The sequence below is a fragment of the Peromyscus californicus genome, unplaced genomic scaffold, assembly GCF_007827085.1.
Source record: "Peromyscus californicus insignis strain IS unplaced genomic scaffold, ASM782708v3 Scaffold_6__1_contigs__length_162567912, whole genome shotgun sequence".
In the NCBI taxonomy this organism is placed as follows: Eukaryota; Metazoa; Chordata; class Mammalia; order Rodentia; family Cricetidae; genus Peromyscus; species Peromyscus californicus.
Window position 1 is genome coordinate 3,318,635 of NW_026294584.1, and position 144,179 is coordinate 3,462,813.

The 144,179-nt window shown below is 40.1% G+C and overlaps 2 protein-coding genes across 6 annotated transcripts; one reads left to right on the forward strand and one right to left on the reverse strand.

Annotated features, from left to right (window-relative positions):
• Nucleotides 1–20,430: 20,430 nt before the first annotated feature.
• Nucleotides 20,431–91,800, forward strand: Ptpn12 (protein tyrosine phosphatase non-receptor type 12). 5 transcript variants are annotated; one of them, XM_052719330.1, is made up of 18 exons: nucleotides 20,431–20,579; nucleotides 44,097–44,205; nucleotides 51,042–51,118; nucleotides 53,628–53,723; nucleotides 56,429–56,467; nucleotides 58,560–58,631; nucleotides 61,467–61,526; nucleotides 63,468–63,610; nucleotides 67,567–67,633; nucleotides 69,964–70,041; nucleotides 70,137–70,232; nucleotides 70,997–71,082; nucleotides 76,308–77,278; nucleotides 80,404–80,481; nucleotides 80,831–80,898; nucleotides 82,453–82,483; nucleotides 84,859–84,960; nucleotides 90,943–91,800. In XM_052719330.1, the coding sequence occupies exons 1-18, from the start codon at nucleotides 20,481–20,483 to the stop codon at nucleotides 91,002–91,004; spliced, it is 2,334 nt and encodes a 777-aa protein (XP_052575290.1). In that variant the 5' UTR covers nucleotides 20,431–20,480; the 3' UTR covers nucleotides 91,005–91,800. The 5 variants fall into 5 exon arrangements, with proteins under 5 accessions (XP_052575290.1, XP_052575294.1, XP_052575292.1 ...); XM_052719333.1 differs by lacking the exon at nucleotides 20,431–20,579 and adding an exon at nucleotides 28,866–28,888; XM_052719331.1 differs by lacking the exon at nucleotides 20,431–20,579 and adding an exon at nucleotides 28,948–29,039.
• A 17,168-nt stretch (nucleotides 91,801–108,968) lies between these two features.
• On the reverse strand, nucleotides 108,969–110,207 carry LOC128098691 (14-3-3 protein zeta/delta-like). Its single transcript, XM_052720021.1, is given in 2 exon segments — nucleotides 108,969–109,522; nucleotides 109,524–110,207. Coding segments are annotated over 2 exon segments (777 nt in total). The 5' UTR covers nucleotides 110,130–110,207; the 3' UTR covers nucleotides 108,969–109,351.
• Nucleotides 110,208–144,179: the final 33,972 nt, after the last annotated feature.

Here is a 144,179-nt window from a genome sequence, read left to right on the forward strand (position 1 = left end):
CTAAACTTCACGTTATCAACAGGTACTAGTCTGACCTCTTTGAAAAATACATTATTTCCTTATCATTTGTTTGTGGTATCTATTGTACTGTTTGTGAAAATATATACTTATCTCTAGAACTATTTGTTTGATAGCATATGGTAATTTAGCTCATTTTTTATGAATGTGATTTATTTTTTTCCACTAAGTACTAAATTTTTGGAAGAAATTGTGTATTGTGCATCTTTACAATTTACATGGCACCTTACTCAATATTTTTGGTAGGTCATGTTTTTAAAGTTTTGTGGAAGATTTAAATAATTATTTCCTGAATAAAACCAGATTTAGAGGTAGAGTAATCATGAGTTTGAAAGTTATCTGGGCTGAATAGCTAGTTTGAGGCCATTTTGAACTAGACAGAAAGACCCTGTATAGGGTGGGGCAGGTTTAGAAAGCATTTTAAAAACTGTAACACGGGAGATAGATGTGTGACTCAGTGTGTAGCGCAAATTCTAATTGGTCTTAATAATAAAAACCTGAATTCAGATATTGGGGTAAATGCTGAAAGATCAGAGAAGTAAAGGAGCCAGCCACTAGAGAGACTTCTTACCTCTACCGAATCCTCAGACCGAAAGAGGAGCCCCCCAACCCCAGATTAAGTCTCCACCCACTGGCTCCACCTCCCATGTGCTGGCAGGAAGGGCTTGAGCCTCCCATGTACTAGGATTAAAGGGGTGAGCCACTAGTGGTAGCTCCGCCCTCTGATCTCCAGGCAAACTTTGTCAGAACACAAACAAAATATCATACATCAGTGGGTAAAGTATTTACTGTTCAAGCATTAGGACCTGAGTTCAGATCCCCAGCACCCACATAAAAAAGCCGAGTGTGGAGTAATCCAAGTGTTCAGTAGGGCCAGGACAGAAAGATCTCTGGAGCTAGCCAGTCAGTTTAGCTAAAATGATGAGCTCTGCAGGGATTTAGCAAGAGAGGCCCTTCCTCAGAACTAAGTACTAGAGGAAGACATATGAAGTCACCGTCTATGCTGCAAACACGTGAGCCCAGGCACACACAATTTTAGAGCTGGTGAGATGGATCAGCAAGTAAAGGTGCTTGCCACCAAGCCTGATGGCTTGAGTTCAATCCCTGGGATCCATGGTGTGGAAGCTAAGGACTGACTCCAAAAGCTGTGCAAATAAATCCTGCCCCTACAAATAAATAAGTGTAAAAAATTAAATAAATAAACTTTTTCTTGAGTCAGAGTTTCTCTGTTTAGCCCTGACTTGCCTAAACATTGCTATGTAGACCAACCAGGCTGGCCTCAAACTCATAATGATCTGCCTGCCTCTGCCTCCCCATTGCTGGGATTAAGGGAATGCACTACCACATCCAATTATAAAAAGTTTTCATTATACTAATACATGGAATAGAGAGAGACTATGTTATCATATGTTTTTTCTTCTTAAAATAACTCTTCTTAAAATTTTGGAGTGTGCTAGGCCTTTGACAGGTTACTGAGCCGGCTTCACCCAGTAGATTTTTACAGTTTGAAAAGTACTCATTGTTCCTGCTTCCTGTCTTTTAGATATTTCCCACTTACACCTATGTTAGACAGAGTTTGATGACTAAACTAAGACCGAGGAAATACCAATAAATTGATTAGTTGGACTTGAGACATATTTGTTTATATATGCACATTTTTAATATGTACATTCTAATGGTAGTGTTTTGATTCAGAGTAACCTTTTATTAAGGGAATTCAAATGAGACAATGTGGTGATACTGTTTTCCCCAAAATATTGTGCACCCTAATAAACTTATCTGGGTCAGAGAACAGAACAGCCACTAGATATAGAGGCCAGAAAATGGTGGCACACATGCCTTTAATCCTAGCATTCCAGAGGCAGAGATCCATCTGGATCTCTGTGAGTTCAAAGCCACACTGGAAACAGCCAGGCATGGTAACAAGAGCCTTTAATCCCAGGAAGTAATGGCAGGAAGCAGAAAGGTATTTAAGGTGTGAGGAAGAGGAACTAGAGCTGGTTAAGCTTTTAGGCTTTTAGCAGCGGTTCAGCTGAGATCCATTTGGATGAGGACTCAGAGGCTTCCAGTCTGAGGAAACAGAATCAGCTGAGGAACTGGCAAGGTGAGGTGGCTGTGGCTTGTTCTGCTTCCCTGATCTTCCAGCATTTACCCCAATACCTGGCTCCAGGTTTGTTTTTATTAATAAGACCTTTTAAGATTCGTGCTACAAGACAAAGTAAAGTAACTTTTATATTCAATGAACACAGTAAGCACTCCACACACATTGATAATTCTAATGGAGCAGCACAACTTTCCTTCCTTCTACATCTCCATAACTTCAATGAGTTAGCCTCGTGTCTACCATCTTATGAGTAATTAAAACATGAAAAAAATCAATAAATCTTCAAATTTTCTGATGTTTATTACAAAGACTGAAATACAAAATTTCATAGGCATAACACAGAGAAGGGTTTCCTCAAACCACAGGCAAAATACCCAAGGCTGCCAACAAGGAGTGGGAAGTATTTAATGACTCTATGGTTCCAGGACAAAGAACTCAGGTTGTTTCTGGGGCAGAAACAGGAGAATGATGCAAGCCTGCTAAATGAATTAGTGTATGGTATGTTGGGGAAATATTTAGATTTGAAGGGGTACCTACACTAGTTGCAACATTAGTATAATAAATTATTGCTCTAAAACTTAGTGGGTTACAACAACAAATATTATTTATCTTTCTCATGTTCTATAAGGAACAGCTTAGCTAAGCAGTTCTGGCCCTGAAGTTGTAGTCATCTACTAGTGAAGTCATCGGAAGGTTTGCCCAGGGATAGAGAATCAGCTTCAGTGGCACATTCCCATAGCAAGGTGGTGCTGGCTGTTGGGAAGCCCCATTTCTTCATCTTTTGAACCCTGGCACAGACTTGCTTGGGTACCATTATGCATGGCATCTAGCTCCAACTAATGTGACATCAAAGAGTGAAAGTCAGAAGTGACCATGTCATTTTTTTTGATCCATTCTTAAAAGTGACACACTATCATTTCTCTTGAATTCTGTGTCACACAGACCAAACTTAGTATGAAGTAGAGGAAAACCCATTGCAAGGGCATGAATATCAGGAAGTAAACATCTCAAAGAACTGTCTTGGATGTTACATGCTCACATATGATGAGGGCAGTAATTGTATCAGTAGGTTTAAGTACTGTCTACTAACTGAATGAGACAGAATATATGGCAACTTAGCAAAGTGGAAGATACTAGAACCTGGTATAATTGAGACAGACAGAAAAGCTTAAGTAGGTTTAGTGAGCTGCCCTTAAAGAGGGACTACCCTAATTTTTCTAAGTGGCCCCGATTTCAGGAGACCAGGTATTTTTAATCTTGGCAACGTAGTGGCTCAAGTAGGATGAGCCTCTGATGTCACTGATCGAGATCAGGGCCTGGGGATCGCGTTTTCTAAAGACTCCTAGGGTGAGCAGGGAACATAGTTCAATAGTAGAGCACATGCCTAGCATGTGCAAGGCCTTGAGTTCAATCCCTAGCAACACACACATACACACACGTATGCATGTATATACAAATACACACACACACAGGTGATTCTAATCTGTAACTAGGTGTTGGGGAATATTATTTTAAGGTGTGTTACTTTTGTTTATGTTGCATTTGTTTAACTCTGTGAAGCTATGCTACTGTGCCTGTCTAAAACACCTGATAGCCTAATAAAGAGCTGAATGGCCAATAGGGAGGCAGGAGAGAGAAATAGGTGGGGTTGGCAGGCAGACAGGATGAATAGAAGGAGAAATCTGGGAGGAGGAAGAAGTAGCCAGAGAAGGAAAAGGACTCCAGGGGTGAAGACGAATTTCTAAACTGTCTTATTAAATAAGAAACACAGAGCCAAATACAGAGTTAAAGCCTAAGAGATCAGAACAAGAGCGACGACCACCTTTACCTTACCACTCACTGTCATCCTTCCCCTGAGAGAGACCTTCTTCCTGTGTGTTTTGTGTTTTATTGCTTTCCTGTTCTGCCTTCTCATTGGCTCTAAGCCCAGCCACATGACTTCCTCATCACTGTCTGCCTATACAGACCTCCTGGTCTCTAAGGATGGTACTGGGCTTAAAGACTCAAGGGTCATCAGCTTCCCTGTGTCCTTGACCACACAGAGACTCTACCTGCCACGTGATCGTACTAAGGGTGTGGGCTACCACCACCTGACTTCCATTCCTGGCTTGCTGATGACCTCTGATCTCCAGGCAAACTTTATTTATTAATATACAAATAAAATCATATTTCAGCACAATTAAAATATCACCACACAGGGGCTCAACACCCAGCTCCCAAATAAATCACACATGGAGGTTTATTCTTACTTATAAATGTCCGGCCTTAGCCTGGCTAGTTTCTTCCCATCTACTTTTTGCCTCTGGGCTTTTTTCCATTCTCTTACTTCTGTAAATCTTATTCTGTAAATCTGTGGCTTGTTGTGTAGCTGGGTGGCTGGCCCCTGGACATTTATAAGTAAGAATAAACCTGTTGTGTGTGGTTCATTTGGGAGCTGGGTGGCAGGGCCCCCAAAAGAGTAAACAACCAACAACAACTAGGTTTGACATCTAATACTATATTCAAATCCAAGGCTTTCTTGCTATTTCAAATGCCTAAGATTCTATCAGAATTTCATTATATGGTAGGCTGGAAGATTCCTCCTATTAACTGCCCGGAAGAAATTTCTTCAGAAATTCCAGGGTAATTTCTCAGTAATATTCTACAATGTAAAAGTTTGCTAAAAACAAAAAGATCAAGGCATTATATTATGTAACACAGTTAATGAAACTCTGCCCTCTGCCTTATGCCTATCACTTTGAGCAACTTTCGCCCAACAGCAATTCATTCACATCATATTTATATTTTCTCTCTCTCTCTCTCTCTCTCTCTCTCTCTCTCTCTCTCTCTCTCTCCTCTCTCTCTCTCTCATGCTTCCATCTCTGTTTACGATTACTCAAGGTTTTTAAGGCATCCAAACTTTAAAAATGTCTCCTTGATCAGGGGCATGGTGGCACACACCTTTGATCCCAGCACTCGGGAGGCAGAGGCAGGCGGATCTCTGTGAGCTTGAGACCTGGTCTACAGAATGAGTTCTAGGTCAGCCAGGACTGTAGAGTGAGACCTTCACTCAGAAAACAAACATCCTCCTGGACTTGAAAAACATAACTGACCTCTAGATCTTCCCTAAGCTGACAACACTGGCCTTCCTCTGCCTGCCTTTTAAAGGGCATTCCCTAACTTCCTGTTCTTGCCTCTTTTCATCTCCCTCTGCACTGTTTTCCAGGACTGAAACAAACTCACTTCAGCAGTTACATCTATCTTAGTTTTCTTCCAAATCTTTATTTTCCCATCCAGAATAACTTACATTCCAGAACTTCATTTGTGTAGCCTCCTGTTAACCGAGCCACCCCAACACGTTCAAAATCAGTCTTCCCCCAAGCCACTTTCCCGGCAGCCTCTCGTCTTCCATGTCTGTAATACTGAAGTGCCCCACACTTCCTTAGTTCTTAAAATGTTTGCTTATTTATTTATTTTTATGTACACAGGCATTTTGCCTGAATGTGTATCTGTGCACCATGTGTGTACAGTGCCAGAAGATGCCAGAAGAGGACAATAGATCCCCTGGAACTGGAGTTACACACAGTTGTGAACCACTGTGTAGGTGCAGGGAATCAAACCTGGGTCCTCTGGAAGAACAAGCAGCTAGTGTTCTTGAATGTTGTCTATCCAGTCCCCACACTTCCTTACTTTAACCTCATGGTTTTGTTTGCTTTTTATTCAGCTTTATTGAGGTATAATCAATAAAATGTGTATATTTAAGGCATATGGCATGTTTTGGGGACACACACACACACACACACAAATCTACTCTTTGGTTGGTGTCATGCTTCTAATCACTAACGGTAGAAGAGTTAGCCAGAACAGGCTGTCACATTTCCTGATACCCATTGTTACCATTTACTATTACCTATATTACTTTTGTGTAGTCAGATTTTTCTTTGGGCTGCCAGTTTACAAATAATGACATGGAGACTTCTTATTAATTATAAAAGTTTGGCCTTAGCTTAGGCTTGTCCCACTACCTCTTATAACTTAAATTAACCCATTTATATTTTAATCTATATTTTGCCTCATGGCTTTTTACCTTTATTTCATTCTGTATGTCCGACTCCCTCCAGGTCTTGTTGGCATCTCCCTGCACCTCAATTATCTCCTACTTCCTCTGTCTGTGCCTGGAAGTCCCACCTATACCTCCTGCCTAGGTATTGACCAGTCAACTTTTTATTACCCCAATCACAGCAACATATTTTCACATGGTGTACAAATATCCCACAACACTTTTGCCTATTCACTTCCAGCTAGTACTTTAGAATCTTTAGGACATCACTTAAGATTTGGGAGATTTTACATGAAATGCATATTTAGACTAGTCTTAAGAAGTCAAGTGAGGCCACAAAAAGGCCTATCTGCATAGAACTGGTAAGAATGGGTAGTAAGTGTCTCTGTGAGACTCAAATAAGTTTGTGTGGTTCTCACAGTGGCCAAGGCTCCTCTTATGGATGCATGTACATATGTGGACAGAAGCCACAGGACAACCTTAGGTAACATCAGAAGGTATCATCCACTTTGGTTTTGGAGGCAGCACCTCTCATTGGCTGAGAGTTCACCTAGTAGGCCAGTGAGGCTGACTAGCCAGAGCCTGTGATTTGCCCACCTCGGCCTTTTCAGTGCAGGGATTAGAAACATGCATCACATTCCCAGCTTAAAAAAAAAAAAGCCAGTGGTGATGGCATACCCCTTTAATCCCAGCACTTGGGATGCAGAGGCAGATGGATCTTTGCTGTGGGATGTCTTTCTATATGCAGTAAACATGTGTTTCTCTGATTGGTTGATAAATAAAGCCGATTGGCCCATGGCAAGTAAGGTTATAGCTAGATGGGAAATTGAAGAGATAGACAGGAAGAAGAAAGGAGAGGGGAGAGGGACGCCAGCACCACCAGGAGAAGCAAGATGTGAAAATACTGGTAAGTCATGACCACAAGGCAACTTATAGATTAATAGAAATTACCTCCACCATGTTGGGAAGCTGAGGTGAGTGGAGTCAGTTGCCAATGCTGCCATAACACTAGACAGTTTACAATGTTGTAAAAATGTACATAGGTTTAGAAGAAAGAGGAAAAGGAATATAGACAGTTATATAAAAAAAATGGTTTTAAAAAATAAAGTCTTTAAAGAGACAATAAAAGTAATAAAAAAAATAAGCCATGTAAAGATGGAAATCACACACAGAGTCTGGAATATAATGTCTTTTGGAGTTTTAACTGCAGAAAGACATTTGATTACAAAGGCTGCTGAGTTAAACCAATATGTATATTTTAAAGGTAGCTTGACTTCAAAGTTTGTGTCTAAGGATACGTTGCTTTGGAAAAGAGGTTCTGCTTTTGTTTCCACAGAAGAAGAGAATCTGTGGATTGCTTCCAGGCTAATATGGTTTGATTAACTAAAACCCCCTGGAAGGTCTCTGATGACAGCCATGGCTCAGATGATCCAACATCCAGAACAGCTTCAAAGCAACTGGCTGAGATGATCAATTCTCACAGACTACTACAGCCAAGATTTAACTATAATTATTAATTTTCTCAGGATCCCCATAAGATTCCAGCACCCCCAACCAGCAGGAAGTAGTATGAGAAGCTATGCCCAAATTCCCAAAATATTGTTTATGAATGTCTATTTTTATTTAGAGCTGGTTGATTATAAATGTAACCTTTCTAAAGAAGAAAAGGGGATATAGATATGATAGGATGAAAGGGTAGATTATTGAATCTACTTTTAAAGAGCAACAACTTGTTTGAAATGTTTTACATTGCTATGGATTTTAGTTTATTGATACAAATTTAAAGTTAATTTTGTTATACTGTGCATATTTCTACTCTTGTTTAAGGTATGTTTCTGCAGCTCATTTGAAATTGTAATATATAATTAAGAAATACAGATTAATAGTTAATCATCTATGATAATCAAACTTATAATCATCTTAGTTGTTTTTTAGGTATATAAAGGTATATTTCAATTAGGTAGGTAATCTTCAAACACTTCAAAGATCTATAGAATATGGCATTTAAAATGTTTTAAAAACTTAGACTTTCTGGACAATGAGACACATCTGCTCCTGGCAGCACCGATTTACTTCAGAGAGGAGGATGGGCATTGAAGACACTCTATATGGAGTTTATCTTCTTTGCAAAAATAGCCATTTGGTCAAGAAATTACTCTTGCCTGGACTGCTGATAATATGTTGTATAAACTGCACATGCAGGACCCATAGGAAAACAACCACCGAATTTGCCAAAATTGGGTGAAATGGTTCTTCAGATTCCTGCTTTGCAGAGGAGATTGCCAGACATTCTACAGGACACAGGGAGAAGCAACTAAAAAACTCTAGGCCTATTGGCTGAAGATGGATGCCTCAACGTTACAGAGGAACTTTGGGTAACTGTCCAGGAAGGCAGCTGTCTCTATCATTTCCAGAATTTTGGAAGTTGCTTACAATGCATTTCCTGTTTACTTAGGTGATATTATATCCTTCTGAGGTCTTTGATGTAGATGAAGACTAAATAGTTTAGTTATAATTCTCCTTGGTTATGATAAAAGATTAATTAAATATAAAACTTTAGACTCACAAATATAGGATAGATAGTATATTTTCTTTAATTTTGCCAAATATAAATAGACTAGGTATTGTAACTGTAATTCTTGCTTGATAACCGTTTTGTTATATGTAATTTTACTCTGTTAAAGTTAGAGCTTTCCTTTTTGATAAGACAGAAAAGGGGAAGTGCTGTAGGATGTCTTTCTGTACGCTGTGAATATGTGATGCTCTGATTGGTTGACAAATAAAGCTGTTTGGCCTATGGTGAGTCAGAATAAGGTTAGGCGGTACATTCCAACTGGAGAGAGAGGAAGAAGAAAGGCAGAGGGGAGAGACGCCAGCACTGCCGGGAGAAGCAAGATGTGAAAATACTGGTAAGTCATGACCACATGGCAACTTATAGATCAATGGAAATGAGTCAAGTTATAAGAGCTAGCTAGCAAGAAGCCTGCCATAGGCCACGCAGTTGGTAATTAATATTAAGCCTCTGAATGATTATTTTATAAGCACCTGAGGGATCGCAGGCCGGGCAGGACTGGAGGAACCTTCCAACTACAGATCTTTGTGAGTTTGAGGTCAACCTGGTCTACAGAGAGAGAGTTCCAGGACAGCCTGGGATACACAGAGAAACCTTGCCTTGAAAAAACCAACCAACTAAAAAAACAAACAAACAAACAAACAGAAGAACCAAACATGGGTTCTGAAAATTGAACTTACTTCTTCAGCCTCTCTTGAGTTACCTCTGTAGATTTTCTGCTTCATTCTCAATCCCATGGTGTCTATGACCTTTACACTCTCATACCCTCTCGCCCCCTAGACTTTCCATTCGGATTTTGTCACATTTTATTATACTTAGCTGTTTACTTGATGTGCTTCTATTAGGTATGAGTTATGCCTTGTTTGTCCTTATGGTTGTTGATCCATGCTTGATGCATACAGTGCTTAATAAATATTGACTAGAATGAATAAATGATTACCTCACACGATTACTTGCAAGTAGGTTACTTTTTTTTAATACACTGATCCACTTCCTAAAATCCTGTTTATGCCACTGATTTGTTTTTGTTCTGGGAGTATGAAAGGATAAACATATTAAATTTTTGAAATAGCATGGCCTCAAATCAATGTGTATTAACACTGTTTTTCTATTTTTATTCTTAGAATGATGCCATATATTACCTTTAACACCTAGAGGCAAATGATTGATAAGTAAATTTATGAGTCAGCTAATTATACCATAAATAGGACACTCATCAGTATGGCTGATGGGTATGCCTTATAAATAACACCAGCTTTAGCTGCCAATGCTCTTAATGAGGAAAGGAATACAAAAGGACTGTAAGAGCCAGTTATGAGTCAATCAGTTTTTACTGCATGAAGGAGAGTAAATGGCACTATTCCAGGTAATATACTTTGTATTGCTTTCTTGAAAGCCACAGCAATATAAGAGTCAAAAACTAAATTTACACACACACACACACACACACACACACACACACACACACACACACACACACAATTTTAAAAGCCAATGTAGATAGAAGTCGGATGCTTGCAAGTGCAGGAGCTTCACGGAACAGCAGGGAGGCCAGAGCAAGTGAACAAAGGAGGATGGTAACTGAAGAAGTAGTTGGCTAGACTCAGAGGATCTAGAGAGGGAAGATGCTGGGCCAGAATGTGCAAGGCAGCCCTTCTCTAATGAGCAGCCAATACCCCTTCCTATAGCAAGAATTCGAATTCTTACTATTTGGAGATTATAACCACACATGTGCATATACAAATGTACACATCTAAGTTCACAATGATCTATATATGCTGATGTAGAAGCTGACACAGGATTTCAGTTTTGCAGGATGAAAAAAGTCTAGAGATTTGTCTTGGAACAATGTGAGTATATTTAATAACTAAATAATTAAAATTAAGATGGTAAACTTTATGTTACATGTTTCTTTGAACTTTGCCTTCAACTTGTAGCAATCTCCCTGCCTCAGCACCCCCAGTACTATGACTACAGGCATGCATTTTACATTCATAATAATAATAACAATAATGACAACACCCTACTCAACATAAGGCTACAAATGCATACAAAAACAACATTCTACATACAAGAAAATGGTTAACAAGCAAACAGTATACTAAATGAAAGAAGCTACATAGGAGCTCATATAGTACATGATTCCATTATACAAAACACAAGAGTCTAAGAAATTTACAGGGACAGAACACAGATTAGTAGCTGTCAGAGTTTGAGCAAGGAGTGAGTAGAGAGCAAACACTTTGTGGGGATGCGGTTTCCTTTTGGGAATATCATGAAAATACTGTGAAATATACTAAACACCACTGAACTGTTCACTTAAAAATGGTTAAGTAAGCTGGGTGATGATGGTGCACACCTTTGATCCCAGCAACTGGGAGGCAGAGGCAAGTGGATCTCTATGAGTTTGAGGCCAGTCTGCTCTACAGAGTGAGATCCAGGACAGCCAGGGTTACACAGGGAAACCCTGTCTCAAAAAACAAGTAAACAAACTAAGGGCTAGGGATATGCTTCAGTGGGTAAGATCTCTTGCTAGGGAGGCATGAGAACCTGAGTTCAATCCTTGGCACATATGTAAAAAAGTGGGCACGGCTGCAGCACTGGGGGTTAGGCAGGGGTAGAGACAGGCGGATCTTGAGATAATCTAGAGAAATAAAGTAGAGAGGAATAGAGAAAGGACATCTACATCCTGCTCTGGTCACCACATGGGTACACACATCTGTATACTCACATGCTTGCACCATACATAGCACAAAACATGTATACATAAAACAGATAATTATTATGTATCAACTTAATGTTTTTAACTGAAGGAAGTTTTTGGAAGGAAGGTATTGTGTAACTTTTCCTGGGAGCTGTGAACAAATGTCTATTCACTTATTCTATACAGAAAGGACACAAACAACAGATCAGTGAAACAATTCTCTAGTTTGCAGAAGAATATGGTTTTTAGGGTAACTGATAGGTGAATGAGTGAGGGACTGATTGCAAGAGTAGGAGCGACTCAAAGGCAGAAACCTCACGGAAAAATCATCATGTTATAGAACCACTAGTCAGATGTTCAGGTAGTACATTTACTTTGAAGTTATTTGTACAATTTTCATCTTTCTTTGAATGTTAAATGGCACAGGAAACATCAAATAGAAAAAATTAGAGAGGGTAGATTTACCACCACATTCTCCTGCGGTAGTTGTTTCCGCATGTATGCAGCCATTGTTAACAGTTTCCTTGAGTGGAGTGTCACATGGGCTATCGTTTCAGTCACTGAATTTCCCTGCTAGCATTTTAATGTGTATGGGTATTTTGCCTGCATATATGTACATGAACCACATTTGTGCCTGGTACCCTCAGAGGATGACAGATCTCCTGGAACTGGAATTATAGACTGTAGTTAGCTGCCATGTTTGTGCTGGGAATCGAACTCAGGTCCTCTGGAAGAGCAGTCAGTGCTCTTAACTAACGAGCCATCTCTTTAGCTCCCCCCTCTATTTTATTTTAGAGATTATAATATAATTACATTTCTCTCTTCTTTTTCTTCCCTTCCCACTAGCCTTCAAATTCATGGCCTCTTCTTTCACTGATGTTTTTCTGTGCGTGTATGTATGTTTCTACATATATAGTCCTAAATATAACCTGCTCAGTCCATAGGTTACTTGTATGTATGACCATAAACAGTGAGGTGACCACTTGGCAGTGTACAACCACTTGATGTGCTCTTCGCTGGGGAAAACCAAGGACACCATTCTCAGGTTTCCTTACTTATCCACAGGCCTGTGGCTTGAGGCTTTTGTCCCATCCGATTTGGTGTCCTCACTGGCGTCACCCTTGTCCCACTCACGCGTGGGTAGTCATGTTGGTTACTTTATGTGTGTAGCTTCTGACATTAGTAGGAGAACACAATCTCACAGAAAACTCCCTGATCCTCTGGCTCTCACCCTCTCGTGGCTCCATTTCCTGCAGTGTTCCCCAAGCCTCAGGTGCAGGAGTATTTTTTAAACACATGCGTTGGGACTTGGCTCTATAGCTGTGTGTTTTGATTAGTGTGGTTTTCTGTAGCAGTCTCTATCTGTTGTGAATAGAAGTTTCACTTGATGAGGCGTATAGACTATACTTATCTCTGTGAATGAGGACAAATGTTTATAGATTGTTATTAGGGATTATGCTGGTTCAGTAAGGTGACTGTAGATTCTGTTCCAATAACCCATGACTTCACTAGTACTGAGTAGTAAGTTAGGTTTCCAGTGCCCGGCATGGATTCCCTCTTGTTAAGTCCATTGGAGAGCTGTTGGTTCCTGCCAAGCTCTGCACGCCACTACTGGGCTCTTAGGGTCATCATACCATGCTGGTCATAGATGTGGTTCATAAGCATTCATAGCTGGGCAGGTTGCCTCCTGCCTTTGGGAGTTTGCGTGGTGCCTTTTGGTACCATGATAGCTAGTCCTCAGGGAGGGGACATTCAGGCCAGTTCCAGCTCAGGGCTCTCTGGGCCTGTCTGTGAAGTGCACGTTGTCTTCAGCAATAGGCACTCACCTTCCACCCCCCTTCTAGTATTCTAATGCACATTTACAGATGAAGATAACAGTACCCGATCTAAGCAGAGGTTAATGTGTTTAAAAGCTGTAAATATTAAATACAGGTTATCAAATTTTATCCTTTCCAAACTTGTTTTTATTTGCCTTTCTTTGGAAAATATTGTTACCCCAAGATATTAAAAAGTGTGTTTCCTCAGCCCAGTTTTCTTTTTATTGGATTTAACAATTCCAACAAAAAATTCACAGATTAAGAAAACGGCCAACAACTGTTTTTGCTGCGATGAGACTGAGGAATGCAAGAGTCAGAGGACACCAAGAATAAACCGAGAAGAATCTCCTCCTGGACCTTCACTCCCCCGCAGCGTCCTGGCCAGCAGGCCGTTGGGATACAGCTTAAGAACAGACTGAGGGACACAGAGTGAGATGGGAGGTCAGCATTAGAATCTCAGGAATGGTTTGAATCTTCACCTTAGTGACATAAATGATCAGGCGTAAGTGTTGTGACTCAGTGGTTTGTGTAACAAGTGGAAACTCAGGACCTGTGGGTTTATTCATTAGTCTCGTGTTTGTTACTTCAAGTGAGCCAATCATGTTCACTCCCTGTGTTTTATTTAGCTTTTCTTCTACTGATGAGGCTAGTGATACCAAATTGATTCCCAAGACTGTTTAAAAAGAAGAAGAAAGTAGAACTCACAAACATCCTAAACACTCTAGAAGCTGCAATAGCCAAAGCTGTTAGGAGAAAGACAGAGTCACAAGTTAAATCTGCAAGTGAACCATGAAAGGATAGCATGAGTATGAACAAATAGACACCCCTGAAACCTCTTTCAGGTTATTAACTTTTCAAAACCTCTTCTTGCTGAAATCACAAAAGTACCATCACTTTTTAAAATGCTATTTGGCCCCCTTCTAATTTCTCACGTATTTCCCTACGTTGTAGGTGGCTAATAAGTAAAGGAAAAGAGTAAAAGAAACAAGACAGGAGGGGAGAAATGTAAAATGCAGAAGCCACCATGTTTAACTAGTTTTTTATTTTGCGTTCTATGTGCAAGTATGATGTATAGTACAGTAACGCTGAGATGCAGCTCAGGACCACCAGGTGGCTTTCCTAGGAGAAGACATACAGAGGTTAGGTGACTGGCCCCATGTCAGTGGTAGAGCACTCTCTCTTACTTGAAAGTCTGTATTCTATTTATTCTGTGTCAAGAAAAGCTAGATTTATTTAAGTATAAAATCAACCCAACCCATCCCTGAAAGTATCAGAAGTCAGGTTGCCTGACACCCCCACACACTGCCACACGCCTGATTCATGTCTTTACTGATCAGATTCTTTTTTTTTTTTTTAAAGATTTATTTATTATGTATACAGCATGAATGACTGCAGGCCAGAAGAGGGCACTAGATCTCATTACAGATGGTTGTGAGCCACCATGTGGTTGCTGGGAATTGAACTCAGGACCTCTGGAAGAGCAGTCAGTGCTCTTAACCTCTGAGCCATCTCTCCAGCCCCTGATCAGATTCTTCACCATCGTCATCCTCACCCCCACCTTGGCTTCTGATTGCCAAAATCTAATCCTACCTCATAGCAGCATGCATTCCTGCCCTCATTATTCTAATGACTTCTGTCTTGCTTTCCAAGTTCAGAATTCAATGAAAAGCAACTGGCTCAGCTCATCCTCCCACACCAAGTCACAGGTCACTGGCCAGTTTCTACAGATTGAAACTTGAGTAATAAAATAAGTGCCCAAACACTCAGGTATAGCTGAGGATGAACAAGACATTAAATTTTCCCTGAAAACTATGATACTGCCCATAGCTTCCTATCTGTCATAAACAAAAACAAAAACAAACAAAAACCCACAACAGAGCATGGGAGTGCATGCTGCGACCCCAGCGCTTGGGAGGTGGAGGCAGGAGGATCAGGAATTCACGATTGTCTTTTCTGCATAGCAAATTTAAGGCCTGTCGGGGCTACATGAGACCTTGTCTCAAAAAAAAAACCAATTTCCCCAAAACAAGCCCTGCTTCCTTTATTCTTTATTTACTTGTTCCATAAAAGATCCTGACCTTCTTCCTACCACTTGGAATAACACGTAATTTTGTTGAAAAACCCATATATTTAAATAGCAAAATATTCAGAATACAAAAGGATATACAGTTTTGGGCATAGTGTTGCACACTTACAATCTCAGTATTTGGGAGGCAGAGGTAGGAGGACTATAAATTTGAGGCCAGTCTGTTTACATAGCAAGTTTAAGGCCAGCTTTGGCTACATGGTGAGACCTTGTCTCAGAAACCAAATACTAAAAATAAATAAAGGTGCAGGGCTAGAGAGATGACTCATCAGGTAGGAACACCTGTGGCTCTTCCAGGGGACTGAGTTCAACTTTCAGCACCCACAGCAAGCAACTGACAATCACCTCTAACTCCTGCTCCAGGGAATCTGACACCCTCTAAGGGCACCTGTACACATATCATGTACACACACATACACACACACACACACACACACACACACACACACACACACACACACACACACAAAAAAAACCCTTTTAAAAATAAAAAGAAAATAATCTCATATTCTCAAGGCCCTTCTAGAGGCAGCCACAGCCAATAGATTTTAAAGTATTCTTCAGAAAAAAATGATATGGATGTATAAACATTTTATACACATTAAATTTTAAACAAATGCATAAATAGTACATCCAAAATTGGCCTTGCTTTTCTGAAAACAAATAGATATTTGGGAGCATCCCATGTCAAAATACAAAAATTGTTTTTATTTTAAAAAGTAACTTCATAGAAATTCACTGTAATTTCTTTCTTACTTTATTGTGTGTAATGCTAAGGTAGAACCCAGGGTCCCCAGCCCTAACCACTCTCACTTTCTGTCCAGTCTTCCTCTTCATGCCTACGTCAGTTGCCCAGCTCCGGGTTCTGCAGCCTCTCCTCTCCATCTGTCTTTGTACTTCACCTTCTGTTGCTTCACGGGCTGCCTCCTGGTAACTCTCATTTCATTTCCCTCTAATAATTCATAACTTATTTTTAAAGTGCCAGGTTAATATTATTATTTATTTCATTTTACTTCTAGCATCATAAACTTTGGTGGCTCCCAGTGTCCACAGTGTCGAGTGTGACTCCTGCACTAAGGTTTATCTCTCTAGAGACCAGTCTGCTTTGGAGCTTCACACCCATACAGAGTCTGTTTTAAACTTCCACTCTGCTGCTTTCAACCTTTCCCTTCACTGCTTCTCTGGCTTGGGTGTTCTCTTTCCTGTTCAAACTCCCTTGCCTTTCACGATCCGCTTTGAGACTACTCATTCTCTCAGAGCTTGCTCTCAATGCTCTTCCCACAACTGTCAATCACCCGTTTTTAACCTCTCATTTGGCATTTTCTAACTTAATGTTTTTCTGTCTTCTGAAGCTATATACTTCTTAGGAAAGGGAGCCCTCCTGAAACCTGTTTTCATCACACACACATGTAGTGGGTAGCCATTCCAGCTTTGATCTGGAAGTTCCAACCCCCACTGAGGCTTCGGCAACTGTCACGCCTACAAGGCAGGGCCAAGGGAGGACCCTGGAGACCTGAGATCCAGATGGGCCAGCTCGCGCTCTGTTCTGGGACCCTGGATGGTGGAGGTTGACCGAGCAGAGCTCCAGAGAACACCGCTGGACTGCGATACACCTTCCCCAGACCCTGTGACCTACCTATCCCTTCATTTGTAAGTTACCCACTAAATAAATCTCCCTTTTAACTACATGGAGTGGCCTTAATAATTTCACCAATATCTGTCGCCCAACGTGAGGCTCGAACCCACAACCCTGAGATTAAGAGTCTCATGTTCTACCAACTGAGCTAGCCGGGCTGGTTCCCTGACCAGGATTAGATTCAGGTTCTTTAGGATAGGACACCTTTTGGAATGATCTTTGTAACATGCCATTTACCTATGCTCTATACTTCTCTGGATTTTAGTATGTGTTTCTTGCTTGATATTGTTTGCATTGGTTTTAGTTCCATCTTATCTAGGTCATTATCCCTCATTATTCCTGGACAATATTTGATAACCATTCCTTTGTATATAGTCTTGTATTAAGTTAGAACCTTCTTATTTAGACAAAAAGGGGGAGATGTAGTGGGTAGCCATTCCAGCTTTGATCTGGAAGTTCCAACCCCCACTAAGACTTCGACAACTGTCATGCCTACAAGGCGGGGCCAAGGGAGGCGCCTGGGGACCCGAGATCTGGATGGGCCAGCTCGCGCTCTGTTCTGGGACCTTGGACGGTGGAGGTTGACTAAGCAGAGCTTCAGAGAACACTGCTGAACTGCGATACACCTTCCCCAGACCCTGCAACCTACCTATCCCTTCATTTGTAAGTTACCTACTAAATAAATCTTCCTTTTAACTACGTGGAGTGGCCCTAATAATTTCACCAATATACACACACAGAGAGAGAGAGAGAGAGAGAGAGAGAGAGAGAGAGAGAGAGAGAGAGAGAGAGAAACACGTTGAAACAAGATCCAAATATATTTAGAATTCTGCATTTTTTATACATTTATTTATTTGTGTGTAGCAGGGGTAAGTGTGTGGAGGTCGCCTTGAGGAAGCGAAGCTTCTCTTCTTCCTGGGAACAACAGGCCATCAGGCTTGCTAGAAAGCATCTTGATACACAGAGCCATTTGATGGTCTCCCAAATACATTTAGAAGAGGGAACCCTGGGAGGAGGAAGGGCACACAGAGCGAGGACAAGAAAGGGCCCCGGGAGGTCGAGCATGAGCAAAGAATATGGCATGCATGTGTGAGGCTATCATAATGAAACTCATTATTTTGTACAATTTCTAATCATAAGGAAAGTTAAAAAGAAGTAGCCAGCTAATCATCAAGGAAAGCTAGGCTTTTCCAAAGAGTGGGACCCTTCAGAGACACTTGGATGTTTATTAGCCTGAGGACAAGGCCAAAAGCAGCGGCTGTAGACTCAAGAAATCCTCCGGCACTGTACGACAGGCTTTCTCATGGAAAAGAGAAACCCTGCTCCAGCCCAAATCACTCAGCCTGTTACCATCAGACTGCCAGCAGCTCTTACAAAGCATGTCCATATCGTTCTTATATTCTTTGGACATATCACAGATGTGGGTGGTCACAGTGACCCAAGCCTGTGTTCCCAGCACCTGTTATGGGTTCATGGCCAGCCTGGGTTGCAGAGTGAGACCCTGCCTCAGGGAAACCAAAATATAAAAATAAACAAATAAAAGCGAAGGTGTCTGCCCATCTACCTATTTTACCGCTTTCAAGCCTGAATTCTTTTGCTTACATTCAGTGAAATTTAGCCTTGCAGTGGGTTAAATTACACCTTTTTCAAAAGTTTAGTTTAGAAATGAAAATATTCCTTGAAGTGATTCTGTTTTATGAAACAGGATCTCATCGGGGGCCCTGGCTGGCCTCAGACTCAGTATCTTCCTACTTTACCCTCCTGACTGGGGGTATTGCAAGCCTGCCTTACCACACCTGGCTCCTGAATGTTTAACTATAGAGCAGAACTGTATCTCTTGACAGGCAGTGCGGCAATCACCTGTAATCCTAGCACTTGAAAGGCTGGTGAGGGCTAGGCCAGCTTGGGTAACGTACTAGACTGTTTTAAGTCAAACCAAAACAAAACTCTCTTTACGGCTACACACATATATAAAAAGTATAGGCAGGTGGTGGTGATGCACGCCTTTAATCCCAGCACTCGGGAAGCAGAGAACTCTGTGAGTTCGAGGACAGTCTGTTTCAGAGCAGGCTCAAAACTACAGAGAAACTTTGTCTCGAAAAACCAAATATATCTATATCTATATATCAATATCTATCTATATCTATATAGATATAGATAGAGAGAGAGAGAAAGAGGAAGAGAGAGAGAGAGAGAGAGAGAGAGAGAGAGAGAGAGAGAGAGAGAATATTGCTACTTAACCAAATTTCCTGGCACCTGCTCTGTGAAAACATGTTTGTGTGTGTACGTGACCAGTCAGTCCATGGATCAAATCCCTCAGTTGTGCGACAGTACCACCACAAACTCTTGTCCCTTCGAGAGGCAGTGTTTGTTGCTAGAGTCAAAGCAAAGACTACATGAATATGCTGGGGGTGGCGGTGGACTTTGGGCAAATCACTTTATTTATGAGAGGATAGATTACATCAGCATATTCTCTGGTAAGAGTTACAGATTCTACTCTACGAAGGAAGGTCTCCCACTCCATGCTGAAACCGTGCGAATTTAAAGGTAGGAAGATCTATTGTCTTCCACTTGGCCAACAGCGTCCTACCGTACGTGTGCTGTGAAGGACGCACTCTGAATTCCAAGCTTTCACTCACTGGGGTGAAAATGGATTTGCAAAGAGTAAGCCCTTTCACTCAAGGAAACGACTGGCTTCTCCTAGCCGAAGTGCCAAAGCCCGGGGTGCCCTTCACCAAGCCACGCGTAAGGAGAGCACCCACGGGCAGTGAAGGTGGATGCGGCTCTACTACAGTTCCCAGCATCCCTCTGTCCCACCCGGCTCCGGGCCTCCCAGCCCGCGGCCGGCGGTGGCGCCCAGGCCCTCTGGGAACCCGCTTTCCCTCCCCGCCAGGCGGGGGACCGCAAGTCCCGTCTGGAGTGGACTCTCTGACCCACTAGGCTCGCCCCGCTTCCACGCGCAGGCCGGGACCGAGGCCAACCTCACCGCGCAGAGCGGCGAGCGCCCAGGCGGGGACACGCCCCGGAAGCGGCGTCCAGCCACTCAGAGCGGGCGGGGGCGGGCCCTGGCCGGCGAGCGGGGGCGGCCGGCCCGGCGCTCTCGGGGCGGGGCCGCCGCACGGGCCCGCGCGTCTGGGTGGCGGCGGGGGCGCGCCCGTGGGGAGAGGCGGCTGCGGCTGCTGGCGGGGGGTGGGGGGAGGAAGGACCGGGAAGGGGGCAGGGCGGCGGCGAGCCTGCTCCGGAGGCGGCGGCGTCTGGGGCTGGGGAGGGCGGGGAAGGAGGATGGGGCAGGCTGGGGGCTGGGGCCGGCGCTAGCCCGCGGCTCGCCTGGCAGGGAGGGAAGCCGCGCCGCTCTTAAGTTGCGCGGGGAGCCGGCCGGTGCCGCCGCAGCCGCAGCCGCCTCGCGCGGCGGGGAGGGAGGGCGGGCGGGCGGGCCGGAGCGAGCTGGGGAAGACGGAGCGGGCGCTGCGGCGCGCGGGCGGACGGCGGGGGGGACGCGGGAGGATGGAGCAAGTGGAGATCCTGAGGAGGTTCATCCAGAGGGTACAGGCCATGAAGAGTCCGGACCACAATGGGGAGGACAACTTCGCCCGGGACTTCATGGTGAGTGTCCGCCCTCGCCGTCGCCTCGTGTCGCCGGCGCCCGAGCTGCCCTCGCCTCCCCGGGCCGGCCGGGGCTGCCAGCGCTTTGTGTGCGGTGCGAGGACGGGCGCGGGGCGCGCGCCCAGCCGCCAGCGCCGCCGGCGGGCTTGCGGGAGGCGAGGTCGCCCCCGCCCCTCAGCCTCCTTTTTCCGCGGGGCTGCGCGGCCCGGGCTGCGCTCGCCCGCCCGCCCGGCCCGCGAGCGAGGGGAGCGGCCTCGGCCCGCTCCGGCCCCGCCGCCCGGCCGGCCCCGCCGCCCGCGACTACCTATTGTCTCCCCGGGCGGCCGGGCGGCCGGGCGGCGGCGACTGGGGTGCGGGCTCGCCTTCCCACGCCCGCCTGCCCCGCCTGCCCCTCCGGGGAGGGTCGAGGCAAGCTGTCGGGCTGCGGCTGGCGGAATAGCGACGGGGGTGTTAGCATTAACTCGCGGAGCCCCTTCCTGATGCCGGCCTCGGTCCGAGTTCACGGTTACGATCACCGCTTGCCGAAGGGTTGTCCGTAAGGAATCTCATGCTTTACCTGATCTCCACTTGTCCCGTCCGGTTTCTTTTCTGAGACCCAGGTTTAAGGTGGTCGTGTGGCCAGTGTGACTTTAGGGTGGGGGAGGGTGTTCTGCGTGGATGGGGGTTGTCCTGGAGGAAGCTCACTCCGGACTCCAGGGGATATTGCCGAAGCCGGAGGGGATGTGACTATCACTTCCTATCCGGGGTGGGGGTGGGGAACTTGGGAACAATGGTCCTGGTGGGGTGGAGGCGACTCTGCGGGCTGAAGCCCTGAACTGGGAGATAACCTTCCCGTCCCCCCTTTTCCGCCAGCTCCCCCCTTTCCGCACTCTGCTTGTGTAGGCAGGCTTGAGTGGAGGTGAGGGTTAAAAGTCTAGTAGGTGAGATCGCTCTAGGTACGTAATTGGCGGGGGGTGTCAGTTCCGCAGGCGTGAGACCAGAAGCCGACTTCCTACATTGCCCCCTCCCCGCTCCTTTTATTTTTCTACTGGACAATGTTCCCTCTAGGGTTGTTTCCCGGCTTAGGAGGCGGTGGTTGCGGCTGCTGCTCCTGCGGATGTTGCGCAAGACTGGGGCGTTGGAAACCCTGGAGGTCTGGGGAATGGAAAAGGAAATGGGACTTGGGAAGTCCTTCGCTCCTTAGCGGGGGTTGGGAAACGAGCTAGGGAAAATTTTGCTCCTGGACAAGGTGCACTTCTAAGAATAATCTGTTAAATCTGAAATTTGGTTACGAAAAGCCATACAGTTGTGGTCTATAAAAATGAGTGGGCGCAATACATTGGCAAGTTTTTATTTCAAAGTGCAGATGAAGTGACTTAGTACAGAAGTAGGTTTTCATATTTTAAAGAGATTTCTGTCTAGTAAGACTTTAGAAGTGTTAAAGTTGGCACAGTATTGATAGTATTGTGGAGCTTTGTGATTTCCACCTCTCAGATTTATAACAATAGAAAGTAGCAAGATTTTGTTTAATATATGGTAAAGACTGAAAAATGTAGATCGAATAATCCAATTATCCTTTATTTTAAACATTTTCTGGTGTTTAGATAGTGTTTTGGAAAGAGGGCTTTTGATCTCTGAAGGTTAAAGTGTAATTTCTCCTTCCTACCACCAAGAATTTTGATTGTGTTAGTATCTTTTGAATGATGTCATTTACAGAATTGGATAGAGTCCTCTTTTTATTACTCTGTAGGAAATGTAGAAGAAAACAGTTTATTTAGGATGTTTAAAACTACTGGCTTTCAGCCTTTCTTGGTTATGGAAGGGGCCATGTGGTCCCTGGCTGTCAGTGGTTTGCATGCTTGTCATCCTGCTGCCTGGACATATTCTGTCAATGAGCTTTGTTTGGTAATGCAGGCCGTTGAGACAGGTGCCCAGTCCCTGAACTTTTGGAAGGGATAGAGCCTTGAGGTTCTTGCTTTGGAGATGTGTCGAGGATTCCTATTGGAGATGTCATTTCACAAGGACCAAATCTGTTTCCATTCTTCCATAATACCAAAGTATAGCTAGGTAATTCTACATTAGAGATTTGATGACTAAAGCTATTCTTTTATAGTGCTTGCTTTTTTTATTTCCTGACTTGATAAGCAACAGCTATAATTAAGACTGTTGGCAGTTGACTTTGTTTTTTTGGTTTTTTTTTTTCCCCTTGACTAGAAGGCTGGAAAGGAACTATCCTCTGTCATGGAAAGAGAATTAAAGATGATCTGATAAATTCTAACTTGTTTTTCTTAAATTCTGATGTGGATTAAAAACTCTATTTTAAAATCTTAACATTGTAGAACTGAGTCTTAAAAGGTACTATCACTATTACAACTGTTTCATTATAAAGTAATACTGTTTCAAAATTGGAAATTATAGATTACTAATTATTAACAGTAGTAACCAGTAATGGTAATGCTTATATTTGGGAAAGTGGATTGGTCATTCATACTGTGGTCCTATCCCAAGCATTGAGCTATTTCCATTATTCTCTCTATGTTTATGTTTGTAATGAGTCTGTGTCACAGTAAATACACATTCCTTTGTAAATAGTTGGGGGGGGGGGTTGTTTTCTGAAGGGCAGGGGAGCTGAACTCACTCTGTGACCCAGGCTGTCCTTGAACTGGAGGTAGCTCTGCCTCAGCCTCCCCAATACTGAGATTAAAGCTATGAGCCTGCCATTCCTGTGTCATAGTCTTGTCTTTTGGAGTTTTTTAAACTTAGGTTTTGGTGTCTTTTGTTTTTGTTTTTTTTTTTTTTTTTGGTTTTTCGAGACAGGGTTTCTCTGTGTAGCTTTGCGCCTCTCCTGGAACTCACTTGGTAGCCCAGGCTGGCCTCGAACTCACAGAGATCCGCCTGGCTCTGCCTCCCGAGTGCTGGGATTAAAGGCGTGCGCCACCACCGCCCGGCCGATGTCTTTTATTAATTACAGCTACTTTCTAGGAATAACTTAAGAGGCTGTGTCCCAATGTAACTATTACAGTTTAATCATTTGCTTATAGTTGAATATTTAGTCTATTGTATTTTTATTAAATACTTGGATGAACATGAATAAAGCCTCCACATTGTTTATTGCTTAATAATCTCTTTACAGGAGTACTAGATCAGAGGGTACAATATATATGTTTATTTATGTTTACAACTTTAAAAAGTTACTTTATACAACTGTCAGTAATGTACATCTATTGTAATTATCTTGATTTTATTTAATGGTTTAAAAATTGTATCTTGTTTGGTCTGAAATTTTTTAATTTCTTTTTGTTGTTTTTGAGTCTATATCTCATATAGCCTAGACTAGCCTTGACCTTGAACATATATAAGGCTGACCTTGAAATCTGGATTCTCTATCCTCTACTGCTCAAGTGCCAGAAGTATTTGCCACCATGTCTGGCATGAATTTCTTGATTACTATTGATAGAAAAATGTCTACCTCAACAGGCATATAGTGGTCCCAGCAGTCAGGGGCTTAGGTAGGGAGGTGGTGAGTTTCAGACAAGCCTAGTTTATATGAGGATGAGACCTTGTTAAAGATGGACAGGAGAGAAGGAATTAACTGTAGTTTTGTTTTTCTTGGCCTTGGCCTGAGGTGCCCATTCTTTCAAAAGGAGAAACAGGCACCAAGATTGTATAACCTATATCAGGCCATTATTCCTGACATGCTAATTTTGTTAACAGAATAAATAACTAATTTGTGACAGGTCTGGAACTTGATCTTTACTCTTAACTTTTAGACTAAGATGGTGGTACTCATTGGTATTGGACAGGCTTTTTAAATTTTCATTTATTTATATGTATGGGTATTTTGCCTGTGTATATATCAGTGTACCACGTGCGTACCTGATGCCCAAAAGAGCCCCAAAGAGGATGTCGATCCTCTGGGATTATAGTTACAGACAATTGTGAGTTGTCTTATGGGTGCAGTAGAACAGCCAGTGCCCTTAATGTTGTCTGAGACATCTCTCCAGCCCCTAGAGTTAGGTTTTACTCCATACCTGTTCCTTGAAGTTGACTGACAAAGAGGCATCCTTGAACCATGTATTGAGGACCAGAGAGCCAGTATATAATGCAGACAGAAGGTGACACCTAAGACAGGTAGGGTTTGGACTGTGAGGAGCGGTTGGTGATTCCTCCTTTTCTTCTGCCACTTAGTGAAGGAATCTTACTATATTTAATACTTATATTTTCTGTAGGGTCATAATGGTAACTGTACACTTGCAGGCATGTTCAACCTTTTGATATTGCAACACTAAGTTGTCATCTACAAATTTACATAGGAAAACCATGCAATTGAGTTAACAAAACAAAACATGCTCCAGAAGAATCTTACTGTGTTAAATGAGTTTACAATTTGGTGTTGGGCCACATTCCTTCTTAATCCTGGGGTGTATGTGGAAAGCTGCAGGTTGGAAATACCTTTTAGGGTCACAGGGAAAGTGAGATTATTGAGAACAACAAATGTGCTAGTTTAACATTCCTGTGGTCTTCCCTTCCCTTTCCCCACACCCACCTTCCCTGCCTGCTTTATAAGATTACTGTAAGCCTTATCTTATTCAGATATGTTCTGTTAGAGAACCTGAAAGTCTCTGGAGGGCCATAGAATGTTTTAAGAAAGGTAGTTACTTGGCAGAAAGGACTTGATCTGAATTAAATCAAGGAAAATAGAGCATATATAACAGATTTGATGAGGATTAACAAGCCTTAAGCCCAGTGTGGTGATATGCACTTGTGGTCTCAGCACTCAGAAGGCGGAGGATCCTGAGTTCAAAGCAAGCTTGGGGTTAAATACTAGGCTGGGAGTGGAGGAAGAAGAGAGATGTCTCAGTGATTTACTAGGTATGAACATAGTATTATGTACAATCAAGTTAGAAGGTACAGTGGATAAAGGAATATGAGAAGAAATGAGTAGAGCTGATCCAACAAGATCGCAGGAGAGTTTCAGAGGAGAAGATGAATTTAGTGTGGGACATGTTGAATGCCTGTGAAGTGTCCAGTACAAATATGGAGCTCACTGTTATTCACAGGATGGATTTAAGGAGGTAGGAGTCATAGGAGTTTGAAGAGGTAGTTGAAAGCTTATTGAGTGAATAACCTGATTCAGACAGACATAGTGACAGTTTTAGCTTGAACAGCATAGGTCTTGAAAAGCAGCTAGAGGGAAATGTTTGTGATTGTTGCTGGGAAGGTGTGGTCAGAGTGGAGGGACAGGAACCAGGATGTCAGAAATGCCTGGGAGGGACTTGAGAAAGGAGTTGTTACTAGAGTCAAATAATAGTGCTAGAAGGACTGGTAGGGTGAGATTGGGAAAGCACCCATTCCATTCGGCAAGTGGGAATTTTGCTCTCTAGAAAAAGCAGTTTGGGATTAGATTATGGGAGAGCCACATTACAATGGTTTAAAGAGAAAATAGATGAAATATAGGTGTAGTTCCCTTCCACTTACTTTAACATTTTGAAACTAGACAGTAGAATCTGCAAAAAGATACAAGTTTTGAGAGAGAATGTTTTTCTATTATTTATTATCTATGCATTTATTTTCTTTTAAGTATAATTAAGTAAAACCCTGAAATTTTCAGATTTGGTGCTTGTATTTGAAATGTTAGAAAACAGGGAGGAATGACTAAAGGTCTACAAAGATCTTATGCTTCAGACAGTAGGTAAGTTTGAAATACTTGTTCAATGTTGTGGCCTATAGGATTTAGTATAGCCACAGAGTTGGACAGTCATCACCACAGTCAATTGCAGAACATTGTCATCACCCCATGTTTGTTTGTGATCACCTTTCTGTCTCTGGAGATTTGCCTGACCTGGACAGTCTATTTAAATGGGATTGGAATATTTGTTTTATGACTGTCTTCCCATAATGTTTTGTTTCATTCTTTTTGTTGTTGTTGTTGTGTTGTTCCTGGTTTTGTTTATTTGGTTTCTATGAGTTAGGGTATTGCTGTATTCTTGTTGGCCAAGTGCATGGCTTGCCTCAGTCTTCCCAGTGCTGGGATTAGAGGCCAGTGCCACCACACTGGGCTGACGAGTTTTTAAAATTCATTCATGTTGCATAAGAGTACATTTTTTTTTAATGACTGAATTATAATCTATTATGTGGAGAGCATGTTTTATTTATTCGTCTATTGACTGGTATTTGAATTGTTTCCCCCCTTTTGGCCACTATGGGTAATAATGCTGCTGTGAACGTTTGTGTGTAACTTTGTGTGGGTTTATGTTTTCAATTCTCTTAGATACACATCTAAAAATGGATGAGTTTCTTCTAAAACTGTACATTTAATATCCCACATAATGGAATATATGTGGTTCCCAGTTTTGCTATATCCCCATGTCTGTCTTTCTGATTATTGTTATCTTTGCAGGTGTGAAATAGTATCTTGGGTTAGCTTTCTAGCTTTCAGGATTTTGTATATGTAACTAGTTTTTGAAAGCCAGTGATAGGAAATATTTTAACATCCTTAAAATTGAGCTAATCTTAATGCTTAGTGTCAGTAATTTAGTGATTGTTTTCTTGCCTGTACTCTGTGTTCAGCAGACATACTTAAATTTTAAATTTCAACAGTAACAGCAGACCTTTTAATTTTCCAAATAGATCTTTGAACAGTGCCTAAAAATTTACTTAATGTGTTAGTTAATTTCCTATTGTGATTTCTGTATTTATTTTTAGAATATTGTTGGGTTTTTTTTTCAATATTTGAGTTTAGAAGAGGTTTTGAAAGGATGAAATAGATATTAACATTCAGATAAATTTAATTTTTCATACATTAAACATGTTTATGTTTCTATACCACTCATTTCATTAAACTCGTTTACATTTCTGACCAACCTCATCTGGAAGTCTTTTAGACTAGAGGCCGGCCGGCACTTAATTCTTGAGCTGTCCCTGTGCCTTGACTGTGGTGTAAGCACTGCTGTCCATTGCACGAGTAGAAATTGTAGTCAGGTTCACTGCTGTGAAGACAGAGTAGTCCACAGCAGTCCTGGACTGCTGTAAGAGCTGTTTCTTCCCTCTCCTGTACATGGCTGTGTCCCGCAGATGTAGTAGTACTTTTAGCAGTCACTGGGAAAGAAAACGGGTGATAAATGATTAGAATGGTCAGTGAGATGGCCCTGTGGGTAAAGGCCTTTACTGCTAGCCTCGGTCTGTGTTCAGTCCCTTGAACCCACATGATGGAAGGAGAGAACTGACTGCCCAGGTTACCCTCTGATCTCCACTTGAGCACTGTGGCATGCACACACATATGTATGTGGAGAGATGACTCGTGCTGCTCTTACAGATGACCCAAGTTCAGTTCCCAGCACCCACATCTGGTGGCTCACAACTGCCTATGATAACTTCAGTTCCAAAGGGTCCTCTTCTGGACTCCATAGGCACCACATGTGTACATGCTGACTGACATACACATAAATAGATAAGTCAATTTTTTCTAGTTTAAAAAAAGCTAGACTGGGCCGGGCGGTGGTGGCGCACGCCTTTAATCCCAGCACTCGGGAGGCAGAGCCAGGCGGATCTCTGTGAGTTCGAGGCCAGTCTGGGCTACCAAGTGAGTTCCAGGAGAGGCGCAAAGCTACACAGAGAAACCCTGTCTCAAAAAACCAAAAAAAAAAAAAAAAAAAAAAAAAAAGCTAGACTGAAGTAAAACCTTTAAAAATTTTAAAAGTATGGTTTTGTTATTTGCTGCTGCTTCTGCAAAAATCAGAAAATACTGTCCTCTGTTTCTGTGAGTGCTGCTTAGTGCGCTTAGATATTCAGGGTTCATCTAGGTGGGGTATAAATCATGTACTTCTAAGGGTATTGTGTTAGAATGTTAACTTTAATAAAATACCCCATATTAAACTTCTTGTTTTAAATTTAATTAATGAAATCTAGGTAACCATATCACTGGGATCTTGTGTGAACTGGTAGATGTTTGGGGAGTAATTACAAAGTAGTACTTGCTGTCTCCTTGCCTCCGGTTTCTTGTGTCATTCAGTCCATTCCATGGATCATATTCACTTTCCTAAAATACTTTGAAGTGTTGGTATCTTTAGACTAAAGGGAACCATACTAGTAAAATCAGAAGACATACATTTAACCTCTTCTTTCTCAGTTGTATAGTTTCTTTTAATCTATATAAGACACACTGGAAGCATGATTCATTTTTATTTCCTCTCTGCACCCTCAGTTTCTCATTTCTCCCCGCTCCCCTTCTTTCCTCTCCTCCTCCCCCTTCCCCTCTTCCTCTTTCTTTCCTCTCTTTGCTTTCCCCTCTCTCCTCTTCCTCTCCAGGGACGGAAGCAAAGGCCTTCAGGGTAAATACTCTACTGTACTACGAGCATTGTCTCCACAACACTGTTTCCTAGTTTAGAGGCCTGTATGAAAACCCTGTGTTGCTTGACCCGACATTACAAAGCCTTCCTCAGTCTCCCACTACCCTTGCAGTGTAAACTCCTATACTTGGTGGTATGTGTTTTTTCTTCCTTCTGAAATAAGGTATTTCTCAGCTTTGAATGTATTTATCAAATAAATGAAATCTTGCATATCTGTGGGGTACTGATGGACATACTTCTTATCTTCTTAGAAATCATAAGTTTGCCTTTTACAGACTCAACTTTGAAGATAAAAAATTAAAAATTTTTAGGCTGGGTGTGGTGTCACACACCATTAATCCCAGCACTTGGGAGGCAGAGGCAGAAGGATCTCTTGAGTTCCAGAACAGCCTGATCTACATAGGGAGCCCCAGGACAGCCAGAACTACGTAGAGAGACCTTGTCTCATATAAATAATAAATAAATACATCATTTTGTTTGCTTGTAGCCTAAACTGGCCTCAAACTTGCAGTAGCCCTACCTCAGCCTCTTCTATGCTAGAATTAGAAACTTTCACTACCACACCCTATTAACAGTTTAGATTGATTTCACTATTTACCTAAAGTGTATAAGCAAACGTGTACTTAATTCCCCACTTTGACGTAATTAATATATTAGTGCAGTTGATCTGAAGGCACTTGTTTTCCACCGTAAAATTGGATTTTTAAAACTATATAGAAAAAATCCCTTTCGCCAGGCGGTGGTGGCTCTTGCCTTTAATCCCAGCACTTGGGAGGTAGGTGGATCTCTGAGTTTGAGGCCAGCCTGGTCTACAGAGCTAGTTCCAGGACAGCCAGGACTACACAAAGAAACCCTGTCTCGAAAAACCAAAAAGAAGAAAGAAAACAGGTTTTGATTAGGTTTGAATTTAGAGGTGCTAAGGATATGAAATTGTTCTGAACCACCACTCTTCCACAAAGAGGCTGAACTCGGTCAGCGTTTTCCTGTTCTTACAGTGGTTACGCTTTGTTTTAGATTCATGTAATTACTGACAGTGGTAGACACGAGATAAGCAGCAGTGGCTTTGGAGTGTGAGGCGGGGATCCTGTTAATCTTGGGCGTTGGGGCTGTATATTAGTCTACATTTCCTGTAACAGCTTCTTTTTAGACTTGTTTTAAAATTTTTTGACATGTAAGTAACTACCCTGGTAGGCACTAAAGATAGTTAGAGATTTGTTCTTTTCATCTGTGGTCTCTGTCATACACTTAGTTATACAAGAAAAATAATTGACATTTATGAGAGCTCACCATGTTCGAGGTACTGTGTATAGAGTATAGTGTATAGAGTACTGTGTATAGAGTGGCAGTTAGGAAGTCCTTAGAAGACTCTGCAGGGGCAGGAGTGTTTTCCTAGGAGCAGCGTTCGTTCTTCAGGGAAATCTGTGAACTCTTGAATCATAGCCAAGCTTTTGCTGTAGCCCATTTTAGTTGAAGGAAAGCTTACAGCCCTTAGATACTCAAGGATTTGAGTCCCCAAAATCTTAGAACATAGAAAGATAACCCGTTCTGTCTTATCTGTTAAAACAAAACACCCCATTTTAAAATTACATTTGAGGGACCAGAGAAATGGATCAGTGGTTAAAAACACTATTCTTGCAGAGGGCCTGAATTCAGTTCTCAGCACCTACAGAGTGGCTCACAGTTGCTGTAGCTCCAGCTCCAGAGGATTCAGTGCTCTCTCTGGCCTCTGTAGGCATACACACACATGGTATACATTCACAGAGACACATACCTACACACTAATAAAAACAAGTGTCTGTTTAAAAATTGCATTTGAAGGCTGGGGAGATTGATTTAGTCAATAAGGTGCTTGCTATGTACGTAGAGAAACCTGAGTTTAGATCTCCAAACAACTGTGAAAAATCCAGGCACAGTGGTGTACCCCTGTAATCCCAGTAATACAGAGGTGGAGGCAAGATCCCAGGGGCTCACCACCAGCCATCCTAGCCAAATTAGTGAGCTGTAGATTCCATGAGAGGCCCCCCTCTCAAAAAATAAGTAGAGGACAACTGAGGAATACACAGAACATTGAACTGGGGCATCCATGCTCACCCATATACACATGCACATTCACATGCTAAAAATAAATCACATTTAAAGATGTCTTTAGGTTTTAAGGTTGCATTTGTGCTCTGAACAAAAGCAAGACAGGAAAGGAATTATAGATCCTGTGCTACAAATGTGAAGAACTTTTTTAGATCTTTCTCCCCTACCTTTGTATAGGATGGTTTTACTTCTGGAGTCATAGACTCTAATGTTAAAAATACTGAAACTGGAAATTAAGGTTGATGGATCTTGAAAGGCAACAGGCTGAGTTTAACCCAAGACACGGAATGAAAACAGATGCTTTCCTATGACATTGTGCTGCATAGGCTAGCATTTGCTTTTATTAGTTATAAAACATTAATAAAGCCTCCCCAAGTGGAGCATAAATGTCTTGAAAATTTTCCAAAAACCTTTGTTTGATGTTAATAGCCTACATCCAAACGAGGTTAAGATTATAAAGGAGAAAAATCTGTTGCCTAGGTGACTGTTTGCATGTCAGCCCTTCTGTGATTCTCCCATGTCTATCTGACATTTTGGGGCTGTTTTTTACTTGGCTTTGCTTCTCTGCACGCTTCTGTTTTGCCCATTTCTGCCTAATAAAGGCATCCCTTACATCTTACAGTAACTAGTCTGTTTTGAGTTTAAGGGAAAAGCTCAGAATGACTAGAATTGTTATATCTCACTTTCAAGTTACTGAGGCAACTTGCCATTGAGGTGAGTGTTCTGTTGTGTTAAGTGAAGTTGGCCAAGGTGAGGGAGGGCTTATTCATACGTATATGGGAGAAACTTCTGAAACGAAAGGGAGAAATGTTTTACCAGGGAGGAAGGCAGCCCAAGAAGTGTATAGTATAAGACAAGATGTTTTTCAAAACCAAACCCGAAAAAAACTATTTTAAGGTTCCATCTGTCTTTTAATCACCTTTCTGTTACTGGAACAAAACTTGAGATTGTCACTTTAAAAGACAAAAATGATATTTTGTTTTTGCATTACTGTTTTTTGCAGTATATGTTAAGTCAGTGTTCTGTTACTGAGCTAATGTCGTCCCAGCCCTTTAAAACTTTATTTTATATATATGAATGTTTGCTTACATTTATGTATGTGCACCAGGTTTATGCCTAGAGAGCCCTTAGAGGCCAGAACTGGAGTTACAGAGAGTTTGATCTGCCGTGTGGGTGCTGGGAAATGAACCGTGTTGTCTGTCTGCAAGAGCAGCAAGTTGTAACTGCTAGGTCATCTCTCCTGCACTCTGTTTTTGATATGGAGTCCTACTAAACTGTTTGTGCTGCCCTTGAACTTGGGTGTGATCTGGGATTATAAACCTGTGTTATCAGGCTTGGCAAACAGTTGTATTTGGCCCACACTTTCAGAGGTTCCAGTTCATGATGGTTGGTCACATTGCTTTTTGGGTATATGACAAAGCAGTACATCATGGCAGAATGGCTCAGAATAGACAGCTGTCTCATAGCCAGGACATGGGAGGAATGGAGTTACCCACAGTCCCATTTGAGGGCATTCCCTCAATAACTCAATGACCTCCTACTAGTCTTCACCTCTTAAAATCCCTACCATTTCCCAGGAGTTTGATGTAGTGCATAGTATTTAATCTTCCTAGTGTGTTAAAGAGAGGTGGGCGTGGTGGTGCAAGCCCTTAATCCCAGCACTTGGGAGGCAGAGGCAGGCAGATCTCTGAGTTTGAGACTAGCCTGGTCTACATAGCAAGTTCCAGGCCAGCCAAGGCTATACGATGGGACCCTGTCTCAAAAGAAAGAAAAAGAAAGCAGATGTTACTTTCTGTTCATTCCAGTGTGCTTATTCCAATATATGACTTATCTGCTGCCCACTACAGAGGGCTATCTTGGGGATCACCTTTACTCTTAGTTTATTTTCAGAATGGATTCGTTTTGATCTGTGTCTAATTTTGACATGTTACACGTTTGTTATTGGGAAAATACTAGTTCATTGAGTTCACTGCCAACTTCCAAATGTTGATACATTTTATTTATAATATCAAGTAATCATATGTGCTAATATTACCACCTCACCGGAAAGTATTTAAACATTGAAAGCTGTTAATAAGCTTGTGGTGAATTCAGGAGTGTGAGTGTGTACGTGTAACATTCTGAATTATTGCTTGAAGCCTCTATTTATGTCTTTTCTTTTCCTTTGAAGTGATAGACTTTTAATTGTTCATTTTGAAGAAAATATCTGGGGTATGGGTTTAGCTCTTTGTTGGAATGATTGCCTACATATGTGAAGCCCTGGACTTGGTCTCTAGCACTAGAAAAGAAAAAGGGAAGGAGGATGTCTAATAGTTAACCAAGCTAGGATATTAAAATGATGTTCTATGGAAAGGTGGCTAGTTCAGCTTATAACTGAAAATCAGCCTAGGCCTCCTGTGTGCTAGGATTACAGGCATATGCTACAACACCTGGCCAGTTTGAAATGTTTCTCTTGAGGTTTCTTATTTAACCCATCTATTATTTATTTGCTTAGTGTAGTGGCAATGATTGAATCCAAGACCTTGTGCCTCCTAGGCAAGAACTGGTACTGAGTGGTAGCACTGGGCCACGTCTCTAGCCCACATGTATTATTTAGAAATGTGTTGTTTAATCTCCAAGTAGTGCTGCTACTGATTTCTAGTTAGATCCCATTTCTCTTCAATAATAAACACTATATAATTTTTTTCTAAATTTGTTAAGTTTTATATTATTGTGGCCCATATTTATACCCCATTACCTGGTCTGTCTTGGTCAGGGTTCCTTTGCACTTGAGGGGAGCATGTATACTGTAGTTGCTCGTGAAATAATTTATAGATGCCCATTCTGTCTGGTGGATTGATGGTGCTGTTTATGTCCTTACTGATTTCCTGCCTCCAGCATCTGCCTGTTTCTGATACATAGGTGAAGCCTCCAGCTAGAAGTGGACCCCAGTGCTCCCCCTTCCACTTTCTGTCGGTTCTGCCATGTGCTGAGATGAATTCATGTTAGATGTGTACATAGACTGCTGTGTCTTCTTGGAGAATGGACTCCTTTCTTGTTTCGTGATAACCCCTTTAGTCTCCATCATTCAACTTGCTGTAAAGTCCACTCTATCCAAAATAAGTATGGCCATTTTCTTGATTCATCTTAGAATGATAGATCTTTTGTATCTTAGCCCCTTTTTGATTCAGGTTCTCTCTGTATAGCCCAGACTAGCCTGGAACTCTTTCTTCCTGCCTATGTGTGTCACTACACATAATCTGATCATCCATTCACTTTTAATCTGTATATGCCTTATTAAAATTAATTTCTTTAGTCAATATATAATTGTCTTGTTTCTTATCTATTCTCATAATCTGTTGTAATTGATGCACTTATATTTATATATTGACATTCAAATGGTTGATAATTTATAGCAATGCCTGCTACATTTGTTGTTTTATGTTTTCATTGTTCTCTTTTTAATCTTCTACTCTTTCTGCCTTTTTGGCTTTTCACTGAGCACATTATATTATTAATATTCTCTTTTCTGTCATTAGTATTCTTTTCACCTTTTAAAGTGATTGACCTATAAGTTATAATGTACATTTTCAGGTAATCTAACTCAGTTTTCACATTTTTAAATAAGGTAAGACTTGTATTAGTTTATTTTGGATGTTGTTGTTTTGTATTGTTTTGCTTTGTGTGTGCTCCACTACCACTCCATGCCTGTGATAGAATACCACGAATGAGCAGTTGAAGGGAAAACTTACTTTGGATCAAGTTCCAAAAGGTTAGATGTCTGTAATGGCGGGAGGGCATGGCAACAGGATCGGGAAGCTAGAGTTTCCACCCCTTGAATACATGGGAGTTCTTTTGAGAAGAACTCAAAGCCTGTCCTCCATGACACACCGTCTCCACCAAGGCTCCACACCCTGAAGTCCCATCACCCCCAAACAGCACTACTAACACCATCTGAGACTCAAGTGTTAACAGATGAGCCTGGAAAGGGGCACTTTTCATGACTAAGAACTTACTCCTCTCTCTTATTCCTCCTTCACTGCTAATACTATTTCATTTGGACATAATCATACACAATATACACATAGCATATGTAATTTTTTGTGCGTGCATGTGAATTTTTTTTACCTGTTAGATTAAGAATAAGTGAAACAGCAGTTTTAGTCTAGCCTATACTCCTAGCTGTTTTTCGGAGATTGGGGGAGGAGAATACCAAGTTCAAGGCTTATCTGGGCTATGGATATGACTTCAGGACTAACTTTTGCAGCTTAGTAAGAAATATCTTTTTTTTTCTTTTTCCAAGATGTTATTTTATTCTGGTTTCTGGAATCACAAATAATTCTTATATTTGGCCTTCTGTAGGTAAAATCTCAACATGACCCTTCCACAGGCATCATATCGGATATCTGCATACCAGATATTTACATTATGATTTATTTTATAGCAGCAAAATTACAGTTACGAAGTATCAATGAATAATTTTGTGGTTGTGGGTCACCACAACATGAAGAACTGTATTGAAGGGTCACAGCATTAGGAAAGTAGAAATATAGGTATATGGCATGATAATTAAGAAAAGAAGGTAAATAATTCCTGAATATATGAGAGCAAACTATCAGCCTTTCCAGTAATCAGAGAAATGTAAATTAATTTTCTTTGGAGGGCCTAACTGATGTGGCAAAATCCAAAAATTTATAACTGAAAAAATTAGAAATAACAGTATAGAAAAAGTGGTATTTCTGGGTCTATTCATGGGAAAGTAAAATGGTGATGCCTATTTGGTAGAGCAGTTGGCCACTTGTAATAGAATGCTGTCTGACACATAATCAAATTCTTGAGTCTTTCTGTAGTTCATGGATATGTATATAAAATGGTATGTCCTAGTAGGTCACTTAAATTTTTGTGAAACCTTAAGTATCTTTTAGTAAGGTAATTTACCCTGCTGACACGTATATAAGATGAGGCAGACTTTCAGAGAGAGAGAGATTTTGCATTTTCCCTTTATACTTGGTGGAGAAAAGAGTTACTTAGTGGGTCTGAGGTTGCTCTTCTTAGGAAGATCTGCTTTGTACAGTGAGCCCTAGCTGATGTCCGGGAACTTGGGCTTTTAGAAGGGTTCCCTTGTTAAGAGTGGTTCATTGTGTCTCGATTGTTCAAGCAATGTTGTTTATGTTGAACACCTGCCTTCCATGCAGGAGTTTAGATGGTTGGGATATGCTGCTCCAAGAGTACCTTGGGCAACACCTCTCTAGTGAGTTTGTCTGGTAAACAACTCTTTACACAGCTTGTCATAACTGATTGCTTCACAACACAGGTTGTCACAACTGATTCGGGAATTCATGGGTCCTTTTGACATCACTGAGAGAGAGAGAGCTGTAGGAAACTTGTACTTCCTGGCTTTCTTCGCCTGGGCTTTGTTTCACACACCTTTCTTTCTGCTGCTTTCATTTCGTATCTTCTTCCCATAGCTCTGAGTGTGATTGATTATATTTTGGATATCCCTGGATTCTTTGGCAAGTTTTTTTTTATGTGTAAGTACTGTCTGACCTCTTTTGTTTGGCACATGACTACAGAGCTACAACCTTGGAAAGAGCAGATTTTGACGGACATCTAGAGTCCTTGACAAACTGGGGAAGAACATTCTTCAGGAGGGAAAAGATGAGCATGTTTGAGAAGCAGAAGGCTAGTAGGGGCGGCACATGAGGTGGAAAGATTAGGAGATGAATCGGAAGTAGGCTGATTAGCAGGCCAGAGGAAACAGGATGAGGTTTCATTTGTACGCTGCTGGGAATTGAACCTTGGGCCTCATGCGTGTGTTAGATAAGTGCTCTCCCACTGAGCTGTATCCCCAGCTGGAAAGTATGAGTTTTATGCCAGGTTTGGTGGTATATGTTGTCCCACCCCTCATTCTGCCCCCAGGCAAAAATAAGAATTTTTTTTTTTAAGAAGCCGAAGTTGAAATAGAAGCTTTGCCTGATGAGATTGTGGGTAATAAGTGAATTAAAAAACTTTGTTCAGAGCCCGGCATGGTGGCACACACTTTTAATCCCAGTGCTCAGGAGGCAGAGGCAGGTGGATCTTTGTGAGTTCGAGGCCAGCCTGGTCTATAGAGCAAGTTCCAGGACAGCCAGGGCTGTTATACAGAAAAACACTGTCTTGAAAAACAAAAAAACCTTTGTTCAGGTATGTTATTTAAGACAAGATGACTATGGCCATAACTCCCTGAGCATGCTTCATTTCCTCAGGTCTCTGAGTACTTGGATGGAAAAACAAGTTAAGGCAAACTACTCCACTTTATTTTTTTTAATCAGTTTCAAATCAATATGATTAAACAACAATTTTTTAATCTGTTTCAAATTAATATGATTAAACAACAATTTTAAATTTTACTCTCTCCAGTTGTACAGGCTATATTATGTAGCTCACTTGAGTGTGTTATAGATGTGATTAGAAGGATGCCAGTTCATTAACTGTGGTGTTCTGAATGTAATTATCAATGCCTATTAATGTCTGAAAGATATGCTCTGCTTTGCTGAATGTATAGAAGACACCATAGCACTGTGGGATATAAAAGATTACATCTATCAGACAGTGATTATAGTCATTGTCAGGAGTGATGGGATTGAAAGCCAGGGATGGTAAATAAGAAGTCCTAAAACAGGAAAAATGATGTGAAATAAGTCATCATGATGGTGATATTGCATCTGAATCTTTAACTTTTTTTTTTCCAAATTTTTGACCTCAGTATTGAGCTTTGGTGCCTCTTGAGATTACTGACGACCTCCTAAAAGTAATTTCAGTAGAGATTTCACAGAAAAAAATGTTTTCAGAAGGTTAGTAGTTTACCAGGAAATGTAGGGTTTTTTCTTTAAAACTTTTGGTCTGTTGACCACAGCTTTGTGGCACTCTAGTCTTGCAAAAATAATTATTTTCCATGTAGTGGTGAATATATTTAGGCTCTTTAAATTGCAGATGTGATAATTGGCCTGTGTGATGTTTATTTTGGCAGTGAGAATATCTGCTATAAATTTAGGGCTTATCTTTATCTTTGGTTTTGTTTTTTTGGTTTTTTTTGTTTCTTTTAGTTAGAGGTAAAGAGAATTGATGTTATTGTCAGTTAATGTATAACAGTGGGTATTGGTGTTCTTAATTTTATTAATGATGGGTTGCTTTAGTCCCCTATGAAAATTGGTGCCTGTTTTCTTGAAGATAATATTCATCATCATTTGAAGTGAGATATTACTAGGAGCCATATTTGTGTGTGTTGTTGGAGACAGGGTCTCAGCCTGGGGTGACTTCAGACTCATTATGTAGCCAAAGCTTGCCTTGAATTCTTTATTTCTTTATTTTATTATTATTAGTATTATTTTGAGACAGGGTTCCAGCATGTAGTCCTGGCCGTCCTGGAACTCTCAGAGATCTGCCTGTTTCTGCCTCCTCTAAGAGCTGGGGTTAAAGACATGTGCTACAACTTTCAGCATTGCCTGGAATCTTGGATCCTCTGTGTCCCAAGCACTGGGATAATTCTAGTTGTGCACCACTACACCCAGATTAGGAGCCATAGTTTTAATGCCTGGAGTTTGGGGTTTCTGGGACGTTTTACTGTGGGGACAGGGAGAAAAAAAATCCTTGGAGTTGGAATTAACTTAATTAGTAGACATTGGCTGCATGAGTTTAATGGGTGGAGAGGCATTAGATAAAGAAAAGGAAGGTGCTGGTAATAGAAGTGAGCCTGCTCTGTGAATTGGAGCGCCCCCACACACAGACACCCTTGTCCAATTTACTATGTAAAATAAATTTTTCTTTCTTAATTAAATTTGTTCAATAAAACTAATGCATATGGCAATTTTTTTTTTCTAAGAGAGTTTCTCTGTGTAGCCCTGGCTGTCTTAGAACTCCCTTTGTAGTCCAGGCTGACCTCAAACTCAAAGAGGTCTGCTTGCCTCTGCCTCCCGAGTGCTGAGATTAAAGGCATATGCCATCACACCTGGCAGCATATGGCAGAATTTTATTACATTTGTTTATTATTGGGGGGGGTGTGTGTATGTGTGTGTGTGTACCATAGTGTTCATGTGGAGCTCAGTGGACTACTTTCAGGAGTTTAGTTCTTCCACTATGTGAGTCCTGGGGTTCAAACTCAGTTCATCAGACTTGGTGGCAAGCACCTTTATTCTGTTGAGCCATCTCACTGGTCCAATATGGCATAATTTTATTGGCCTATGATTTAAATGCTATATTCTACTTTTATTTCTATAAAATATCTTCATGGTAAGTAAAGAATAAACAGATTAAAGTTTGTGTTTCTAGCTAGGAGTGGTAGTATATACCTGAGGTCCCAGCACTTCAGAGGTGAATGTCTGTCATGGATTTTGGTGATAGGAGCTGTTTGTTGTTAATAAAATGTGAAGCTCTGGCCTGTATCTTCAGGGAGTTCTAGTTCTATCATGGATGATGTGTTTGTATATTGGGATGTGTCATTGACTAGAGGGACAAATAAAGAGCTGAGATGGAGATGAGGAAGCAGATGGTAGAGTGTGTTACAGTGCTAGTCTCAGGAGAATGTTTTAAGATGACTTCTGTGCTGGTATACTGAGAAGCAAAGACAAATGGAATAAATGAAACAGAAGTCAGCTGGAGTAAGGCACACAATGGGTTTTGGTTTTTTGTTTTGTTTTAACTAAGAGACCCTGAAATTCTCCTTTATTTACCTCATATATCCTTTGTTAATCAGTCCTGACTATCAGCTTCAAATGAAAAAACATGGTAGTTTTTGCCAGTTTCACTTGCTGATGTAAAGTTTTGCCATGTTTGTACAGGGTTAAATAAGTCTGGTGTTTTACAACAGAGACTTAAACTTTTTTTCACTTGGAACCCCAGGTATATAGATACAACAGATATACTGATCAAACATTACTGATAATAAATCATAATTCTTAAAACAATTCTTTGGCATGCACATGATTGTACTATTTATTCAAGATGAATAGGGCTAAGGATGTAGCTTAGAGGTAGAGTGCCTGGCGTTGAAATCCACACTAATTAAGGGTTTAAGATTAGAGAGATGGAAATGCTAATAAGGTAGATATGCTTTTAAAAAACTGCTGAGTCCAGCTTTATAAATTGGGTTCTGGATGTAACTGAGGTCCCATGCTAATGCAGCAATACTTTACCAACTAAATCATACTAGTTTGATTTTAATCAAACATCCTAAGCCAGTACAGTCCAGAGATAGGCTAATTTGATAGTTACATGTTAATTAATAACAATATTTTTAAAGTCTGTTTTCTATAATTAAGCCATTATGTTTTTATAGGAGCTGAAAACTGTGTGTGTACAATAAAAACAAACAAACAGTACTACAGTTCATTTCATATGGTCCTCTCAAATCTGAGTTGAGGTGTTTCAGGCAGTAACTATTGCATAGCACCAGGGCATGCACTGGGGTGCACATTGCATGTTAAGGAAAAAGGCTGTAGTAAAGTCAACCAATGCATCACAAGTGAGCAGTGCCAGAACCTCGGGTTTGTGTGTTTGATTTTGGATTAATTCTTGGTTGTTTTGCATTCAGAAACTCTGTACTGCTGCCAGTTTGTTACCATCTACCACATTCAGTCAGCTGTAAGAAGTCGTTTTCCTGTGTCATTTTCAGAACATTTTAATCCTTGTATTAAATCCTTGTAAGCCCTTTTGTTATAGCCCGTGTTTCTTCCTTTCATTTGTTATTCAGCTATGGTATTCTTTCTTCCACCCTCCCCAGACTTTTTAACTACATTTTTTTCCTTCCTTACTAATTCCTTCCCCGATTTCCTATGAAAAGTCTCTAAGCATCTCTCTTGGAATTATTTGATACTGCAAACCTATATGTAAAATACAAAGAAACCTAATAATTGAAAAACTTCTGTTTTACCCAGCTAATTAGTCAATACTCCTTCAAAGTCTTGGTCAGACATAACAGCAGCAGCACCTGCCAACTGACTAAAAATGAAAGTGTTCTGGTTAATTTACTCCAGACCTATTGAGCGTCTGGGGCCCTCGGCAGTCTGACCTTCCAAACTGCTTTACACTGTACAACAGTTCCAAGGAGACAGATTGGCCCACAATATATTTTTCTTTGAGACTCTGTCTAGGTAAAGGTTTCAAAGAAACAAATCTGAAGTACAAGTAATTTTAAAAGAATTTTTAATTGGCTAATAGTAATTAATGATTATTGAGCTATTTTATGTGCTAGACTCTTTGCTGAGTCTGGAGGTCTTATCTGTTTTATAAAGGTTGTAACAGTGGATTAAATGTGATTATCCAAAATTATACCAAAATTTTAATTAATGCAGCTAATTGTATGGCTGACTACATTTTTGATAGAAATAAAGTCTCTACTTAAATGTCTTTTTAATGCAGCTTGATAGACTTCTGGATGTTGACCTTTTTCAAAGTGAAAAGCAAAGTTTTATTCTGTTTCATGTTGCATATCTCTAAAGTGTATGATGATTTTTAAGATACTATATTTTATATGTGACTTTTAATTTACACATAATAATTGTACATATATATCTGGTACAGTGTGACATTTTAATGCATATATATGTATATTTATCTGTGTGTGTCCATACACACATATAAAATACGCAGTGACCAGGTCAGGCTGAATATACCATTTATGTAGACTCTAGGTAGGTTTTTTTTGTCTTATTTTCATAAAACATTCTTTATTTTAAAGTTGAATATATAATATATTCCATGATATGTCAGGCTTTAAGAACATTGGGTAAATAAAAATTCAAACTTAAGTACTTATTTATGATACAAAAACATTCTCTAATAATTATCAGCTTTCACATAAAAACTTTGTAAATATACTTTTCAGTTATTGTCCCACAAGGAAAGTGCTTGGTGTGAGCAGTAGGTATTCTAGAAGTATGATAGCATCTTATACTTCAGTTTGGCCCTGTTTCTTTCTTTGTAGTTAACTCTTGTTTCTGTAATAGTGATATAAAGTACACTTCTTTTCTGCCAGTGCTTCTTTGGCTGTTTAAATTGACATTCTTTAATGTCACATGATACTTTATTTTAAGGTACTGTAAATACCTTAAAATATATCTCTTCAGATATCATATCTTTGAGCAGAGAAAATAGATATGCAAGATGTGATTATTAACAAGGACTAATGAAATTTATAAGCAATCTTTTTGCCTTTTCCATTGCTTTATTTTACATTTAATTTTTTGGGTAGGCAATATATTCATATAACATGAAAGTGTGGAAAAGACATAGTACTCTCCTTCCTGTCCATTTCTCAGAGTTCTCATTTCCCTTCCCACAAGTACAACCTTTGGTACTTGATTTCTTAGAGAGATGTTTTATGCATATGTATAAGCAGACATGTTTTAAATTCCTTTAATGTTAATAGTAGAACACTCTTGTGTTTTCTTTTTACATTTAGTGAGAATTTTTGATATGGTGCCATATTACTATATTCAAGACAGAGCTTCCTTCCTTGCCTTTTAGTCATATTTAATTGTATGAAACAAATGTATCCAGTCCTATTAATAGGCTGTTTTTTATTGTTTGTGGACTTCCGCTATTATGAACATACTGCAATAAAGAGCTTTGTGCATACATTAGTTCATGTGTGTGCCAGTTTTATCTTGAGGCACATGTATAGAAATTTAAGATATGTGGATTTGTAACTCCCTGCTCTTCGTCCTTGTTTGGTAATGTTCTTTTTGGACCCTGTCATATTGACATCTGGCTCCAGTGTAGCCCAGGGTCCTGGTACCATGAGTGCTGGGGTTGCAGGCATAAGGAAGCCTGGATGGTTTATACATGTATATTTTGAGATTTTTATCACTGCAGGAAAAGTCACAATAAGCATGTGAAATTTTACTTAGGCACTGTGCCAGTATATGGCATGATTTTTCTTAAAAGAAAAAAATGTATATTCCTGTGTTTGGTTTCTAAAACTTAGTCTTTTTTTTCCCCTGAATAGAACAAAAATAACCATTTCCCATGTAAGTGCCTGTGTGTAAAATTATTTAAAGTAATATCATGACAATATGACAAGATTCTTGTGTTAAAATTCTCTGATTTTTAAAAAAAATACAGTCACGAAAATAATTAATTGCTTGAGTATCAGCATCATGGGCTACAAAAATAAACTAGTAAAAAAATTAAATTGCTACCAGAATTTTTCATTTCGTTTGTATTTAATAATTTGAGTATTAAAATCAAAGTGCTTTCCATATTTCTTTAATCCATCAAGAAAGTAATCTTTGAAATTGATTTTTAGAAGTGTAGTTGAGTAGAATCTAAACAATTCACAATGCCAACTTTCAGTTCTTCTGAAAGCAGGAAGTGTATTACTAACAAGCAGAAATATTTCAGCCCAAAGAACTCCCTACTGCCATATGTGGTAAGAATTTGTCACTAGCCCACAAACCACTTCTGTAATGCAGTGAATAAGCAGAATTAGTCTTTGTTGAACATTTCCAATCCAGTGTGGAAGAACTTTGTTTTGCAGTGTTTTTCAAGCAGTTATTAGCGTATGCCTTGGAAAGAGCCTGACACATCAAGGGTGCTCTAGGGTTATTGAGAGAAGAAACCTGTACATAATTCCTTGAGTTATGATTTTAAAATTTGCATAACAAACCGGATGTGGTGGCGCACGCCTTTAATCCCAGCAGAGGCAGGCGGATCTCTGTAAGTTCAAGGCCAGCCTGGTCTACAGAGTGAGTTCCAGGAACGGCTCCAAAAGCTATGCAGAGAAACCCTGTCTCGAAAAACTAGAAAGACAAAAAGAACAAAACAAAACAAAAAAAACCTTGCATAACAAGACCCTCTATTAAACAGAATTCTCAGCTTTATTGATATCTTTAAATAAAATTCTTCTACTTATTCCCTTTGCTGTTCATTTGAAATAAATATTAATCTTACATTTGCACTTATTCTAAAAAGAAATTATTATTAGGGTTAATTTTTAAGGGATAGAGAAATTAACAGCTTAGAGGACCAGGAGAATTAGTTGTGAGGAATTGGGTCAACAGAATTCATTGAAGAGCTCTTTGTAAATCACTAACATTTTGAAAATATCAATGTTTCTCTAAACTTGAATTTTATTTTCTTGTATTTTAAGCGATTAAGAAGATTGTCTACCAAATATAGAACAGAAAAGATTTACCCCACAGCCACTGGAGAAAAAGAAGAGAATGTTAAAAAGAACAGATATAAGGACATACTGCCATGTAAGTTTGAAATGCCCTTGATAGAATAAATAGAAATGCTGTGTAGCTCTTGCGACCCACTAGCTTTGTTCCTGAATTGAATAGCTAAGGAGGTAGTGTCAGTCCTTCCCAGGTCCACTACAGAGTAATTTGTAACTGCTTCTTAGAAGCCCTTCCTTCTTGTAGCAGTTTTTTTTTTCTTTAAAGTAATGTAGACAATTGGGATAGTTTATTAAATGCTAAAACACTGATTTATCTGTTAGCTAATCACAGATGAACCTTAATTGATTAACTATGGATGAAAAAGTGGGCCATAAGATGTCTCAGAAACCTGTGTCTGCTGTCCTCAGCAGTCTATGTATCTAAGCATGTTTAAAGTTGAAAACATTATATGTTTATTATAGTTATATGCTAAGATAATTTTGTTTTCTAGATAATTTACTTTAAACACATGCTTAACTGAGAGTCCACATTTTATAAAGGAAAATTTTGCCTTAGACATGCTTTTTCTTAAAGCTGCCATAGTGTTTCCCTTCAAGTGTCTTGAACTGTCTACACTCCATAGCACCATTTCCTTAAGTGTCATTATAAAGCTTCTCTCTGAAATATCCTGATGTTCTTTAGTGACCTAGTAAGTAACCTCACTAGATCCAGTGGTCTTTTTTCAGTGTTTTTTCTTTCCTATTAAGTGTTTGTATGCCATTGGCATTTTCTGAAATTTTCTTCTTCCATGATCACCTTCTTTCGGATCATTTCCTCCTTCCTCGCTGATTCCTTGTGTGTATGCTTATCTGTATTCTGTATGGCCTGAAGTCAGCCTCCTGTTGAGTGGTTCAGGAGCCACTTCTGGTTTTGTTTTCCTTTCTTTGAGATTTTGATCTCACTGTGGCCAGGGCTCTCCAATTAGGCTAGATTACCTGGCCAGCAGGCCTCAGGGATCTACCCGTGTCCACCTTTCTAGTGCTGGTATTCCAAGTACCACTCATGTCTGGCTTGTTACGTGTGTGGTGGGGACTGAACTCAGGTCTGATGCTTGCACAGCGAGCACTTTACTGACTGAGTCCTCTCTCCAACCCTCCTCACTGGTTTCTTTGCCTAAATTTTATCTTTCTACTTCTGTTAACGGTTCTGCATTATTCTCATGTATGGATTGTGTGACTAGACAGTATTACTAAAATTAACAAGGAATAGCACAGAATAACAGTGATGAGTTAACCACTCTGGAAGTTCAAATCTAGACATCATCAATTTGTAGCTATAAGACCCAGGATTTATAGTGTTTGCTGTGTCTAGCTTTTTTTGTCTGTAAATTGGAGTTACAGTGATGATACTTCTAAGGACTGTTTTGAATGTTAGATAGATCAGACATCTGCTAATCTAGCACAGTAACCACTCAAGGCTTTTGCTTTAATCTGTTCAAGCTGTCATTAGAAAAATGCCATAAACTTGGTGGCTTATAAACAAAAGTGCGTTGAGAGAAGTCCAAGATCAGGGCACCAGAAGCGTTGGTGTGTGATGAGGGCTCGCATTCCTTGGTTCATAGTTGGTACCTTCTCGCTGAGTCCTCATGTAGAACAAGGAGCAAACACGTTTCCTTGGGCCTCCTTCACAGTGACAGTCACTGCATTCATCAGAACTTGCCTTCTTGCTTCCTAAAGGCTCTTCTCGTTGATATCATTGCATTGGGAATTAGGTTTCAGCATATGAATTTGAGGGGAGTACAATCAGTCAGACCATTGCATTAATCCACCTTGGAATGGGCATTGACATGGATTTCTGGATACTTTATTAAACATATCATAAAGGTCTTCACGTGACTTTTCAGTACTGTCCACTGATTTCTCTGTAGTCTAGAGAAATAAATATTCACTGGGTCCAGGTTTCTGTTTTCACATTCATTTTACAAAAAGTTGTGAGCATAACCTATGTGCTGCTGATGCAGAGAACAAACCTGCAAAAATCCCTCATGCTCTAGCCTAGGTGTTGATGAATACAAGTTCACGTAAGCGCTGTCTTGTGGTGGCTAGTGCTAATAGGGACCGTGTAGAAAGGGTGAGGGCCGTTGAGAAAGCTGGGACTACAGTGGGAAGAGATGAAGGCTAGTGGCGGTCGGTATGTTAGTAAATCGGTTGCTGGTTTCTGTAATAAGTAGGTTTTTTTCCCTCATAATCACATTTGCAGATGGGAAACCTGAGTCTGGAGGAGTTTAGTAACTTAACACAGTGCTCACATAATGAAAGATAGTTCGTATCCAAAGCCTTGAAGTTCAGAAAGAGGATGGTTGTGGCACTCAAGGATATTGGGCAGAAGGCGTTCTGGCGGTTATGCCGCTGCCAGCCTCTAGTGAGCAGACTCTAGGGGTGGTGCTGCACGGCCTGCAGTGCACAGGCGCAGCTCGCCCCGCAGCAGCAGCGGAGACCTGTCTAAGTCGAAGGGGAGAAGCCTTCCTTAGAGGGCCGGCTCTCGGCTTCAGTGGTGGAGTCAGGCAGGAGGACCTGTTCTTCCTTAAATTGTTGAAGGTTCCACAAGAAGAGCTCTAGTCAATTTCTACCTGTTTAGATTTGGCATGTTATATTGGAAGCAATTGTACTTACATATTTGTTAGAAAATAATTTGTCAATTTCCTTTGAATGTTGAACATGTCCATTGTTTGTAGAAACACAAAGTATATAATTAATTTTTAAAGTAATTTATGTCATACAGTAACCAGCTCAATCCAGTTTTAGGACATTTCATTACTTCCAAAAGTTCTGTATTCTTTAGTCCCAGGCAATTGTCAGTATCCTTTCTGATTCTAGATTTGGTTTTTTAGAAATTTGACGTAAACATCATATAATATGTGAACTGCTGTGCCTGACTTTATTAACTTAGCACATTTTTAGTTATATTTGTGTTGTTATAATATTAATTTCTTTTCAATATTGAAGAATATTTAATTCTCTGACTGTATTACATTTTGCTTATCCACTCTGCATTTGATGTATATTGTAAGTAATGTCACTTAAAATATTTCTGAACAAGGCTTTTTGTATAAATAGAATTTTATTGTTCTTAGGTGCCTATGTAGGAATATAATTGTAGACCTACAGAAGTTTATATTTAACCTTTTTTGTTTTATGAGGCAGCAAGTTGCTGTATAGCCCAGGCTGGCCTCTAAATTCTTCATCCCACTGCCTCAGCCTTGTAATGCTGGTGTTACAGGCATGTGCCACACAGCACTTAGCTTATGTTTAACGTTTTAAGAAAATGAGATAAACTGTATTCCAAAGTCACTATACTCCCAGCCGTGGTATATAAGGACCAGTTTCCCACATTCCTACTAACACTTGGATTTTGCTTGTTTGAGATTGTGTCGATTTGCTACTGCCTTCAAGTAAGTACTCTTCTGCCTCATCCTCCTGAGCAGCTAGAGCTACAGGTGTGAACCATTGCACTTACTTACTTACAAATCCAGACTAGTCTCCCTGTCTGGATTGCTCAGGAGCCCTGTCTCTCCCTTTTGAGGCTGGAATTATAGGTGGGCCACCACACTCAACTGCTATAACCAGTAAGACATTTCCTTGGGCCCAGGCTTTTTGATTATAGTTTTTCTAGTGGTTCTTGATATATTTCTAATTTTTTCTTGATATATTTCTAGCTTTTCATGTGCTGTTAGCCTATTCTTTGTATATTTTATTTGGTGAAAAGTCTTCAAGTTGTTTAAACAAAACTTTATTTTAATCTTACTTTGTTAAAAGAATTCTTTCTGTTGTTGCTTGTTTTTAAGGTAGAGAGCTTGTATTATGTGGTCTAGGTTGGCCCAAACTTTTGATCCCCTTGCCTTAGCCTCCCAAGTCCTGGGATTACAGGTGTTGTGCCACAGTGTCCAGCAAGAGTTGTGTATATGTCCTGGATACTAGAAACTATTCCTAGAATTGAAATTTTTCTGTGTTCTAATAGAATAAGAGGTTATTTACCTATGTTTTCTGGCTTATAAGGGCTAAAATAGAGCATTTGGAGTTGGTGAATTGGGGATATTCCACCTATTCTGATATTAAATAGGAAGATTGTGTTATTCCACTTTGTATATACTTAAACTTTTTCATCTTAGACAGTTTTAAGAGTGAAAAAGTAAGCCCCGCCTGCACGTAGACAGCCTACATGTAGGCTAATGATTCTATCATTTTGCAACCAATTGTTGTACTCTGTCTTTGAGGCACTTTGACTGGAGAGTGGTATTTCATATGGATAACAGTTATTAACTGGGACCCCTTATTACTTATGAATATTAAGAGGAAGCTTTATATGGTTATTCTAGCCTCATGTATCAAAAGCAGCATTTTTGATATATCTATTTTCTTTCCAAAATCACATTAAAAAAGAGGAGGCCGCCAGGCGGTGGTGGCATACGCTTTTAATCCCAGCACTCAGGAGGCAGAGGCAGGCGGATGTCTGTGAGTTCGAGGCCAGCATGGTCTACAGAGCGAGTTCCAGGACAGGCACCAAAACTACACAGAGAAACCCTGTCTCAAAAAAAAAAAAAAAGAGGAGGTCAAGTAATGTGAATGACATAAATGACGGTCCCTGGAAACTGTGTTAGAGATAAATACTTTTCAGTAACTAGTATATCTTTCTTAGACCTCTAACTACAGACTTCCAGAATAAAGATCCCATCCTACACAATGAAGTAAAAAGAACATTAGTACTTTATATAAAATAGGAACCAATGAAAAATAAGTTATTCACTACAGTTGTCCTTGTAATATTTCAGTCAGAAGTTTACTCATAGCTGTTGCCATTTCTAACTTATCTTTATGTATGTTAATTGGTTTTCATATTTATTGTCTATGGATTAGAAAGCTACAATGTGATAGTCATAGTTAGAGTTTATTGTGTTATCCTTTCTAATCAAAAGGTACTAAGTATTAGGCAGTTCTAATACCTTATCAATCAAGTGACTGAGGTTTTTTTAAATTACAGGTAGCAAGATGTATATACGTCATGAACCATCCTGCCCTCAACCATGATGTTTATGCATTAAGAATGAACATAATTCTATGATTTTTTTTATGTATTTGTGTGAACATGTACACACATTTGTGCTGTGTGAGTTTACATGCACCACATGCATGCAGGTTCTAGAGGAAGGCCAGAGTTCATCAGGTCCCCTGAAGCTGGAGTTAGAGGTGGTTGTAAGCCATCTGATAGGGGCCTTGGGAACCACACTGAGACCTTCTAAAGAGTAACTGCTTTTAACTACTGAGCCATCTCCCCAGTGCTCAGTCCTGTGGTATTCTCCAAAATATATAACCCCTCCCAGTCATCGGTAAAAATCGGAGAAACTGAGGTTTGGGGTTTTTGTTATTTTGAAAGAGAGTATGTATCCTTGGCTTGCCTGGATCTTGTTATGTAGACCAGGCTGACCTCAATCAAACTCAGATTCTCCTGCTTCTGCCTCCCCAAATGTTGGGATTAAAGGCATAAGCCATTATGCCCAGTCTTAAATTCTTTTAAATCAACATAAAGGCTGAGAAGATGGCTCTGTGAGTTACAGTACTTGCTACCAAGTTGATGACCTGAGTTCAGTTTCCAGAATCCACATGGAGGAAGGCGAGAACCAACTGCTACAGCTTGTTCTCTGATAAACTAACTCCATGGGACACATATGTCCCTCAGTATCTTCTGTCCCCTCCTAGCAAAATAAATAATGCTGGCTGGGCGTGGTGGCACACACCTTTAGTTCCGGCAGGGCAGAGGCAGGTGGATCTCTGTGAGTTCAAGGCCAGCCTGGTCTACAAAGCAAGTTCCAGGATAGACAGACAAGACTGTTACACAGAGAAACCCTTTCTTGAAAAACCACACACACACACACACACACACACACACACACACACACACACACACACACACACACACACATATATAAAATTAATTATATATATTACATACATACATGAATAAGGATTTACATAACTCAATGCAAATAAAAATAAAATGAGTCCTGATATTGTAAGGTAAAAGAAAGATTGCATTCTTTTCCTTACATCTCTAATTTTTTTGTCCAGTCCTGTCATACTTTAGTATTTTAATTTGTTAATCATAGTTACCTTATTTTCATAATTTTTTTGTGAAATATGAAAAGGTAGATTTCTTAATAAGAACTATTCTTGAGTAATAGTAATTAAAATGTTCTGAGGTTTGAGCTGGGAATATGGCTCAGCAGTTAAAAGCACTGGTTGCTCTTCCAGAAGACTGGGTCCAGTTCCCCAGCACCCACATGGCAACTCACACCACAGCCTTCTGCAACTGTAGTTCCTAACTTGTGTGAGCACTGCACATATGTACACAGACATACATGCAGGCAAAACACCCACACTCATGGAGTTTTATTATGTTTTGTATTATTTTCTTTTAAGACAGAGTCTCTTTGTAACCCTCTATGTGATGGAACTTTGTAGACCAGGTTACCTGGAACTCAGATATCCACCTGCCTTTATTTGTGAAGTGCTGGGATTAAAGACAAAATTTAAATTAAAAAACAAAAATGCCGAGACTTAACCCTAGTTAATTTGGGTCAATGCCTAATTTTTTTTTTTTTATTTTTAAAGTTCCAGAGATAATTTTTACATTTTGTGTTGCTTTTCTCAAAGGTTTACTTTTTGTTAAATAATGTTAAAACTTACCTTCTTAGCACCTAAACTTCACTTTCTAGTTTTTAAAGTAAGTGTGGTGATACATTTGTAATCCCACTACTTGGTGGCTGAAAGCAGTTCAGTGCCTTTGTGAGCTACATTGTGAAGCTCTGCCACAAAAAGCCAGAAAAGGGAAATGTTTCCATGCCACCTGGACCTAAGTTATGATAATCTTTTGTCTTGTAGTTGACCACAGCCGAGTTAAGTTGACTTTGAAGACACCATCTCAAGATTCGGACTATATCAATGCAAATTTTATTAAGGTACGTATTAAAATGAAGGGACTTTTCCTTGCTATACTTAATGCCTTCCTATATACAGATTTTATTGAAGGTGTTAACTGCCCAGCATGTACTAATAAGAAAATAAATAATAAAACCCTTGCCTTGTACATCTTACGTGCTTTGCTTCTAGCCGCCTGAGCCATATACAGATGAAACTGTGTGGGGGTGGGGGGGGTAGCAGAGACAGTTTTCTGTGTGCTGTTTTTACATTGAAAGCTTGTAAATACTACTGTAAATTGTCCCTTGAGCTTAGGTGAACCTATATGTTGTTGAACCATATGGTAGTTTCCAATTTTTCTTGATAATGAAATTACAATAAATACTGTTTTTTTGAACAGTTTCTTAGGATAAATTAATAATGCCAAAATTACTAGGTACTACTTGTGGTGGTATTTTACTTGTACTGAAATGTGATTTTAATTGTATGTTAATAAATAAAGTTGCCTGGGGGTCAGAGCTATTAGAGCCATAGCAAGTATTTTACTTGTACTGAAATGTGATTTTAATTGTATGTTAATAAGTAAAGTTGCCTGGGGGTCAGAGCTATTAGAGCCATAGCAAGTGCGTGGCAGCGGTGGCGCACGCCTTTAAGGACCTGGAGGGCGGGTACATACAGGCAGTGACGAGGCAGTCACGTGTTTGGGTTTACAACCAATGAGAAGGCAGAACAGCTAGACTATATAAAGACATACACACAGGAAGTAGGCCCCTTTTCGGAGAGCTCTCTTGACTGAAGAGGATCGCTGAAGCAGGAAGGGTGAGGCTGTTAGCTCTGACCTCTTGGCTTTCTTCTCTGAATCGGCTCTGTGTTTCTTATTTAATAAGACGGTTGGTTACATCTATAACTACTGATTTAAATTTATAAGATACACAGAAATTTTAAAAATCTTTGGTAATTGTTACTGTTTGTGATGATAACTCAGCCACATGTGGTGACATATACCTGTAATTCCAACATTCAGGAGGCTGAGGCCAGAGGATTGCACTGAATTCAAAGCCTGCCTGAGCTAAAGAATGTGACTGTCTCAAGATAAATAAATACATAGATAAATAAGTAGATAAAAATCAAATAATAGGGGCTAGAGAGATGGCTCAGTGGTTAAGAGCACTGGCTATTCTTCCAGAGGTCCTGAGTTCAATTCCCAGCAACCACATGGTGACTCACAACCATCTGTAATAAGATCTGGTACCCTCTTCTGGCCTGCAGGGTTAATGCAAGCAGAACATTGTATATATAATAAATAAATATTTTTAAAATGGAATAATAAAGTGATAGTCATTTTGTTAGGTAACTGTAGTCAGTCTCGAATCAAAAGTATTGAAGGTGATAAGCTAGTTGCTTGCTTTGAGACACAGTTTCTTTATGTGGCCCAGGCTGGCTTGGAACTTGAGATTTCTTGTCTTGCCTTAGAGTCCCCTTCAGTTTAATATGTATCTTGTTCTACTATTCCCTGCCTGTCGTGTGTTTATACTGTTACCAAGAAAGAGATGCAACGTCCTGTGTGACTGAGTTTAAGTAAAGGCTTAAATTTCTCATAGGTTTATTTTGTGCTTTTAGATCTAGTTATACAACTATTAAAGCTTTTCAATGATTTTTGTATTGGCAGTCATAAATATTTTAATAGGTATTTTGTTGATAATGTTAGATAGTAAGAGTGGTAAAATTAATAATTGTCTTTGTAGTGCTGAACAAATACCGTTTCAGAAAAAGAATCCTTTAACAAAATAAACTTAGTTATTACAATAAAACACAAAATTTATGGATTAAACAAAAATAGGTATATTTCAGATACTGTCAATATGTAGATTCTTTTATATATATGTGTGTGTTAAGAGTTCTAGTTTTTAACTATGCTTAGGATAGTGATTCAGGTATATGCCAGTTCATGTGCTTAGTTGGCTATCTGGTTTGATCTGTTCTTAGCTTATTTCAAAGCCCTGTAGTAGGCTGTGAATGGACTCTTAAGGCAGCCATGGAAGGAACTGCTAACTAGTTTTAGTATTGTTTTTAGAGTTAAATTGTGCTTTCGTATTTCTGCTATAATTAATTTTTTTGACTATGTATTTTTTGTTGTTATTTTCTGAGACAGAGTCCATCTGCATATTGAGTTCCAGGACAGCCAGGGAACTCACTATACAGACCACACTAGCCTCAAATTCACAGATCACAGAGATCTGCATGCTTCTGAGTGCTGGGATTAAAGGCGTGCACCACCGTGCCCAAGATTTTGTTTTTAGTTCTTGGTACAAAGTGATTTAATTACTGATTGTGTACAATACATCCAGTAAATACAAGGTACTATATTGATTAGCAAAAGCTGAAGTGAATTGGGCACATTTTGCCATGTTTTATGCACTGTGAAAGCATAGATGAAAGCATTACTTTAGATGAAAACATTACTAATAAAATTTGAAACCTTAATGAATTGAGTTATGAAATATACTTGATAATCATAGTAAATGTGAAGTTTACCTTTCACCCTCTCAGGGCGTCTATGGGCCAAAAGCATATGTGGCGACCCAAGGGCCTTTAGCGAATACAGTCATAGACTTCTGGAGGATGATATGGGAATACAATGTTGTGGTAAGTGACTTACTGTCACTTTTGAGATCGCTAATATGTAATAACATTAAGTATCCTACTGAGTAAGAAGTACAACAACTTTTTAGGTATAATTAATGGTTTAAGTGTAATGACATTTCTGGAAAAGACAAAAACTAATTTTGAAGAAGGTTCATTAAATTCTCATAAACAGGTTCAAATATTTTAAGAAAAGTGTGCAGAGCTGAAGAGATGGTTCAGCGGTTAAGAGCACTAGCTGATCTTCCAGGGGACCCAGGTTTGATTCCCAGCATCCACATTGCAGCTGACAACTCTCTGTAACTCTAGGTCCAAGGGATCTGTCATCCTCACACAGATACATATATATGCAGACAAAACCCCAATGTACATTTTTTAAAAAAAGAAAAGAAAAGAAAAGTGTGGCTACAATTTAAATCTTGTCTGGTCCTAAGTCAATAACCAATGATATAGCTACTGAATAACTTTAAAGTCATTAAAAAAAGATTAATGTTTCCATAGACCAACAAAATGATTAATGATATAGACATGTTTTAAAAAAATAATTGTTTAATTTTATCTGAGAAATTCATATATGCATTCAATGTATTTTCGCCATATTTACTGTCTAAGCCCCATCTCCAGTTCTTGTTGGGTATCCCCCTTTGTATCAGCCTTCCAATGTCTTACTCACTTCGTGCTACTCATTAACACATCAATATGGAGTCATCCACTGACACCTGGTGAGCCTAGCCATGACCAAAGAAAACTGACTTGCAGCTGGAGAGATGACTCAGCAGTTAAGGACACTGGCTGTTCTTCTGGAGGACCTAGTTTTGATTCCCAGGACCCACATGGTGGCTCACAACCACCTATAAAACTCCAGTTCCGGGGGGGTCTAATGCCTTCTTGTGACTTCTGTGGGCACTAGACATGCACATAGTGCACAGACCTACATGCAGGCAAAAGACCTGTCCATAGACATGAAATTTTTTAAAAAATTAATTAAAAAAAATAAGAAGAAGAAACTGTTTCCCCCTGCCTAACAGCCATCAGTTGTCAGCATCTCCTCAGCGAGGAGTGGGAACTCAGTGTGCCTCTCCTCCATCCATGACTGCCATGTCTTTAACCTTTCTAGAAGTAGACTCTTGGGTCCCTCTTCCTAGGAAAATAGATGTAAATATATTAACTATAAATCCTTAACTGAAGTATAAAAGAATTTAAGGAACCTGTCTCCCCACCCAGGCTCACTCAATTAGAAACATAGCTAAACTATTGGCATTTTAGTTCTTTGGCTTTTTTAGATAAAGGGAATATAGTATGCCCTTAGTTTGAAAGTGAGGAAATACGTGATTGTTGGATACTACAAAGAGCCCGTCTGTTGGACTGTGTATCATCATTGGAATCAACATTTGTTGTATGGATGTGGAACCCCAGTCACAATGAGTTCTCATTCCTCTCATAAATCTATTACAATGATTCTAACACATTGGCATCCTCCATTATCCCTTTGAGAGATCAATAAAAGGAGGGTGGGATAACAACAGTACTTAGTGTTTGCTGTCAATTTCACTTTCAAATGGTTTCTCTGTGTAGTTTTGGTGCCTGTCCTGGATCTTGCTCTGTAGACCAGCCTGGCCTTCAACTCACAGAGATCCCTCTGACTCTGCCTCCCAAGTGCTGGGATTAAAGGGTGCGCCACCACTGCCTGGTTCAAATGAAATATAAAGCAGGAATAAATTTTGTAGGTAATGGGAACATATATCTGGATAGGAGTTTGGATTTCACAGATGTACACATTTGTCAGAATTTGGAGAATGGTCACTTAAGATTTGTGTATTTCATTGTTGCATATTTTCAAGGGAAATACTGTATTAAACATATTATTGAGATCTAGATAATGTGCATGCTGAGGTATCTAGGGAGAGTATACTGGTGCCTGCTGCATACTGAGGCATTGAAATGCATTTACAAATAAGATGATAGAGGAATAAAAAAGTACAGTGATAGTTAAAATAAAAGTTTAATGGCTATAATGTATAATTTTACTATGAAATCTTTCAACTTTTATATTTTAATACTATTATAAAATGAAGAAGCAGATAGTATAACTTACATTTAGAGTATAACTTATATTTAGAGGCTGTTAATTTTAATATGTTCAACCTTTAGAGAGGTTACATTTAAATGTACTGTAATATTTAGTGAAGAGTAATACTAAGTTAGGTGAATAATACCCCAGCAGTCCTTTTGTTTAATTCAAAAGTAAGATTCACAGCTTAATCCAAACAAAATAAGTCATTTTAAATGACATCACTTACTTACTGCTGTGTAGGTAGTTCTTATTTAGAAGATAGTCTCATTATCCTATACTTATTCTTGAGATTTTATTTACGTTTAAGTGTGTTTGCCTGCATGTATGTTTGTGTTATGTGTGTGCAGTTGCCTGCAGAGTCAGAAGAGGGCATCAGACTATCTGGACAGATAGTTGCAAACCACCATGTGGGCTCTGGGAACTGAAACCAGGTCCTCTGGATGAGCAGCCTCTTAGCAACTGGATGGTTTCTCAACTTCTATACTACGCTGTTAACATTAAAGCTACTTTTGAATATAGACCAAGTATACTTTTGCTCAGGGTAAAGATAATTATTGACATTTGTTTTTGTTTTTAAAAGTAAAACTGTTTTTAACTGATACATTCTTTATTTCCCACCCCAACTCCTTTTTAGATCATCGTAATGGCCTGTCGAGAATTTGAGATGGGAAGGGTATGTATATGGCTTAACACACTGTATTTTGGGGGCTAGAAGTTCCTAATCATTTATTACTTCACAGTAATCTGATCCCAAGTAGTTAAAGGAGGGTATAAACTTCTGTTATATGCTCTGCTATTTTATACAATACATGGAGCAAAATGGCCTCTAAAGCACAGACATCTTTCTGTATTTCAGAAGTACATTTACTAAAAATAATTATATATTGTTATTTGCAATTTTCAAATGTTTCATGGTACTTAAGTCAAACAGTTCATTGTCTAGAAAGTAATTTTTGAAATATTAACAAAATTGAACAAATAAGCATATCAAAGCAATTCTGATAATGACAGCTTAAGCTGCATATGATGTCATACACCTGTAATGCCAACACTTGAGAGGCAGAGGCGGGAAGCTTGCCACAAATTTGAGGCCAGGTTGGTTTACATAATGAGTTCGTTCAAGGCCAGTCAAATCTATATAAGACCTTGTCTCAAAAAAAAAAAAAAAAAAATAGCATGAATGTTCTAATTAGTCTCTGCAAAAACCAGTCTCTCCCTATATGTGTGTATGTGTCCATGAGTCTTTACATACATACATGTACATGTGTGCAGGTACAGTCAGATGTGTATGTGAGTGTGAAAAACTAGAGGTCCGCATCCAGTCTGTATTTGTCTTTCCCTTGCTCCCTCCCTCTCCTTGTTTGAGATCAGGTCTCTCACTAACTCTGGAGCTCATTTCACCTAGACTGGCTGGCCATTAAGCATCCAGAATTCTGTCTCCTCCCCACAGTGCTGGGGTAACAGATGGATATCATTATACCTTACTTCACACAGGTTCTCATGTTTGCATAGGAAGTACCATACTCATTGAACCTTCCCCCCAGCCCCACCACCACTTGTTTATACTATTCTCTCTCTCTCTCTGTTTTGTTTGTTTGTTTTAGTTTTTCAAGACAGGGTTTTTCTGTGTAGCACTGACTGTACTGAAACTTGCTTTGTAGACTGGGCTGACCTCAAACTTGGAGATCTCCTGCCTCTGCTTCCCAAGTGCGGGACTAAAGGTGTGCGCCATCACTCCCAGCTTTTGTTTATACTATTTTCAAAGTTCAGAAAAGAAAATGTTTGCTTGGTTTATTTTTTGGTAATGCTCAGATTGGACCCAGACCTTACACACACTAGCAGACACTTGTCACTGAGCTTCCCATTGCTTTCATTTGTAGCTGATGTTGTGTAGAGTGATGCTTTATTTCATACCATGGGATGTCCTACAGCATCAGTCCTGAAAGTGTTGCTGTGAAAGATGGTAATCTGGTTACAAAGAATAGTACTTAATTAGATGTGTTTGACACCCAAATCAGACTTCAGGAATACATTGTGTAGTGTCTTTATTTGAAGTTCTTTATATTAAAGTTCTAAAAAATGGCTATTAAAATTTTCATTAAGAGATGTGCTACAGAAGCAAGGTAAATCTTTATTGTATACACATCATAAATAATGGAGAAGCCATATTTTAACTAATTTCTTTTATTCCTTGGAAATAATTTTGTTTACTAGTATTAAGTAATGTTGGGACAGAAAATAAACATAATAAAATCTAAAAATTGAAGACTAGTTAAATTTTCTATATAAATGTTAATATTCTTTACTATTATTTGATTATAGTTGGAAATTTAAATTTTGTTCATCTAGTGTTTTGTTTTTGTTTTTCAAGACATGGTTTCTCTGTGTAACCCTGGCTGTCCTGAAAATCACTCTGTAGACCAGGATGACCTAGAACTCGTAGAGATCCACCTACCTCTGCCTCCCAAGTGCTAGGATTAAAGGCGTGCCCCACCACCACCCAGCTTATCTAGTGTTTTTCTTAAATAGAGCTAAAGTTTAGAATTTCTCTTTTTTAATTTCATTAATGACCTCATTGTATAGGTGGTGAAAATCACTCTTAATTAGCACAAAGCCAATAGAATAGTATAATTAGCAGTGGCAAAATGCTTCTTATACTAAGCAATGCTCTTTCTTCTTAACCCTAGACACAAAGCATTTATAAAAGCTTAAGAAATATCATACAGTTACTGACTTATTTTCTGTTTATCTTTTTTGGACAACAGAAAAAGTGTGAGCGCTATTGGCCTTTGTATGGAGAAGATCCTATAACATTTGCACCATTTAGAATTTCTTGTGTAAGTACCTATTTTTATTTGTTTTAAAAATTTATACTTTGAGCCAGGTGGTGGTGGCGCATGCCTTTAATCCCAGCACTCAGGAGGCAGAGCCAGGCGGATCTCTGTGAGTACGAGGCCATCCTGGGCTCCAGAGTGAGTTCCAGTAAAGGCGCAAAAGCTACACAGAAACCCTGTCTCGAAAAACCAAAAAATAATATATATATATATTATACTTTGAGATTTTCATGTGTGAATACAATATATTTTGGTCAGCTCCATCCCCACCTCATTTTCCAACTCCTCAAACCCACCGACTATCTCTCCCCCACTAATTTCATGACCTTCCTTTAATCCACTGAGTCTAATTGATGCAAGTGGTGTATGGCCATCTGCTAGAGCATCCACACCCCTAAAGAAAATTAACTGTCCCTTGCTCAGCAACCAACAGCTGCCAGTAACCCCTCTCCTTGGAGTGGGGCTGTGTATGCCCCTCTTCCATCCATACTGGAATTCTGATTGGCTTTATCTTGTGCAGGGAACTATAGCTACTATGAATTTCCATGTGCAGCAGCCCTGTTAAATCCAGAAAACAGTTTCTTAGCAGTCCTCTCCAACCTTTGACTCTTAGAATCTTCTTGTTTTTCCTTGTCTACAGTGGTTCTTGAGCCTTGCGGGGAGGGGCTGTGATATAGATGTCCCGTTTGTGGATGAGTACTCTATAGTCATTTAATCTCCTCTCTTTAATCAGTCAAGAGTTTCTGTATTAGCTGGGATGGTGGCGCACACCTCTAATCCTGGTACTCAGGAGGCAGAAGCAAGTGGATCTCTGAGTAGCTGGCCAGCCTGGTCTGTAAAGTGAGTTCCAGGACAGCCAGGGCTATGTAGAGAAGCCCTGTCTCAAAAATAGCAAAAAGCAGCAATAGAAGAGTTTCTATATTAATCTCCATCTACTGCAAAAAGAAGCTTCTTGAGGGTTGAGAATGGCACTGATCAGTTATATAAAGATCAGTATTTGGAAAGCAGTTTATCCATTTAGCAAAATCATAGAAGTGGTTTCTCCCTTAGGGACTAGGACCTATCCTGCCATAGTTCTAGTTCCCAGTGTCAGGCATGAGTTCTATCCTGTGGAGCAAGCTTTAGTTAGGTTCAGTGAAAGGGGTCCTATAACATTCATGTCATAACGACATCACCAGGCATATATTGCCAGGTCAGTTGTTACGTAGCTCACAGTTTATAGCTGAGTGAGACTTGCCAATCTGAATGAATATCACCTTCCTGCATTATAAAAGCTAGACAGTAGGGAAGAAGCCTCCACAGTACCTATTTCTATATACATGATTTAATCAGAAAATTTGCATTGTAGACTGATGGACAATTAAGTTGATATATGGTATGAACTCAGGCTGTTGCAAGCCTAGGATTCAATTCTGTGTAAACCTTTACTTACTGTAGTAAGCAGTACTAATGTTTATTCTGCTTTTAAATTTAGGAACTTTGGAAATGACTTTTACAACTGTTAGATTTTCCTTGTTTTTCTTGATTCTGTTAGTCTTTTTATATCTCTTGATAATAATTATGTAACCTTGATCAAATTATCTCTGAAAACTGGTATACTCACTTCTAATGAAATAAATGGGAAACAACATTGTTAACTGGGGTATAGTATGTCATATTAACCTTTCCTATTATCCTTCCCCACATTTTAAAATTGTGTATGAAGTTAAACTTGAGAATTGCTATCCTAAAAGTGAAGATTATTCCTTATAGCAGGTAATTTGACATGAAACCTAAAATGTAGGTGTCCGCTCTCACCCACCAGGCTTTTTACAAATCCTTTTGTTGCATATGTAGCCAAGTCTGCCTCAGACTCGAAGCAGTCTTCCCACGAGATCTCTGCTGTCTAGGGGCAGTCTCCCCTAGTCTTCAAGTGCTGGGGTGACAGGCATGAGCTGCAATGCTGGCTTCTTGACTCCTTCTGAAAAGTAAAATACACTTTCCTCTTAACAATATTTGAAAAAAAGGCTGGGCATGGTAGCACATGCCTTTGTGGGGGGTGGGGTGAGGGGGTGGGAGGTGTCACAGTCATGACAGCAGACTGATGCTGAGGCCAGCATGGTCTGCTGAGCAACTTCCAGGATAAATTAAAACAGTAAATAAAAAATAAGTTCCCATTCTAGAATAGTATTAGATGTCTATATCGTTAATTAGCATATAGTATTCTTGTTAATGACTGACCTAAGCTGTCTGTGGTTACAATTAACAAGGCAAAAAGAACTCAGCAACAGACAAAAACAAGAGTTCCTTCTAATGCTCTAGCTGAAAGATGGCATCAGACTTATAGTTGTTCATGGTTCCTATAACCATAATAAGAACAATGACTTCGAGTTTTCTTCCCTCTTTCCCTCTTGGCTGTGTATTTAAATTGACAGTTGAGAAGGCATGGCTGAAAATCGGGTGCAGTGGCAGACATTAAGGCGTGACATTCTTTTTGGATTGTTTTGAAAGCATTGTTCTGGAGAGGATTCTACTTTGCTATATTCTGTTAGAGTCATGATTAAATAATCAGTTAATAGACCCTTTTTAAAGCCTCTAGGAGTTAGACAGAACATTAGGAAGCAGAGGCTATAGCCCAGTGTATGTTTATCCTAGCATGCACAAGGCCTTGAGCTCAGATCCTAGCACCACTGAAAAACTTAAGATTTTTAAAACTTTTAGATTTTTAAAATAATTATTAGATATGTCCAAAATTCTAAATGTTAATTTTAGATTGTGTACTTTTAATTATTTTGTTTTGATATGTATGCTTTTTTTATTTTAGTGTTTTTACTGATGGACAAATTTTTCTCCTTTTAGGAAAATGAGCAAGCAAGAACAGACTACTTCATTCGAACACTTTTACTTGAGTTTCAAAATGTAAGCAATTCCCATTGTAGAAAAAGAGTGCCTGTTTCCACTCATACTCATTCCTCCCCATCCCTCCCTCTCCCTTCCCTCCCATTCTTGCTTTGAGTCTCAGTCTTGCTATTATGCACTTTACTTAGTATCTGAGCCTTATGCTTATCAAATTGCATAATAAAATAATGTAAATTTTAATTTACTTAGGACAAATTAAATTTTCTCTGTGTAAGATAATTGTGCTTTCTTTGTTGGAAATAGTTTTCTTCTATTAACAATAGACAGATTATAGCATTACTCACTTATTACTCAGTTGTATTCACAATTTTTTAGAGACAAAACTTAATTTTCATTTAGAGGCTGGGATATAGTTCATTGCTAGAGACCTTAGTCTAACAGGCACAAGGGTTCAATCCCCAGCAATGTAAGAAATTAAAAAAAGTAAATTGTCATTTAGATTTAAATTATATTTACCTCAGGGTATTGATTTAAATGTTTCAGAGCCAAACAAAGTGATAATTTCTCAGGGAATAAACCAGACATGTCTAAAAGGACATTGGAAAAATGCTTCTCAACTTTTTTCTCATCTGTTTTTGTTAGTCTAACTTGGTCATGAGATACCTCATTCTTCCCAATTCCTTTGTGAGCCTACCTGCTTTCTTTTGACAAGCTACCACCTATACTTGTTCTTCTCCCTGACATTACTAGTCATATCCTTTTAGTTGAGTCACTTAATATATTTAAGTTGCACATTTTATCTTTAGTTAGTACCTTCTACACATGTATCAGATAAATCAGTTGTCCTAACTATAAAAGTGTGTATTGCATATAGACATAGGTAAAGGAGATTTGAGAAGTGAAATAACTTGCCTACTTAGTAAATGACAGATAAGAACTTGAATATTGGAACTGAATTCCAAGCTCTGTTCTCTCTGCTGACATCTAGACTAAGCAATCTTAAAAGTTACTGTGGGGCTGGAGGACTGCTCAGAGGCTGAGAGCCCTTGAATATTGGAACTGAATCCCAAGCTCTGTTCTCTCTGCTGACATCTAGACTAAGCAATCTTAAAAGTTACTGTGGGGCTGGAGGACTGCTCAGAGGCTGAGAGCCCTTGCTGCTCTTGCAGAGGACCAGGTTACTCCTCCAGCCCAATGTGCTGTCTCACAGCTCTATAACTCCACTTTCAGAAGATCCAAAGCCCTCGTTTGACCTCCAGTGGGCACAAGGTACACACACATAAATGAAAGAGTTACTGAGGCTTCTTTGGATCATTGATTTATGTTGGTATTGCTTTCATTACTTACTGTAAAATTAAAATTTGGAAAACATTAAAGACTTGGAATACATACATTATCTGGTTGAAAAAAAAGGAAAGTAAAATCTTAGCATTATTCTGAAAACAAACCTCCCCTGTTTCTATCCCAGTTGCCCCCAAAGGGTTGAGAGGAGACAGATAGTTTGCTAGACCACAAATAGAGAAACAACAATCTATAATGAGAAAGTGAATTTGGAGTTGGACATTCTTCTTCTTTTTCAGGATATTCTTTTGATCCTCTAACTCTAATGAATTCTAAAAATTATATATCATCGATTTCATAGTGTGGATTAAAGAGTATGTTATAAAATATAATAGATAAAGAGCATGTTACATATGTTAATACCACCTAGGTTGGAGCCTGCATTTGTTATATCCTATAAAACATTAGGCAGGTTACTGTGTCTGAATTTCCTTACCTATAAAATAGAGATGGCATGAGCACCACCTTCCTTGTGGAAGCTAAGTAAGTTGTTACATAGGAAACATCCTCAGTACTGGGTATATGGTAAGTAGTCAGTAAATGGAGGCTATTGTTTATTTGATTTTTTAAAGGTATCTTAGAAATGATAGTTAAATGAAATACATAGCTTAGAAGTTTGTAAATATGTTTTTCTAATTACTGAATTCATCTTTTATGAAGGAGTCTCGTCGGCTCTATCAGTTTCATTATGTGAACTGGCCAGACCATGATGTTCCTTCATCGTTTGACTCTATCCTGGACATGATAAGCTTGATGAGGAAATACCAAGAACATGAAGATGTGCCTATTTGTATTCATTGCAGGTACAAAAGGATTTTCTAAATGTAGAGAAGTACAGTGCTTAAGTTGGTTGTGAAATAAAGTTTTATTTCTACATTAATTTGATGCATTATATCTTGAGCTTTCCTAGCCCTGTTATAGTTTGAGGCCCTGTGAATTGATACAATCTAATCTAGTTAATAGACTGTCTAAATGTTACAGTAAAACATCGTCATATTCCCCGATATGATCAATGTCAGGCATATTTTCATGAGTGATAAAGCCTCAGTCTTTAAAAAATGTATATAGATATGCAGAGAAATGGTCTTACTGGCTTAAGATACCATTGATGTCCAAACAAGTGCTGGGTGTGGTGAACATGGCTATAGTCTCAAAACCAAGGAAGCTGAAACAGGAGAATCTCAAGAGCCCAAAGCCAGTCAGGGCTACCTAGTAAGACTATCTTTAAAAACAAGGAAAAGTTAATTATCTTACACTTATTAAACATGAGAATTTAAAAGACAAATCATTGCAGTTACACAGTAAAGATGTCATTTGTAAGATATACCCCCATTTCAGAGCTCTTACAATTTAGGTTATAAGGTGTTTTCCAAGTGACAAAACTTTCAGTGTTGTTTTACTTCCTGAGGAGCAAGCCTCCATGTCTGTCCCACTGCCTGTCATACCATGAAATTATAGTTTTAAACTGCCTGAAATCGTTAGCAGAACATGAAACTAGCATTCTTCCCCCTTCCCCCTTTTAAGAAATTGTGGTGAGTGGCCTTCACTTATTGTTAAATATGCCAGTCTCCCAAGGTTTTTTTGAGGATCAAAGGCCTTAAAAACCTTGTCTTATGTAGGCCAGACTGGCATCAGACTTGTTCAACAGCCAAGACTTCTCTTCCTTCCCTCCCCTCCCCTGCTTGGATTACAGGTATATGCTGTGATACCTGGCCGAGCATTTTGTATTAAGTTAAATATAAACTGTTGGTACATGTTTACTGGACAACTTTATTAAATTGTGCTGTATAGCATTACCTAAAACTAAATAATGACTTGCCCCCTTAGTAGTCTTACGTTTAGGGGTGGGTGTGTGTGTGTGGGTGTGTATATATATGTGTGTGTGTGTGTGTGTGTGTGTGTGTATATGTGTGTGTGTATATGTGTGTGTGTGTGTGTGTGTGTATATGTGTGTGTGTGTGTGTATATATGTGTGTGTGTGTATATGTGTGTGTGTGTATATATGTGTGTGTGGGTGTGGGTGTATATATATGTGTGTGTGTGTGTATATATGTGTGTGTGTGTATATGTGTGTGTGTGTATGTGTGTGTGTATATATGTGTGTGTGTGTGTGTGTGTATATATGTGTGTGTGGGTGTGTGTATATATGTGTGTGTGTGTGTGTGTGTATATGTGGGTGTGTGTGTATATGTGTGTGTGTGTGGGTGTGTATATATATACACACAACTGCTTTATAGAAATGTTTTCACTCTTTTCAGGTAATGTTTAAATTCCAATTACTTTTTGCAAAATTAATCATTTTGACATGTAAACCCCAGCCTTCGAGTTCTAGGGCAATGGATATGACATTGTTTATCTTTGAAGGAGTAACTAATTTTGTGTTCCAAGTGTGGGTTAGAGGTTAATTGTGTTAAGTAAGATAACCATCTGTTTTTAATTGAACACATCGAGCTATTTTATTTTCTGGTTATTTTTCTACTCATAAGCCTTGAAATTTTTAAAATGAAAAGTGAAGGAACATTCCAGTTGGGCAGAAGATAGCCTTAATTTTCCATGTCTGGGAAATTAAGACTGTGTGCCTAAGCAGTTCTGTGATTTTTACGTCCTTAAATACTGTGACTCCTTTGTCCCTGTCTCACCTGACAACCTTTCTACTCCAGTGCACCCCGGGTTACATTTATGATAGAACTCTTTGCTGCAACCCTTTTTGGAAAGGTTTTTAAATGTGTGGCTCATTTGGATGACCATCAGTATTTTTTTAAGACAGGGTCTCAGGAGCCCAGGTGAGCCTTGAACTTTCACCTCTTCCTCCCCAGTGCTGGGATGGCAAGCAAGGATGAGCCACCATACCTGACTTGGTTTTAATTTAAAAGTATTCAAGAACTTGATAGCATGGCTCATGCCTAGACTCTCACTGCTTGAGAGACTGTATGAGGTAGAGGCCAGGGGCTGTAGAGTGAGACTGTGTCTCAGAATGAGAGCGGAGGAGGGAGGAAGAGGAAGAACAACAACAGAAAACCCCAACAAACAAACAAAAGCCAGGGACAGCCAAGCAGGACACTAAGCCGTGTAAGCAGCACGTTAAACAAGGACAATCACACCACTGTGTTGTTATTTTCTGCTGCTGCTGTCAGAAAACACTGTGCCCCAGAACAGTTTAAGGAAGACATAGTTTACTTTAGCCTAAGTTTCAGAGGGATAAAGTACATGTTAGAAAGACATGGCAGCAGTATCAGGAAGTAAGGCAAGACTATAACTCAAAGCCCACCTCCAATAATATACTTCCTCCAGCAAGGCTCTGTTTCTTAAAGGTCCATAATATACCCCCACGTACAAAGTGCTACCAACTGGGGACCAAGTGTTCAAATATGAATTGTCTCATCCAAACCACCACACCTTAGCTTCATTTTTAAGGCCTATGTGTATAATGTCTATAAAAATGTTAGGGAGAATACAATTTTAAAAAGAATAAATGTTGGAGTGATCGTGAAGAATGTTTGCAGTAGCTTTGCACTATAGTCATGATTTTATTGTTAGTAACATGTAGGATATTTCAAAACCTAATGTAGAATTTCATTAGATAAATCTATGTATTTCCAAATAGTATAAAAGCTACTTGACTCCTGATTTTCAGACATAAGAGATTTATTGGTTGATTTCTTTTTAAAAAGATTTTATTTATTTTAATTTTGAAGTTTTTTTACCTAACTGGTGTCTTAGGATTAGTGAAGAGGACCACGTTCTGCCTCTTACTTCAGAAGTGGCTTGCTGGTAGAAATTTGGGAATCATCTAACACATTTGTGAATTAAAGCAATTTTTCCATAATTAGTTCAGTGGTGTGTTGTAGTCAACTGGTTAAAATAGAAAAGTGTTTTGTTCTGGAATTGAAAGATAAAGAAATTGTTTTGACTTGGTTTTTTTTTATACGTTATTTAAAATTATTTCCTGTTCTGTCCTGTTATCTGGTCAGTAACCATAGTTCTTGAGTCTACTTCCGTTGGATTTTTCTAGTTTTAAAAATTGATTATTTAATGCTTTTAAACAACAGAAGTGTTAACTGCAGTAACTTAAGCACATCAACAAACAGAGCGAAAATGCATGTGTTTGAAATGTAGTGTGTGTGTTTGTAGACAGAATCTTAAAACCTCTCAAACTGGCTGGGGACTCGAACACTCCCCTGCCTCAGCTGCTTACGTGCTCCATCAGCACAGGCAGGTTTCAGCACACGCAACTCTAGAGTATATTTACAAGAATGCTTCCCTCTTAATTAGCACATCATTTTGAAAACTGCAGCTCTTACTCCTTCAGGAGCTGGGGTAGTCAGTTGTCTTTGTTTATAGGAGGGGCTGCAGACATCACTGCTGGCTCTAAAGCTGACTCCCAGGTCTTGTAGCATTCTCCTTCCCATACCTGTTAAAATTATTGGTTCCTCTAGGCCAAAACAGAAAGCCATCTTGAGCATTTTATTATGCTCACAACTTTTGAGAATAACTTTATCTCTGTGGGCTGTTACTGGTACAGAGTTAAAGGCTTACAGCTTTCCTGTGAGTCACTTACTGTTAGAAATTCCTTGAATTAAAATTTTAAATATTCAAATTTTAATGTTAAGGATAATGCTGTTCCTGTACTTTCATTTGTATTTTGTTCACTAAGTAGAATTTCGTCAATGATATCTTAAATGATTTTTGCTTCTGAATGTAAATATGCCTTTTATTTTTAAAAATCAAGTTGTTTTTTTCTCAAACTTTGTATCTTTAGTGCAGGCTGTGGAAGAACAGGTGCTATTTGTGCCATAGATTACACGTGGAACTTACTAAAAGCTGGGGTAAGAATGATTTTTATATAGCATTATATTCAATTATGTTGTATTTTGAGCTTCACATTATATTAACTGTTAAAATTACAGCATGTTTTCTTAGATTATGTCTCCAGGATTAGGTTTACCGTGTAAATAAAGATAGTGAGTATCAACATTACACGCTGCCTGAGGTTCTGGACTGGATGCCAGGGCAGGGTTTGTTTTCCACTGAATGAATACCGCTTGCATCAGGGAGATGGCTCTATGTGAGCTTCAGAGAGATGCTGACCAAGTCAGTGCCGTGCTTGGCTTCTTCTTTCTCCTGCCAGACAGTTCTTGTAGTCCATGGGGGGGGGGGGGTGCAAATTATAATTAACCTGATGTAAATGTACTGTACTCATTAAATATTTTCACCTGTAGTGCTGACTATGGGGCCAAAGTGCCTAGAATAAAATTCTGGTCTGTAATTCACTGTCTGTGGGATTTTAGTTGTTATGGTGTCGTTTCTACTACTTCTTATTTCCATAAATTGTGTTTGATGTTGTGGAAGACATAACAGTCTGTCAGAGCTCTTTCTCTGTGTGTGTATGTATTTCTTTTGCTGTCTGTACTGTGTTCATTTTCTCTGTGTTAGAGGCAAACTTAATCTTCCATAGCTTGAAATTTTCTAGGAGTCTGTCAGTCAGCATTTTGTAAAACATAGTCAATTGCAATGTTCAGTTTTCTTTTTACCTCCTGTCTCTTTTCTTTTTTTCCCTGCGTTTGTACCTGTGTCCCACCTGGGGAGGGGGGCAATATATGAACAAGTTTTAAATAATTCTTGAGGAATCTCTGTAGGATTAAATTTCATTTTTTATTCCTCAAAACTAACCTTTCCCTAATAGGAAAATTTTTAATAAGAAACTTCACTAGGATTCTCTCAGATTTTTGTTTGTTTTGAAGCACAGGGTCTCACTGTGTGGCTCTGACTGTCTAGAATTCACTATGTAGTTCAAACTCGCAGAGGTCCACCTGCCTCTGGCTCCCAAGTTCTGGGATTAAAGCCATGTGCCACTGTGCCTGGATCTCACTTTTACCATAAAAATAAAAAACTATGGGACTAGATTCATGGCCTAGCAGTAAAGAGCATTTGCTGCTCCTAACACAGGACCAGGGTTCAGTTCCAGGACCCACATGGTGGCACATAACTTCAGGTCCAGGGTATCCAGTGCCTTCTGACCTCTGCAGGCATCAGGCAAGCACTTGGTGCACATACATACATGTAATCAAAAACACACATAAAATATAAATAAATATTTTTAAAGTCAAAAATTAAATTAGAAAAAGAAGAGATACTTAAATTAATACCAGCAAACAAAATTTGGGGAAAAATTTAAAATATTTGTTTGAAACATCGTTAAAGTTGTATTTTTCAATTGTAGTCCCCACTTGATCATTCAGATTGTTGTCATCTTTCATGGAGAAGTAGTTGGCAGAGTATGTATCTCAGGACTGTAATCTCAGTTTGAAATGTACAGGTGTTCTCCAGGTGGTTCTACAGACATCACCCGGAGAGGAAACTTAACAGAAGGTCTAAGGACACAGTGGCCTAGAGAGTGAAGTCAAATTCTTCTTATATTTACAGTCTGATTTCAAGTAACCTTACCTTATATGTAGACATATCACCATGCCCAATGTATTTCATATCCGAATTCAGTTTCTTAGTTCTCCAAATAATCAGTCTCCCATGGTTGTATATATCTCCTTCATTTAACAGAATAACCTTTTACTCAATTTGTGTGTGTTCACATGCATGTATATATGGTATATGTATGTGTTCATGTGTGCACAGGTGTGTGCACTTGCATGTGGTGGTCAGAGGTTGATATCAACTGTCTTCCTGGCTCATTTACCATGATATTTTTTGAGATAATGTTTCTTAGTAAACTTGAAACTCACTGACTTAGCTAGGACGGCTGTTCCCCCAGCACTAGGGTTTCAAACTCTACCAGTACCCCTGGCATTGGTGTGGGAACTGAGGAGCTGCACTCAGGTCCTCACACTTACATGAGCACTTTACAGACTTCAGCCTTCTTCTCAGCCCCTTCGTAACTATTTAATTTCTACTCATCCATCATAGTTTGTCATGGCCTCTTATTCCCTGTATACTGTAGTCACGCTCTGCAACATGACTACTGAGGGTCGGATGAACTTTGTCCATAGTGCCATCCGTGTCTGATAGGTAGTTCACAGTAAATGTCTGCAGTTGTCCAGCATGTTCATAAGATCTGTGTGCAAACTTGGGTTTTGTTTTGTTTTGTTTTTTTTACTATTTTCTGACATTGTCTATAGTTACATAGTTAAATTCTTTGTTTTAGAAAATTCCAGAGGAATTTAATGTATTTAATTTAATACAAGAAATGAGAACGCAAAGGCACTCTGCAGTACAAACAAAGGTATAGTTGATTTTTTTTCTTTATAAATTATGTTTTCAAAAATGTTTTCTCTGGTGTTTTCATTGTCTCCTGTTTATCATTTCTCTTTCTAATAGGAGCAATATGAGCTTGTTCATAGAGCTATTGCCCAACTGTTTGAAAAACAGCTACAACTGTATGAAATTCATGGAGCACAAAAAATCACTGATGGTGTAAGTATTCTTTGCTTACTAGCCTTGGCAAACTTGCTTTTTACCAAGATTTAGTATTTGTGATCCTGTATTAGAGCTGTGTGAGAATGTTCGTGACAAAAGTTACTTTTATCTGACCTGGGTTTTATTAACTTACTTTACTTTTACTCTGTTCTGATAGAGATTTAGTGACTCAAACTCAATAAATAAAATATAGAAAAGATCTTAAAGTCAATATTCATTATTTTTCAAGTACAATCTATGTTTTAAAATTTTAACTGCATTATTTTCCCTTCACTTTCACCCACAACTCAGTAATTATAAGTTGGTGTACTTGAATTTTATTTTGGCATGGTAGTATAACATTTTGTACTTATTTGTGTATACTCCATACTTTTTTGTGTTGTGGGACAATCTTGCTATGTAGCTCAGGCTGTCTGAGTTTCTGTTGCCTCAGCCTCCTTGAGTGTTGGGGTTGTAGACATATATCACCATGCCCAATGTATTTCATGTTCTTTTAAAAAGCAGAATTATAAGGCCACTAGTAAGTCCCTTTTTTGTTTTTAATTCATTGCCATTTTAGCTTAAATGATCTTACTGAATCTTCAATTTTTAAAAATTATTATTAAGGGGTATATGTGTGTTTGCATGTGGGGTTAGGGATACATACCTCAGCTTGTATATGGAGGTCATAGGACAGCTTTGTGGGTTCACTTCTTTCATGTGTCAATCAAGGAAAATTATTTTTCCTGTAACTTTAGTGAAACCTTTTTTCCCATTGGCAGAATGAAATTACCACTGGAAATATGGTCAGCTCCATCGATAGTGAAAAACAAGATTCTCCTCCTCCAAAGCCACCAAGGACTCGGAGGTCTGTGTGTCTTAGCACATTGTCTCTAAGAGACCTAACTAAAAGGACAGATTCTGAACATGTTGTAGTTTTGTATATAACTGGTTATTTCATTAGGATGTAGCACATTTGCAATTGTTTGTTACTGGTATGCTAAAGTTTTTGTTCGATTTTATGATATAAAATGTCAGTAGTACATTGTCCCAGGATACATATTTTGGTGTTAGAATAGGAAATATTTCCTTAGCTTCCTTTAAAGTAGTTTTAGGATAGGAGAACTAGTAAGAAATTCATAAGTAAGAACAAGGTGCCCAAATACCTGTCTTGGCCAAGGTTTACTCAAGGTTCATTATAGGGTGAGAATAGCAGGTTTGAGCAGAAAATCTCTAAGATCCTGGGATAACAAAAAGGAAAAGGATGACTGGGAAACAGTGGAGTAGAGCCATAAAGGAGAAAGGAACCCAGGGCTTCCTGTGTGGGAAGCAAGCATTCTACCACTAAGCTACACACCCAGCCCCTGAGAAAATATTGTATATTCAAAAAATAGCATGAATGTCTGCTCCCAACAGAATGCTGCCTGGGAAAATGCACTAGACATTCATACCTGTGTATAAAACTAAGAACATTTGTGGGATTCAAATAAGGAGTTGTGGTTGGTTCATGTCGAAGTATTTAGGACTATCTTCATTTGGGAAGCCCACAAACAGCATAGAATGTGTTAGGACATGAGAAAATAGCAAGTCTACAATCGAATGATGCTGGATGTAAGGCCAGCATTGAAGAAACTGAGGCAGAGTTGAGGATTGCTGCAAACAATAGCCTAGGACAAAAACACAGTAAGTGGGCTTATTTATTTAAGATTTATTCATTTGCTGGGCGGTGGTAGCACATGCCTTTAATCCCAGGCAGATCTCTGTGAGTTCAAGACCAGCCTGGTCTACAGAGCGAGCTCCAGGACAGGCTCCAAAGCTACACAGGGAAACCCTGTCTCGGGGGAAAAAAATTATTCATTTGATTTTGTGTGTATTTTACCTGCATGTATGTATATGTGTATACAGGCAAATCTCTATGTAGGTATGTAAGAAGGGTACACCAGAATCCCTATAACTGGGGTAAGGGGTGGTTGTAAACTACCACGTGGGTTCTGGGAATCAAACCCTGGTCCTCTGGGAAAGCAACAGTATTCTTAATCGCCAGGTCATCTCACCAGCCTCAAGTTTTTAACTTTTTAAAAGACAGCTGCATTAAATTCAAGTAAGTTGTCTTAAAGAGGTTTATTTATAGAACAGCAAACAGTCACAGAAACTAGAATTTTAAGTAGAGGTTTATTGTTTTGACTAAGTTAAAGCTTATTGGTTGGAAAAATTATGACATTAAGCTTTTTCTTTTTGGGAGGGTTTCTTTTGTTTTGTTTTTTCAAAACAAGGTTTCTCTGTGTAGCTCTGGATGTCCTGGAACTTGCTTTGTAGACCAGGCTGGCTTTGAACTCATATACACCTGCCTCTCCCTGAGAATGCTAGGATTAAAGGCGTGCACCACCACTATCTGGCTTCACTTAGCTTTGAAATAATATTTAAGGTACTTTTTTTTTTTAATTTGCCACAATTTTCAAAACACCAGAATATAGCTTTCTAAAACTTGTCAGTATGTTAAAAGAGCTTCTGAATGTATTAGAAGCCAAAATTATCAAAGAAAAATTGGAGGAAAGTAATAGGGTCAGCCCATTTAACAGTGATAAATAGCATGTTTCAGACCAGGCATGTACCACAGCACTTGGAAGGTAAAGGCGGAAAGCTCAAGTTCAAGGTCAGGGCTGTTAGACAACTCATGGTGTAAGTCTCTCAGTGTCAGGGGACTCGTGACCTGAGTTCAATCCCCAATGGAAGGAGAGAGTCAACTCCTGAAAGCTGTCTTCTGTCACTGTGGTATATGCACATTCACATCCCACATACAAACAGTGAATAAGTTAAGTTGTTCAATGCCATCCTCAACTACAGCCTGGTCTTCACAAGACTGCATTTAACTAGAAAAGTACAGTAATTTGTTTCTCCTAGTTAAAAACAAAATCCCTGGGGCCTAGTGGGTAAAGTGCTTGCCATGCAAGCATGAGAATGAGTTTCACTCCCTAGCACTTAAGTCAAAGTTTGGCATGGTGGCACATGCATTAACCCCACAAATAAAAGGAGGGAAAGAGAGACATGCAGATCCCAGAATATGTATTTTTTAAATGAATGTAGGGGCTGGAGAAATGGTCCAGTGGTGAAAAACACTTGTTCTTGCAGAGGACCTGGGTTCAGCTCCCAGCAGCACCCACATGGCAGTTCACAGTGAACTCTAATTCCAGTTCCAGGGCATCCAGTAATGCTTCTGAATTCTGCAGGCTCCTGGGTACATGTGATACATATACATACACTTCAGGCACACACACGTACATGTGATACATGTACATACACTTCAGGCACACACACACAAAGTATTTTTCCTAAGAATGTATATGCTAAACAGAACTTAACTTATATTGTCATATTTTCCTGTGCTGTAAAACCATTTACCATCTTGAAAATAAAAATATACACTTGGGTGTTTTTTATCAGACCAAATACCTATTAAACTTTGGATGGTTAAATGAACTAAATATAAAAAATTAAGACAATTGAAAATAAAATGGGAGGGTAGGGAGTAGAGGGGAAGAGTACTGAAAGAGACTACTGAAAATGGGGACATCTCAGGGTCAAATAAAAACCTGGTGCAAGGGAATCTCCCCGGAATCTACAAGGATGACCCCAGCTAAGATTCGTAGTAATAGTAGATACATAGTCTGAACTGACCATCTCCTGTGACCAGATTGGTGCATAGCCCAATTGTCATCAGAGAGGCTTCATCCAGCAACTGGTGGAAACATATGCAGACCCACAGGCAAACATTATGCAAAGTTCGGGGAATTCTGCAGAAGAGGAGAAAAGATTGTAGGAGCCAGAGGGGTCAAGGACACCAGAAGAAAACTCACAGAATTAACTAACCTTGGCTCATAGGGGCTCATAAATACTGAACTGACCACCAGAGAGCCTGCACAGGACTGACCTAGGCCCTCTGCATATTGTTACAGTTGTGTAGCTTAGTCCCCTTGTGGGACTCCTAACAGTAGAACAGAGGTTGTGTCTGACTCTTGCCCTACTCCTCATCCTGGGTCGCCTTTCCCAGCTTTAATCCATGGGGAAGTGCTTAGTCTTACTGCAGCTTGATATGTCATGTTTTGTTGATATGCATGGGAGACCTGCCCTTTCCTAAACAGAGACAGAGGAGGAGTGGATGGGGGTGAGGGGGGCAGTAGGGGAGAAGGGGGAGTAGGGGAGAGGGACTGAGAAGAGAGGAGGGAAGGGAAACTGGCCAGGATGTAAAATAAATAAATTTATTTAAAAGGAAGGAAGGAAGAAAGAAAGAAAACAAAATACAATATAATTGTCAAACTTATAACAGTAGATATAACAGAAGGGATAAAGGAAATCACAGATGAGATTAATTCATTTCATCACTTACAATTTCAGAGTGTTGATTATTGATTCCAGATTGGCATGCTTAGGGTCCTGTGCTTGTTCCTACAGTGGTTCTCCAACTCTGCTTTCTGTGTTGTTTCCGTTCACTGTTAAAGACATCTGTGGGTCTCAGATACTTCTAAAGTTATTGATAGAGATCAGAAAAGGTACAACATGGGTAAAAGCATCCTCATTTCTGAGATATAAGAAGTCTAGAAGACACCATGTTTTTAGTATAAAAAATAAGTAACTATGGGACTGGATAGATGGCTCAGCAGTTAAGGACCCAAGTTCAATTCCCAGCACCCATGACACATTGCTCATAACTACCTGTAACTCTAGCTCCAGTAGAACCAGTGTCTACTTCTGGCCTCCATGGACATAATGCATACACACACACTCACTCACTCACTCACTCACTCAAATACACAAGCACAATCGTTTAATTATTTTTTAAATGTGTTTGGGTGTTTAAACTTCATTTACACTTGTTTACCCCATGTGTGCCTGGTGCCCATAGGGGCCAGAAAAGAGCATCAGACCCCCTTGGACTGGGACAGTTATGGGCTGCCATGTGGGTGTTGGAAGTTGACCTGTGCCAGGATTCCACTGTTTTATCATTTTCTTCCATTAATATATTACCTCTCTAGCAATGGGTGTGTGTGTTGGGGGTGGGGTGTTGTGTATTGTTTGCTGGTAAGAATTGAACCCAGATTTGCTTGCTTACTGGACACTCACTACAACTAAGCTATACTTAATCAGAACCATAAGGCTGTAGAGAACAGTTATTTTCAACTTAGAATTTTATAACTTTGTAAGAAATCAGTACTTTTGAAGATACAAGTATACAAGTCCTCTAGAAGGTTACATCTGTTGAGTGAGGTGGCACCTATAATTCCAGAATTTGGAGGGCAGAGGCAGGAAACTGTACATTTAGAACCAGACTAGGCTATGCACTGAGGCTCTGGTTGAAAAGGCAGCATGATTTTAAAAACAAAACCAATTTTAAAACAAAAAGTATATAGTTGAGAGAGTATAGCACACCAAAATAAGCTGGAAAGCATGTGAGTCTGAAATGCAGCTTCTGTGGTAGCCTGAGGATGGGGGCCCATGCTATCTGAAGAGGGATGACTGTGGTGTTGATGCTTCCCTGGTGTGCTGGACCTGTCAGGACACATGGGAATCTGCTGGAAAGTTAGAGAACTTGCTAAGAACTAAGCCATTACAACTAAAAAGACTAAGAGATAAACAAGAAGCTCCAGAATGAAAGAAAGCATGGTGTCATAAGTGTGAATAGCACTGATGGCCATAGATTGAGCTAAACAAAACTACAGGAGTATTGGAGAGGTAGAACAGGAGGTAATTCCAAAGTAGGAAGTATAGCCTTTAAAACAAAAAGGTCAAAAAACAACAGCAATGTCAACATTTTAAAATATTGAGGTATATCTTAGAAATAACTAAGATTTTTTTCTTTTTTCCAATATGTAGCCCTGGGCTATCATAGAATGGAAGGGGGAGCTACTGTTTTTCATTAATATCATACAACTTTAAAAGAATACATCTGTGTTACCTTGATAAATACTGACTTTCCTTAGTCTTACAAAACAGAACTTTATAGCCATGTTGTAATATAATAGTTTTAGCTACAAAATTATCATTAATCAACTTACTTTAAAATGTTAAACATTCTCAAAGTTCAGTCTTGTTTTCCAGTTGCCTTGTAGAAGGAGATGCCAAGGAAGAAATACTGCAGCCACCAGAAGCTCACCCGGTGCCACCCATCTTGACACCTTCTCCCCCGTCAGCCTTTCCCACCGTGACTACTGTGTGGCAGGACAACGACAGATACCACCCAAAGCCAGTGTTGCACATGGTGTCATCAGAGCAACATTCAACAGACCTCAACAGAAATTACAATAAATCATCAGACCTCACCGGGAAAAACGAACCAGCTATTGAAAACGTAGATAAAAAAGTCGAGCGAAATTTAAGTTTTGAGATTAAGAAAGTCCCTCTCCAAGAGGGCCCCAAAAGTTTTGATGGGAACACACTTTTGAATAGGGGACATGCAATCAAAATTAAATCTGCTTCATCGTCTGTGGTTGATAAAACCCCCAGGCCACAGGAGTTAAATTCAGGTAATCTCAAAGTTGATGGTGTCTCTCAGAATTCTTGTGTGGACTGCAATGCGGCACATTCAGACAGAGCCCCTGATTCTTCAGAAGAATCCCAAAACTCACACACACCACCACGGCCAGACCGCTTGCCTCTTGATAAGAAAGGACATGTAACATGGTCATTTCATGGACCTGAAAATGCCACGCCTGCATCTGACTCATCTGAAGGTAAATCACCAGATAACCATTCTCAGCCTGTAAAAACTGTGTGTTCAACAGCAAACTCTCCAACAGAAGTGGACACCAGTGAGCTTGTGGATCACCGTGACAGCTCCCCTCTGTTGAGAGCACCGCTCAGCTTTACCAATCCTCTTCACTCTGATGACTCAGACTCAGATGAAAGGGACTGTGATGGTGCTGTGACCAAGAACAAGACTAGCATTTCAACAGCAAGTGCCACAGTTTCCGCTGCCAGTAGTACTGAAAGCGCGTCCACCAGGAAAGTGTTGCCAATGTCCATTGCTGGACAGGATGTGACAGGAAGGCCACATTCAGGTGCTGACAAAGGTAATACGGTCTGACTCTCCATCTCTCTTCTGTGCAGTTTGGCTCTATTTATGCATTATGATTTATTTCACAGCATGCTTGAACCTACAACAAAATTTAGTTGTTTTATAAATAACATTTTAAAATAAGTTTGTATTTACTGTTACCATAATTTAATCATTGTGTCGGTGAGCTGCGTTTTTCATAGTATTCATATCATTACTAGAAGATTGCTTTGGTCTTGTTCTGTATAGCTTAGAGCTTTGTGTAAGTCAGATTTATCTGACTAAATAATTGGAAATAAACTAGAAAAATAAATAATTTGAAGTATCAGTGATACAAATACTGTAGAACACTTGCTTAGCCATTAATTTCACCCATGTTTCTTGTAAATAATAGTCCTTTTTCCTATTTTTGACTACAAAATAACTTTTTAAAGAACTATTTTCACAAATGCTTTTAAGTAAAGTTGCTTTCAGTTGGAAGTTAACCCACAGTAGACTGGAAAGTGCTCGGCTGACTAGAGGCCATTTAATACTTTCCGGCTTGAGAAGTGTGTACACACACTGCTGCCGGGTCTGTACTTCATGACTCTTCTCTAAGCGGCCTGCTATGTCATAAGATGTACTGTTTCAAGACAGGGTCTCCTGATACAGGCCAGGTTGGCCTAGAACTCAGGATCTCCTTCCTCCACCTCCCTTGCACTGGGATCTAGTTTGCATCACTGTGCCTGCTGTATAGTATTGGTTCTTGAAGTCTTCATGGCCTTCCCTCTTGCTTTGTTTTTAAGACAAAGGCCTGAGATTTCATTTTTCTGCCTCAGTCCTCTGCTCTCAGATATCCAGGAATACATTACCATGACTGTCAAAAGTAGAGTTGTTTTTCAGGGTTGGAGAAATGGCTCAGTTGTCAAGAGCACTGGTTGCTCTTCCAGAGGCCCCAAGTTCAATTCCCAGCAACCATATGGCAACTCATCACTATCTGTAACTGGAGTTCCAGGGGATCTGACACCCTCACACAGATATATGTGCAGGCAAAACACCACTGTACATAAAATAGAAATAAAATTTTTAAAAAAGTAGAGATTTATTTGTTTTATTGGTTTTTTGAGACAGGGTTTCTCTGTGTAGCAGTCCTGGCTATCCTGGAACTCTCCGTAGACCAGGCTGGCCTCGAACTCACAGAGATCCGCCTGCCTCTGCCTCCTGCGTGCTGAGATTAAAGGTGTGAGCCACCACCACCAGGCAAGTAGAGTTATTTTTTAATTGTTCCTAATCATTTACCTTGTAGATTATATCATGTATTACTTACTTTATAGTTGATTATTACTTAATTTGTTACTTGCTTCATAAAAACAATTGACACAAAAATTAGGGAATTTTGTGTTAGAATTTGTTAGTGAATTAACACAATAATTTTGTTTTGAAAACCAAAAATAGTATTTTATGTAAGTTACTGCCTGACAAAATTTTTCAATATGAATTCTTTCATTAGTTCCTTTTTTTCTTTCTTTTCTTCCCTTCTTTCCAAGTACCCAGGATCTATACATGCCAAACATGCACTATGAATTTTGACTTCTGTTTTTCCTCAGGCCTGTAATTTTTTTTTTTTTTTTTCAGATTTGACTAGAGTGGGCCCCACACACTGTGATGTACAGAAGCCTTTGTAAAGTAGTGAAGTCTCTGGCTGTATAATTCCTGGGGGTGGGGGAAAGAGGCTACAGGGAATTAGATGTGGGTCTCTTAGATGCTGGGCAAATACTCTAGTCTGGAACTCTAGCCCTAGTCATGATTATGTAATCTGGACAGAAGCTTGTACTGTATGAAAGGCCATTTGGAGATCCAAGGAGAAGCATGCAGTTGGAAAGCAAGGGCCACAGTTAGAAAACAGAATTCTTGACAAGTGATGGTTATCAAGAAAGAACCTGACAAATACTTACTTAGCAATGTACAGAACTTAGTGCCAGTATCATGTGTCCTTCCTGAAGTAGCCATCTCCTTACTCTGGTAGTTAGTGATAAGAGGACAAGGAGAAACGATGCTTGGTGGCCTATCACCTTCCCACTGCCACTCTTGGATAAGGTAAATAGTTCTGGTACTCTAGTAGATATATCAAGTATTGTATTGGGACTCTGGACTGAAGGCTATATTTTGTATGCTTGTTCAAAATTACTTGATTTTCGGGTTTTTTTTTTTTTTTAATGCTTATGGCTGTCAAATAAAACAAGATAATATCCTGCCAGACTGTTCATTTTCAAAGAAAACAAGGATAAAACCTGGGCAGAACAATATAAGATCCTCAGTATAGTTTTCTTTATCTGTCCTGCCGAGTACACATGCACAACTGTATGCTCTTGATTTCTTTCTTTCCCTAGAGCGAGAATTCAAAGACCTAGTACACTGGTTTATCCTGAATTGTAAGGCTAACTTATGTGGCTTGCTTAATGCTTTGTCTTTTATCTTTTATCTTTTATAGGAGCTAATTAGGTTTCTACTGATGTAAAAACCTTTAAAATGACTTCAATTTATATCCTTGATGTAGAGTCAGACGACACTGTTCACAGTACTTGGGGTAGTACATAAAGGGTTACTAAAATACTAATAGCTATAGTATATCTATTAGAAGGATAACTTGCACTTCAAATGTTAGTGTAGTTGCTTGAAATGGTATTCAAGTACATAATCTCCAAATGAGTGAAGATTATGAGGTGAATTGGACAGATTGCTTGGTGTGCTAGAATTTATGAGAGTTAAGTGGCTGAATCATTTAGGAACACTGGCTATAACCAAGTGACCAGCTTTCTTTGCACACACAACATCACCAGGAAAACCAACAAGCCAGTGGTTTCGTTACTGAAGACTTTCACCCTCATGATACAATCAGAGTGATGTCTTCAGAGTTTAACCTGGTTGGTCACAAGAGGCGAGGCATTCACTTTGTACAGTAGCAGTGGGGTTCCTTTGCTCAGTAAGATTCTTAGCTCTACTCCAGCATGAATGGAGTGGTAACGGTGTTTGTAACTAACTCTTTGGTACCTGGCAGAGATTTTTTTCTTTTCTTTTCTTTTAAAAGATATCAAAGTTCTTTGTTGTTTCAGTGGTATTATACTACTTTTTAACTGTCTGGATTTTATGTGTTTAATTTAGATGTTGATGTTAGTGAAGAGTCACCTCCTCCCCTTCCTGAACGAACTCCTGAATCTTTCGTATTAGCAAGTGAGCATAGTGAGTATTTCTTCTACATTGCTGATTTTAATGTAGCAGCCGAGTAATTAAAATGTGAGTTTTAATTGATGCTGACCGCTTTTTATTACTCACTTGAAAAACTCTTTAAGTAGTATTGTTTTTCCTTCCTGAGGTTGCGGAATGATCGCGTTTTTAGTAGTCACTGGAAACTACTGAAATTAAGTTAAATGCAGTATTTGTAGTTGGTGTCTTGTCATTCATTAATGACAACATTGCTACTTCACTTTTTAGTGCATGTAAATTAACAAAATGGGCATGTTTATGAAAACAGTTTCGATTCAAGGATTAAAGACAGAATTTTAATATATTGAAATTTCATTTTTCTCAGATATATCTGTGAGACCTGAATGGAGTGAACTACCCTGTCAGGAGTGGTCTGAACAAAGAGAATCTGAAGTGAGTCATTTGGGAACTGGAATGGCTTTAGCTTAGCCATCCGTCTTAGACCTTATTGTACTAACCTACCTACCAGCTTCTGCCGTGGTTGTAGCTTACAGTCTTAGAGCTTGTTATCCTAACTTACTCAGAAAAGGGAAGGCTTCCCATGGACTCATACTGGGTCGCCTTGCCCAGCCTTAGTACAGGGGGAGGTGCTTAGTCTTACTGGAACTTGATAAGCCATGTTTTGTTGATATCCATAGTTGATCATTTTTTATTACTGTTTCTTAGGGGGTTTTTTTGTTTTGTTTTATTTATAATTTTTTTGAGACAGAGTCTGTGTAGCCAGACTGTCCTCAAACTTACCCTGTGTTCAAGGCTTTGAATCTTTGAACCTTTGAACCACTGACTCTCCTGCCTCTCTACTGCCTTAGTTCAAGAATTACACATATTATACATATACATCACCACATCCTGATGTATACTGAGAGTTCTGGTTAAAAGTTGATGTAAAATGCAAGATACAGCCTTTTTTTTTTTTAAGATATGATATATTTTTTAAAACTCCCTGGCCTTCATTAAGGCCATCTCTTTTCTTTTGAAAAATTTATAAATTAGACCATGTTTCAAATAGTTTTGGAGGTATAAACAGGACTTAGTATTTGGGGAATTCTACTACTATATTAGATTTTGTCCTCTGTAATACACGATTAGGTTTGTTTTATATTCAGGAAACACTTGGTAGTGGTAACTTGTACTCAGGGATACCCCACCTGATAAAACACAGTAGATGGTTGGTAGATTACAGATGCGTATTCCTCCATGCATTAGTTCTTAGTGGGGGGTAGGGGCTGGGGACTGTTTGTTTTGTTTTTTGATACAGTGTACATGAGTATAGTAAGAGCTGCAGAGATGGCTTAGTGGATCAGAGAAGTTGCTGTTCAAGCATGAGGACCTAAGTTCCAATCCTAGAACCCTTGTAAAAATCTAGGTGTGCCCTCAAATTCCTGTAACCCCAGCACCCAGTACTGTAAGGGGGGAAAGAGGATAAACGCTGATGCCCCCAACTGCCAGTCCAGATCCGCATTCAGTGAGAGACTCTGCCACAAAGGAGTAAGGCAGACAGAGAATGGGAGAGCAGGATATCCCACGTCGTCCTCTTAGCTCTATACACACAAACAGTGTGCACTCACACACACATGCGTCAACATGCACACACTAAATAAAGCATAACAGAATTCCAAGCATAATGAAACACCATTGCTTTCTTTTTCTTTGGTGTTGAAAATTAAGATATAAACCAAGCAAGGTAGTGCATGTCTGTTATCCTAGCACTTTGGGAGATGAAGGAAAGAAAGTCGGGATTTAAGGCCACCCTTTCCTATACAGTGAGTTTGAAGCCAGCCTGGGTTATGTGAGATTCTGTTTCAAAAATAAATGAATGCAATAACAGGAAGGGGTTTTTTTTTGATACACCTTAATTTTGGAGGGTATATACCTATAATAGATTAAATACTGCATTTATTGCACAAAAGATGAACTTACTGCAATAGCTTTTAAATATCTTTGCAGGGCTTGATAACCTCTGGAAATGAAAAATATGGTAAGTTACTAGATTTTTTTTCCTTTTTACCATAACCTTTAAAGATTGATTTCCATAAAATAGTATGTTTCATGCTGGTTAGTCCTTTCTATATATGGAGGTCTTTAGGATAACTTCTTGAGGAAATACAGTTCTATGATAGAATTTTAAGCTGGCTGCACCCACAGATGTTATTAATCTGACTTGGAAAGTCATGAGAACATTTATTACCAGAAGTTACAGGTTTGTGGTAAATGGTTGCTTTTTTATTGTTTATTAAATTATCCAAAAAGCTGGGGGTATAGCTCTGATTGAGCACACAGTTAACAGATCTAAAGTCTAGTTTATTTCTAGCACCAAAATTAACAACAGTTACAGTTACTTAGGAATTTGCTTCTGTTGAATAAATGCTCCAAATTGACCTACAAGATGGAAATGTGTTTATAAATACCAATTGTTTTAGAAATCTTCTGTTGAGGGTGTTTGTGTTTATTTGAAAATAAATCAATAGTTATACTATCAAGCTAGGAAATTTTCTCTTTGATTGAGGATATCTCAGTGGGTACCTGGTGTGCATGAAGTCCTAATTCCCAACTCCCCCCCACACACACACACACACAGATGAGGCATGGTGGTGCATACCTGCAGTCCTAGAAGCAGGAGATGCAAAGAGTCAAAGCCAGGCTGTACCATACAAAACTGTCTCAAAAGGGAGGCAGGGGAAGGACATTTGGCGGATTTCTGCCATAGTAAAATAGATCAAGTTGTTACTAAGTTTTTTATGTCTGTGTTAGTTACCTGTCTTAGAAGATAGTTTGAAGGCTTAATTAAATTAACAACATACAACAAACGTTCCTGACACATGGTGGCCTCAAATGGTGATATCACTGTTCCTAAAGTACTGCTAGTTCCCTGGACTTCACTGTCCTAAAACCTGTTCATTCCCTTCTGAAGTATCTACAGTTGGTCCCTTGGTGTCACCTGTTCCTTTCATGTGCTCCAGGTAGCAAGCACTCTCTCCTTTCCCCCGAGTTTTGTAAACCCTGGCTTGTAAAACTGTGTCCTGCTCCTCAGTGACCTTTGCGTGACTAAGAAACTGAGGTCTTAAATCTGTATCACCTTTCTCCTTACATGGCCCTGAGGACCTTATCACCATTAGTTTCATTTATGTCTCTCCTGTTTCCATTGTATCTATGTGTTTACCACATTACTAAGACGATTTATGCAGGTCTCTAGTAGGCCAGCAGCTGGAAGGCCGTAACCCCCACTTCAAGTCCTACTCTTGGCAGAACTTTGTGTGCCCTTGAACTGAACTTTTTTATTTTAGAGCTGGTGAGGTGTCTCAGAGGGTAAGGCACTTGCTGCGGGCCTGACAATGTGTATTTAATCACTGGGACTCACATGGTAGAAGGAGAGACACCTTCTGAAAATTGTCCTCTGACTTCCACACTTACGCTATGGCTTTTGCATTCCCATAAATAATAAATGTAAATGGTTTAAAAGAAAACCAAGTAGGACGTGGTGATGCATGCCTGAAATTGTAGTGTTTAGGAAGCAGGCAGGAGTTAGATGATGACCTGGGCACATGACAAGACTCTTAGCAAATGGAATGAGTTGGAGGGGTGGGCAAAAAAGAGCGTGAGGAACCATAGGTCTCTGACTCTTCTCTAAGCCAGGAGCATGTTAAGGGCAGGAACCATCTTTAGACTTACCCTTGGTTTCCGGGGAAGGGTTAAGGAAGATTGACAGAAGCTGTGAAGAGACTGGGCTGGGCATGATGCTCACCTGCCATCCCTGCACTCTGGAAGCAGAGGGAGGCAGGTGAGTCTCTGAGAATGAGGCCAGTCTGGGCTACAGAGTGAGTTCCAGGCCAGCTGGGGGTGCATGGAAGGGAAGCGGGGGAGGGGGATGGTATGTTGTGGAAGAGTGAATATTAATTACTTAAAAAAAGAAAGAAAGAAAAGAAAACTTTCCATTGCTCTTTAATGAGTAAATTAACTACAATTTAAACAAGAAGACTTCAGATGAACTACTATTAGCATGGGGGAGTGATAAATTGTCCACTAATTAGAAACTTGTTTGACTATAACTACTTTAAGAAAGTATAGCATGTCGTGCTTGGGATTGACAAAATGAGGTAAGTGCACAAGAACCTCTGTTACAGACTGCTGGGTTATCATCCATGTATGTGACTCTAGCACTCAAGTGCCTGGCATGGTCCACCTGCCCAGTCCGTCACCTTGTAATAATTACCATCAGAGCCTCTAGAAATGTCACCCATGAGGTGAAACTTGCTCCTTTATTCTGTACCCTTCTTCCAACAGAGTATTGTGACTATGTGCTACCTTAAAGGATGGTGATTAATACGGACTTGTTTTGTTTTTTTTTTATTTTAGAGGCAGGGGATGTCCACACAGAGGCATGCACAGACTGTCCACCTGCTTTCAGTGACAAGAAAGATCAAATATCAGAAAGTCTAACAGAAGCCACAGATATTGGTAATTTACTTCATAATTCTAATAGACAGCGATAGTGGCATTTAATATTTGTATCTGGCACTAAGAGACAGAGGCAGATGGATCACTGTGAGTTCAAGACCAATCTGGTCTCATAGTGAGTCTCTGATAAGCCAGGACTATATAAGATGCTTTTCAAAAGATCATCATAACAGAAACTGGAGAAGTGGATCAGTCATTGAGAGCACTTCAACCACACCTTTAATCCTAGCACTCGGGAGGCAGTGGCAGACAGAGCTCTGTGAGTTTGAGGCTACCCTGGTCTACATCGTGAGTTCCAGGACAGCCAGAGCTACATAGTGAGAGAGTAAGAAAATATATACTACTACTTTTCCAGGGTTTCCATAAGCAGTTTTATCATGGTAAAACATTTTTATTTACTGGTAACTGTGTATGATAGCGCATGTGTGTGGCCTGGTCTACATGTGGAGATCAGAAGATAGTTCTTGGACGTTGGCTCTTCTCTTCCACCGTGGGTTCAGGGTATTGCTCTACAGCTGTCAGGCTTGGCAGCAAGCACTTTTACAGACTGAGTCATCTTCTAGCCCTTACCAAACTTTACAGTCTATCATACTCAGACTCTGAGATGATGTCAAGAGTAAGAGCATGTATGGTTAAAATTCCTTGAAATTAATTATGAAATAATTAACTTACTCTGTTTCAGGTAGAGATTAAAAATCAATTTTTAAAAAATGGTGATATAAGGAACTGGGAGTGTGACTCAGTTGATAGATTGCTTGCCCTGGGCTTGATCCCAGCACCATATAATCCCAGCACTTGGGAGGGGCAGACAGAAAGATGAGAAGTTCAAGGTTACCTTGGTCTATGATGAGAGAGAAGCCAGGCTGAACTATGGGTAACGGTTACTTGGTCTCAGAAGAAGAGAAGGAAACTAGAGTTGAGTGTGAAGCAGATCTTTTGTGTTAAGGGACTAACTGTCCTGATTGGTTGGACCGTCCGGACGGCTTGGCTTGAGCCACCGCTCTTCCTCTCAGGCTGGGGGCTTTTTAAGGAAGCAATTATTTTTTCAGTTAACCAAAATACATCGAGTTTTATTTGTTCCAGAAAATCAGAGTGTCTATAGATTTTTTTTTTCCCCAGAGCTGAGGACCAAACCCAGGGCCTTATGCTTGCTAGGCAAGCGCTGTACCACTGAGCTAAGTCCCCAACCCCGTATTTTTTTTTTTAATTGAAAATAGATTCTTCTCTCATACAGTACATCCTGGCCACAGTTTCTCCTCCCTCCACTCTTCCCAACTTACCCCCCACCTTTCCTCACCCCCAAATCCAACCCCTCTCCATTTCATCTTCAGAAAAGAGCAGGCCTCCAAGAGATAACAACCAAACAGGACAAAACAAAATACAGTAAGACAAGGCAAAAGCTCTCACACCAAGCCTGGACACAGCAACCCAACAGGAGGAAAAGAGTCTCAAGAGCAGGCAGAAGAGTCAGAGACACACTCGTTCCCACAGTTCAGAGTCAAAAACACCATACTAACAACAATAACACACACACGGGACCTGGTACAGACCCACACAGGCTTGCCGTTTAAGTCTATATGAGCCCCGCTGAGTTGATTCCGTGGGTCATGTTCTCCTGCTGTCCTCCAGCTCCTCTGTCTCCTACAATCTTTCCTCCCCTTCTTCCACGGGGTTCCCATGCTTAGAAGGGAGAAACCTGAAAGACCTCCAATTTAGACTCTTCTCATAATGTCTGGCTGTTGATTTTTGCACCTGCTCCCATCTGCTGCCAGAGGAAGCCCCTATGATGACGACTGGACAAGGCACTGATCTATAATGTCATTAGGAATTGTTTCATTGATTTTTTTTTTTTTTTTATTCCTCATTCACGTTTGGTTCTGCCCTAGGTCTCTGGGCTACCCAGTCTCCAAGTTCCTGACCATCCAGGCAGTGTAGGGCATGGTTCCCCCTTTTGTGGCTTGGACCTCAAGTTAAACCAGATATTGGTTGACCACTCCCACAAGTTCTGAGCCACCACCGCCCCAGCACTTCTTTCAGGCAAGACAGATTATAGGTCAAGGGTTTTGTGGCTGGGTTGGTGTCCAGGTTTCTCTCTCCATATCCTGCAGAGTATCTTCCTGCACCAGAGAGACTAGAATGTAGGCATGAAGGCACCATACAGGCACCAGCTCCATCTCTTCACATTCGATGATGTTGTCTTCATCAGTGGAGCCCCTCTGTCAGTTTTTATTACAACCCTGGTGACCAGCTCCCAGAACTGTCCCAGGGTAGCAAGAAGAAATGCCAGCAGAGTAGCAGGACTTAGAAAAAATTCTTACCTATATGAGGGTCTTTAGGAAAGGAACTTAGGCGTTTTGATGGTGACTTTATTACTGCATCTTGAAAAAGATCTCTCTGAAAATCTGTCTCCATACAGCTTTCTACATAGCTGTACATCTTTACACAGCTACATCTACACACGCACACACCAACAGAAAAGACTCTGGACAAATATATGAGTTACATTTTGAGGGTCAGTGCTGTTCTGATAACATATGAGAAATCACATGGTTTCTCTCAGGCTTGAAATGTCACTCTGACCTGCAGCTGGAAGTGAGTAACCGTGGCAGTGCTTGGCTGTCAGCCAAACTCTATGTAAAGTGAGGGCGGGAGACACCTTAGTGAGGAACAGTGACCTTGAAAGCATCTCAAATCTTAAGATACATTTTTGTATCCTGCATAAACAGTTGGTTGGCTGATCTTTGAATCTTGTATCATAAAACTGATGTTAAGGGTACATGCAGAGAGTCAGTTGCTGAGAGAATCTGTGCAGGGAGTTATGTCTACTAAAGTTGCTGCTTTGTGCCTGACCTTGGTTCAACAAACAGACACTGGGAATTTGTCCTTGTGCATCCATTTGCAGGGGCAACTAGTTTACTTTGATTTTGTTCTGAGGTCTTAAATCATTTAATGGTGTAAAAAGCTGTCTTTGTAACAGAATATTGTTATTTTTCCTACGTCAGTCTGAGCTATGAAAAATATCCTAATATTATTTCTATTCACCAAAATTACACAGCTTATGAAGAAATCATCTTCCTGACCATTCATAGATATATATGTGCTGAGTAGATGGAATATATACATGAGATAAACACACAAGCAGTGGGGAAAACACCCACAACTGTTTTTAGGGAAGAAATGTAGTGGCACATGAGAAACATTAGAAGCAACAAGTTTTCAGAGTCTGTGGTCCCGTAAGCCTTGTTATTCATCTGGTGGGTTGTATTTGTGTCATGGCCCGTGACAAGTTTTCACCTGGGTTGTTTGGGGATCTCCATGGGACCCCCTCAGCCAACAACTCAACTGAATACAACCCAATCCCACCACTGGAAGCCTTGCTACAAAAGATAGCCAGTTCAGACTCCATTGCCTCCATTACTAGGAGTCCTCACTAGGGTCACCCTCATAGATTCCAAGAAGTTTCCACTGCGCTTGGTTTCCACACCATCCCCCAAATGCCCCCCAGTTCCAGCCATCTCTCCCCACACTCCCTCCATCCCTTCCTCCCCTCCCTAACCTGATCCCTCCCACTCCTGTTCCCTCCTACCCCCAGTCCACCCACAAATTCTATTTCCCCTTCCTAGAGAGATCCATGTGTCACCTCTAGACCCCTCCTCTTAACCTCTCTGGGTCTATGGTTGTAGCTTGGTTATCATTTACTTAATTTCTATTATCCACTTCTAAGTGAGTACATACCATGTTTGTCAATAGCAGCTGAGTAATACTCCATTGTAAAAATGTAGCCCTTCTGGCTTTTAGGGTCTCCATTGAGAAGTCGGGTGTGATTCTGATAGATCTGCCTTTATATGTTACTTGGTCTTTTTCCCTTGCAGCTTTTAATATCCTTTCTTTGTTCTGTGTTTTGATTTTTGTTTGTTGTCTTTTGAGAGAGGGTTTCTCTTTATAACTGCCCTGGCTGTCCTGGAACTAACTCTGTAGACCAGGCTGGCCTCAAACTCAGAGAGATCCACCTGCTTCTGCCTTCCAAGTGCTGGGATTAAAGGAGTGTGCCACAACCACCTGGCTCAGTGTTTTGATTAATATTGTGACGAAAGGACTTTCCTTTCTGGCCTGATCTATTTGGTGTTCTGTATGCTGCTGCTGCTTCTGCTGCTGCTGCTGCTGCTGCTGCTTCGGCTCCTCCTCCTCCTCCTCCTCCTTGTTATGATTTATTTATTTTTATTGTATGTACATTAGTGTTTTGCCTACATGTATGTGTGTGAGGAGGTCAGATACCTCAGAATGTCGGATGTCAGATAGTCGTTAGCTGTCATGTAGGTGCTGGGAATTGAACCTGGGTTCTTTGGAAGAGCAACCAGTGCTCTTAACCACTGTTTCTTATACCTTCATAAGCATGTCCTTCCTTAGGTTAGGAAATTTTTCTTCTAGGATTTTGTTGAAAATATTTTCTTGGCTGTTGAGTTGGTATCCTTCTCCTTCCCCTATTCCTATTATTCTTGGGTTTGGTCTTTTCATGGTGTTCCGGATTTCCTGGATGTTTTTTGTGTTAGGAATATTTTAGATGCAGCATTTTCTTTGACCAATGTATTTTTTTTTTTTTTTTTTTTTTTTGGTTTTTCGAGACAGGGTTTCTCTGTGTAGCTTTGCACCTTTCCTGGAACTCACTTGGTAGCCCAGGCTGGCCTCGAACTCACAGAGATCCGCCTGGCTCTGCCTCCCGAGTGCTGGGATTATAGGCGTGTGCCACCACCGCCCGGCTTAAACTGAGGATTTCTTTTGGATTTTGTTGTTGTTTTTGTTTTTTGAAGACAGGATTTCTCTGTAGTTTTGGTGCCTGTCCTGGTTCTCGCTCTATAGACCAGGCTGTCCTCGAACTCACAGAGATCTGCCTGCTTCTGCCAAGTGCTGGGATTAAAGGCGTGTGCCACCACTGCCCCATTTCTTCTATCGTATCTTCGATGCCTGAGATTTTTCTCTCTTGTATTCTATTCCTCTGTAGTTTCTGTTGACATTCCTAAAATTTTAATTTCAAGAATTCCTTCTGTTTGTGTTTTCTTTATTGCTTCTATTTCCATTTTCAGATCTTGAACAGTTTTACTCATTTCCTTCAACTGTTTTTTTCTTGACTTTCTTTAAGGAGTTTATTCATTTCATCCAATTGTTTGTGTTTTCCTGGCTTTCTTTGAGAGATTCATTCATTTCCTCCAGATGTATGTTTGTGTTCTGGATTTCTCTAAGGGATTTATTCATTTCTTCTTTAAGAACCTCTATCATCTCCATATACTTGGTTTTAAGGTCTTTTTCTTGTGCATCAGGTATGTTGGACTGTTCAGGGATGCTGTCATAGGATAGCTGGGCTCTAGTAGGGACATATTGCTCTGGCTGTTATTGATTGTGTTCTTACATTGGCATATGAGCATCTGGGTTTGAGGTGATCATAGATAGGCCTAGGTCCTGATTTCTGGGTTTGTCTTTGTTGGATGGGTGTTTTGCTCCAGTTTTTCAGAGAGTGTGTTGGCTGTGTGTTGCCTGTTTTACATGCCTGCTCAGCTGGTGTGTTCATGGGGAATGCTTGCTGGTGTTGAAGGCTGGGAGGAGGTCTGTAGGATCCACAGGAAGCATGGACAGGGGAGGGGCTGTAGCCGGTGTTGTTTTGCAGCACTAGGGGTGACCCTGAGAATTGGGTCTGAAAGAACAGAAACAGTGGAGAAAGTCCATGGGCAGCCTGTCTGTTCTGGAAGGCATGGCCTGTGTTTGAGCTGGGGGTGTCTGCCTAAGTTGGGGTCTGGGACACAGTGGTGTGGGGTTGGGGGCATCGTCTGGGATCCACAGGGTGGAGGGCAGGCTGCAGCTGCTGTTCTGTTGCAGCGTTAGGGTCGACCCTCAGAATTGGGTTTGGAGAAACAGATATGAATGTATTCTTAATGTTTTTAAAGTATTTTTGAAGGTTAACCTGTGATTGCGGTATATTTTTATTTATAGGTTTTGGCAATCGCTGTGGAAAACCTAAAGGACCAAGAGATCCACCTTCAGAATGGACATGATTCAGGGAGTTAAAAGACACTTTAAATTATACTGGAAAATTCAAGTGCCACTGAAAGCCAGATTTATAGTATTCCATCTTTAAAATGTGGGACTAACAGCAGTGTAGATTGTTACCTTAATATTTTTTGCTGGGACCATCTACCTGCCTTATACTACACTTAGGAAAAAGTATTACATATTGTTTATTTTGTAACTTCAAGTATTATTGCCTTAATGTCTCTTAACCCTGTTACAAGCTGCTTGTAGACCTGTTAATATGGTAATACTTTTATGATAAATTGACTTAAAGGACTACTCTCTTGCTGTTTTATCATGTATGCATTATTTTGTATATGTACAGGGCAAGTAGGTATATAATTTGATAAAGTTGAAGTCATAAAATATTATTAACAAGATGTAAGAATTTCTGCATGGTCTAAGTCTTTGTGTACCTTATTTGTAAATTATTTGCCCTGAAGTTTTAGAAAACAGTTTCTGAATTTTAAAATTGCTGGATTCATGCAGCCAGCACTGCAGGTTATCAGAGATCAAAGATTGTAACAATAATGCATTTTGTAAATTGTAAGCAAGAAGTTATTTTTATATTATTACTGTCTAATTGTTCGTCCTGATGGTTCTTGTTTTCATCTAGTCACGGAGATTCAGTAAGTGCCTTGGAACAATATTGAATTCTCTTAGCTCGTGTGTGTTACTTTAAAATTTGAACTCAACTGGGATTAGAAGACTATCAGAATATGTGTATGTTTCAGGATATTTGACCTGCTATTAAAAAAAAAATACAGTTTTACAGTGCTACATCTTGTATTGCTTTTCTTATTCTAAAGAAAACATTTTATTTTTAATTATGTGTATATATGTACATCTTTGGAGTTGTGTGCATGTGAATGCTAGTGCCTATAGAGGCCAGAGGCATCAGGTGTCAGGTTCCCCTGGAGCTGGAATTACAGGAGATTGTGAGCTGTTCAACATGGCTGCTGGGAACTGCACTTGGGTACTCTGGAAGAACGGTATTCGGTTTTAGCTGCTGAACCATCACTCCAGCCCCTCATTCTTTTCTTTTAAGTCATGAGCTGTGGATGGGGTTTAATCACTTAATTATGGAATAAGAAGGCCTAGAGCTAATGCCGCATGCCTGCACACAGGTACATGGAAGACTAGGGAAGGAGGACCCTGTGGTCACTTGAGCCTACAAGGTTTAAGACTAGTTTGGGCAACATAATGAGATTTGGTCTCAAAAAGAGTAAAAATGAGACTAGAAAGTGTCTTATGAGAAAATGATGGTAGTTTAAGCCCATTCTCGGCACCTGTCCTTGATCAGCCACTGTTTCTCCCAAGATTCTAGAACACCAAACAAGTGAGGTGGGAAGGGTCTTGTTTCTTCCTGTCACGTGATGGGAGCTCAAGTTCTCTCCCTAAACACTAAGACTAAATTTCAGTCTCAGGGATCGGAGTCGGACATTAAGTTTTCCCTGAGTTTAAAAAGGGTAGAGAAACCATGAGACTGAAAAGAGATGGAGTAACTTATTTTGTGTTAGCATTTGTTGTTTCTGCTTTAGCCATTTGTTTGTGATTTTTGTTAAGTTGTTTTTTTTTTTTTTTCATTTTTGAGCCAGTATCTCATGTATCCCAGACTGGGTTCAACTTTGTTATGTAGCCAGGTTGGGCCTTGATTTGCTGCTAATCCTCCTGCCTAAACCTCCCAGTGCTGGTAGTGTAAGTATGAGATGCCACTCCCAGCTTTATGTTAGCATTTTTTTAAAAGAAATTGGTTTTCATGTTGATTCCTTAGAATATGAAAAGTTTTCATGTATTTTAGTCATTAGAAAATGGTAGTCCATGCCAGGTGGTGGTGGTGCACACCTTTAATCCCAGCACTCGGGAAGCAGAGGCAAGCAGTCTCTGTGTTCGAGGACAGCCAGGGCTATTAATAGAGAAACGACCTTTCAAAAACCAAAAAAGAAAATGATAGTCTAGTAGATACTCAACAATTATAAGATACAAATATAAATACTTTTAGGCTGTCTTGTTGCTCCAGCTCATGCTGGCAATATATTTTCCTAATAATGCTTAAACTGATACAGCATATAACTGAAAAAATAATTTTAGGGGCTAGAGAAATAGTTGAGTCAATAAAGTGCTTGTTACCCAAATTCAAGGACCTGAGTTCCAGATCCTCCTCACTCAACATAAAAAGGTATGGGCCAGGCCTGGTAATGCACACATTTAATCTTAGCCCTTAGGATGCAGAGGCAATCAGATCTCTGAGTTTGAGGCTAGCCTAATCTATGTAGCAAGTTTCAAGGTAAGCAGGGATTCATGGGAGTTTCTGGTCTGGCATTCCAGCTGAAGCAGTGAACTGATTTCAGGTTTGATGAGAAACTGTCTCAAAAAGTGCTGTGGGTAGGAGGCAGGAAAGATGGCTCAGCAGTGAAGAGCACTGGCTACTCTTCTGGAGGGTCCAAATTCAGATCCTACACCCACATGGTAGCACAGAACTATCTGTAACTCCTGTTCCAGGGAATCTGATGCGCACTTCTCATCTCATGGGAACCAGGCATGCATATGGTGCACATATATACATACATGTGTTTTATATTTTATGAATATATATTACATCATTGTGCTATAATGATCATTTGATGTTTAGGAATGGTACAGACTATAGTGTTGAACCCTTTTCTATGTGTCTTTTGCAGCATATATTTACATATATGTGTTGTATATAAATTGTAGAGTGGAAATTTCAACATTTAAAATGTGTGTCTTGCCTTGCGGTGGTGGTGCACGCCTTTAATCCCAGCACTTGGGAGGCAGAGCCAGGCGCAGATCTCAGTGAGTTTGAGGCCAGCCTGGTCTACAGAGCGAGATCCAGGACAGGCACCAAAACTACACAGAGAAACCCTGTCTCAAAAAAGAAAAAAAAAGTGTGTCTTAGTTATTAAATTCTCTTGCTGTGAAGAGACACCGTGACCAAGGCAACTCTTAAAAAACATTTAATTGAGGGCTTGCTTACAGTTTCAGAGAGTTAATCCATCATTGTGGCAGGAAGCAGACATGTGTGGCACTGGGGCAGTAGCTGAGAGCTTTACATCCTGGCCCCAGACAGCAGCATGCAGAGAGAGAGATTGGGCCTGGTTTAGAGACCAAGCATTCAAACATGAGCCTATGGAGCATTCTCATTCAGATGACCACAGCTGCACATTTTAGGTTTAAGCTTTTTCACTTGGTGTTGTGTACTGCTTACAGCAGTCTGGCACACAGAAGGCCTTAGATTGGACTGCAGCACTGCCTGCCAGAAAGAAGAGCAGTTCAGGGAAAAAGCCTGTCATAGGAAAACATCTGAGTCAGATGTGACTTGCCATGGCCCAGGAACACAGATTCAGGTTTCTCTGAATAACATCCACTGAGAAATGAACATCTGTAGTCACAGAACAGAAGAAAGTTGTAAGATAACTTATTACCAAATACATTGGTCAGTGCTGGAACCAGGCATTAGCAATCCCTTGGCTTGTCTCTGCCTTGTACCTGAAGTTACAGAAGACTTTAACTCTACTTTCATACGGCCACTGGCTTAGCACTGTGGGGAGCCATTTTTTTCCAAGTAATATTTTTCACATTTTGGCCATTTTCTTCATATAGTGATTAGTACAAAGTAATAAAACACAAATCTGGTGTCATTGCTGAGGTTTATTCTGTCACGGTAAGTGATTTAGTAGGGTAACCTCTTAGGATACATGTTTGAAACCATTGGGGTTGCTTAAAGTAACAGTGTTAAACTCTTTGGTGTAAAAGGTTTACTGTGTGCCAGTTTGTCTTTTTATGTTCTAAAGTTTTTAATTGGGGTAGAAAGTGCAGATCCTCCCTTCTCTTTGGATAATTAGATGCACATGAGAAAGGGTAGTCTTGGTTTCCAGGATTCCAGCTTGAAAAGGAAAATATCAGTTTTGAGTGTGTTTAATTTTAGACAATTGATGCATCTATCATCCAGGTAGTCATGCCCCAACCCTGAGATAGAAATAAAGGTTTGAAAGCCTTATAAAACTACACTGCAGATCAGGCTAAGAACATGAACATAGACATAAACTATGCACACAAAAACACTGAGAATAGATTATTTGGTATTTAAATGAATTTTGTTTTTGGACTTGGGTATTGATAATGTTGCCCAGACTGATTATGATCCTTTTGGCCCAACTCTCCATTGCTGAGATAAATGAATTTTGTCTTTACGTGGAAATTGTTGCATCTCTGTATATTAAAATATAGCTTAGGTTGAGTATCATAGTTTATTCTTGTAATCCCAGTTGGGCATAGATAATAAGTCCCAGCTCACCCTGGGCTTCATTGTCATAGCATGACCATCTCAACTTCACATTTTCCAAGAGTCTTAAATGGTTCTGCACCCAAGGAAATGCTTCTTTAAAACCTTTAAAGCCCAGCCCAGGTTCTGAATTAGAATTTGAGGACTGTGTTTTAGGACCCTGCTCATTGCTACTATAGATAGGATGCTAGAAAAACTGAGGAGATAACTTAGCTGGGATCAATACAATTTTGGTCATAGTTGTTATCAGTCTGGCAATTCATATCCCTAAAAAATGGTTTGATAATGGTGCCAAATATGAGATTGATTGAAAAGAAACAGGCCTTAGAAAAAAGCTACTACTGATGGTATGCAAGCCTTACAAATAGTTACAAAGGAGAATAATACCATCTTGACTGACAAGATAAATATAGAAATATTTACTGATGAGGAGACTAAAAAGATGACTGTGCAAACCTTGAAAAAGCTTATGATTCAAAAGATACATATGGTGATATTTTATTTGTGTTGAAATGTGATTTTATTTGCATGTTAATAAAGGAAGTTGCCTGGAGATCAGAGCTAGAACAAGCCATTTAGCAGAAGTCTGGCAGTGGTAGCACAGGCCCATAATCCGATCACATGGCAGGCAGAGTCTGTGTGTTCAAGGACATAGCCATCTTGGTGACACACGCCTTTAATCCAAGTACCAACCATAGAGACCTGGAGGTCTGTATAGACAGGCAGTGATGAAGAAGTCATGTGGTTGGGTTTAGAACCAATGAGAAGGCAGAACAGAAAGTCAAAAAATACAGACACACAGAAAGTAGGTCTCTTTTCTGAGGGGAAGGACGGCAGCGGCTGGTGAGCTAAAGGCTATTCGCTAGTGCTCTGACCTCTTGGGCTTTTAACTCTTTATTTGGCTCTGTTTCTTATTTAATAAGACTGTTTAGAATTACATCTACAGATACAAGCCCTAGAGAAGGCCACTTCTGAGAAATTACAAGCCTTCGAAAAATTTATTGAAACTGATAAAGCATTCAGACACAGAAGAATTCAGAGGAGAACCACCCTCACCATTACCTTATGGAATTAGAGAGGAGTGACCCAAGGTTATTAAAACACCAACCTTGATTTCTCTAATTACTATTCAAGAAAGACCACCAAACAACAGGTGTATTCCCAAGGCTATACAAAAGTCAAATGGGATCCTATAGAAATGTTAGATGTAAAGAGATGTAAGGAAGCAATAGTTTCCTATGGTATGCATTCAGCTTTATGCAAGGCAGATGTTGAAAACACGATCCACTTGGAACAAAATTCCAAAAGAATGGAAAGATTCAGTTACAACAGTATTGAAATATGGTCCTCAGAATGGAAGAGTTGATTGAGAGAAGAAGCTAAGGCCCTCAAACAGCAAGGTACGTTTAGAGGTTGTAAGATTCCCCAAGATCAAATCCTTGGTGAGGGCCATTATGCTGATGTGGCTAGTTAGGCCTCATTTGATAAAGATACTTTGTCCCTATACCATACAGCAGCCATAAATGCTGGGACAAGATTCAAGAATCAGGAAAGAGTACTGAGCCATTTATTAAAGTTATGCAAGGCCCAAAAGAAACCTTCACTGAATTATTGCAAAGAGTGACTAAAGCTGTAAATAGAATGATATCAGATCCAGAAGTTAGACAAATATTAATTGACTCTTTGGCTTTTGAAAATGCTAATTCACAATGCAGATGGATAATTGGGCCTTTAATGACCAGATCAGCACCTATAGAAGAATGGATCTTGTAAAACAAGGTCATCTAAAAAGGAATTGTAGGCAGGACATTCATAGAAACAGTGTCTCTTCTAGAGATAATGTCAACAGAAGGCCCCAACCTTCTGGACTATACAGAAAATGCAGCAAAGGTCAACATTGGACCAATGAATGCAGATGAACAAGGAAGGGACAGATAGAGTAACCCTTTGCCACTGGGAAACACTTTGGGGCGGGGGAGGCTTTCATAGGCCCCCATGTCAAATTTGGATCAATCATTCCCTGTCACCATGGGGGAAACTCCTCCCCAGAGGAGTTAAAGGACCTAATGCCTATTGTAAAAATACCATACTCCTCTGGATGATAGAACAGCTTTAGAAGATAAAACAAAAATTTCAAGAGAAACCATAAAGTGAATATTTTGGCAAAACTAAAGGTATGAGTAAGTGGCATTGTAATTGAAGGTCTTGTAGATACTGGGGCAGATGTAGCAATTTTATCAGAATCTTGACATCCAAATTGACCTCTTCAGGAGGTAAATACTCAGTTTTGGGGGATTGGAACTTTATCTAAGGTAAAATAAAGCACGAGATGGGTTGAATGTATAGGGCCAGAAGGACAGAGAGGAAAATTAAAGCCATATAACAATGAATTTATGGGAACATGATTTGTTACAGCAATAGAATACCGATTAACATTCTTTCAATCCCAGAAACAAACCATAAATTAATGTATGTTTCTGGGAAAAGTATTAGTATTATAAAGAACAGTCACTGACCATTCAGGTTGTATAAAAACAGGGCACAATAGCTGTTGATCTATTAAAAGTACCAACAACCCTACCTTTAAAATGGTTAACTGACAAACCTGTCTGGGTGGAACAGTGGCCTTTAACATCAGAAAAATTTCAAGCTTTAGAACAACTGGTACAGGAGCAGCTAAATGCTCTACAAATTGAGAAATTGACCGGTCCTTGGAATTTTCCATTGTTATTAAAAAGAAATCTGGAGAATGTTGATAGATTTGAGAGCCATAAATAAAGTAATTCAGCCAATGGACTCTCTACCTTCTCTATTACTTAAAGAACAGTCTATTCTAGTTATCTATTTAAAAGACTTTCTTCACTATACCTTTACAAGAAAAAGATACAGAAAAATTTGCCTTCACAGCACCTACTTATAATTCTCAGCCTCTTAAGAGATATCAATGGCTTTAATACAAGCACTTAGGAAACAGAGGCAGGCAGATCTCTCAGTTCAAGGCCAGCCTGGTCTACAAAGTGAGTTCTAGGACAACGAAGACTAAACAGAAACCCTGTCTTGAAAGATAGATAGATAGATAGATAGATAGATAGATAGATAGATAGATAGATAGACAGACAGACAGACAGACCCTGTCTTGAAATACCAATAAATGAGTGAATGAATGAATGAATGAATGAATGAATGAATAAGAGAGATCAATGAAAGATTCTCCCACAAAGGAGGTTAAACAGCCCCACTTTGTTCCAATATTTTGTATGACAGCCATTGAAAATGATTCACATACATTTTCCTCAATCTATAGTTTACCATTATATGGGCAATCTCTTACTAGCTGATTCAAATGTAGACACTTTAAAGAAAATGTTTGAAGAAGTAAAGAAAATTTTTCCTTGTTGGGGACTACAAATTGCTCCTGAAAAAACTGCAAAGAGGAGATTCTGTTAATTACCTGACATGTAAAATAAGTTTACAAAAAATTCAACCCCAAAAGGTACAAATCAAGAAAGATCAATTGTAGACTCAATAACTTTCAAAAATTGCTGGCAAGAAATAAGCCAAGCTAAGGCCAGGCATCCATAATTAATAAGCCAGTGGAGGAATTGGCTGTACAAGTTTTCACTCCTACCAGCAATGGAGGAGTGTTCCCCTTACTCCACATCCTCTCCAGAATGAGCTGTCACTTGTGTTTTTGATCTTAGCCATTCTGACAGGTTTAAGATGGAATCTCAGAGTCATTTTGATTTGCATTTCCTTGATGGCTAAGGATGTTGAACATCTCCTTAAGTGTTTCTCTGCCATTTGATATTTCTCTCTTGAGGATTCTGTTTAAATATGTACCTCATTTTTAAATTGAATTATTTGGTTTTTTGATGCCTAATTTCTTGAGTTCCTTATATATTTTGGAGATCAGTCCTTTGTCAAATGTGGGGTTGGTGAAGATCTTTTCCCATTCTGTTGGCTGCTGTTTTGTCTTATTTACTGTGTCCTTCACCTTATAGAAGCTTTTCAGTTTTGCAAGGTCTCAATTATTAATTGTTGACCCTAGGGCATGTACTACCAGTGTTCTGTTAAGAAAGTTATCGTAGGATATTATTTTAAGGTGTGTTACTTTTGTTTATGTTGCATTTGTTTAACTCTGTGAAGCTGTGATACTTTGCCTGGCTAAAACACCTGATGGTCTAATAAAGAACTGAACTGCCAACAGCAAGGCAGGAGAAAGGATAGGCAGGGCTGGCAGAGAGAGAGAGAGAATACATAAAAGGAGAAATCTAGGAGAAGAAGATATAGGAGCCAGAGAAGAAGGACATCAGGGGCTAACCACCCAGCTACATAGCAAGCCATGGAGTAAGAGTAAGGTTTGCAGAAGTAAGAGAACTAGAAGATCCCAGAAGTGTAAGGTAGATGGGATAATTTAAGTTGAGGAATGCTGGCAAGAAATAAGCCAAGCTAAGGCCAGGCATCCATAATTAAGAATAAGCCTCTGTGTATGATTTATTTGGGAGCTGGGTGGTGGGCACCCAAAAGAGTAAAAAACCAACAACAGAAAGTTGTCTCCTGTGCCAGGGCATTCAAGCCTATTTACCACTTCCACTTCTATCAGGTTCAGTGTGTCTGATTTTATGTTGAGGTTTTTGATCCACTTGGACTTGAGTTTTGTTCATGGTGATAAATATGGATCTAATTGCATTCTTCTACATGCAGACATCCAGTTTGACCAGCACCATTTATTAAAGATGCTTTCTTTTTCCCAGTGTGTATTTCTGGATTCTTGACCAAAATTGGGTGTCCATAGGTGTGTGAATTTACATCTGGGTCTTTGATTTTATTCCATCAATCCACGTGTCTGTTTTTATCCCAACCATATGGTTTTTATTACTATCACTCTGTAGTAAAGTTTGAAATCAGGAATGGTGATACCTCCAGCAGTTCATTTATTGTTCAGGATTTTCTTTCACTATCCTGGGTTTTTTGTTTTTCCATACGAAGTTGAGAATTGTCTTCTCATGATATGTTAACACAAGACAATTGTGTTGATTGCATTGAATCTATAGATTGCTTTTGGCAGGGTGTCTATTTTTACTATATTAATCCTATAGATCCATGAACATGGGAGATCTTTTCATCTTCTGTTATCTTCTTCAGTTTCTTTGAAGTTTTGAAGGGTTTTTTGTTTTGGTTTGTTTTGGTTTGGTTTTTTCCAAGACAGGGTTTCTCTGTGTAATAGCCCTGGCTGTCCTGGAACTCTCTCTGTAGACCAGACTGGCCTTGTACTCACAGAGATCTGCCTGCCTCTGCCTCCCAAGTGCTGGAATTAAAGGTGTGCACCACCACTGCCCAGCATGACTTGAAGTTTTTATCATACAGGTTTTTCACTTATTTGGTTAGAGTTATCCCCAAACATTTTATATTATTTGAGACTATTATGATGGGTGTTGTTTCCCTGATTTCTTTTTCTCAACCTGTTTGTCATTTGTATATAGGAGGGCTACTGATATTTTTGGGTTAATCTTATATCCAGCCACTTTGCTGAAAGTATTTATCAGTTCCCTGGTGGAAGTTTTTGAGTCACTTATATATACTATCATATCATCAAATAGCAAAACTTCTTCCTTTCCAATTTGTATCTCCTTGACATCCTTTACTTGTTTTATTGCTCTATCTAGAACTTCAGGTAGTATATTGAATAGATATGGAGAGAATGGACAACCTTTGTCTTGTTGCTGAGTTTAGTGGAATTGCTTTGAGTTTCTCTCCATTTAACTTGATGTTGGCTCTATGCTTGCTGTAAATTGCTTTTGTTGGGTTTGTAACCCTAATCTCTTCAGCACTTTTATCATTAAGGGTTGTTGGATTTTTGTCAAAGACTTTTTAGGCATCTAATATGAATGAAAATATGAGATGATCATGTATTTTTTCTTTCAATTTGTTTATATGGTTGATTACATTGACAGATTTTCTTATTTTGAACCATCCCTCCATCTATGGTGTAAAGCCTACTTGATCATGGTGGATCATCTTTTTGATGTGTTCTTGGATTCAGTTTACAAGTATTTTATTGAGTATTTTTGCATCAATGTTCACAAGGGAAATTGGTCTGTAATTCTCTTTCTTTGTTGAGTCTTTTTGTTGTTTGGGTATCAGTGTGTCTGTGCCTCATAAAAAGAACTTGACAATGTTCCTTCTGTTTCTATTTTATGGAATAATTATAGGAGTATTGGTGCTGTGAATATGTTGTTCCCATTGGTTAACAAATAAAGCTGTATTGGCCTATGGCAAGGAAGCTTAGAGGCAGGTGGGAAAATCCAATGAGACAGGAAGGAGAAAGGCAGGGCTGGAGAGAGACACCAGCCTGCCACCCAAGGAAAAACATGCCAGCAGACTGGTAAAGCAACGGGACATGTGGCAAAGCATAGATTATTAGAAATGGGTTAATATAAGATATAAGAGCTAGCTAGCAGGAAGCCTGAGCCATAGGCCATCAAGTTCATACTTAATATAAGCCTCTGTGTGTTTACTTGGGTCTGAGTGCTTGTGGGACACAGGAAAACTTGTGGCTACATATTGGTACTAGGTTTTCTTTGAAAGTTTGGTAGAATACTGCACTAAAACCATCTGGCACTGGGCTTTTTTTGGTTGGGAGACTTTTAATGACTGTTTCTGTTTTCTTAGGGGTTTACTTAATTTGTTTATCTGATCTTGATTTAACTTTGGTAAGTATCAAGAAAATTGTCCATTTCTTTTAGATTTTCCAATTTTATGGAGTATTTTGAAATACGACCTAATGATTCCCTGGATTTCCTTGGTGTCTGTTGTTATGTTCCCCTTTTTGTTTCTGATTTTATTAATTTGGATGTTCTCTCTCTGTGTGTCTTTTAGTTAGTTTGGATAAGAGTTTGTCTATCTTGTTGATTTTCTCAAAGAACCAACTCTTTGTTTCATTGATTCTTTGTATTGTTCTTTTTGTTCCTTCTGGTGACATATTGTGTACCCTAATAAAATTTGCCTGAAGATCAGAGAACAGAACAAGCCACTAGATTAAACATAGATGCCAGGCAGTGGTGACACACACCTTTAATCCTAGCACTCAGGAGGCAGAGATCTGTCTGGATATCTGTGTTCAAAGCTGCCTTGGACTACATGAGATTGACTCAGTCTAGGAGGGAAACAGAGCCAGGCAATGGTGGCACACACCTTTAATCCCAGTACTTGGGAATCACATGCCTTTAATCCCAGCACTTGAGATCTCATGACTTTGTTTGGGAAGCACACACATCTTTAATCCCAGCACTAAGAAGGAAGTGATGACTGAGTGGAGAAAGGTATATAAGGCATGAGGAGACAGGAACTAGAGCTTTTTGGCTGAAAGCTTTCTCAGGCTGAGGAGTCCTAGAGGTAAGATGTGGCAGAGGCTAGTTGCTTTGTCTCTCTGATCTTTCAGCATTTACCTCAATATCTAATTCCAGGTTTTTTATTATAAGACCATTTAGCAATTTATGTTACAGTTACTATTTTATTGATTTCAACCTTCTGTTTGATTATTTCCTGCCATCTATTCCTGTTGGGTGAGCTTGCTTCCTTTCATTCTAGAGCTTTCAGGTATGTTGTTAAGTTGCTAGTATGTGATTTCTCCAAATTCTTTATGAAGGTACTTAGTGCTATGAACTTTCCTCTTAGCACTGATTTCATTGTGTCCCATAAGTTTGGTTATGCATTTGTTGTGCATTCATTTTCACAGAATTCTAGGAAGTCTTTAATTTCTTTCTTTATTTCTCCTTGACCCAGTAGTGATTCAGTTGAGTGTTCTTCACTTTCCGTGAGTTAGGCTTCCTGTTGCTTCTGTTGTTGTTGAAATCTAGCTTTAACCCTTGGTGATCTGATAAGATACAGGGGTTATTTCACTTTTCTCATATCTGTTGAGACTTGCTTTGTGACCTAGTATGTGGTCAATTTTAGAGAAAGTTCTATGAGGTGCTGAGAAGAAAATATATTCTTTTGTGTTTGGGTGAAATGTTCTGTAGATGTCTTTTAGGTCCATTAGATTCATAACATTTGTTAGCTCCATTATTCTTTGTTTAGTTATTGTCTAAATGATCTGTCCTTTGGTACAATGGGGTACTGAAGTCTCCAATTATTAATGTGTGAGGTTCAATGTGTGATTTAAGCTTTAGTAATGTTTCTTTTACAAATGTGGGTGCCTTTGCATTTGGGGCCTAGATGTTAAGAATTGAAATGTTGTCTTGGTGGATTTTTTTCTTTAATGAGTATGAAATGTCCTTTTCCATCTCTTTTAATTAATTTTGGTTTTAAGTCTATTTTGTTGGATATTAGGAAAGCTACATCAGCTTGCTTCTTGAGTCTATTTGCTTGGAAAATCTTTTCCCAATCCTTTACTCTGAGGTAATGTTTATCTTTGACAATGAGTTGTATTTCTTGTATGCAGCAGAATGATGGATCCTGTTTTTGTATCTATTCCATTAGCCTGTGTCGTTTTATTGGGGGAATTGAGTCCATTGATATTGAGAGATATTAATGACCAGTGATTGTTAATTCTTGTTATTTTGTTGTTGGTGGTGGTGGTAGAGTGTGTGTGTGTGTGTGTGTGTGTGTGTGTGTGTGTGTGTGTGTGTGTGTCTTCTTTGGGTTTTTCTGGTGTGAGACTTATTGCCTGTGTTTCTGTCAGTGTAGTTAACTTCCTTGGGCTGGAGTTTTCCTTCTAATACCTTCTTTTGGACTGCATTTGTAGATAGATATTATTTAAATTTGACTTTGTCTAAATTTGACTTTGTCCTGAAATATCTTATTTTCTCCATCTATAATGATTGTCAATTTTGCTGGGTATAGTCATCTGGGCTGGCATCTATGGTCTCTTAGAGTCTGCAAGACATCTGTCTAGACCTTTGAAAAACATAAAAATGTGCATTATGATTCATAATAAGTAACAAAATTACAGTTATGAAGTAGCAATGAAAATAATTTTATGGTTGGGGGTCACCACAGCATGAGGAACTGTGTTAAAGGGTTGCAGCATTAGGAAGGTTGAGAACCACTGTTAACTGGATATGTGACTCACACTTGTAATCCCAGCCCTCAGGAGTCTAAGGTAAGCAGGAGGATCAAGTGTCAAAGCTAGCCTGGGCTGTACATACTAAGACTCTGTTTCAAAAGAAACTGTTTTTCTCATAGTTTGCTACGATAGTTTTGTGTTTGCTATGAAGGGAAGCAATAAAAAGAATTAATGCATCTTGCAATCAGAAGATCTGAAGTTGGTTTTGTTTGAGATGGAGTCATATGCAGTCCAGATTGACTTCAGGCTCTCAGGTCTGCCTCAGCTGCCCAGATGCTAGGAAAGCAGGTGTGTACCACCACATCAGAAAAACCCATGTGGTTTAGAGGAATTTCACTACAGAATAACAAATTATGTTTGACAAAATATCCAATTGCAATATTTTGTTGAAATATATATTTGGTGTTTGGCTTCTGAAATTATTTTGGTTTAATGCTAAATATAAGATTAAATTAAATTAGCTAACCGTACTAGTTTTAATAACTGCTTTTTAAAATTTTATCTACTTTACTTTATATATGAGTGCTTTGCCTGCACGTATGTCTGTGCACCATGTGAGTTCATGCCTGGTGCCCCAGAGATAAGTAGACATCAGGTCTGGAATTGATGTTATAGATGGTTGTAAGTCACCATGTGGGTACTGGGAACCTAACCTGAGTCCTCTACAAGAACAGCAAGTCACTGAGCCATCTATCCAGTCCCTATCTGCTGCTTTAAAAAAATACTATGTATTTTCCCAATAAAGAGTTTCATTATGTCATTTTCACTGACATAAACAAGCTACTTCAGTCGTTCATCTCCATCACCTCCTGTCCTTTTCTCACTGGTCCAGCCTCAAATAATCTCCTTCTACTTCATGTCTTTTTTAAAAAAAATCTAGATGCCACATATAGAGAAAATGTCACTGTTTTGTCAAATATCTTTAGTTCCATCCATTTTACTGCAAATGATGAAGTTTCATTCTTTACCCACATTTTGTGTTTTTATTGTTGAGGACCTAGGCTGATTCCACAAGTTGGTTCTTGTTTATTCTTTGGATGTTTAATTTTTTGAATTCTTTATATACTCTATAGAGTTTCAGATCTTACATTGAAGGTCTTTGACACTTTTTTGTTTTGTTTTTCAAGACAGGGTTTCTCTGTGTATCCCTGGCTGTCCTGGAACTCACTTTGTAGATCAGGCTGACCTCGAACTCACAGAGATCCACCTCCCCTGCCCCCTCAATGCTGGATTAAGGGTGTGCACCCCTGGTGCATGGCCACCTTTGACACATATTGAGTTGATTTTTTATAGCATGAGAGACAAGGATATCATCATCTTCTATATGTGGATGTTCAGTTTTCTCAGCATTTAAGAGACTCTTCTCCAATGTATGTTCTGGCACCATTCCAGTTGTTTTGTTTGTTTGTTTGTCAACTTGACACAAGCTGTAGTCATCTGAGAAGAGAGAACTTCAATTGAGAAAATGCTCCCATCAGATTGGCCTGTAGGCAAGTCCACAGAGCATTTTCTTTACTGATGGTTGATGTGGAGCTTGCTGGAGGTGGCGCCACCCCTGAACAGGTAGTCCTGGTTTATATAAGAAGGTTTTAATCTTCACAGTATTAATTCTGCCAATCTAAGAGATGTCTTAGATTTCTTGCTTCCATGTTTTTTAGGCTTTCATGGTAGTTTTTTCAACTTATTAGTTAAATTTATTTTTAGGGTTTTTGTTTGTTATGTCGGTTGGTTGGTGGTTTGCTGGCTTTTTATGAGGGGGTGTTTTGTCTGTGTGTGGGGGGCTATTGTGAGTGAATATTCTTGTCATTTCTATCTCAGCATGTTAATATTGGTGTATAGAAAAGTAATGATTTTTGTATATTGGTTTGTATCTTGTTGTTTTGTGTTTTGCTTCTCATTACTGCTGAAGCCCAGGGCCTCACTCCCACCAGGCAAGCACTCCCCCACTTAACTCTTCCTGTTAGAATGCTGAGGATCATTGTGTACAGGAGCACATTATCCACACATGCAGGTGCCTGGGCTTCTGCTATCCAGTCTTCTCTTGCCTGATTAACTTGTTTGTATTTTAAATTGTTAAAAATTCAGATTTTACCAGTACTTGGGAAGGAGAGGCAGGAGGATCTCTGTGAGTTCCAGTCAGCCTGTTCTATGTAATGAATTCTAAAATAGCCAAGAAATGGGGGGAGGGGGGAAGGAAGGAAGGAAGGAAGGAAGGAAGGAAGGAAGGAAGGAAAGATAGATCAGATTCTGTGCAAAGTTTTTGAAATAATGAGATGTGACTTAAATTCAGTTTTCTAACTTTTATTCTCCAATTTTAGATCAAATAGCTCATGAATTGTGCATGCTTTCATTCTTATAGATAAAATGCAGAGGCTATATCAGGCGTGCTGGTACAAATCCATCTCATAGGCAACCCTTGCCTTTTATGCTACTTACAAAGTTTAGATGTGGTTTCAAATATGAACTCCATGTTCTTAACAAAAATGCTGTAACCTGTTTGCCATCTCTCTTCAAAGTGCATACATTTGCAGGTATGCAAACGACCAACATCTGTTGCTAATCTCCCCTGAAAGTGGTAGCGCTGGGCAGCCAGAGGATGGACCTCTGTGTTCTGACTAACACAAAGCTGGGCTTTTGTTGAATAAGTGGAGAAAGGGCATCTTGAAGATTTCAATCATTTTATATTTTGTACAGATAACATGGCATGTGTCCTGATGCTATGATGGAATGAAATATCACTCTGGTCTTCAAGAAGCGCATGTTCTTAGCTACTCCAGATTTATACCCAAATAACCAAATATAAAAAACAGAAAGCAACCAGGTTTATTCTTTTTTTCCCATCATCAATATTTATTGAGCATTTACAGTGTAGTAGGCACAATAGAACATACAGAAAACATTGTCCCTGCTCTTGAGGAGCTTACATTCTAAAAGAAAAAAAAATACACCTCTTTAAAATGGCATTTTTGTTTGGTGTTTTGTGTAAAGTACTGAGGAAATACTCAGTAGGTGTGGGCTTTGGGAATGATTTGGCCCCATCATTACTTGAGGAGAGGAAGAGGAAGAGGAAGGGTTTTCGAGGGAGACGGTGACAGACCATTCAGGGCAGGATTTCCAGGGAGATCAACACAAGCTCAACCAAGGAGAGCTGGGCTGTAGGAGGGAGGATGAGGGGAGGCAGTGGGGTGCAAGCAGAGGAAGCGGGCGGGGTTTCTTAGACACTGAGTGGAGCCAGAAAGATCATGCGGCCTTTTCCCAAATACATGGCCAACAAGTCAGAATCGTTCGTGACAAGACAGAGTAAAAAGGAAGTGATCCTGTGCACCTGACAAATAGAAATAAAGGGCTGGAAATCAAAGGCAGGCTGTAAGAGCATCAAGAAATTCTCAAAAACCAACAGCGATTTGGAAGCACAGAACCTAACAGTTAATGCTGCCCAGTGTCACAATGGGCCAAGAACATTGTGGCTTCCTAAGTTAGAAAACGCCATAGACCAAAATTTTAAATGGAACACATTACCTTTTGCCAATCAATCTCCCCCTGCACCCAGAATAAAAGGTCCACTTCAATTTTGAAAGGGGTTAGGAAGGGGGAGTATATGGGAACATGGTTGGGAATGGTAGTTACATTAGCGTTTTTGTTGTTGTTGTTAATTTTGCATTCAAAACTGGTGAAAGCCCATTAGCTGCCAAGAGGGAAGAAGGAGACAATTTCCTTTAGAGAAGTGTCAAAACCAAGACTAATTTACATGAAAAGCTGTAGAGAAAAGTAGTTGAAAAACCCATTTGTAAAACTTTTATTCCACTTACATGAACTTTAATACATGTGTTCTTAACAATTATGCTTGTATTGTTCATGAAAATTTCCTAAGACATTAAGACAAAGCTAGCCGTCATCTCAAGTCATTTCCCTGTTAACTGTTTTTACAGCACATGCATGTTAGGCAAGTGTCAAAAAAGAAAAACCGGGGCTGGAGAGATGGCTCAGCGGTTAAGAGCACTGGCTGTTCTTCCAGAGGTCCTGAGTTCTATTCCCAGCAACCACATGGTGGCTCACAACCATCTGTGGTGAGATCTGGCGCCCTCTTCTGGCCTGCAGGCGTACACACAGACAGAACATTGTATACATAATTAATAAATAAATCTTTAAAAAAAAAAAAAAAAAAAAAAAAAAAAAAAAAAAAAAAAGAAAAACCACAAAAGCAAAAGAACAAAACAAAAAAAAGTTAAATACATGGGATTTTGTTTACCACTGTGCTTGATACACATGGAGCAGTGAACACCAAGCAATTCATTTTTACTGCATCTTTACTTTTACATTTGTTCTTAGACTGCCTAAAACATTTAAATACAAATAAAATATGTAGCAAAAATAATGAAAGCAAACAGCAGGTAACTTTACAAATAATGGAATGTGAACCGTTTCTGCCCTTATTGGAGTAAATTGGGTCACAACTTTATCTAAGGACCACTTCTGGAGCTGTGGCCAAGAGTGTGCACGCAGAGACACACAATCCCGAGGTGTATCCAAGGAGTGTGTGTGTGTGTGTGTGTGTGTGTACCACAGTCTCACAAGTGCTCCACACCTTAAAGTACCCACAACAACTACACTCATGACTGGAACCAACTATCCCTTTGATCCCCCACCAGCACAGACCAGTATGTAGGCAGCTTTCTTTGCTTAGACATGGAAGCAGTTTTAACACTGGCCCTTCTGAAGCCACAATGTACCCAAAGTACTATTGCAAACATGTGTAACTCGTGTAAAAATTCCACATCCCCATATTGGCCACCTCAATATGAAAACAAGTAACTCCCTAAAGTTAGCTGGCTCTACTCCCCTAATATTAAAACATAAAAACCACATGGGAAATATAGAAATTCAAATAGAAGGAACATAAACCTGTCATAAACCATAAACAAAAAACTATTTGTGGGACAGCATGGATGACAAATGGTCTACTGTGTAAATTTTAGAATGAGGCAGACAAAGGTTGGAGGGCCGGTTAATTTTCCCTCATCTCTTTGGGTGTCCGATGTCCACAATGTCAAGTTGTCTCTCAGTAACTGCATTATTAGCGTGTTGTCTTTGTAGGACTCTTCACTTAATGTATCCCGTTCAGCAATGGTGATGAAGCCATTCTTCATCAAAAGCTGTTTTTGCAAGAGAGCAGGCTTTCTCTGGGGAGTTCAGAATCTCATAATAGAACACAGAGAAGTTAAGGGCCAGACCCAGTCTGATAGGATGTGTTGGTTGCATTTCCTTTTTGCTGATTTCAAATGCTTCTTGGTATGCTTGCTGTGACTGGTCCACAATTCCTTTCTTGTCATCCCCAGCAGCAACCTGAGCCAGGTAACGGTAGTAGTCACCCTTCATCTTCAAGTAGAAGACTTCGCTTTCTGCTTGCGAAGCATTGGGGATCAGGAACTTTTCCAAAAGAGACAGTACATCAGTGCAGATGTCTCTCAGCTCCGTCTCCATTTTCTCTCTGTATTCCCGAGCCATCTGCTGCTTTTTCTCAGCACTTTCTGTCTTTTGCTCGATATTTGAGATGACCCTCCAAGATGACCTACGGGCTTCTACAACATTTTTATAAGCAACAGAGAGAAGATTCCTCTCCTCATTAGATAACTCAGCACTTTGCTCAGTTACAGACTTCATGCAGGCTGCCATGTCATCATATCGCTCTGCCTGCTCGGCCAGTTTGGCCTTCTGCACCAGCTCATTTTTATCCATAACTGGATATTCTGTGTCCGGAGTGGGTGGCGGCACACGGACCTGGCTCGGCAGTCTCTGGGCGGCAGCAAGGCTGAGACTCTGTCCTTCTGGGTTTATTCTTAACATGCCTGGTACCAGAAAAAATCCAACATGTTTCCGATGAAAAGTTCTACAGTAGGTTCAAAGGTGTATTAAGTGTTCAGACATAAAGACTATTTCTACATTCATGGTATTTTCAAGTGGTGTGTCTTCTACAGTTCAACTACATATATAACCTGGACTTGCCTATAAGAGATCCTGTCGCCAGACAAACAAACAAAAAGTTCTATGTATATACAAAATGTAATTTGTAGGGAATTATCTACTGCTGTTCAGATTGACTAGGCATTATTAGATCTTTCAACTTAAAATGAGTTGTTCCTTTTAACATTAGTTATCGCAGATACTGAAATTATTTAAATTGAAGTGATAGGCAGGAGTTTTACATTAGGCTTACCTTTTCCTTGAATTTAAAATCAGAGTTGTGAAAGTTGGATTCTTTGACCCAAGATTTAAAACATTTGATAGCTTTGTGGTTTGAGTAGCTCACAGGTGGATGGGAAGTCTCTTGATCCCGATGGAGACAGTAGGCAAAGCCCAGAGTAAGCGCACCTGAAAGTCCAGGAAAGCTAGGGTGCTGGCACACAGCTTTATCTCAGCACCCAGGAGGCAGAAGCATGTGAATCTCTGTGACTTGGAGGCCAGTCTTGTCTAGGCCAGCCAGGGAAACATCTGATACCATCTCAAAAGAATTTTTTTTTCTCCAAAAAACCAATGGCTTTGACGTTTTGAGGCATGGTTCACTGCTTGGGAGTATTTCTGAAGACATCAAAGTGAACGTCAAGCATCTCCATGTATTTATGCAGACTCAGGCCTGCCTAATAAAAACATTGTGTTTTGGGGATTGGACAGGTAGCTCAATTAATAGTGTTTGCCTTGCAAGCATGAAGACCTGTGTTCAATCCACAGCACTCATATAAAAGCCAAGCACTGTAATCCCAGCACTGAGGACGTAGAGACAGGAGAACTCAAGGGTTTCAATGACCTACAGGTTCAGTGAAAGATGTGGAAAAAGAAGGTGGAGACCCCAATGCCAGCTTCTAGCCTCAACACACCCGTGCACACGTAACCGTACCCACAACATCCACTAAATGGCCGATGTTCAGTGGTCCCCATGTGCCAGGGATGCTGCTAAGTCCAGTTCTCATCTTACTTTTTAAAACATATTTATGTCATGTCTGTGCATCATATGCAGGCCTGGTGCCCACAAGAGGCCCGAAGAGGGTGTTGAATTCCCTGGGACTGGGATCACAGACAGTTGTGAGCTGCCATGTGAGTGCTAGGAATCAAACCCAGGTTCCCTGGAAGAGGAGCCAGCACTCTTAACCACTGAGCTGTCTCTCCAGCCCCTTATTTTGTTTTGTTTCTTTTTCTTTTTTTTTTTTTTGAGACAGTCTCACTCAGTAGCCCAGGATGACCTGGAACTCACTATGTAGCCCAGGATAGCCTCTAACTTAAGTGATCCTCCTACCTCCACCTCCTAAATGCAGAGATTACAGTGTGACCACTGACTGTGTACACTCAGGGTCTGGCAACATGGTCCATTCATTGACAGTTCCCGACAAATTTTATGTCATCTTTCTCTTGTCATCTTATGGGCTTCCAGAAAACTGAAATTGTTTTTTCAGACTGTCTGGAAGCTTAGTTACAAATGTGATTTTTCCCTCAAAGTTGGGAATTGACTTCACATACACCAAACTGCCACAAACATTTTTAAACTCCACCAAGTAGGGAGACTTTCGTAAAGAATTCAGAACAGGAGCTTGGTGGCGGGTGGTGGTGGTGGCGGCGGCGGCGGCGGCGGCGGCGGGCGGCGGCGGCGGCAGCGCACGCCTTTAATTCTGGCACTTGGGAGGCAGAGGCAAGCAAATCTTTGTGAATTTGAGGCCAGTCTGGTCAACAGGGTGAGTTCTAGGACAGCTAAGGCTACACAGAGAAACCCTCTCTCCAAAAAAGGGAGGAAAAGGAGGAGGAGGACCAGTGGAAATGACTGAGCCATTAGGAGCACTGGCTGTTCTTCCAGAGGACCTGGATTCAATTCCCAGCACCCATATGGCACCTCACACCTGTCTGCTACTCCAGTTCCAGGGCTTCTGACATCCTCACACAGACATACATGCAGGCAAAACACCAATGAACATAAAATAAAAATAAATTATATTTTTTTAAAAAAGAAAAGAATTCAAAACAGACTTGTCCAGTGGTTGCAGTCTGGACCAGATATTTCCAGGGTCTTCTTATTCAAAAATTAAACACAGATTGCAAAGTAGTGGGAAACATTATTCAAAAGCAAAGCAGAGGCTGGAGAGGTGGCTCAGTGGTTAAGGGCACTGGCTGCTCTTCCTGAAGACCCAGGCTCAATTCCTAGCATCCATAGGACCTGTAACTCTAGATCTAGGATACCTAAGGCCTTCCTTTCTGGCCTCCTCAGGATCAGGCATGCACATGGCACACAGACATGCAGGCAGTCAGCATACCCGTGACATAAAAAGTTAGTTTTTAAGCAGAGCAGTAAATACCACAGAATAGAACTAGGCTGCTGCAGCAGGTCGAGTGAGTGAGAGAGAACTCAGGGGCACGTTTATTGTTTGAGGTTACTTTTTATGGAAATAAAGGAAAGCAGGGATGATTATTAGGGGGTAGTTGAGTGCTTCTCAATTTTGAATGATAGATTAGGTAATATAATCATTTTCTACTGAACATGTCCCTTCCCATAATGCATCCATTTTAATCATGAGTACACACAAGTATGCACAGGATAACACAGAAAATAAGGAAGTCCCCTAAATGTGCTCTTCAGGATGTAGATCTGCTTTATGGTGTATGTTCTGGTGGAAGCTCCACCTCAACTCCCCTCCCCCTCTCTTTCTCCACAACCCCCCACTCAAAGCCTGTAGTGAGAACTTACTCAAGGAATCTGAGCTTTCTTTACCCATCAGGGCTGCATAAGGGGATAATTTGAACATGGGCATGGTTACCAGGTGTTTGGCTGTAGCAAGGGGGAGGTCTTTTGTCCCACCCTTTGGCATTGTTATAAAAAGTGATTAGCTTTCCTGTGTTTCTGTCTTTCTCCTCTCTGCTATCATTCTATCTAAAAGTTTCTTATCCCTCTCTCCTCCTCATAGGAACCCTTGAAAAGGTGGGTGCTGGCCTCCCACAGATGGTGCCCTGAACAGGACCTTCACAGATGGTGCAGAACTAGGGATTTGCTTGGGTGCAGAGGAAGAAAGTGAGAGTAGGGAAACACCTCAGGAAGTAGTTGGATATGTCCAGTTTTGTATTAAGGTTAAGACATTAGTATTTAATTCTTTGAGAGCAAAAACTGTGTATAGAAAAGTTAGGTTGCAGTAAGTATCTCTCTGTGCCTAGGTTTCTCTTACCTCTCTCTCTATTTCTATCTATTAAATTAGAAAAAAATATAGGGTTTGAGTATAGGAATACTGTGTAGGAAGAAACTTAGGGTAAGAGTAGAATGTCCCTAGTGCTGGATTTGAAAACAGCATCCAGAAACAAGCAGCCACTGTGGACTTAGCAGTCTGAGAAAGATAATCTGATATGGGGCAGGGAAATAGTAAGCAGATGTTTGTATATTCACTTGTAGAGAGTTTGAAAACTAGTGGAGTTAAGGTAGAACCAGAACAAGTACAGATGTTTTTGAAGTTCAGAGAGGAGCTGTGTCCTTAGTTCTCTGACTATGGGACTCTGGATGTAGACTCCTGGGGGAGATTCGGAGTCAAAATGCAAAAATAGTATGAGAAACGTGGGCTGGAAAATATTCCCGTGGAAGCTTTTGGCCTGTTGGCATTAATTCAGGACAGCTTAGATCTAAGTCCTAAACAGCAGGAGGGAATTTTCCCTGAGGTGGATATGGATAGAACAAACCCCTCTCCTCTGCTGGAACTGCTGCTAGATGAGAACACTTTGACAACATTGTTCAATCAGGGTCAGTTTTCTCTTGGCCATGAACCCAAGTGTAAGAAACAGAAGTCTTGAGACCAGACCCAAGCATTCTACCCGAGGCCAGCCCAGGGTCCAGCTGCTGGTTGTTTGAAGCCCAACAACTTGGAGACATTGATGAGATTGGCCTACTGATCAACCTGTTCAGCTGAGATCCATTCGGGAGAGGTCTCAGAAGCCTGAAGTCTGAGGAAACAAATCAACTGAGGAGTTGATGAGCTAGCAGAGCGCAACCTGAGAACACAAGAGAAGGAGCTGTCCAGCCACTGAACCAGGTCACTGGAGTCATAAGCCCACTGACTAGGAACTGGTAAGGCCTCATCTCCAGACCATCAAACCAGGTCTCTAGCCCCTAGGCCTTGGGGGCACATTCTGTGCCCCTCCCCCCAGCCACTGGAGCCCAGGGACAAGGCAGCTGCCTTTCCCTGTTCCCTCACCAAGAAAACCAGCCCTTGCGATCCCAACACCCACCAGAGCCATAAGCCCACCCTGTACCAATTGGGAACAGCTGCTCCTTGAGACAGAACCCACTAACACCAATTGGACCAAGCTGCTCCTAAAGAAACAGAGCCCATCAGCACTGATTTGACCAAGAACTCCCAGTGGACCAAGACTACCAATTGGAACAAGAGAGGCACCCTCAGACACAGACACTGCCTGAACTGAGCAGAGGAAGAGCTGAGTAGATGCTAGTGCAAAAATACAGGCAACAACATAAAGACCTATACGACAACATCAGAACCTAGTGATTCTACACCTGCAAGACCTGAACATACCAATGCAGAAGAAACAGAAGAAATCAATCCTAAAAAAATGACTTTAAGAAAATGATAGAGGCCTTTAAAGAGGAAATGAAAAATTCCCTTAAAGAAATGGAAGAAAAAACAAACAAAAAAATTGGAAGAAATCAAAGAAAGCCAAGAAAAAGCAATTAAACAGATGAAGGAAACAATTCAAGATTTTAAAATTGAAATCAAGACAATAAAGAAGACACAAACTGAGGGAATGCTGGAAAGAGAAAATCTGACTAAACAAACAGGAACACAGATGCAACCATAACCAGCAGAATGCAAGAGATGGAACAGAGAATCTCTGATGTTGAAGACACAATAGAAAAAATAGATTTGTTAGTCAAAGAAAACATTAAAGCCAAAAAAGTCATAACACAAGATGTCCAGGAAATTTGGGACACCATGAAAAGACCAAACCTAAGAATAATAGGGATAGAATAATACCAACTCAAAGGCACAGAAAATATATTCAAGAAAATCATAGAAGAAAAGTTTCCCAACCTAAAGAAGGAAAGAAGTCTTAGGATGAGACAAGGAAGGAACTAAAGGGCTTGAAAAACTTAGTAATTTGTCTTTCTCAACATCTGGAAGCTCTTCAGGTCTCTCCTCAGAAAGTTACACATCTTCCTTCTGTAGGAGCAGAATAAGACTCACCTGGGAGCATCATCTATCAGAATGGAAGAGCCACTCATAATTGCCCTGGCACAAAAACAACCTCACTACTAGTGCTGCATCTCCTCTTTAAGCCAGTATGAGGGAGGCAGCTGGCAGAGGGAAAGAGGTGGCTTTCAAATGTTCCCCATAACTGAGCAGCAAGACGCCCAGGGAAATATCATGCAAATGAATGTTCCAATTCCTTTTAAATAACTTAAGGAGTTAAAAATGGCATGTAATCCACAAAACTCAAGTCCAAGTGGATCAAAGACCTCAACATAAATCCAGTTGCACTGAACTTGATAGAAGAGAAAGTAGGAAGTAGTCTGGAACGAATTGGCACAGGAGATCACTTCCTAAATATAACACCAGTAGCACAGGCACTAAGAGCAACAATTAATAAATGGGACCTCCTGAAACTGAGAAGTTTCTATAAGGCAAATATATAAAGAACTCAAAAATCTAGACTTCAAAATACTGAACAATCCAGTTAAAGAATAGGCTACAGAGCTTAACAGAGAATTCTCAACAGAAGAATCTCAAATGGCTGAAAGGCATTTAAGGAATTGCTCAACATCCTTAGTCACCAGGGAAATGCAAATCAAAACAACTTTGAGATACCACCTTACACCTGTCAGAGTGGCTAAGATCAAAAACACTGAAGACAGCTTATGCTGGAGAGGATGTGGAGCAAGGGAAACACTCCTCCACTGTTGGTGGGAATGCAAATTGTACAGCCACTCTGGAAATCAGTATAGCGGTTTCTCAGAAAATTGGGACTAAGTCTTCCTCAAGACCCAGTTATACCACTCTTGGGCATATACCCAAGGAATGCTCAATCTTACCACAAGGCCACATGCTCAACTATGTTCATATCAGCATTATTCATAATAGCAAGAGCCTGGAAACAAACTAAATGCCCCTCAACTGAAGAATGGATAAAGAACATGTGGCACATATACACAATGGAGTACTAAGCAGTAAAAAACAATGATATGAAATTTGCAGGCAAATGGATGGAACTAGAAAATATCATCTTGAGTGAGGTAACCCAGACTCAGAAGGACAAACACAGTATGTACTCACTCATAAATGGATACTAAATGGGAGGGAAGGGATGGCCAGACTGCAACCCACAACTCCAGAGAGGCTAGCTAACAGGGAAAGACCCTAGAGAGACACATGGATGACCCAACGATGGAGAAGTGGATGAGATCTACATGAGCAGAAGGGTGTAGGGGGGGTGGCACAGGGTGAGGAGTGGGGGATGAGAACATAGGGAAATGGGAGGGTCAAGCTAGAACAGGGACAGAGCAGTAGGGCAGGGAGGAAGATACCATGATAGATGAGGACATCATGGGAATAGGAAGTGGCAGGGAGCTGGGGAGGCTCTTAGGAATCCACAAGGTTGACCCCAACTTGGGCTGCTGGCAGTGGTCCAGAGGGTGCCTGGACTGGTCTACTCTGGTGACCGGCCTAGCAAATAACCTAGCTGTCATCATAGAGCCTTTGTCCAGTGACTGATGGAGGCAGATACAGAGATCCACGGCCAGGCACCAGGCTGAGATCCGGGAATCCAATTGATAAGAGGAGAGATACTGCAGGTGAGGGACGTCAAGATCATGATGGGAGGATGTGCAGAGATGACCAACCATACTAGTGGAAGCCCATGAACTGTGGACTGATGTCTGTGGAGCCCCCATGGGACTGGACTAGGCCCTCTGGATACGGAAGATGGTTGTTTGGTTCTATCTGTTTGGGGGGCACCCAGGCAGGGGGATTGGGATCTGTCCCTGGTCTATGGGCAGGCTTCTGGGAATCCGGTGCCTGTGGTGTGACACCTTGCACAGCCTTGGTGCAGTGGGAAGGGGCTTGGACCTGCCTAGGCTCAGTGTGCTGGGCTCTGCTGACTCCCCATGGGAGACTCCGATTTGTGGGATGTGGGGATGCAGGGTGGCTTGGGAAAGAGGGCTGGGGGTGGGAAGAGGGAGTTGGGGGGAATCTGTGGATAGTATGTGGAGTGAGTAGAAAATTTCTTAATAAAGTAAATTGAAAAAAAATGGCATGTAATCAATATGGCCCCACTGCTCCATTCACACAAGCTTTGTTAGAAAGCCTTCCTTTAGAAGCCCTACCTCCCAGGAACTGGAAACAAATGGACAGAGCTTGCCTGTCAGGTGGAAATTATTTGTTGTGGAAAAGTGAATTTGTGGAGCAATGTCAGGCCACATCCCAGATAAACTGGGTCCAGCAGGTTCCCATCCCTTTTGATCTGCTTGCCAGAGAAGGCCTTTATCGGGAGACAGGTCCGCCGTTAAGTTTTGATGTGGCAGTGTGTGTGCTCAGGTTAACGCAGCTGCCAAAAGGCTGGAGTGAGTTTCCATTGTCGGGAAGACAGACTGAGGGCCTGCTGAATTGTTTCAGGATTTTGTTTCCAGGATTATGCAAAAATTAGGCAGGTTAGCTGGAGATTGAGAAGCTGAACTTCTGCTTGTTAAAAGGTCACCTATGAAAATGTTAATGCCACTTGTCAGGCTACTTTAAGTCCTTTTAAAAAGAAAGGAAACATCTCTGATTATATTCAACTTTGCTCAGATATAAGGCCTTCATCCAATCAGGGGATAGTCATGGCTGTGACATTACAGGGAAAAACAGTCAAGGATAATCTTACCAGCAAAGAAATTATGGCTCTAGGCAAGGGTTCTGGATACAGTAGTAAAGCTTTTCAGCAATTTTGTTCCCAGTGGTAAATGGAGCATAAAACAGGCATTCCTTACAATCCTCAAGGACAAGGCACAGTGTAAAGAGCCCATGGCAGTCTCTAGATGCAGCTTCAAAAAGTTAAGGGGGGGCTTGTACCCTCAGTCTCCACATAATGCATCAAATCATGCCCTTTTTGTTCTGAATTTTTTGAATGTGGGTGTCCAGAGTGGGGAGATGGAGGTTATGGGTCTCCTTGATGCAGCATATCGCTGAAAATGATGCATCTCCAGAAGCAGTGGGTATACCAGGAGCTAGCTTCCCAACTCAGCAAGTAGCTCCCTGATCAGAGAACAGGAAGGAGGCATTTCACATCCTAGGCCTACAGCATGAATCTGAGTCATCCCTGGAGCTCAACTTATAGGCTGCTTCTTTATCCTGCCAATCTTCTGTAAATCTCATAACAAATCCCCTTTGGTTTAAACTGATCAAGTATGAGCCTTGTTATGATCAAATGCTGACCTGTGTATCTCTTCTAAGAAGTATTGTGAACAATTTTCTAACAATTGCCTGAGGTTAAAGTGAGAAACCCATGGAGTCTGCTTAAAGGGCAAAGGATTTATTAAGAAAAGAAAAATCACAAGATAGAACAGAGGAATTGTCTCAGAGGCCTAGAAAGGTGAGGTATGATCCCATGTTATTCTTCTGCCTGAGACTGTCACAGCATCCAAGTCCCATGAGGGAGCCAAGAGAACAGCCTATATGCATCTTCAATCTTGAGGGTCAACCCGAGCCATGCCCCAGGGGCAGGTACTTCAAGGTCATAGGTATGTAAGACTGTTACCTGCTACATCTCTAGGGATGGTGGTTCAAGGTCATAGACAGGACAGCTATCCACTACATCTCCCCTTTTGTCTAAATAAGAAAGTTCTAATCTAATACAAAACTATATACAATAGGAATGATTATCAAGTATTGTCCAGGAGAGGGGAAAGGTAATAACATAAACAAAAATAGAATTACAACCAGCAAGAATAACATCAAACAAGAGAGACATACTAAAATCCAGAAATGTCCAGAACACAGGTAAATGGCATGCTACAGAGATTGCTCTGATAGCTGTTCTATTCTAAAGAATCTAACTTTATTATCTGAAATATTCTTAGCTAAGATACATGAGAGGATTATAACTGTAACTATCTAGTCCATCAAAGACCTGAGAAGGAAAATAATATTACCTGGGAAAACAGGAAGTACAAACAAGCAATTTCAAAAAAAAAAATGCAAGAATAGACAGAGATAGCTGGCAGCCTGGACAGTCAACTAAAGATTTTCAGCACTCTTGGGGCATCCATTTTGACTACAGGCCTAGAATATCTGACAGACCATTTCAGATGGGGTGGGGCAGGGGGAGGACACTTCCTGGAACTGCCAGGGCTACACAAATTGCTACATTGTTTCTCTCTTGCTAGTCACTAGTCTCTGGGGTCTGCCCTTGTCCATCCCTGGCCACCTGTGCTCCAGGCCCATCGCTCTCCATCTCCTATCCCATGGTCCTCCTCGTTATCATGCATACTCACATCAACACCTTCACACTTGCTGGTCTCCTTGCGGTGTGGTGTTCCATGCCCTAACATCAAGTAGATTTCTTCCTTATAGCTAGCTCTAAGGCTTACCCTGTCTTGGCAAGGTACAATAGTTGCTTTTCCTTTTTTTTTTTAAATTGAATCTACTCTGAAAAGATAAAGGGGGATATAGAAATGATAAGATAAAAGGGTAGATTATTGAATCTACTCTGAAAAGAAAAAAATGGGGCTATAGAAATGATAGGATAAAAGGGTAGATTATAGAATCTACTTTTAAAAAGCAACTACTTGTTTTAAATATTTTACATCAATATGGCTCTTTGTATGTTGACACAAATTTGAGGTTATTTTGTTAGAACATACTGTATATACATTTCTACCTTTGTATTGTACCTATACATTTAAAATGTAGTGCAAATTTCTAGTCCTTGAAAGTTATTATTACAAACTATTTAGGATAATAAAGAAATGCAGGTTAGCTGGGCGGTGGTGGCACACAGCTTTAATCCCAGCACTCAAGAGGCAGAGGCAGGTGGATCTCTGTGACTTTGAGGCCAGCCTCGGCTACAGAGCGAGCTCCAGGACAGGCACCAAAACTACACAGAGAAACCCTGACTCGAAAAACCAAAAAAAAAAAAAAAAAAAAAAAGGAAATATAAGTTAGTAGTTAGTCACTTATTACAATCAAAAAACCTGTAGTCATATTACGTGTGTTTTCTAGGTCAAACAGATATATTTTAGGAAGACAGCTCATCTTCAAATACTTCAAAGATCTACAGAATATTGCACATAAGATGTTTTAATAACATAGGTTCTCTCTCTCTCTCTCTCTCTCTCTCTCTCTCTCTCTCTCTCTCTCTCTCTCTCTCTCTTTTATGACAATGAGACATGTCTGCTCCTGGCAGCACCAATCTGCTTCAGAGATGATGGGCACTGAAGAAACTCCACATGGAGTTTACTTTCTTCGTGGCAAAAGCTGGCCACTGGGCAAGAAAATGCCCTAGCCTCAACTGCTGACAGTATGCTGTCTAAAATGGGACAAGCAGGACACAAAAGAAAGGATTATCAATCCTCGCCAAGACAAGGTAGAAAGGCTCTTTAAAAAATCCTTCTTCACAGATGAGTCTGTCAGATATGCTAGGCCTGTAGACCGAAGATGGATTCCCCAACATTGCAGAGGAACCTTGGTTGACTGTCCAGGCAGCCAGCTGTTCCTGTCATTTCTAACATTTTTTGGAAATCACTTGCTTGTGCTTCCTGCTTACTCAGGAAATATTTCCCTCTCGGGTCTCTGATGGAGTTAAAGACTTTATAGTTGTAGTTTTCCTTGTTACCAGATTCAGAAAAGAAATTCACTAAAGAGGTGTAAATTGTATAAGGTTGAGAGACATTAAAAGATAGTTTTGGTAATGCAAATTAGAATTAGGTACAACCTTTTGGACTCACCAAGGTAAGATAGATAATAAAGTATTTTCACTGGATTTGTCAAATATGTATAGACTAAATATTGTTGATGTATTTATTGCCTGTATATATTTAGTATATATTGTATATATGAGAGAGGAATATAAGGCAGGTGGAGACAGGAGTTTGGCCCCTTTTCAGTCTGAGATTTCATGGAGGTAAGAGATGATTTTGGCTGCTCCTTTACTTCTCTGATCTTTCAGCATTTACCTCAATATCTGATTCTGGGTTTTTATTATTAAGACCAATTATAATTTGTGCTGCATAAAGTGATAGATGAGTAAGAAAATAAGTAAAATTAACATTTTCCTGAGTTCATAAAATATTCTAAGAAGCCAGGAACTTACTTGGGTGTACATCTGTAACCTAAGTTCTTGGGAGGTAGAGACAAGAAGATGGTGAGTTCAAAGCCACCCTGAGCTATATAGCAAGACCCTGCTCAAAAAAATAAAGGCACAGACTGGAGAGATAGTTCTGAGTTTGTACTGCTCTTGCAAAGGACCCAAGTTTGGTTCCCAGCACTCATGTCAGGCAGCTCACAACCCCTTGTAAGTACAGCTCCAAGGAGACCCAATATTTCTGGCCTCATTAGGCTCTTCATTGTAGTTAGGTTTTTTTTTTCATTCTTTTACTCTTTGGTTTTTGGGGGTCCACCACTCAGCTCCCAAACAAATACATGGAGTCTTATTCTTACTTAACAATGTCTGACCTTAGCTTGGCTTGTTTCTAGCCAGCTTTTCTTAAATTATCTCATCTATCTTTTGCTTCTGGGCTTTTCCATTTCTCTGTTCTATATAACTTTCTTTACTTTTTACTCTATGTCTTGCTGTGTAGCTGGATGGCTGGCCCCTGGAATTCTCTTCTCCTTTTGCTCCTCAATTTTTTTCTTTCCAAATTTCTCCTCTGTCAAGGGCCATGACATAAATACAGCAGATGACAACTAATATTCAAAAGGTCAACCCACCAGATCAATAACTCTGATGAGGAGCCCCACTAGGCAAAGACCATGGGGTTACTAGCTGTGGAAACCGGTTGATTCTGTTTGTAATTTTCCTCATGAGCTGCCACAATTCCTCCCTAAAATGAATATATGTGGCATTCTTTCCACAGCCCATTGGTGGTGTGTTTTGTACTTTTTGGGCACATATATCTGTGGATAGTCAGAAAGATGATTTCTTAAGCTGTATAATTTTGATGAATAGAAATAATACTAGGATATTTTTCATACCTCAGAGTGACATAGGAAAATAACAGTATTCTCAGCTACAAAGACAGTTTTTTTACATTAGCTGATTTCAGACCTCAAAACAAATTCAAAGCAGACTAGTTGCCCCTGCAAATGAATGCACAAGGACAAACTCCCAAGTGTCTGTTTGTTGAGCCAAGGTCAGAAATGAAACAACTTCAGTAGATATAATTCCCTGCGGCAATTGACTCTTTGCATGAACGCCTAACTACTCAAGGTTCAGCCAACTAATTGTTTATTGTTTAGGCCTTGAATTTCAGTGTCACTCTCTGTCAGAAAATGCTGGGTGCTCAGCTTTTGTGCTTCAAGAAATGTTTACTTAAAAAATGTTATGTGACCTTCAAAATGTAACTCATATATTTGTCCATAGTTTTTTTCTGTGAAAGGGCTTGGAAGAGAGAAATGTAGAAGAAAGATATGTGCTGTGTGGAGACAGAGGAGAGAGCTGTGTAGAAGAGAGATGTGTGTGTAGAAGAGAAGAGATGTAGCTGTGTGGAGACAGAGATTTTTCAAGATGAAGTAAAAAAGAAAGTTACCATCAGAAAGGGTGTGTTTCCTTTCTTTTTTTAATACCCCTCAGATAGAAAAAGTCTAGCCCTTGCCACATTCCTGGATTTTTTTTTTTGCTTACCCTGGTTGCTGCCTGGAGGCTGTCTTGCTGTTTCCTCTGATGTCCAGGCAAACCTTATTTATTAACATACAAATAAAATATCACCTTATTTTAGCACAAAAGAAAATATCACCACATATCCCCTTTTATGTCTAATAAAAATAAAAAGAAGTTAAACTAATATAAGAAAAACTATATACAATAAGTACAATAACTATATATAATATATACAAGCAATAAATACATCAACAATGTCTAGTCCATTTGCATTTGACAAATTTAGAAAAAATATTACATGATCTATTCTATTTTGGTGAGTCCAAAATGTGCCTAATTCACTTTTTATCCTAACTTGCATTACCAAGAGAAAACTATCTTATAATGTCTTTGAAATCTATACACTTTACACTTCCTTAGTGAGTTTCTTTTCTGAAATTTCTTAACAAGGAAAACTGTAACTACAACTATCTAATCTTCAACTCCCTCAGAGACCCAAGAAGGAAATAATATTACCTAAAACAACAGGAAGTGCAAATAAGCAACTTCCAAAAAATGTGAGTTGACAGAAATAGTCAGCTGCCTGGACTGTCATCCAAGGTTTCTCTGGGCATCATCTTTGGCCTATGGGCTTAGCGTATTTGACAGACTCACTTGTGAAGTAGAATTCCACTAGTGTCCTGTCATGATTCAGGACTTTAAATTCTGGAAATTGTTGATGTTTTTTGAATTCAGCTGTTTATTCTTCTTGGCTTGTGGGTGGCTTCATCTCTTTTATTAAATGCCAGTCTACCATTGAGGAGTTAGACTCCATCAGCTTAGTTACTCTTTCAAGAATAACTGTTTCAGCTGCTGTTCCACTGCACACCAGAAGCCATCGGTCCACTGCCTGTTCAGATGCCTTTGAAGAAAGGGGCACTGTACCTTTTCTGAATTTCAAAGCCCATTTCAGCAATGGTGTCATATTGTCCTGGCCTCAGAGGATGCCTATTGCTAAAGCCACAACCACACTTGTCTTGGCAAGAATCAGTAGTCCTTTGTTTCGTGTCCTGTCTGTCCATTTTATCCTGTTTGTCAGTAGTTGATGTGAGGACACTTCTTTTGTCCAGTGGCTAACTTTTGCCACAATGAAAGTTAACTCCATATGCAGTTTCTTCAATGCCCATATCTTTTCTGAAATATATTGATGCTGCCAGGAGCCGATATATCTCAAAGTCATAAAAAAAGAAAAAATTTCTAAGTTATCCAAACATTTTAAATGCCATATTCTGTAGATCTCTGAAAGGTTTGAAGATGACCTGTCTATCTAAAATAAATCTGCTTGACCTTGAAAACATACTTAATATGACTGCCAGTTCGATTGTAATGTCTAACTACTAACTTTCATTTCTTTATATCCTCATAGTTGGTAATAATAACATTCAAGAATCAGCAAATTGCATTACATTGTTAAATGAATTGTATAAGTACAATATCTTGAACAAGATTAGAAATATACGTATAGCATTTTCTAACAATATCAATCTCAACATATATAATTTGTATACAATATACAAAAATCCAATCCAATGTAAAGTATTTAAAACTAGTAATTGTCTTCATAAAAGTAGATTCAATAATCTATCTTCTTAACTATATTGTATTTATATCTTTTCTTTACTTTTCAGAGTAGATTCAATAATCCATCTTCTATTCTATCATTTCTGTATCTCTTTTTTTCCAAACAAGAACATTAAATCTAATCTCCTTTGCTTAGCCCTTTTCCTAACCATTAACAACAACAAGTTGTAACCAACCCTCCTAAACAATGAAAATTATCCCAGACCCAAAACCCGTTGAAAGACCAAAAATCACCCACCCCATACCACCTCTTTGGGAATGTGGGCATCATATTCTTAAAATTGCTTCCTGCTGGTTGTGGGCAAAGGCATCTTTATTCTGAAAAGAAAAATTTTGGGTTAATTGTCAGATTCTAGGAAAGGTAGTTATATCCTTTGTCATCCAGTCTCTGCATAATGCCAAAGTTCAGGGCTTATCTCAAGTCCTTATTCAAGTAGTCTGTGAAACTGGATCGTCTTAGCTAGCCATCTCAAAATTGTCCTGAGCAGTTTGTAGTCCAAAGCTGATCTGTAGGTGATGTTTGTCAGCTTAGTGGTATTATTATTGTCCACATGGAATAGTTGTTGTTGTGGGACCCCATCTTCTTTCTGGAGACTTCAAATTTGATGTTAGGCCTGGCTGTGATTTCCTGCAGAAAACTGACACTCGAACTGAAAGACATGTATAGGCAGCTAATTGAAGCCTTTTTTTCTAGAATTAGTTAGTACCCTATATGACCATTAATATTTTAATAAAGTTTAAAATATATCTATATATATATAAATCTTATAAATTTTGATATAAAATTCATACTTTAAGAAAAGTTTAAAGAATCAGAATAGAATCAAAGAATTGAGATTAGTAGCAGTAGAATAGTCCCTTAATTTTTTTGTTTTCTCCTGTCCCATATTAAAAGATGGCTCTTTCTTCTGGCATGAAAGAGAGAGTTTGCATTTTCCTTTTAACAATATGCTTGGATTTAAAGAAGGAGAGAGCCATTCTCCAACTCCAAAGCCAGCTTTAATTTTTAATTGAAATGGGACTACAAGAAGACCATTTGTGTTAAATGTCTTTAGAGAAGAGCAGAAACAAATATTTAGGAAGACTTATGAAATTTTGTAGATGATATACCAATAGGCCAATTTACTCTTTTTCTTGGGACATTTTTTTTCTAGATGATTTGTCCCTTTTCCTCAGATGCCTCATTTATACAGTGTTCTTCAGATTCCTTAGCCTTCATTCTCCTGAAAGACAAAAACCAATACCTTTCCCCAAGACTAACTTTAGAGAGGTTCCCTGTTGGCAAATTATATCTGATTAAATGAAAAGACATGTGTTAATGGCATAAGTTAGTCTAAATTGGATGGTCATGCTGGTTGATGAACTAACACCTCCTCCAATTAAGAGGTCTCTCTTGTTCAAACCTTTATCAATTTTGATGGTATCCACAGCTTATCTTCTCCTGTAGAAACAAAAGCAAAACCTCATCTCCAATGTAACACATATTCTGGTTTCCATTCTGAGGTCAGCACATCCTTAAAGTATATAGGCTGATTTAATTCTGTAGTTTTTTTCTATTATCCAATGTCTCTCTGCAGCTGTTGTTCCTTTCTCATTGGCATTAAGAAAATTCAAAGTTAATAGAGCATTATGCAGCCTATTTCTGGGGTTTTTTGTTACCCCTTTCTGTTTATTTAGCATATCCTCTAGAGTTCTGTTTGATCTTTCTATAACTGCTTGGCCTGTAGGATTATGTGGTATACCTGTAATATGCTTTATATTGTAATAAGCAAAAAATTGTTTCATTTTAACAGAGACATATGCTAGAGCATTGTCAGTTTTAATTTGTGCAGGTATACCCATGATGGCCATAACTTCTAGCAAATGAGTGATTACAGAATCAGCTTTTTCAGAACTCAAAACAGTTGCTCATTGAAATCCTGAATAAGTGTCAATGGTATGGTGTACATATTGCAATTTTCCAAATTCTGCAAAGTGAAACACATCCACCTGCCAGATTTCATTCCTCTGACAACCCTTTGGGTTACATCCTGCTGGTAATGGCGTCTACGTATAAAAGGAACAAGTAAGACATTTCCTTACAATTTCCTTGGCTTGCTGCCAAGTTATGGAAAAATCCTTTTTTAAACCTTTACTATTGACATGATGTTTTTAATGAAATTCTGAGGCCTCCAGCCCATTTCCTATCAATAATTTATCAATCTCATCATTACCTTGTGCTAGAGGGCCTGGCAGACCAGTATGGGATCGGATGTGAGTTATAGATAAAGGATGACTCCTTTTCCTGATTGTATCCTGTAACTGAATAAATAGTGAAGTTAATTCTGACCCATCAGGGATGAATTCTGCAGTGTCAATATGTAATACCACTCTTTTAGCTCACTGAGAGTCAGTAACTATGTTGAGAGGTTCTGAAAAATCCATTAATACCAACAGAATAGCATAGAGTTCTGATTTTTGAACTGAATTATAAGGACTTTAAACCACTTTACTTAAATTTTCTGATTTGTAACCTGCCTTTACTTGTTTCTTTGCATCTATATAAAATGTAGGAGCTCCAGATATGGGTTTTTCCCATACAATTTGAGGAAAAATCCAATCAACTCTCTTTATAAGTTCAATTCTATCACTTTTGGGATATTTGCTGTTACTCTCTCCCAAAAAATTACTGCAAGCTCTTTGCCAAGGTTCACTTTCTGCCCATAATCTTGCAATGTCCTCCCTAGTTAAAGGTATGACAATTTCTGCTCGGTCTATTCCTGCTAATTGATGAAGTCTCAATTTTCCTTTTAAAATCAAATCAGAGATCTTTTCCACATAAGTTTTAAATTTTTTACTCTTTTAATTTGGTAGAAATAGTCATTCCAATATAATAACTTCCCCTTGCATTAATATTCCTGTAGGAGAATGCCTAGAGGGTAAAATAACCAAAATGCAACAGCTTTGGATTAACACGATCCACATGTTCTTCCTGTACTTTCTTTTCTACCAAGGCCAATTCCTTCTCAGCTTCAGGTGATAATTCTCTTGGACTGTTTAAGTCCTTGTCACTTTCTAAGGTTTTGAACAAATTTCTCAGTTCATCATTTTTTACCTCAGCAATAGTTCATAGATGGGAAATGTCTTCAAATAATTTTTGAAAGTCATTAAGAGTCTGTAATCAATCTCTCCTAATTTGCACCTTTTGGGGTCTAATTTTTTGTAGACCTATTTTATATCCTAAATAATTAATAGAATCTCCTCTTTGTGTCTTTTCAGGACCAATTTGTAATCCCCAACCAGGCAAAATTTTCTTTACTTCTTCAAACCTTCTTTCTAACATATCTGCATTTGAGTCAGCTAGTAAAATATCAGCAGCCATATAATGATAAATTATAGATTCAGAAAATTTTTTATGTATCACTTCCAATGGCTGTTGTACAAAATACTGGCATAGGGTTGGGCTATTCAACATTCCCTGTGGGAAAACCCTCCATTGATATCTGTTAACCCATTGAGAAGTATTATAAGTAGGCACCATTGTGGTGGTATTTTACTTGTACTGAAATGTGATTTTAATTGTATGTTAGTAAATAAAGTTGCCTGGGGGTCAGAGCTATTAGAGCCATAGCAAGGCCGGGCGGTGGTGGCACATGCCTTTAATCCCAGCACTCAGGAGGCAGAGCCAGGCGGATCTCTGTTAGTTCGAGGCCAGCCTGGGCTACCAAGTGAGTTCCAGGAAAGGCACAAAGCTACACAGAGAAACCCTGTCTTGAAGAAGAAGAAGAAAAAAAAAAGATAAGCACACCATGAAGGCAAATCTTTCTCTGTCTTTTTCTTGTAAGGGTATTGAAAAGAAACAGTCTTTTAAATTGATAACTATAAGAGGCCATCCTTTAGGTAACAGAGTAGGCAAAGGAATTCCAGAAATCCCATTGGCTGAATTACTTTGTTAATTGCTCTAAGGTCTGTTACCATTCTCCATTTACCAGATTTCTTTTTAATAACACATACAGGAAAATTCCAAGGGGTGGTTCATTCTTTAATAAGCTTAGCATTTAACTGCTCTTGTACCAGCTCTTCTAAAGCCTGGACTTTCTCTGTTGTTAAAGGCCATTGCTGAACCCATACAGGCTTGTCTGTTAACCATTTTAAAGGTAGAGCTATTGGTGTCTTTGGAAGATCATCAGTTGTTGTGTCCTGTTCTTGTACAATCTGGATGAATGGTGACTACTCATTAGAATAATACCTTCTATATACCCAAGGAATGCTCAATCATACAAGGGCACTTGCTCAACTATGTTCATAGCAGCATTGTTTGTAATAGCCAGAACCTGGAAACAACCTAGATGCCTTTCAACTGAAGAATGGATAAATAAAATGTGGTACATATACACAAAGGAGTACTACTTAGCAGAGAAAAAAATGACATCATGAGGTTTGCAGGCAAATGGATGGATTTAGAAAAAAATCATCCTGAGTGAGGTAACTCAGACTTAGAAAGACAAACATGGTATGTACTCACTCATAGGTAGATACTAGATGTAAAGCAAAGGATGACTAGACTGCTACTCACAACTCCAGGGAGGCTACCTAGTAAAGAGGACCCTAAGAAAGACACAGGGATTGCCCAACGACAGAGAAATAGATGAGATCTACATGAACAACATGGACATGAGTGGGGGTAATGAAGGGCAAAGATGGGGAGAAAGAGAGCTTAGGGGAATGGGGGATCCCAGCTGGATCAGGAACAGAGTGGTAGAACAAGGAAAGAGATACCATGATAAATAAAGACCCCATGGGAATAGGAAGAAGCAGAGTGCTAAAGAGGTCCCCAGAAATCCACAAACATACCTCCACAATAGACTACTGGCAATGGTCAAGAGAAAGCCTGAACTGACCTACTCTGGTGATCGAATGGCCAAACACCCTAACTGTCATGATAGAACTCCCATCCAATGAGTGATGGAAGCAGATGCAGAGATCCATGGCCAGGCCCCAGGTGGAGCTCCAGGAGTCCAATTGGTGAGAGAGAGGAGGAATTATATGAGCAAGAGATATTGAGACCATGATTGGAAAAAGCACAGGGACAAATAGCCAAACTAGTGGAAACACATGAACTATGAACCAATAGCTGAGGAGCCCCCATGGAACTGGATCAGGCCCTCTGGATAAGTGAGATAGTCGATTAGCTTGAACTATTTAGGAGGCCCCCAGGCAGTAGGACTGGGACCTGTCCTTAATGCATAAGCTGGCTTTTTGGAACCTAGGGCCTATGCTGAGACACTTTGCTCAACCTAGGTAAAGGGAGGAGGGGTCTGGAACTGCCTCAACTGAATCTACCATGCTAAGCTGAATCCACAGGGGAGTCCTTGCTTTGGAGGAGGTGGGAATGGGGGGTTGGATGGGGGGAAGGCTTGGGGGGGGGAGGAAGGAGGACAGGGGAATCTGTGGCTGATATGTAAAATTAAATTAAAAAAAGAAGAGTACCTTCTAATATTTCTCTTAGAAACATGTGTTAGTTTATGATTTGTTTCCGAGGTTGGAGGGATATTAATCTGAGTATGCCATTGTTGTAATAGATCATGACCCCATGAGTTCATAGCTAAGTTAGCCACATATGGCTTTAATTTTCCTCTCTGTCCTTCTGGACCTATACATTTGAGCCATTTTGCACTCTGTTTCACTTGAGATAATGTTCCAATTCCTAACAGTTGAACGTTTACCTCCTGAAGAGGCCAAGTTGGATGCCAAAATTCTGGTGCAATTATGGTCACATCTGCACCTGTGTCTACTAATCCAGATAACGAAACATCATTTATTCCTATTGTTAATTTGGGTCTTTGTTCATTTATAGAAGTTTGCCAAAAATTTTGCTTTATGGTTTCTCCTGAATTTTCTATTCTCTCTGCCTCAGCTGTTCTATCACCCTGAGCAGCCTGGTTTATTCCAACTGGCATTTGGTTATTTAATTGCTCTGAGTAGGGGTTTCTTCTATAATGGCAGGAAAGGTCTGAACTGGATTTGCTGTGGGGGGCTGCCTGAGGCCCCTCTGGGAGTTTCCCAAGGACAGAGGCAAAGGATTGCCTTGTCTGTCCCTTGTTGATCTACATTCGTTGGTCCAGTTTTTACCCTTACCACACCTTCTGCGAACTCCAGAAGGAAGGGGCATTCTGTTGCCATTGTTCCTCTAAGAAACATTGTTTCTAGGAATCCTCTGTTTACAGTCCCTTTTCAAATGACCTTGCTTTCCACCTCCAACACATCTGACATTTCTCAAACCTTTTGAAATTGCTTCTCCTATCCACATATCATCATGGTCATGAGCCTCAACATTAAACGTGTCTCTAATCCAATCTTTCAAGGGTGCAGGTCTTGCCTTTAACAGCCTGATTATTCTCTTCCATGCTGCATTCATGTTCTCAAAAGCCAAAGATTCGATTATTATCTGACTAGCTTCTGAATTCAGGACCATTCTATTTACTGCTGAAGACAGCCTTTGTCAGAAATCCACAAAGGATTCTTTTGGGCCTTGTATAACTTTTGTGAATGACTCAATTTCCTTTCCTGCTTCCTCAATTCTGTCCCATGCATTCATGGCTGCCATACAGCATAGAATTAAGGTTTGGTTATCATATAAACATTGTCTTTGTATTTCAGCATATTGGCCTTCTCCAAGAAGCTGATCCTGGGAAATTTCCATACCTCTAGCCCTCCGTTGACTTTTTATGGTCTTAGCCTCATCTCTGTACCACATGCACCACTGCAGCTGTGCTCTGGGTTCCAGGACAGTGGTTGCTAATTATTTCCAGTCTTGAAGGATAATCCTATTACAGATTGATGAGTTTAACACTTGCTTTACAAATGGAGAATGTATGCCATAGGAGACTATAGCCTCCTTAAACCTTCTTAAATCTAACATTTCAACTGGAGTCCAATTAGTTTGTACATGCCCTTGATCAGGTAATTGCTGTATGGTTACTGGATAAATTAAGTTTGATTGTTTGAAAACAGGTTTTCTTTCTGTAACCTTATAATCCAATCTTGAAATAATTCCACCCTTAAATCCTTCTGTCTGAGTCTGAACTTCTCTATAATTCATTTTAACAGGTTTTTCTAAAGCTTTTATCTTGGCACTTAAATTGACTATCTTTTTAAATTGTAAAATAAGGATAAGTAGACCAATATGTATAATTGATGTTACATACATCCCATCAACATTAATCCTCTCATGTAACTGTTCCATTTTCAGACTGCCTAATGTTTTATCAGACAAAGACCAACTGTCTTCTATTGTAAAGGTATTTCTCAATTTTTTATTTTATTTATTTATTTATTTATTTATTTATTGGTTTTTTTTGAGACAGGGTTTCTCTGTGTAGCTTTGCGCCTTTCCTGGAATTCACTTGGTAGTCCAGGCTGATCTCAAACTCACAGAGATCCGCCTGGCTCTGCCTCCCGAGTGCTGGGATTAAAGGCGTGCGCCACCACCGCCCGGCCTCAATTTTTTAATGTGGGAAAATTTTTTCTCTTTTAAGTAGTTTTTCCCTCTAAGATATCTGATATCTTAATCTTAATTGACTTACCAAGTCTGCATAGAACAGTAGAAGTCCAAGGGAATTTCAAAACAGCTACCTAGCATCTGAGATGGGAATCAAAAGAGAGAGAGAGAGAGAGAGAGAGAGAGAGAGAGAGAGAGAGAGAGAGAGAGAGAGAGAGAGAGAGAGAACAGCCACGCGTCCTGGTTAAAAGCTAAAATCCAGCCACGTGCTCTGGCTTGAGCCGATTCAGACCTGAGCTGCCAGTAGCACCGGCTCCTTTAAGCCTGAGCTGCTTGAATTGGCGATCTGGCCACAAGTGCCTCCAGCTGCGTGTAACCTCTTGTAGGTCGAGTGCAGCTCTGACTGCATGCAGCCAGACTGGGGCCTGTAACCCCTGGCCTGTGAGGCCACCAATGGTTTTTTAATGAATTCTTGCCACATTGGGCATCAAATGTAGATGAAATTCTAAACAGTCTTAGCAAATAAAAAGCACAGAGAGTCACAACTACCTTATCTTACCACCTCAATGCCCCAGAGAGAGAGAGAGCTTCTTCCTGTCTGACTTGTCTTTTTATTGCCTTTCTGTTCTGCCTTCTCACTGGCTCTAAACCCAACCACATGACTCCTCGTCACTGCCTGTCTATACAGACCTCTATACTGGGATTAAAGGTTCGTGTCACCATGCTTGGCTGTGTCCTTGACCACACAGAGACTCTGCCTGCCATGTGGTCAGATTAAGGGTGTGTGCCACCACCACCTGACTGCTTATGGCTCGCTTTGACCTCTGAGCTCCAGGCAACTTTATTTATTAACATACAAATAAAATCACATTTAAGCACAAATAAAATATCACCATAAGAGTCATCAGAGGAAGGAGCCTCAACTGAGGAAATGCCTCCATGAGATCCTGCTGCAGGGCAATTTTCTTCTTTAGTGATTGATTAGGGAGGGTTCATCCCATTGTGTGTGGGGCCATCCCTGGGCTGGTGGTCCTGGGTTCTAAAAGAAAGCAGACTGAGCAGGCCCTGAGGAGCAAGCCAGTAAACAGCTCCCCTCCATGGCCTCTGCGTCAGCTTCTGCCTCCAGGATCCTGCCCTGTTTGAGTTTCTGCCCTGACTTCCTTCATTAATGAACAACAATGTTGAAATATAAGCCAAATAAACCCTTTCCTTCCCAACTTGCTTTTTGGTCATGGTGTTTCATTGCAGCAATAGAAACCCTAACTAATACAGGAATGTAACACATCTTCAACTAATATTCTACAACACTTCATTCACACACACGCGCACACACATGTACATACACACACACTTAAAAATAGTAAAAATAGGGGCTAAAGAGATGGCTGAGTGGTTAAGAGCACTTGTTACTCTTGCGGAGAACCCAGGTTCTCTCCCAGAACCCACATGGTGGCTCATAAACATCTGTAACTCCAGTTCCAGGGGATCTGATGCCCCCTTCTGGCTTCATGCACACACACACACACACACACACACACACACACACACATCCTAAAATATAGTAAAAATAAAAAATCTTTTTACAAATGACAGCCACCAAATTTCATGAAGGTAATCCATTTTACCCAGAGAAATCAGACACTGATTTACATTCTTGTCATGGGTACCCTGTGTTGGAAGCTAAACCTTTCCACAGTATCAGAACTTACCAGTAAGTTCACAAAGAGCAGTCATTTCAATGGCATCAATTTTCCAGCCCCTCCAGTTTCCTTGGAAACCCTGCCTGAAATAAACATGGCTCTTTTCTCTCTTTTCTTTCTTTCTTTCTTTCTTTCTTTCTTTCTTTCTTTCTTTCTTTCTTTCTTTCTTTCTTTCTTTCTTTCTTTCTTTCTTTCTTCTTCCTTCCTTCCTTCCTTCCTTCCTTCCTTCCTTCCTTCCTTTCTTTCTTTCTCTCTTTCTAATAACATGTATTTATTTTGGGGGTGGAGCCATGTGCCCATAGAAGTCAGAGAAGAACTTAGAGGAATCAGTTATCTCCTCAGACCACCAGGCTTGGTGTCAAGCTGAGCCTTTCACCCACTGAGCCTTTTCACTGGCCAGGGCACAGGCTGCTCTGGTCTTATTAACTCTCTGGTGACACATTACAGATCAGTGACTGTATCTATACTTACATCCATACCACAGATGTAGGTTATAAAGTGTCTGCAAAGACTCATGGCGTTCCAAGAGAGAAGTCAAAGCTGAGAAACCTACAGCAGTGCAAGATCCTGTGTTGATAGATAAGCAACCAGAACAGAACCAAGCTCCAGGGAGGAAGCTGCTGTGAGTCAGGCTGCTTCAGATCACAGCTGCGAGAGCAGCGGTGCAGAGCACCAGCTGCAGAGGCAAAGGGACAGCACTATGTGCAGAAGGAACTGCTGGGTGGGGAAATGGACAGACAGCAGGCCCAGATAAGCAGATGGCAGTTGAGTAGCCACATCAAGGTAGGGATGAAGCCAAGTTGAAGCTCCAGAGAAAGTTGGGAGTTCTCAGCCCATCAGTCCCAGATACACATAGTGCGTGTGTGTGTGTGTGTGTGTGTGTGTGTGTGTGTGTGTGTGTGTGTGTGTGTGTGTACATATAGAGATCAAAGGACAACATGAAAGAATCAATCCTCCTCTTCCACCAAGTAAGCCCCAGTGTCTGATTCAGTTTATCTGCATGGCAGCAAGCACCCTCAGCCGCCGAGCCATCTCGCCGGCCCATTGGGTATCTATCCTCTTTGTGGGATTCAGGTAAAGGAGTTGCACCCTTTCCTTGGTCTGCTGTGCCTGCTAAATTCTTGGGTCTGCTTTATCTGGAAGAACGTAATGCACCCATGTACCCCCTACAGTCTCAATTCCCTGATAAATGTATATGGAGACCCTTTCTACTCCCAGGTCTCGGAGTCTATTCCACCAGAATGTGCCAGGCAGACAGCTCCTGCTCACCTACCCACCCAGGTGCAGGGCCGTACTCCATCCTTACAGTGCAGTTAAAGGCTTATTCGTCAACTCCTCAGCTGATCTTGTTTCCTCAGACTGCAGACTGTAGGCTTCTGAACCCCCCCCCCCCCCCCAATGGATCTCAGCTGAGCAGGTTGTTCAGTAGGGCAATCTCACCAACACCTCCAAGTTGTTGGGTTTCACAAGATCGGCAGCTGGGCTCTGGGTTGGCCTCAGGCAGAATGTTCAGATCCGCTCTGGTCTCGTCCCACGGAGATGGCTCCTTCCCCGGGTGCTGGGATTAAAGGCGTCCCTGTTCCAAGCTCTTAATCTCCATGTTTTCACTAACTCCTTTTAACGGGTAAAAGCTCAGTTTCTGGTCTTTATTCTGCCTGCCTCTGCCGCCGCCGCTCTGCCTGCCTCTGCCTCTGCCGCTCTGGGAAAGGCACATTTGGAAATACCAGTTTTCCACTACATGGCATACCTTTGGGCAGGACATAGCCTGACTGCTGCCATTCTTGTTATCTGAACCTATAAGAGAGAAGCATGGGAATGCTTTTCTTTTCAAAAATTTAAAAATAGTTCCATGCTTATTAAGACAATTTCATCATGTGTTATTTTAAAAATTGTCTTTTTTTTTCTTCCTTTTTTGGTTTTTCAAGACAGGATTTATCTGTGTAACACTGGCTGTCCTAGAACTTGCTGTGTAGACCATGCTGGCCTTGAACTCAGAGAGATCCACCTGCCTCTGCCTCCTTAGTACAGGGATCAAAGGGATGTGCCACCACTCCCAGGTGAGCAGGTCTTTTTGTTCAGCATTTAGCATATAGATGTTCAAAAATACAAATGTTCAGTCATACAGCAACCCACACATCAGTCCTCTGAATTCTGTATTTAGCTTGTCACGGCTGAACACTTAGGCACTGTTCTCTTCATCCTTCAATCCAAGTGCTGGCAGGAAGGAGGGGGGGAGGTCAAAACAAGTTGCAAACAACCTAAGAGAATTTTTTTCCGGAACTGTTCAGCCACTGGAGGGCATCCAAAGGCTATAAAATGTGGTGAGGATAGTCCATGACTGACTAGAACTTTCATGATTGTGGAGAGGTTGGAATGTTACAGACCCAGGGTCAGTCATCTCAGGCTATATTCAGCCTCTAAATAGGCACTTACTGCCCACCTCTGTGTATCATCTCCCAGTAAACTTCCACCAAGCCAGAAGCTAAGAGTGTCATCTGATAGTGTCTCCAGGGAATAGCAGAGGTTGCCTTGCTGTGACCTACCTGCTTCCTGATGCTCCCATCAATGTGTATGAAAATGTTTTGATATATGACTTCTTTTGTTGTTACTATAAAAAGCATAAAATTGTTACTTTGTTAAAACACGAAATTGGGGTGGGGGTGGAGAGAAGACCCTGGTTAGGAGTGATCTGCTCTAGCAGAGGACCCGAGTTCAGTTCCCAGCACCCACATGGTGACTCACAGCCATTTCTAACTCCAGATCCAGGGACCTGATGTCTCTTTTCATCTGCAAGTATTGTGTGCATGTGGTGCACATATGTATACTCAGGCACACAGACACATACACAAAAAAATAATATTTCTTAAAACATGGGATTTGAGGTAACCTAAATTTGTCTTCCTGGGCCATAGTCATTCGCATTTTGTTTCAGTGTAAACTCTTTCCTTCTCTTGGGAGTGGGAACTGTTTTTCACATCGATGCCCTCACTTCCTCTTCTTTTTTAAATAGTTATTTGATTATAGAAGAGAGCCCACATCACTGGCATCAAATGAATCTTGCTATCACAAATTCTAATCTAATTATTTGGATCAGAAACTTGGATCAGAAAGCTTAACTAACTCAGGGTGTTATATTTATGGAAATTAGCTGTTAACATACATTAAATGTTGGGTGTTTCATGAGATAGGGTTTAGGGGTGGCTTATTTTGCCAGGGGTGGGGCTAGCTCCCTCATATGCAAATGTTCCATTCTGAGCAGTGTATCCAATGTTTGTTAACTTTCCTGCTGCTCTCTGTGGACACAGGGACCAGTTTATAACTGTCCCCAGCACTTATACAGAGCACTGTCCAGTACACCTCAGGCTCAGACCACCCTTACCAAAGTCATGAGCGGGTTAAAGGAGAACCACCCTACACATAGTGTCATTGCAACCAAAGCTAAGCAATTAACCTGCTTTCAGCATCGTGGGGCTGAAAATCCCTACATAATATGATAGGTAGCATTAAATTCAAATAGGAAAATGTAATATAAAACGTTAACTCTTCTTTTCAAACACACACACACACACACACACACACACACACACACACACACACACACACAAATCTTCAGGCCTCTAGTAGGAAGTTTTCTTTTCTGTTCTTGTGCTGGTCTCCTACCATCTTTTTAATAAAATAACTTGGCTGGGGCTGTAGCTTGGAGGCAGAGCATTTGCTTTGCACAGGCACGATGCTCTGGGTTCAGACCCCAGTATTAAAAGGGGCAGGGCTCAACTGTAAGATGAGAGCAAGAGGAAAAAGGTCATGCTAGAGCTGGAGCTGCGAGGAATGACCACCCACTCCCCACATGAGCAGCAGGAAAGCCTGATAAACAGCTCAGGGTCTCCTTTGGGGGTCAGCTGACGCCTTGACAAGCCAGGGAAGCTTTCAAGACTGCGTAAGTGGTTTTCAAGGACTCAGCTTCCCAGGGAGAATCCGTGTTTCCAGATGCGAAGGACATCTGAGTGAGTGGGAGCAAGAGCCACTGGATCATGCCATTACTGTACTCCTTCCCAGAACCTAGGGATGGCTAACACCTGGGGACCCTGAGTGTGCTGCGGTTTTCAGTCACTTTTGACCTGGAAGGTCATTTCTACACTCAGCACATGTCACCAAGCTATACATGCCTCGAATGGCATTAGGAAAGGCTTTTCTTTTTTTTCTTTCGTTTCAATTTTTTTATTTTTTTTTAGATTTGCTTATTTCTGGACCATAGAGATGGCTCAGAAGTTAAGAGCACTAGCTCTTCCTGAGGTCCCGAGTTCAGTTCCCAGCAACCACATGATGGCCATCACAACCATCTATAATGGCATCTGATGCCCTCTGCTGGTGTGCATGAAGACAGAGCACACATGTACATAAAATACATTAATAAATAAATAAATAAATAAATAAATAAATAAATAAATGTGTGCCTCAATGCCCAGCTTTTTAAGAAAAAGTTTGCTTATTTTTATTTTATGTGTATTAGTGTTTTGCCTACATATATGTATGTATACTATAGGTATGACTGGTACCTAGGGGGCCAGCAGGGGGCATCAGTTCTCCTGGGACTGGAGTTACAGACATCTGAGAAGCCATATATGTGCTGAGAACCGAAACCAAGTCCTCTGCAGGAACAGCTAAGTGCTGTTAACCACTCAGCCATCCCTCACTAGAAGAGTGTTTGTAGTTTATTTTTTTAATCTCCAGAGGAGAATGCAAAATCATTTTTCATATTGTAATTTTAGATTTATTTGTTCCCCTATTACATGTCATCATGACAACCTGTCCAGCTGGAGGTCCTGAGACAGAGAAGAGAAATTCTTTGTTGTTGAGACAGGATCTCATTATATAGCCCTGGCTGGTTTGGACCTTTGTGTAGACCAGGCTGACCTTGAACTCAAGGAGATCTGCCTGCCTCTGCCCCACCTCTACCTGTGAGCACTGAGATTAAACACTTGTGCTGTGGGATGGTCTGTATGTCAGGTGTGTTGCTGATTGGTCAATAAATAAATCACTGATTGGCCAGTGGCCAGCCAGGAAGTATAGGCAGGACAAGGAGGAGAATAAAGCTAGGAAGTGGAAGGCTGAGTCAGAGAGACACTGCCAGCCGCCACGATGACAAATAGCATGTGAAGATGCCGGTAAGCCACGAGCCATGTGGCAAGGTATAGATTAATAGAAATGGATTAATTTAAGCTATAGGAACAGTTAGCAAGAAGCCTGCCACAGCCATACAGTTTAAACAATATAAGTCTCTGTGTTTACTTGGTTGGGTCTGAGCGGCTGTGGGACTGGCAGGTGAGAGAGATTTTTTCTGACTGTGGGCCAGGCAGGAAAACTCTAGCTACACACTTGTGCCATGTCTTAGTTAGGATTTTTATTGCTATGATAAACACCATGACCATAAACAATTTAGGGAGAAAGGTGTTTATTTCAGCTTACGGTTCCATAACACAGTCCATCACCAAGGAGAGTCAGGGCAGACACCAAGGCAGGACCTGATGCAGAGGTCATGGAAGGGCTATAAACTGGCTTGCATCCTCTTGGCTTGTTCAGTTCCCTTTTTTACATCACACAGGACCACATGCCCAGGCAGGGATAGTACCGCTCACAAAGGACTGGCCCCACCCACCCCAGTCATTAAACAATACCCCACCGACTTGCTCACAGGCCAATCTTATGAAGACATTGTCTCAATTAAGATTCCCTCTTCCCAGCCATGTCTAGGTTTGTGTCAAGCTGGCAAAAACCAGCCACCACATGGCACCACTCACAAGAGAGAGATTGTAACTGTAAATCATCTTTGATTTTGTTCTTGTAGTAGATATTTGAGTTTCCCAATGTAGTTCAGTAGTAGAGTACATGCCCATAATACACAAGGCCCTGGGTTCAACCCCAGTCCCAGAAGAAAGAAAACAAGAATACTGGAGAAATGTTATGAAATGGGAATTTGTGAGAAAATAACTATCTCCATCTCCATGTCATAAAATCAGTGTTTTGTTTTCTTTTTGTTTGTTTTGTGTGTTTGGGGGGATTATACCCAGGGCCTTGTATAGCATGAATCTTAAAAGTTCTTATTAATTAAAACAAACCTGAGGCCAATTATTGGGGTGAATGCTGGAAGATCAGAGAAGCAGAACAAGCCACAGCTTCCTCACCTCACCAATTCCTCAGCTGATCCTGTTTCCTCAGACTGGAAGCCTCTCAGTCCTCATCCAGAATGGGTCTCAGCTGAACTGTGCTGCTCAAAGTCTAAAAACTTAACCAGTCAAATGCTGCTAGTTTCTGGTCCTCACGCCTTATATATCTTTCTGCTTTCTGCCATTACTCCCTGGGATTAAAGGCTCACTTTCTGGGATTAAAGGCGTGTGTCACCATGCTTGGCTGTTTCCAATGTGGCCTTGAACTCACAGAGATCCAGAGGGATTTCTGCCTCTGGAATGCTAGGATTAAAGGTGTGTGCTACCACTGCCTAACCTCTATGTTTAATATTGTGGCTGTTCTGTTCTCTGACCCCAGATAAGTTTATTAGGATACACAATATTTTGGGGAACACAATACCACCACATTTCCCCTTTGTTGTCTAAAATTTAAAAAAAGCTTATAACTAATACAAGAAAAATTATATCCAGTAAGTATATACAATATACACAGTCAAGATTACATTAACAATGTCTAGTCCATTAACATTTGACAAATTCAGACAAAAAACTCCATTAATATATAACAATGTCCATTCTAGTAACATTTGATAAACTCAAAAAAATTTCATTACTTATCCTATTTAAAACAAGTAATTTCTTTTTAAAAGCAGATTCCACAATCTCCCTTTTTATCTTATCATATCCATATTCTCTCTCTTTTCTTTTCATAATAGATTCAATAATCTACCTTTTGTCATTTTTATATCTTCCCCTTTTCCTTTTTAGAGTAGATTCAATATCTACCCATTTATCCTACTATTTCTTTATCTTTTTTTCTCAGAGTAGAGTCAATGATCTACCTCATATCTATATTCTCTTCTTTCTTTTTCCTTTTTTTTTAAACAAAACCTCTGAATCTAATCTCCATGTTCAGCTTTTTTCCTGACCATTAACAATTAACAACTTGTAACCAACCATTGTAAACAATGACAATATCCAAACTCATTAAATGACCAAAAAACCTCCCATCCCACCTCTTGGGAATGTGGGCGCCATTTTCTTAAAATTACTTCCTGCTTTCTGGGGGTGAAGAAATCTTTAGGGAATCCTGAAAAGAAATTTTTTGGGTTAATTGTCAAGTCCTGTATCATTTGTCCAGTCGCTGCATAATGAGAAAGTGCAGGGCTTGTTTCAAGTCCTTGTTCAAGTAGTCTGTCAGGCTGGATCATCTCAGCTAGCCATCTCAAAATTGTCCTGAGTAGTTTGTAGTCCAAAGTCGATATTTTGGTGGTGTTAATAAGCTTAATGGCTTTACCATAGTCCATGTGGAATCATCTTTGTGGGGTCCCGTCATCCTTTTGAAGATTTCAAATTTGCTGTTAGGTGTGGTCATGGTTCCCTGTAGACATTGTGTGTGTGTGTGTGTGTGTGTGTGTGTGTGTGTGTGTGTGTGTGTGTGTGTGTGCCTCCTCTGTGGTTTGGAGCAATCACAGTCTCATAAATGTGTGTCTCTTGGAACCATGAGTGTTCTTCCCTAGAAGAGAATATCTTCACAGCAATTTTCTCCCACCATTTGTGTTGCCAAACTTTTCCAAACTGACCTTTGCCAACGCTTTCTTGTAACACGATGGTCCTGGCAATTCTTCTCTGAACAAGCAACAGTAAACTCTTCATCCCAGGTAGCAGCATCACCGCAGTCACCAACACGATGAGAAGGAGCCAGCAATTCGGCGCAGCAGCTGCCTCCATGATCCCACCACCGTTTGTGGCTGGGCTTGGGCTGAAGCTTCTCCTTACAAGCCTCCTAGGCTGGCCTCAAACTTGGGATCCTCCTGCCTCTGCCTCCTTCAGTAAATTCAACCAGTGTGCTTCACCACAACTGGCTGAGGGTAGCTCAGACCTGAGCTGGGGCCCGCAAGGCCACAGGCAAGAGGCTTTTTCGTGAATTCGTACCACGAATGTTGGGTGCCAGTTCTGCTTACCAAAAGTGGCCCACTAGGCACTCGCATTCCACGCCCGGCTCCACGCCAGCGAGCCGGGCTTCTTACCCATTTAAAGTTTGAGAATAGGTTGAGATTGTTTCAGCCCCAAGACCTCTAATCATTTGCTTTACTGGATAAAACTGCGTATGAGCGTGGGCATCGGGCACCTTAACCCAGCGTTTGGTTCATCCTGCAGCCTTGGGCAAACGCCTTATCACTGGCTATCTGTTTCCACTCATATTGATACATTTTTATTTATTGTGTGATGTATATGCACATGTGTGTAGGTCAGAGGACAGTTTGCTGGAGTTGGTTCTTTCTTTCCACCATGTGGAGCCCTAGACTGGAACTAAGGCACAGTGCCAAAAGCCTTTACCCACTGAGCAATGTCCCTGGCCCCTCCAAGTCCTTTTGTATTATATATTTTGAGACAGGTCACACTGTTCTCATGCTGGCATGCACTCACTCTGTAGTCCAGGCAGGTCCTGGACTTGCCATCTACATGCCTATGCCCCAAGTAGCTGGGATCACAGGCCTGCACTACCAGCCTGGTGAAAATTCAGATTTCAAAAGTAAGGAAGAAGTCCAAGAATTATAATGATGCTGGGTGTATTGGCACAGGATTTTAGCTTTTAATCCCACACTCAGGGAGCAGAGGCAGGCAGATTTCAAAGGCAGCCTGATCTACATAGTGAGAACCTGTCTAAAACAAACAAACAAAATTGTAATACTACCATTAGGGTTATTAGTAAAGAATTTTCACATGACTGTTATGTCTGAACTTTAAGGTTTTTTTGACAGGTGGGGGTGGGTGCATGCTGTATGTCTGCAGGTGTCCATAGGGGCCAGAAGAGGGTGTTGGAGCACCTGGAGTTGGAATTATAGGTGGTTGTAAATCACCCAATATGTGTACAGGGAACCAAACTCAAATCCTCTGGAAAGCTGCAAGCATTCCTAACCATTGAACCATCCCTCTAGCCCTGAACTTAGGTTTCCATTTCAAGCTAGAACATAAACCCAATCAGCATTTTTCTATATTAATTTCTGAGGATCAAAGAAATGAGCTGTGAGCACTCTAAGGGTAATGGACCAAGTGATGACTGTTACATTAGCTTTTGGTCATTAGCCAGTGTTGGATCTTTACTTCTGAGTGGAGCTCCTGCTGCACACCACTGCAGAAAGGCTGACAAGCTAGGGCACTCAGGAAGGCTGGAGAGCCAGCAGCCTTTGCTTCTTCTGCCACAGTTCTTGGCTGTAAGTAGTAGAACCTAGTTTAAGCTAACATAACCAGTGGAGAATTTGCTGGAAAAGTATCAGCAGATTTCTAGTAGGCTGGAGAATGATGCCAATGCCTAGAAACTGGCCAACACCCAGAACTCTCCGAAGAGCAGGAATCTAAGCCATGGCCTGGGAAGGATGAGTGTGTACCTGTGGGGCCATTTTCAGCTTCTCTCTCAATCCTTCCAGGTTGATACTTCTCAACAAATTCTTCAAAGACAGCCTGGTTGTCTGCAGCCTTTGGTAATCTTTGCATCTGAATGAATCTCCACCTCACAAGCATTGCAGGTCACTGAAGCCTGTTTTCAAGACCCTAGCACTAAATTCATATTTAATGTCATTTATTAAGTTGTTCATGGAGCAATCTTTAAAGAAAAGGTGTGTAGAGCCTAGTGTTGATGACGCACACCTTTAATCCCAGCACTTGGGAGGCAGAGGCAGGTGGATCTCTGAGTTTGGGGCCAGCCTGGTCTACAGAATGAGTTCCAGTACAGCCAGGGCTACACAGAGAAACTCTGTCTCAAAAACAAAACAAAACAAAACAAAAAACCCAAGAAAGAAGGAAAGAAAGAAAGAGAAAGAAAGAAAGAACGAACAAATGAAAGAAAGAAGAAAGAAAGAAAGAGAGAGAGAAAGAGAGAAAGAAAGAAAGAAAAAGATGTACACATGAAGTCCTTTCTAATAACTTAACATTTAATAGATAACATTTATCTATCTGGATTGCCTGAACAAGTATG

Bases quoted from the DNA above. Each gene is read 5' to 3' on its own strand.
- Ptpn12 (XM_052719330.1), top strand. From the start codon at position 20,481: ATGGAGCAAGTGGAGATCCTGAGGAGGTTCATCCAGAGGGTACAGGCC. The intron at 58,632-61,466 runs GTAAGTACCTAT...TTCTCCTTTTAG, and splicing joins CACCATTTAGAATTTCTTGT to GAAAATGAGCAAGCAAGAAC. The intron at 70,233-70,996 runs GTAAGTATTCTT...TCCCATTGGCAG, and splicing joins CACAAAAAATCACTGATGGT to AATGAAATTACCACTGGAAA.